The sequence below is a fragment of the Prorops nasuta genome, unplaced genomic scaffold, assembly GCF_024137725.1.
Source record: "Prorops nasuta isolate Cenicafe-Biocafe unplaced genomic scaffold, Cenicafe_Pnas_1.2 PNAS00002, whole genome shotgun sequence".
Taxonomy (NCBI): domain Eukaryota; kingdom Metazoa; phylum Arthropoda; class Insecta; order Hymenoptera; family Bethylidae; genus Prorops; species Prorops nasuta.
Window position 1 is genome coordinate 8417510 of NW_027116799.1, and position 115869 is coordinate 8533378.

Below are 115869 nucleotides of genomic sequence, written 5' to 3' on the forward strand. Positions count from 1 at the left end.
TCGAGAAACCGACTCTGTAGCGCCCTTAAATATATAGAATAAATTTGCTCCTTAGTAAAAATAGTCATATCTTCAATGGTTTACAAGATTTTCTTGATTGAAATTATTGCTCGGACATGGATTTCCTTAATAGAATTTGATGAAGCTAGTTATAACTAAAGCCATTCTTCATGTAGATTGTCCTAAAAAGCTCGCATTTTCTAAGAAGTTTATAATTTTCCAATTATGAATGAATACAGATGGACGTGCGCAACAGCTGATCTACGCTAGAGAAGAAATATGTATTTGCGCCGTGCAATTTCAATAATACATAGCTGGAAAACTATAAGCTTTATCGAAAAAGTGAGCATTTTAGGACAATCTATACGAAGAATGGTTTTTATTATGATTAGACTCATCAAAATTTGTTGAAAAATATCGTACTTACCGCGTCTCGCCATATGTATTATATGTCAAGCGTTTCGAAATTACCTTTCCTACAATTTTATTTCAAAATGATAAATTCATTTAGAGCAATTTCAATTATATTGTCAAAATGAAATGTTCTCAACATTATTTTAGTGATATTTTTGTGTAGTTACAGATAGGAGAATAGCGTAAGTGAGGAAAGAGAGAGAGAACTTTTGCAGTAAGCTTCGACGCTGTAGTGGGGGAACACGTTAGCGTGATCCGTAAGAGGGGCGGGAGGCTAACTTCTTTCCTGAAAATTTTTAGTTTTCGTTCATCTCAAAAACGCGGGACAATAGTACAGCTCTATATCTCAACAGATTTCAATGTTTTTGGACTTGTTGGAATCGTTATGTTTGGAACCTTGTCGTAAAAAAGCCCAATTTTTCGATTTGTTTAGCGTTTAAATATTATTAATGCAAAGTTTTAAACAATTTTTTTTTGTTTTAAAAGTACGGCTGTTTTATTACAAGGTGCAAGTCCTAACGATTCCAACAAGCCCATAAACATCGAAATCGGACGAAAAATAACGCTGGCCTATACTCCCTCGTTTTTCGTTCCGTAATGTTGGCAACAGAGGGATTGAGGGATCCCGTTAAAGCCACTAGGTGATACATCGTTTAAAATTTTATTAATTATATCTCCGAAAAATGTTAAACAAATAACGATAAATATCCAGGAGAAATAACGTTTAATTAACGTTGAAGGATCAACCTGTTTATTCATAATCAATTCGAAACGGTAGAGTTGATGGCATCTTCCTAACTCGCGCGTATTTTAAATATTGAGTTTTGCTGTAGAACCGATTACTTCGTAAGCTGAAATTATGTCAAGGATATAGTTCAAATATTGTTTGTAGTAATATTTATTCAAATGATTAAAAAACTGTAAGATAAAGAATATTTAACAACACAGATTTTAGGATTCAATTCGAAAAAAAAATAACGTAAGGTGTTTTTCAATGTCAGTTGTATATTCATCAAAATTATAACAGTCTATCATATGTTAATGTAGCGTAGTGGTTAAGATGCGCGTGAAGTTAGATATTCTTTCAGTGTTTAGGATTTATAGCCAATTCCAGGAGAAAAGAGACACTCCAAGGATCGTCCGCTGTGGTTCTACGATAAAAAGATTATTATAATATGTATATACATTTAATGATTAATATGAACCATTATAAACACAATTAATTCATACAGATTATGTACGGAAGAGAAAATCTGCAGGATGCATGTTCGCGTTCAGCCATCTACTAATATATTTTTACACTTTTTTTTTAGTAAAAATTGATTGTACAATTGTAACTTATAATATTTTGTAATTTTAATGCAAAATTGAAGTGTAAAATTATTCAAGCGTTTGAAATTATTTATCCTAACATTTTTTCAACCTGACAAAAACGTTAAATCAACCGTTGATAGAAGCATTGATTTTGGCGACATAGGACACGCTGTTTCAATTATAGATAACCCGTTAAAAAATTACGTTGATTCAACGTTTTTGTTTTAATGGGTAACAATTTAAAGCCATTTGAAGAGCGTACATCGAGTAACAAATTCTGCTTCGTTTTTGTTTACAATCTGCCTTCAGAGACTGTGCTACAGATTCTGTCGCAAATCTGTTATAAATCTGCGCCAAGGTTATGTTTACAGATTCCACTTTGTTTTTGGCGCCATTCTGCTGAAGGGCTAGCATGTGCAGGTTCAGGCACCAAATACGAAATCATATGTTTTAATACTTGATATCAATCCGACAACAGAATTTGAGTATTCCTGTTGTCAATTTGCTGGCAATTTGCGCACAAAATGTCATCTGGGATTGTAAAATATATTAAAATTGAATGTTTTGTGGTATTTTGTTGAATATTATTTCTGGCTAAATTATAATAATGCTTTTTGGAGGATATGGTACATTCAAAGAACCTTCATTTACCCAGAATACAAGTTGATGACCAGAACTTGGACTTTTATGTAAATTGTAAAGAAAACTGTTCGAGTTGTAGCTATTATTGGTTAAACGTAAGCTCCTCATCTTATTAGCTTCGCACGTTAAAAAGTACAGTCTAGTAGCTAACTTTTAACTGATCGTGTTACAAATAAAATGTCAGCAGTTTTCTTAACCATCTATGATAATTTTAATCATGATAAAAATTTTTCAAAGTTTATACATATTGCAAGAATTTTACGATGTCAGACTTACGATTACTAAAACATTAAATATGACAGTTTTCATGTATTCAGATACGAATTATTATTAATATTCTTAAACGTTACTCGAACTCAAGGGACTCTAGAAATTGTTATAAATACTACGCAGACTATAATAGATTTCTATGGTCCCTTAAGTTCTTAAGACAATATATAACCATGTTCAATGAAAATTAATTATAGTTCAAATATGTTTACCTTATTCCTGCTGTGCTGTACACCAACACAAATCTATGGATGAAAGAATGTATAGCAGTGAAAATTAATGTTATCAGTGCTATATACTATATTGGTTGAATTTGTTATATCGAGGGTAACTTTTGTTTGAATGTATAAAATTACACATTTCATTTCACTGTCATTAAACTGGTATGCAGCAGATATATTGATAGGGAAAAGTTATATGAGACATGGCTCGACTCATGAACTGCAAAATTGTAAAAAGACACTATCGTAGTGACAGAGAAGAAAAAAGTATACAGAGCGTTTCATCTTTCTGGAAGTGCTTTCTATTCGGATCTAGAAAGGATATGTGCAAAAAATGGATGCTTTTTTTACTGAGGATGATGAATGAATTTCTGTGTCTACACTCTGGAACAAATTAAGCGAAACATTTTGTATAAAAGAAGTGCCTGAGAGGGACATACAATATGATATATGACTTTACATTACATAATTTTGTAACATAATGCAATGTGTCTTGCCATACGTTGCTCTTAGGTGCCACGTGACGTAAATTTTCACTGAAAGGTAAAATAAGGCATTAGATTATTTGATACACTTTACGCCTAAATTGTGTTAGATGGCATAGTGAAAAACTCCGAACATCAGATGGTCCGCATGATATCCAGCTCAACCACTATATCGACATCAGAATTTTATTGACGCATAATTATATAGTGACATTGGCTTCTGTGCCGAAAGTATTAGTGACAGTGTTGCTAGAATAGAAACGTTCAGACCCCTCATTATGTGACTCCCAAGTCCATAAAAATGTACATTATGAGAAATTGATTTATTTCATATTATGTTAAATTCCTATAGAACACTATAGCACAAGAACGTTGATTCAGTTTCGCACAGTGTGCGTTCTAAAGAAAGAGTGGAGGGTTTGAATGTTTGTACAATTTGGCAACAGGGATTGCTAGAACTTTGTAGCACCAAAAATCAACTGCCTATATCGATACTACAGAAGTACTGTCATCTTTCTATTCGCAAATTGCTGTAACCTACCAAATGAATTTGCTTTTAGTCTCTCGATCATGCTAAATATTCCTCTAAAGTTTAAATTTTCTCCTCGCACGCACATATTATAAATGCCTGATTTTTATCGATTTTGCTTCCAACAGTAGAAACAGAGAGACTGTTGAATAAAATAACTCGATCGTCAATTTTTGGTGAACAACAAAATTGATTACAATTATAGTATACTAAAACATTTTTCAGCTCTTAGATATCAGCATTGAGTGCATCCAGTCGACATTTAACAATTCTAATAACTAAATAAAATATACGTATGATCGGTTGATGAGCTGAAATTAGCCAATTATTAGCATATTCTACTTAGTGATTGACTCTGCTCTGCAGGTCAATTCTACAATTCTTAGCGACAAATTTCGATGTCATCAGTATGAAATTAACAACAAATATCGGTACATGTAATGATAAATGTATATTTATATGTACTATTTTCGTTCCTTAACTGATATTGAAAATTTTCGTTAGAGTTACAGAATTCATGGACTGAGTACATCAGTTGAATACAGTAAGTGGCTAGCCTGTACTCTGATCAATCGACCGATGCCTTAGTAGTTGACTCTTTTAATTTTTTCTTTATTTTAACCGATCCACTGAAATCACTAATGCAAAATGGATATGTGAAGCTTAATATAATTGAATTGTTTTAACATAGTCTGAATAAGGAATCTTTTATCTTTTATGCTTTAATTACATATCACTTTTGATGTGTAATATAATTTTGCGGTACAAGTCTTTACAGTACAGCTATTATATAATCCTGGAACACTGAAAAGTATAAATTGGTTGGAAGAGGACTGAGGGTGGGGGGGGGGGGGTGAAATGTTTTCTTATTAAAGATAAAATGTTTTCGTGTGTAAAACATGAATAAGCCTCCTATATACCAACCAACGTGGAAAAAAGACACTGTTTCCCACAAACATTGGCCATACTGTAGCTTAAATATGGACCAAAGTATGGGTGTTGCTAAAATCCCATGGTATTTTCCTCCCATAATTAAGCCATGTTCTCTTTATTCCAGGAAAAATCAATTGTATATAATATTTCTTCTACTTACAGCATATAAAAATACAAAAAAAAATTTCTTCATTTTTTTCCTACAGTAGGACCGAACCGTCAACCGATTTCATTCATATTTATAGCTGTTCGACGTTTAGTCCACTCGGCTAACTTACAAGCATATATATAATATATAATATTTGTTTGTATAAAGAAAATAAGCAAATTCCGTAAATTTTAAGTCAAAGGACTAAAGCTATAGTCTTTAATACGAATGAAGCCATAGATTAGCCGAGTGGGCTAAACATCGGACAGTGTAACTTCCGAATGAAATCGGTTTCTGATTCGAGTCCTACAGCAGACAAAAAATGCATAAATTTTTTCTTGTATTTTTAATATGCTGTATATAGAAAAAATATTATTCATAATTGATTTTTCCTAGAAAAAACACAACGTACTTATATATGAATATATGATCATGGCGTAAATATGGGAGGAGGACACCACTGGAATTTGGCAATAGTCGTACCTTGGTCCATATGTAAGCCAGAGTATAACCAATGTGCATGGGGAGTAGTGCATGATTTTTTCCACGCGGGAAGTCAATAAAATTGAAATGAGAATATTTAGTTATTGGTCAATTTTTTGTCATCCTTAGGTAACATTTTCATAAATATATGCGGTTAATGCCCGTCTACATTTGCAACTGAGTTCCGTCGTAAACATCATCGTGAATATGAAGTGTTTCAGCCCGAATAGGGCGCATTGAGCCGATACTTAGCGCCCTCAGCCGTTTAGTCAAGCACTCGTATGATTGGTTGATCAATTCAAATAGGCCAATCATAAACATGTTTCATGTAGAATCTGAGACCGTTGAGCGTCGGTGGAACGCACCCATAGTTGAGTAAGCAGCGAGCACACACTGTTTCTATCATTTAACTGGCTGCACTTTGGATTTAAATAAAGGCTTAACCTGTTAACACTGTAAAGATTTTGAACTTGTCGCGTTGAGTTAAAGGGTCTATGGAAGGGATAGACCGTTCTAGGCGACTCGATGATTCGAGGAGTGGAGACGCAAGGAACCGGCACTCGACAGAGCTGCAGTGCTATGCAACAATTTAAGCAGATAAGAACCAGGAGTTTGATTTTCTATTCCAGAATTATAAAAGTGTAATTTCAGTAAAAAACTAAATAAATAAAATTATATTTTAACAAAAAAAATTAACAAGCCAATAACATGATAGAATCACTGATTAATCATTCAACTGCTGTTTAGAATTTAGGCTGATGTATCCATTCGGCGCAGCTTCAAATGTTGTGCCAGGATGCTCGCTAGACGAAGTTCACGAGGCGTGGTGAGGTTCAGTTAAAACTGTATGAATATACCTTTACTCATTTTGAATGTACTGTCCTTTTGTTGGTATAGAATAGGTTTAAATGTTAACATAAAAGATATGTACAAACAATTATAATCGTTACTTCGTTTCTTTATATTAAACTTTAATGTTTATGTTCTAGGATTCATGTTTTAGATTTATAAATTATTTATTTACTGCTGAGAAAAATTTTGCCTGATGCTATTTGCCATTTTATCGAGGTCATTTTTCTATATTTTAGGTTGTAGCTTGGCGAAAAATTAACATTATATTCACCAAATTTGATTTTGTATGGTAATTCATATAGTTAAAAGAAATTCCAAATAAACAACAACTAATTCTTGTAAAATTTTACTGTAGATGACAATCTTTTTCTGCAACGTTTTACATGAGTGCTCCGAAAAAAATGCAAGTTTTTATTGAATTTTATATAGTGGTAGTACTGGCAGTTTCACTAGCTACAATCCTTGGCAACGAGCCACGTCAAGCGAAATATCAAATTTATAAGGAAAAGGGGGGGGGGGGAGTTTCGCTTAGTGATACCAGACTTCATTTTTTTTAAACAAACAAAAGACACAATCTCGTCTCCCATGTAAATGTGTATTCGTAATCATGTATGTAGCCACCTTTCATCTTTTTGTTGCAAAAAAAGTTTAAATGTAACATGACTGATATCACTTTAAAAATCGATGAAAAATTGCCCGTATAGCTCCGATCTCTATTTTACATTAATTTAATTAATAGAATATGTAGCTAACTTCGCTTCTCCTTATAATATATGCCAATTCATTAATGCAATACTATAAAATTACGAGATTCGTATTTTTTACTAATATATAGCAAAGAAGATTACTCTTAAGTATATTCGACGTTTCTTTTGTTAGATATAAAATTTATTCATTTATTTGCTATTCTTATAAATACAAACGTTCTTCGACGACACCAAGAGTTTTATCCCTCATACTGAACTTCTATATGTTTAGATGCAAATACGAGGCTGAAGAAAACTTAAGAGAGAGGGATAAGGTTGATCAGAGGCATAGACGTTTTTCCCGTTGGCAACAGCATTTTTTAATTACGCGATTCTTTCAATGTAGACGAAACATTAGGACAATAAAATCTATATAACTTGTTAAATACAATATATATTAAATATGTCTCGTTTTATCACTTTTTAGGTTAATTAGAAAACACATATTATAGTAGTGTTGCGATAGCTGATCAATCAAAATTGAGATTTCTAATACTCTGTTACACCGGAAGTTAGAGGTATTCATGAATTATGTGGTACTTACCGGATGAAGAAGAGCAAGATAGCTTCTTAATGGAGGAGCAAAAAATTTAAACCTCGTTTCCTTTTCTTCTTATCTGTGCCTTGTGCCAACTTCCTTATTTACGCCGGCTTGTAAGAATTATTTTACGTTGATTTGTTTCCGATAATCACAGCAAAATCGATTTGCAAACATTGAAATAAAATAGTGCTCGAGAAATATTAAGCGACGCGATTATCGTGAACTGCGGAATAATTTCACTAATTAATTTAAAGAAAACCAACTTGTCTCAAATATTTTAATTTCCCGCACGATATTTCACTTAAAATCAATTAAATTATAAATAATACTGAAGAGAGATTACACGCGCGAGTTACATAATCACACCGTCACTTGATTCACCAAAAGAAGGCAGTTTGTCCTTCGCACTGGTCTTTTATAGTCTCTCTGTTACCAGGGGAAAATTGCATCTTTCCAGAAGCAGGGGGTGGTTCATTCTTGAAACTGTTACCAGCGGTGCTGTTCACACAGATGCCTCAATACTCGACTCAAGTTTAAGTATTATAGTACACGTCACGTAAATTGTAGTACTATACAGTCTCAAGTAGAGTGACGATACCTGTGCGTAAATTCAACCGTGTCATAATTTCGAGAATAAGTCAATAAGCCTCCAGTTGCTATATGGCCAATTTCACATTACTAAATTCCTTGACTACTATGGAACCGTGCTGCAATTTCCATGCGATCCGAGCGCAGAGCATTAACACCAGCTTGACTCGATTCTGCTCCCGAAAAATTGACGATCGAATCATTTTAATGAATAGCTAGGGGTTTTCTCTTTTTAATTTCACAAATAAACTAGATGCAAGTCAATTAACATTAAAAACTGCGCATCGTTAGCGTCTTATATATTGAATCTCGAAATTGAAAATGTTGATTTTAAAATATAACTCTGTAAGCAATATCATATATTTATTTGCATTATGTAAAAATAAACAGAATAATAAGGGTTGTGGGTAAAGTGGATTTCAGAAACTTTTAAGTTTTGTACGCCCTTGAAGAGTAACACAAATATTGAGCAGTTTAAATCTAACCTAATCAATGTGATGTCATACCTCCCAATGGTAGATTATCCATATCCTGCCCATTTCGCTACCTCTCTGCCATCTAATCCACTAGATGTAATGCATTTTACTCTAATTTCCGTTAGTATATTTATCAGAGCTGAAATATATTTTGAAATCGTTCATTACAGGCTTTTTGTAAAAATTTATCGGACGGATCATTAACAGGACAACCATTATTAATTGCTCTACAGAAAGCTGTAAATGGTGTTCTAAATTATACAGGCGAATCTACTTGTATGCAATACAATAGTGAAACGTCTGCTAGTTCTCCCAGTCTCATTGCTTGGACATATCAAACTTGCACTGAAATGGTAATGCCAATTTGCAGACGTGGCGATGATATCATGTTTGAGTCAAAAGAATGGAATCTAAAGGAAGTTGAAGATAACTGTTTTAAAAAATTTCAAGTACGACCAAAACCTTATTCAATATGCGAGCAGTACGGATGTACTGATTTGTCTGCAGTCACTAATGTCGTATTTAGGTGATTTATCGTTTTAACTATTAATAAATATAGAAGATATATTGTTGTTTTACACAATATTTAACTACCAAGTTTTGTTGATTTTAGCAACGGTATGAAAGATTCTTGGTATGTTGGAGGTGTGTTGAAAAATGTACATATCAGATTCGGCTGTAGCGATATTAATTCCTGAAGGAGCGCACGCTCACGATCTCCTTCAGGAAAACGAGAATGATCCTTACGGTGTAATTGAAGCAAGAAAGTACCACCGTAACACTTTGAAGAAATGGATCCGAGAATATGAGCTGAAATAAGTGATTTAAGCTTATAAGTACGCGGTAAATCCTATTCCAGGGTGTCTTATTCATCATTTTTACGTAATTATTTCTGGGAATCCGATCGATTTTACATCATTCGGATCAATTCTGCCCCATTGGCGAGATAGCATTATTTCATATTCCTCTGATATTTTATGCAAATGGGACTTGGTCCAATTCAATCCCTCTATGTATAAATAATATTTATATTAACACAATAATTGAAACTTTGTGTGGTTTATATTCTTAACATAATTTTCTTTTGATAAGTTTGTTGTATCCAAAAAGTTGAAGCAATAAATGATTAAAATCTCTTCAATCCACGTGTTTTCATTTGTAAAAGGGATGAATGTAGAAATAGACCTTGAAGACCCGAACTGATAAGAATATATATACGTATTATAATTTGCAATCCTTGTTTGACACCTATATAAAAGAACAGACACGTGCACCTACAATTGCAGAACATGAACTGTTACTTACTTTACCAGTGCACCGTACATTTTGTATACATGTTATACAGTTTTAAGCAATGGTCAGATTAGGTATAAAGACCTTGTCATTACTACATCTCCGGTCAGTCCTGCTCTGTATTCCACTAGTGCCATTCACAATGAAAAAGTTGGTGCTGCTGTTTCTCCTTGCCCAAGAACTGAATTTTATAATTACTTCCAATGCAGATAATCATCAGAGAAATGATAAAAAATATAAATATAAAATTGAAACATTTGAGGTGCCAGTAAGTATATACAATCATACCATACGATAGTTCGGTCCATACAACATAATTATCAAATTTCATAAAAGGGTATATATATATATATATACATATATATGTATAAGAGAATTTGTCGCGATAATTAAATATACTATTAAATGCAAGATTCTCCTGTGGGGACTGCAAAGAATGATCTCCAACAATGATAAAAATTCCTTTCTTTACAGCTAGACCATTTTAGTTTGACAACAAATTCAACATTCAAAATGCGTTATCTTATAAATAATACATGGCAAAAAGAAAATGACCCACCTATTTTCTTCTACACTGGAAATGAATACAATGTTGAAATATTTCCTGAGCGAATGGTAGGAATTATTGTCTTCATCGGGTTATGCTTTGAGATAAATGCAGGGGTCATTAAATTAATTATTGGTTTGCACAATTCGGTTATATAATATTTGTAAATTCCAATTAGGGTTTCATGTGGGAGATCGCAATCGATTTTAATGCACTTTTGGTATTTGCCGAACATCGGTATTACGGAGAATCTCTGCCTTTTGGGAACGACTCTCATTCAAGCCCGAAACATATAGGATATTTGACAACTCAGCAAGCTATTGCTGATTACGTGGACTTGATAGAATACTTCCGATCTCAGCAACAATACGGAAGAAGTCCAGTAATAGTTTTCGGAGGTTCTTATGGAGGTATGCTCAGTGCATGGATGCGAATGAAATACCCGCATATCGTTCAAGGGTAAGAAAAGTTTATAAGAAACAAAACATAATCAAACAATTTATCAATCATCATTGATGGATGTGAGCCTTGAGGCTTGAAAATCATAAAATTTTCGCATTATTCACATCCGCATGCAGTTCAGAAGGATAATAGGGGAAATTATATTGCTATGTTTACATTCAAAATTTTTTTTGCAGAGCTATTGCTTCATCCGCGCCAATGTTACAATTTCCCGATATCACAGATTGCAATTCATTTTATGGAATCGTATCTTCAGATTTTCAGTCAATAAATTCCAATTGTGGCGATAATATTCGCAAATCGTGGGGTGAAATAAAAAATCTATTCTCAACTGGTAATTTCATCTATCGATATTTCAACCGCAAACTCTACTTTTATCATAAAAAGAATATTATTTTATAACATTTGAAATGTTTTATATTTAACACATTAGAGAATGGTAGAAAATGGATTTCGGAGACTTTTAAGCTTTGCGACTCCTTAAAGGATAAGACGGATTATACAACATTCAAAGATAAGCTGGTTAGAGTTATAGTCGATCTTGCAATTATAGATTATCCATATCCTTCTCCTGCTAATTTACTCCCATTACCAGCTAATCCAATAAAGGTGAGCTCTTCGTTTCATTTATCTATTATTAAATTTAAAATATTATTGCGTTACATATAAGTTTGTCTCTTCCTTCGTCAGGCTTTTTGTGATAAATTATCCAATAGCTCATTAAATGGAAAGGCATTATTGATCGCTCTAAAGGATGCAGTAAATATTCATGATAATTTCACTAGAGATAGTCCATGTTTGAGTACTGATTTACATCCTGGTGATACATACAATAGCTGGAAATATCAATCATGCACTGAGATGGTATTGCCAATGTGCGTTCATGGCGATAACAGTATATTTGAGCCAGATCCCTGGGATCTTCAAGCAAGAAGCGATGAATGTTTCAAAGAGTTTCAAGTACGACCGAAAGCCAATTTAATATGTAAGCAGTATGGATGCAAAGATTTATCAGCAGCCACCAATATCGTCTTTAGGTATATGTCAGAATATTTCGTAATACGCTTTAAAAATTCAACATATTATTCAATAACTTGACTATGATTGTTCTGTTTGTTTGTAGCAACGGTTTGAGAGATCCTTGGTCCGGTGGTGGCGTATTACGAAATTTATCAGATTCAGCCGTCGCAATATTAATTCCCGAGGGAGCGCACGAATTAGACTTCAGGGCAAGTCATGAAAACGATCCTAATAGCGTAACAGAGGCAAGGAAATACCATCGTTACTCTATAAATAAATGGATACGAGAATATGAATTGAAATATTAAAGTTAAACCTTTATATAATGAATGTAGTACATCCTCTAAATCACTATTTTGTATTTTCCTCAAGTTTTTAGCAAAAAGAAATTTCTCTAATTTAATTCCTTTCTATAAATAATATATATACATGAAAATATGAGTGTTGAAGCGTTGTAATAATCTTTAATATATTTACATACTATAGCTGATATGTGGATAAATTTCGCTATCGAGAAAGTTGAGGCAAATGATCAGACTTTCTGGATCACTTATTTGTCATTGTTAAAAGGGTATAGTGGCAGAATTGACCTTTATGGTATGAATTAGCAACAGCTTTATCATTTCAATTGTACTGAATTATTCTCTCTTATTTTTGAATCATTTTTTAATGTTCCAAAAAGCTGAAGCTTTTGCAGGGATTCAATGAATGGTTCTTGACTTGACCTATGCACCATAGATATTGTATACTTGTGATATGGAAACATAAACACTGGACAGATTAGGTATAATCATTGTATTATTACCACATCTTCGCGCCGTCAGTCAGTTGTGCTCTGGACTTCACTCGTGCGGTTCACAATGAGAAACTCGTTGCTGCTGTTCCTTCTTCTAGCTATTTACTGTGAATTTACTGTTCAGTTGAGAATCGGTAGGCATGTACGAGAAATGAATAGTTTAAATGATAACCGTGTAAATAATCACCAGAGTAAGGATAAAAAGTATTATTATGAAACCAAAACATTTGAAGTGCCCGTAAGTATGATTTGTACAATTTGACAATTTGATCGAATTCACTTTAACACTGAACCACAATAGAGTACAGATTCATATTTTTATACGAGCCTTTCATGATTATTATAAATATTAATTCATTTAAAATTGCTCTGTGTGTATTGCAAGAAATAATATGCGACGATGATAAAGATTCAATTTTTTTTGCAGATAGATCATTTTAGTTTTACCATAAATTCCACATTTAAAATTCGTTATCTTATAAATAATACATGGCAAAGAGAAATCGACCCACCTATTTTCTTTTATACTGGAAACGAAGGGTCTATCGAAACATTTGCTGAAAACACGGTAGGTAGTTTTACTCAAACATAATATAGAGTTCTGTCATTTGAGATAAATGCAGTAGTCAATTAGATAATTGCCTGCTTGCATAATTATATTAATTAAAATCTCTAATTTCTAATAAGGGTTTCATGTGGGACATTGCAAGCGATTTTCACGCACTTTTGGTATTTGCCGAACATCGGTATTACGGTCAATCTATGCCTTTTGGGAACGACTCTTATTCAAGCCCGAAACATTTAGGATATTTGACATCTCAGCAAGCCATTGCTGATTACGTGGACTTGATAGAATACTTCCGATCTCAGCAGCAATATGGAAGGAGTCCAGTTATTGTTTTCGGAGGTTCTTATGGAGGTATGCTCAGTGCATGGATGCGAATGAAATACCCGCATATCGTTCAAGGGTAAGAAAAATTTATTTAAAAATAAACCATCAATGAAACATTTGATCAATTATCATTGATAGGTGCGAGCCTTGAAAATCGTACAAATACTCATATTAACGTTCGCAGCGCGAATATTATTGACTTATATTGCAATTTTAACACGTTTAGGGTTATTACTTTTCAGAGCCATTGCTTCATCCGCACCAATTTTACAATTTACCGGTATCACAGACTGCGAAGCATTTTCGCGAATTACAACGTCAGACTTTCGTACATCAAACCCCTATTGTGCCGTAAATATTCGCAAGTCTTGGGGTGAAATAACGAATATATCATCGACTGGTGATTTCGTCTATTGATTTTTATACCGAAAAATCTGTTTTTCTCACAAGGGAACATCTTTTAATATAGTTTTGCTTTTAAACTTACAGACGATGGTAAAAAATGGATTTCGGATACATTTAAGCTCTGCGTACCCTTGAAGAATGAATCGGACGTAAAAGAGTTTAAATCTCTACTGATAGATATGTTGGCGTATCTTGCAATGGTAGATTATCCATATCCTGCCGATTTCTTGACTCCTCTGCCAGCTAATCCGATAGACGTGAGTTCTTTCTTGCATTTTTTTTTTATTAAAGATCTAAAGTTTTGTAATATAACATTTAACTTTGTTCTCGCTTCATCAGGCCTTTTGCGAAAAATTATCCGACGGCTCCTTAAAAGGAAAGCCATTATTAATCGCATTACAGGACGCTGTAAATGTTTATACAAATTATACTGGAAAAACTACATGTGTAAAAAATAATGATGCAGCTCCTGGTCTTGATGCTATTGGCTGGCCTTATCAAGCATGCACGGAAATGGTAATGCCAATGTGTAACCGTGGCGATGATAGTATATTTGAACCAGAAGATTGGAATCTGAAGGAATACAGCGATGACTGTTTCAAAAAGTTCCAAGTACGACCAAAACCCAATTTAGCATGTAAACAATATGGTTGCATGGATTTGTCAACAGTCACCAATATTGTTTTCAGGTAGCATATTATTTATTACTCTTTATAGGTACGTTTGTTTATTGTTACTTTATTTTGTTTGTTCTGATTACTTTTAGTAACGGTTTGATAGACCCTTGGTCCGGCGGTGGTGTAATGCAAAATTTATCAGATTCAGCAATTGCAATTTTAATTCCCGAGGGAGCGCACCATCTTGACTTGAGAGGAAGTCATGAAAATGATCCTTATAGTGTCATTCAGGCAAGAAAATATCATCGCGACTCTATACTCAAATGGATCCGAGAATATCAATCCAAAACAGCTTCTTTTTTTTAAATGTATCTTATTCTTCAAGTTATTTTAAATAAATTATAAAAATTATCAAATCATGCATTTTATTTATCAGTTTTATTTAATAAAAAAAACAAGTTACAAGAACAAGACAATCCTGAGACGATAATGGCTAAAGTACCGGTGTTTTTTCTTACTTAAATAGAACTGGATGAAAAATATTAAAAATTAAGCAAGCGCACTATTATCACAGTACTTAATAAATGCATACGACCAGTAAAACTTTTTAGAAATGGAAATAGAAAAATGCAAACTGACTTCGATTATTAATAATAATTCACCGGTCTATAAATACACATTGCAAATTTAACACTAAGTTTTGGTTTCTCAACCTATGTTCAAGACATTTTTAGTCATTGATTTTCTAGAATATAACATCAATGCCTTTATTTATTTTTATTTAAACAAATGCGGAATTCTAAAAACATTTCAGGTAAATCAACCGCAAGGGTACCTCATGCAAGTTTACAAGATTGTTTTTTACCAGGGTAAAATATCTTAAATTTACAAAATTTATACTAATTAAATCCTAAACAACTAGGAATGCTTTGATCACCTATATTACTTTTAATATTTGTAAGACTTTGGACCGATTCTGTTATTTACCAAATGTAAGCAACTATAAATAAGAGCAATTAATTAAAAAAAATTGATCGCTTTTTATTCTTTTTTGCATACTGCAAATATAGTAATAAAATATTAGTGAAACTACGCAATTCGTTATTTATGGTACAAATACTCCTTTGCAATATAGTGGATACAACGACTTAAATATTTATTTACTAGTCATTTATGTAAAATGCATGGATTGATTCACCCTTAAACTATACGCAAAGATAAAACGGTTGGTATAAAAGAGGTGCTATCAATGGAGTTTGTAAAGTACTTAAGAGAAGGATGGGTGGAGAGGTGGCAGTTGATGATAGCGGGATGCAGATTGAGATGCAAATTAGTAACGAACAGATATTGAGAAGATGAGAAGTTCAGACAATTTGTTTTCTAAGTGACGGATGGAGACGTGAGAGCATATCTGGGAAGTATTTACTGATTAGGGAGAGGGATAAAAGCGTGTCAAGAAATAAAGAATGACGTGTTAGGAGAGAACGGAAGGAGAATAAGTTGGATGTGAAAAAGATAGAAAAGATGATGGTAAAAAAAAGCGGCCGAAACGAAGGTCGAAAGCATGCATAGGGCAAAGTGGGAGAATGAATGAGGTTTTGTTGTTTTTATAACAAAACCGGTAAATAGTTAGTTAAAGATAGTCTTTCAAAGAAAAGTGAGCGGAGCAGAGATCCGCTATGTACTCCACAAGGAGAATAAAATATTTCTATTTATCTAAAAAATTATGTTTCACTTTAAAATTTCACCCGATTAATATAGACCCAAAGTGCATGTAGTTTAAGGGTTAAGTATCTGACTAATGTTACAGATAACATCACAGAGAAGTATAAGAGCATAACACTCAAGCTGCAATTTAATATTTAACTATTTTCTATAAACAGCTAGAGTATACGTTTACGCATTCTAAGATTAAAGTTTATAGATCGCGATAAATAAATCTAGAATGCTAACAGTTTTACAAAAACCAATTACACGAATTGTTAAGAACATAATTTATCCATTCATTTTTAACGCACCATAGAACAAAAAATATTAGAAGGCCGGAAACTATTGTGGTTTCTGCGCCATAAATATTTGTTCATCTTTTATCAGCCGTGCACGACATTAGTTTCCAGCCACCTTAATATATTGAAACTACTAATCACTGGTTTAACGACCAATTGATTATTTTTGGTAAATCACTAGGACGCGTTCGATAATATATTACGTAGGTAGTTGGATAACTATGGCCAAACATAAATTTGAAGATCGATAGTACGAATGATTGTAAGAAAAAGCTTTGTATATTAATGTTAAATTTAGCCCTTACTAAAGGCTTTATTAATGATTAGAAATTGCTTAACTCAATGTTTCGCTCAAATTGAATTCTAGCGAATTCTGACAATAATAAAAAAATTAGTTGATTGCTGAACCAATAAAACATGTCCAATTTAAAAATTTTTGATCCTCAATAACTTTCTCATTTAGGATTAAATTTAGAAACGATACATAATCTTTCTTCTTAGAATTATTCATACTATTTAAGTTTAAAGAATTGATCATAATTAACCTACTGCCTGGTATACATATATATATGTACATATTATAACAATAATTGTAAAGTGACTCTAATGACGATTCTGTTATGCAATTTTAAAATATAAAATCATAACAGTCGCCTCTGTTGTTTCTTCATATAACATCAAATAAATAAACTCAATAACAGTGGATAAAAAAAATATTTTAAAAAATCATTGTAAAAAAATACTTAAATACATCTATTCAAACTAGTCTTTAATGCGGTGTAGAACGTCGATGGGCGGTGGTTGGTCTTGGAACACCAGAGCGAGTCCTTGATTTTCTTGACTGCACAAAACTGTTGTCTATACCCGTATTGTAGGAAAGATAAATGTTTGATAGGTCTGGTTGAGTCTATTGATAAAATACGAATAGAGGTAAATAATTAAATATGTATTAATTAATTTAGCTTACGGACAAATACCACTTACGTCCTTATTGTTACCACTCGCCGGTGTTATTTGTGCTTTACGCATATTATTTCCAGTATAAGCCACGCACTTTAATTGCCATTCTCCTATATCTTCATTCCAATGAACGTACCTCTCGATCATTGTCTAAATAAGTGAATTAAGTAATTAATTTATCATAGATATACGATATTATAGTTTAATATTTCTGCATACTTGATATTGTATCGGTATATAGCTATTAACAATCAGCTCTTGCAATTGTAGTTCCCGTCCAATTCCTCTAACGCCTTCCAAAAGTCCTTCCATTTCTCTTTGATGTTCTTGCTGTAAATCTGATAATTCCGCTCGTACAGACATCAACATTGTACACACTCTTGTTATCTTTTTTGTTTTTCCAATTGCTTCTTCTTGCAAGGATGAATACTTTTCTTCAATATCGATTCTTTCAGCTTCTTTCTCTTCAATAGCCTTTTTTAACTGCTCCTCGCGACTTTTCCTTTGATCTAACTCTATAGCAGCCGCCGCTAATAGCTGCTCTTGAGCCTCTGCTTTTTCCAATAAATTTTCTCCCCCAACAAGTATTTTATTTTGTAAATTCTGCATTTTCTGTCTCAGGGCTTCTTTTTCGCTTCTACATTTAAGAAATTTTACATTAAATTAAAAGTGGTGCATCAAAAATTTGAAAAAAAGTTGCTATTAATATTTATCAAATACTTACTGAGTTCTCTTTAGTTCTATGACATCTGTATCGTCTGGGCTTTTATCATCCCTTTCAGCCTTATCTACTTTTTCAGGAGTTTCTACATCTTGGTCTTCTAATTCTTCCATTGTTAACATTTGGCTTTTTCTGTGCCGAACTTTCCTCTCTCGCTTGGTTCCGCCATTTTCATCAGAACCCTCTGAATCATCTTCCGATTCGGATATCTCAGCTCCATTCTCCTCTAGCTGCTTTCGTAATTGTTCAATCTCAACTTGAAACTGTCTTAATAAGGCATCCTTAGGATCTTCATTAACCCTCGCTCTGTTTTTGATATTCTTGGCACGATTAGCATAACGCAATGAACTAATTGTTTCATCATAATTAATATCCGCTGGACTTATATTTGCACACTAAGATTAAATAAAAAATTAAGGTTAACATTACATTTAGGAGAATAAACGAATAAATGTTTTGAAAGAGATTAACACAGACCATTAGTGTCTTAGAATTACCACCTAAAGAGTCTTGCAATAACCGTGTAAGCTTTGAATTCCTGTAAGGCACATGAGAGCTTTGTCCATCGACTAGAGCTGATATAACATTTCCTAATGTTGATAGGGATAAATTAATTTTCGTTGCTTCTCTTAATCTAACACCTGAGGCTTTTGTTTTACTTTGTCTTTCAGAGCCCTGAAATAAATTATTTTGTCATATATTTTTATTAATAGATATTTAACTATAATAATTACATAATTAAATATTTACTGCTAAATCAACTAAATGAAGTTTTCCCATTTTAACATGCTGCTCTCCATCTTCACCTAGTTTACTAGATTCTACCGTAATTGTAAATATTGCATGAGATCTTGAACTAGAAACATTCATTGCTGTGGCACCAACAACACCTGCCAATCAAAAAATATAAAAAAATTTATAATTGGTTATTTTATGTGCTTTTTACATGGTCTACAAGAATCATCTTACGATTTTTATTTCCTAAAGACATAATACGATCCAAATCATCTGCATTATTTACTACATAACCACTAAGATCCTTTACAAATACTCCTATATCTGGTCTCTCTTTTACTTCTAACCGGGTATTCTGATCTTTTCCTAATAAATCTCTCACTTCTTCATTATATATTTCCAAATATGTAGCACGTACAAGAAATCTGTAATTAGATAATATCACAGTTAAACAAATAAATTTTTAATTCCATCTAATGTATATTATTTACACTTACTTTTGATTTTCATCTGCCTTAGCTATATGGCCAAAAATATGAGCAAATGTATTTGGTATTATACCTCTTAATTGTGGCGAGGTTTTAGAACCAGACATTGTATATGTTTTACCAGTGCCTGTTTGGCCATATGCAAATATAGTACCATTATAACCCTGCAAAACCTTATCAACAATAGGCCTTGCTGTTTCATTGTAAATATCCACTTGGGTGGAATTTGTATCAAAAACAGCATCAAAGCAAAATATCTTTGGTGGCTCACCCTGTGCAGCATTAGGATTCTCTATTGTGATTTCACTATTAATATTATCTACTTCTATTATATTTTTGCAATGGTTATCCAGCTCTTTTCCATTTAAGGGCCGAACACGGACCACCACTCTAACATTTTCAATTTCTCCAAGTTCTGAAGAATTATCCTAATTAAAATAGAGAAATATTAATACAATTTTATAATTAAAAAATAGAATTTTTTTTACAAGCAATTAACAATAAAAGGTATCTCAGAATGTACTTTAAAATTAACGTAAAGAGTTATGACAGTATAAACGTCAAATGAAAAGTTATAGTACTTATTACAAACAGCAAGTAATTCTATTATATTGATAACTATACTAACTCCATTTGCTGGCATCACTGCTTCGTTTTACTGCCACAGTTACATATGATTAAACTTTAGAGCATAGTATTTGCTGCAAAATACTGAAGTGACAGAGAAACTATAGTAACTAGCAGACAGCTCCGTAAACAAATGGATCGATTTGTAAATTGCACAGACTTGAATACTGTACAGCAGACCCAGACCTGCAGACGTTTCTCGTGTGGCGACACGAGCGCCACATCAAACATAGAACAAAACCAGAAGTCGCATAAAAGATGTCTGTCTACACTACCTACCTCTTCCGCTACAGCCATGGCGGACGAGCCATCAGCGCCTCTAGCCTCTAGCACCTAGTCTCGAGTTTGATCGGTTACAAAGGATTATTTGTATTTTAGAAGCAAGACTGAAGACTAGTTCTTAATAATTAATACAAAAGTATTTTGTTTAATAATATATTTTATTACGTGTAACGAAATAATGGTAGCATTCAGCAGAGACAAATGTTGAGGGAGCGGTGTATGTTATTGGCTATTACTCTTAGATCCTATAATTTTATCTAATAGAAGTAGAAGTTTAAAAAGAAATCTGGTAACGTTACTGAGCTGCTACCTCTGCTGAATGCTACCAATACATTCGATAAAAACTTTATGGTGTGGTATAGTGAAGAGTTAAATATAGTATATAATACTTACTAGCCTTTACCGCCATATGCGCACGATAAGTAGCGTCATCTGTAGCTTAATTTGCAACTATTTATCCAGTCATCTTGCAGCAGTCGATAAAGCAGATGTCTTAAAAAAAGTCAATAGCATCACGCTCTCTCTCTCTCTCTCTCTCTTTCTCTCTCTTTCTCTCTCAACCCTATCTTCAATGACATTATCGTGTACACCCTTCGATTTTTAATTCGCGTATAGTAAAATATTAATTACTGTATACAAATCAATTTTTCACATCGGAATAAATAATTTATTTCATTAAATGTAATGAAGAATTTCAATAAATATTTTAAAAAGTTTTATTTCTTAAAATAATTTTGTTTTCTTATACACACATTTCTTTCGAATACAATAGATTTAGTACAATGAAAAATTGTAAACTGATTAAAATACTTAGCACTCCAGATAGAATAGGGATTCATAGACGTTTATAAAAGATAAGTTATCTCATTAACGGGATCCCTCACGCGTGCTTTACCGACAGTACAAATCAATAAACAATTCGTTTAATAAAAGTAAAATGCGAAGCAAATTGCAAAAACGGGCTTCTTTATGACAATGTGCCAATTCTAACGAGTCAATCGAGCTTAAAAAAACTCAAATCGAATGAAGAATAACGCTGTACCACTGTCCCGCGTTCTTGATGTGGAAATAACCAAAACTAACCTCTCTTCAAGAACGCGGCACAATGGTACAGCGTTATATTTCAACTAATTTGAGTGTTTTTAAGTTCGTTTGACTCGTTAGGACTGGCACATTGTCCAACAAATGCCCGATTGTTCAATTTGCTTCGCATTTGACTTTTATTAAACGAATTGTTTATTGACTTGAACTGTCGATAAAGTAGGCGTGAGGGATCCCGTTAACTATCAGCCTATTGCAAGGACCTTTCTATAACTTCTGTAAGTCTATTTGCATTCAAAGCGATCCTACACAAAATTGATATTTCGATATTACAGAGTTACTTAAATAAACGAATGTTTATACGTTCCAGCTCTAGGAAGTTATATAGTATCTCTACAAATTTATATATTGTATTTTGCAATGAAGCAAACATATATATTGAGAAAAATAATAGGGATATTACGCACTGATTAGATTTCAGCGATGGACAGCATCTAACTTAGCCAGACAATCGAACGAATAAAATAGTGTGCGGTACACGCGCCAGTATAATAACAATACAGAGCAGACTATCCTTTTCTTCCAAATGTCTGGTCTCTCTCTCTCACTCTCCCTGACCCTTCTCTAACTATGAAACTCTCTTTCTCTTTCCCCACGTTTTTCCTTTTCTATCGAACGAGTCCATTCCACCCATTCCTCCCTAGGTGTGCCGTTTGTCCCCGCGTACCACGGGACCCCTACATTTCCCCCCTGTCCTGCTGTCCCCTCCTTCCTTATTTCTCCCCTTTCCATCGATGCAATATACGAGAACGACGAGCGAGCGCGCTGCACGCTGCACGCCGCGTTCCAGGCACAGCAGCTGACGGTCCCCTAACAATAAGGACTATATGCTTCGTTTTCGTTTACGTTTTCGTTTTCGCAGCACACACCAAATGTAGTGACGGTGAATCGGCCAACAACACACACACGTTCGCCCTTAGATTACCTCTGTTTGCTACCATGTAAATCTCTCCGAAGCAACTACCAGGTAAGAAAGCACCAACCAACCACGACCAAACCAACGACACTTTACCGGCTTCTCCTTATCTCTCCCTCCCCTTTCTAATCGCGTCCCACGAATTATTCTCCCCGTGTATATAGCGTACGATAAATCGATCGCGATGTATTTCAAACTGTCTGGCTCTCTTGGAAAAACAAACCGCGCCTCGTTTTAAACGTAAATATTACAAAGGAATGGTATATGTTAATGACGATTGTGTGCCTCCAGTTGGAATATTGATAATGCCTAGTGAATGTTACAATGATCCAGAGGTGGTAAGCGGTAGTAAGAGGCCCGAAACCATTATGGATTCGTACGGCAGTTTAGGAGAGTGCATTATTTTCTATTATTGGCTATTAGACAAACAAGCCAGTACATAGTAATTGCATCGTAAAGTAAGTACTCGGTGCAAAGTGGCGCGCGTTGTAATCAGTCCACGAGCCAATTATAGCGTGGATTATTTATGGCTAAAAGTCTCGTGAATTATACAGCTATACGATTCATTACGAAGTGGACGCTGCTGTACAGCGAGTAACACGATACAAGAAGTCCAGCAGTATTCTACTTGTCACGGCAGAGTGGATAATCGCGGTGAAAAAATTGTGGTTGAGGTCTGAGGGACGCCCAAGAAGTCTTCTTTGTTCCAATCGATATTGGTACTGGCAATAATACCAGCAAATTTCCCAGATCCAATCTCAACCTTGAAGAGAAACTTCCAAGAAGAATCTCCCAGTCTGGATCATTGAATCCTACCAGAAAATTAGAGATTTATTTACCGAACGCGTGACCATGCATCTGTATATAAAATTTATCTCTGGCACACGATGCAGTTACGAGTTTTCGATTTCAATATAGGAGAGACACAAAGTCCAAGAGTAGAATGACGTGGGCGGATTAAGGTTTTACGAGTGTCAATGCCCGAGGTATAAACATTCTTTCTCTGGCTTCTCCCGGTACAAGCTCATCAATTTCGTCATTTGTCGCGCGTGGTCAGCGGGAATCCATTGTTTAACCGTTTTACAATAATTCCACCAGATACACCTATTAAAACATATAATAATAAAATTGAAGAAAATCTTATCGGATATAAGACTATGCGCAGGTAGCAGCTTTATCGACTGAAAAAGGATTCCAAGGCGTTGATTATTACGTTTTGCTTTGGGATGCTGTATATAGTTGTAGAGTATAGCGTTAGGCATAATAATCGCGGGGTTTAGGCGTGTGGCAGTAGCCGCTGCAACTTGCGAGTGAGTTTGGACTTTCGGAGAACGTTTCTGGTGGCTCGTGTGCGTGTAAGTATATTATATAGGCACTGCGAGGCAGACCGCGCGCGCGGGAAGAAAGTCAAGAAAGCAGGCACAGGGCAGCGGTACAAGTTGAGACAGGGATTCGAGGGAGCAAAGGAAGGCTGTGAAGCGAAGGCAAGAAGAGAGGCTCGGAGGCAGGCAGAGTCGAGCTACTCGAGCTCTCTCGGTTGAACCGAGGTAGGCTGTTGCTGTTGTAGGCTGCTGGCTTGGCTCTGGCACAGCGGAGAACAGAGCAGTCAAGAGACTCAGAGTTCTGTTAGATCCTCTCTCCTCCCGTGATCCGTGATGGTTCATGGTGGTGGTGGTGGTGGTGATGGTGATGGTGGTGGAGGACGGTAGTGGCAGGTCAGTGCTGCCGTAGTCGTGCACGGGCGCGGATGCGTTCCGTTTAGTTCCGTTCGACGAACACGCGCAACGTTGAACACGCTAAACGCATTCGAACGCGTAACCCGAAATCATGGAAATGTGACACGCTAGCGGGATATATTCACGCTCCTCCATCGCGTACAGGTACGTCAACCTTTCGACCTTGACCCTCCAATTTCTCACCTTTTTTTCTCTGCCATCAGCCAGGGCAAAAAATTCCTCCCCCCTCCTTTCCACCTTCGACTCCAACCCGACTCCAAAATCCATCATCCACAATTCGAATGACAAATTTTCAGTCTTTGCAAAGACACGTGGTTTTTTGTCTTCATTGAAGCTATGTATATCGATCTTGTATGATTTCACGGAAAAGTGTATATAATATTTTATGCATATATGTATATTTTCAGTTTAATCGCAATTATAATCAACATCCACCCACCGGCACAGGTCAGATACAGTATCTCAGCTGCCGAAAGCGAGTTTTGAATTGAGACTTTACGCGCGGCCGGCTTACGGTTCACACGTCATGCGCACGTACACGATATCGAATGCAAACGATCTTGCGTCCTTTCAGCCGAGTAGGAAAAATCGTCCGGCGAACGCATTATCTTAAATTGATTTCATAACGCTACGTGTCAGACACGTATATTATATATATATATATATATATATCTTTAGAAATATTTCACCGGCTGGACGAGAGTGACAGGTTGGGTGATTTTTGAAAAAAGAAAGAAAGGCGCAGCCAGTTTTTCGTAGCGCTGTGTAAATATGTAAATAAGTATATGTATAGAATAGGAAGGCATTGACGACGGCGTAGAAGTTTTCGAGAAAATGGGAACAGGTTCCAGAAGTTTACGGACGACCAGCAGGGTACTTTGTTCCCAGTGGGTTTTTGTGTCGAAGGATGCAGAGTCTTGAAAGTGAAAAATCTCGTAAAAATAAGAGATCCGAGCGAGAGGTTTTCGAGGCGTAATTAAAGGAACGAGATTTCGTGGCTTTGTGCGTCGTGGAATTTTCAATGAAAGTTGTGGAATAATTAGGAAGGAGGAGAAGGTCGAAGGGGGTAGAGGTTCTCACGGTACGTACCTGAGGCACTTTTTCTCGTAGAAATTCTCTGAAATTCCCTGAGCGGTTCTCTCGCGATGCACCTTGCACCATAAACTCTGCAGACTCGTCGTGGATCGTCGATGCGATGGGATGCGATGCAATGAGCAAAATAGACGAGAAGCAGGGAATAGCTGCAATGCTCTCCGCCGCGTAAGACAGATGTTGCACGGCCAACGAATAAAGGCCGGAGCAGGGGACGAGAGAAAAAACAGTTTAAAAATATATATATACTACAACGCGCGCTGGTCGAACCTGCATTTCTATTCCTCCTTTTCACACTCTTTTTCCTGCCACCTCAAACTTTCCACTATCCTCACCACATCTATTTCTCTCTTTTTATATATTTCCTCTCTTATTCTCCCCGCGTGTGTCTCTTCCCAACGTGGAATAATGCTTTCCGTTGCACGGTGACTCGCGAGACTCCAACACTGATTTTTCTAGCTCCCTTTTCTATATTTTAAACTACGCGTCAACGTTATTACGAACTGAAGGAAATTCGAGACATTTCTTTATGTAATCAATATATATTTAATAATTATTAGAACGAGAACAGTTATAAAATCTAATACGTGGTAGCTAGACCATTTTATATTCCTGTATTATACACAGTCTCTTTACTCGAAGTTTGCACAATTTTCTTCTTCTTCTTCTTCTTCTTGGGTTTCTTCTTCCTCTTCTCCCCCTACCCCGAGCTCTACAAAGTTGCTTCCTCACGGCACACCGCTCTACTTGCTCAACTTTCGAGTCTTTTCCACATATCACTCGACTGCCTTGCAAGATGCATTACTCAGATCTGTAACATTACAAGGCCCGCACTGCGTTGCATTGCGAAACATTTGCGGATACATCCTTCTCGTTTATATCGTTATATACGTATACAGCAAGTATAGTATGGGCTTTTTCATGTTTTCTTCCTTATTTCGAATAATTGTTGGCAGGACATTTAAGAGGCACTGTGCATACTATCTATTACGTGGATGAGTAGTAAAGTTCATTCAAGGTCATTATGTCATTATTAAGGTAGTCGTTGTCCAGCTTTAAGTATCAAATATGCGCGTATCATCTAGGTAGTAGCGCATCCGGTGATCGGCTGCCTTCGTGCTTAAACTATATATTATAGGTAAAACCGTTCTACCACCATCATTGCCCTTTTAATCATTGTAATCACGTGGATCAAAGTGGGCCAGCAACTTCCCATTTATCGCTGTAATCTCCTGGGAGTTTGCTACGGTTCGCCAACCTCGACTATATAGCAAATATCGTTTACTCCAGAAAACTCTGCCACCGATAGACCATGCGTTGAAAAATTCACACGTTATACCTTTCAAATATACAGGGTGTCCTTCTTAAGACTGCCAAGCCAAAAGATTTGGATAACTGCGAAACTTTGAAAAATAAATCTTTAGGGAATTTTTAAATACAGTTTAACCAAAATATTGTTTCAAGGATTTTACATTCTTTCCTCTTCAACGATAAACAATTTCCTGCACGATCCATATACTTGAAATGTTATTTAGGATGAACATATGTTACATGGACCACACGTTCGATGTGTATAATGTACGCAATAATCCCAAGGAATAATTTAAAGGATGAATTTTTCATGTTTGACCTTGATCACACAAATCTGGCTATAGCGTAAATTCCCGAAGTATCAGAATTTGTAACGCGTCAATGATTAATGTTGCGAAAGGCGGAATCTAAAAATTCACCTTTGTCCCCCAGAAGCTTTTTCTGTACTCCCACGGTATAATAGCGCGTGATCGATACGTTTTTCTTTCTTCGAGTTTGAAATCAACGCCTGCGCATCTATGAAAAAACGAGCGAGGACTGGAGGAATGATTTGGTTCGCGAAAGGATTAATAAGTTACGTGGAGAGGGCCTTCGGATAGATTGGCTTTTCCGACGACCAACAATTGTCAGCGCAGGCGCTGATCCAGTGGATGAAAAACTCATGGTAAATCAACCGACGGCTCAGTACGTTACGACAAGCCCGCAGACGCGCGCGAAATTTCTATTATTATTATTCCTAGCACACTAGAAAACACGTGTCGGTCTCGCGAGAACAATCGCCAAACTCTTGAATTTCCTTCTTCTTCTTTCACCTCGACAGCCTTTATAAATAGCTCCACACGAACCTCTATATATATATATATATACATTCTTTTCACCACACATGCTTCCAATGTGAATTTTAACGTTCCAACCAGAGAGAGAGAGAGGAGAGAGAAAACAAACAGAAGAGAAAAGTTGATTAAACACATTGGAATAATTGGAGTAGAATGAAAAAGCGATGGAGCGGTGAGGGGATCGAGGAAAGAGTTTGGATATATAGCATATCGGACAGAGAGTGATTTATTCGAATCGAAGGAATACAGTGGTCCGACAGGTTGTTGAAACGTTAGCGGGCCTGTGAGCAAAAAGTGACCCAAATGTGTTAACCTTCGTGACAGTTTCACGCGTTCCAGGAGTTGGCCGGTCGTTCCGTGAACTGGTCGATATCTTTATCGCGATTAGAGAATATCGCGTTCGTCTTATTCGCTTCCGGCATCCATTATCAACTATGCAACTGTTATCTAGCTTCATGGGGAAGCGCGGGACCTCCCTCAAGAAAGGTACGCAAGGCCTTCTCGCATGGCTCTCCCCTTAACCTTGGTCGAAATGCGCTTTTCGAACAATGCAGCCGTAATTATTGCGGTACCCTACACCAATTTCTTGCCCCTCCCCTCTCCCTCTCTTACTCCAGACGGTTCTCCAGCGAGAATAACACGAGAATTCCACTCGAATTCGATTCTACCAAAAATTATTTGCTTCTTTACGTGTATGCACCCACTGCGTCTATGCACCGGGCCCAAATATATGCATTGTTATGTTGATAAATTAAACGACATTGAATTTTGCGAAAGAGGAGAGTGGAGAATGATTGAGGGGGAGAAACTGGTGGCGCCTATGCGCCGACGAAAAAACCTGCCACCTGCAGGGTACTTGCCTTGCGAATTTCGGCGTTTAATCTGCTCCACTTTACAGTGTGGACGTAAGTAGGTTAATTGGTAGAGAAAGAAATTTCTCTCCGCCTGATATGGCGCCCTTCTCTCGCTTCTCACAAGCGTCTTCCTCAAACTGGAGAGAAAAATCACGAGTCGATCGATCGACGAAACGATTCATCCGCCAATCCCAGCTCATCCTTCCTCTGCACTTGTATAATCGATAATCTTTTAAACGATATGTGCATGTATATATGTATGCACTTGAGATTATATATTCGTTAATCCCTCGCTCAATGTTGCACAATTTGTTACCCCTGCAGGATGATTCCGCGGTAAATCGATTGGACCTCTCCGTCATTATATTCTCGATTACAACTGAAGCGTCGCGTCGCATTAATCAAACCAAGGATGTTCACGCTGCACACTCGGATTTAACCGGATTGAATATAAAGCGACGATACTGCAGCATATGTTTTCCTTTTTCGTTTCAATCGTAACATGCGCTGCGCAGTTAATAAAGAAATTCTTTGCATCGCTCCTCGTGCTCTGCTTCCAGATGAAACGCGTGTAACTATTGATAATCTCAAGAATGGAATGCTGCGCGCTATGAGATAGGCTAATCTTACACGTGTGTGATTAATTATTATTCATTTATCCCGTCTACAGATATTTTCGACAAACGTGTCTCAAGCTTCTTCTATATTTTATTCATTGACATTTTATTTCAGAATATTTTTATTATTTTCAGTATTATTGTCACGATAGGTCGTTTAGAGCGACTTTCGATAGAAATATTGTGTATTCTGTGAAATATTAATTTAATTCTCGTTTAGGAAAAATTGCTAATAATTTAAGATAGACTCTTGGCATTATAGAAACGTGCCTAGCAATATAAGATTTTCTAAATATTTGGTCGATACACTTTCTGAAATACCAAACGGAACGTTAGTGGACCTGCTCACGCGACTTTGATTGTTTTCTTTCAAGCTGGTGCTGTGCTTCTGTTCCTTTGGCAATATACCATCCCCAGAGTCCACAGGAGATAGTTGCTTCGCTTTCCTCCTTTTGGATAAATTTTAATGAAAAAGTTATAAACCTTGACTTTTCACTTCTATTAATTCTATATTTGGTTATATAACCGCAAAAAGTATCTCTTCCCGACCTGTATCAACGTGTTAGAATAAACGAAGAAGTGAAACGTAAACTCGTGCAATTGGAATAAACTCATTATCACTTTTGGAAGTAGAATCTTGTGCTATATGATAGGAGAATGCACACGTGTCTAGCTGAAGAAACTTGGCCAAAATGCAAATACTGCGGTAGAAATCTATTTATGACTTATTATTATGCGTTGGTAATTGAGCGCGAGTGAAGTTGAGAATGGGAAGTGAGTTAGAGAGACACGTATGTATCTAGTTGCTGCGTATAAGGGTTATAAATTTTGTCTTAAGCCTCAATTGGTAATGTCACGGTCATGTCCTCGATTATCCTTGCTCGTTCCTTTAATTGCCGCAAGAAATCGTGTATATGTGTCCTCGCTGACATTTCGGCTCACTAATCAAAGCACCCTCGGGTAATATCTCTTGCAGCGTGAAACTCTTTCACTTGTTGTCAACTTATGCAGTCCCCGTTTTCCACGATGCTTCCTTGTCAACGACACTATTTTAATCGACTGAATTATTAACTACACACACGCGCACGCACACAAGAAAGATATTGATATTTCCTTTTATTTTATATAAAAGTCCAACAAAGCATTTTTAAAGTAATTTCGAAGGAATTAATTAAGTTGCTATGTCTCGATTACAAATTCTAATGTATCACAGATGCAAATCAGTATATAGCTGGATCGAGTTTCAGACAGTTTACTTAATAATGGGGACATGTCGTCGCAAAAGGAGCTTATTGCATTCATTAAACGAAATCGAACCTCTTGTTAATTAGCACCGAGTAGGATTTGTCCTTGTGCCCTTATCAAGGCTGATTGATAGAGAACTACCTTTGTTGAAGACGCAGTGCGAAGGTCGAAAATACTCTGCTAGTTTAAAAACTTTCTATCTACAAAAATGATCGATTCTTATCTATAGACTCGGAAACTCTATAAAGAAGCTGACACACTTGTTGACCGATAATTTTCATTAATCAAAGTTTTTAGTCTGCCTATTAAATTCTACTCTCTTTGCACTATTTAAAAGAAGGTTAGCTTCTCGGTAAATTAAAATCCTCGGTAAAGACTCGCTTTTAATTAAGCTTTTTACCAAGCTCTATAATTCCCGTATACCAAAACGAAAAAATTTACGAAGCGATGGATAAATAATATTCACTTCTCACGGGTAATTGATTGATTTTATTTTGCGTTTTTAGGGAAACGCGATAGTGGCGCGGGCTGTAGTCCCGTAAAAAACTGGCCTGCCCCTCCAGGGGGTCCAATCAGGCCCATCAACGGTACTGCATCGGGGGGTACCAATATGACCCCTGAGGAATCTCCACCAGATGAAGAATTTGCTTTAGCTTTTTCTCTCAAAACTCAGGTATGTTATTACGTAATAAGTAAAAATCATCGTAATAAATTAGAACAAATTTATATTTAGGATTTTCCAAGCATCTTTATTTAAGTGTATATACAGAAATATTTAACGTTTATATATATATATATATATATATTCTTTGTAAATAAAAGTGACCAGTGGAAAAGGTTACAAATTTTAGTTGAAAATTATTTCCACTCATGGCGTGGGTGGATCCAATGGTTGGTTCTCCATTTGTGACTTGCATTTTGGAATTTCTCGAACTTACCAATACGTGACTGGAATAGGTCGTTTCGTCAAAGGGTCCTGGTAAAATAATGGTTGACGCATAACTTTGGATGATTCCGAATACACGTATAGCTTCGAAGGCTCAGGTAAAAAAGAGAATATTTAGAATGCGAAAGGAATTCTAATAACGTGGAATAAATTTTTGGAGGAAATGCTTACCTGAAGAGCCTACTCCACGGTTTTGTTTCTGGAAGATTAAAAATTTTCTATAATAAATATATACTATTTAGCCTGACTAAAAATAAATATTTCCTTGCAAAGAAATGCACGATTTTTTCATAATTTAATAAAGTGATTATTTATAGTTTAATTATTAGACGCACGAGTGGTTCTTCATAACTGCATTTGAATGTTTTTAGAGCACACGTGCACAAACGAATGATGACTGGGGTCATAATTTCACGCAAGATGTGCCCCTGGTAGAAAATAAAACATGGCCCTGAACAGATCCTAACTAGTTCACCTTAGATTTGTGGGGGGCGCTGATGAGGAAAACTAGCCAGGGCATTGTCGGGTTTGTAACGCTGAGGTTGATCAGAAACTGTTTAGTTAAACTATTGAGGCGTTGATCAGTTTTCTCCGCTAATCCCCTAACTGGCGTTGATCAGTTTTCCCCACTAATTTCCTAACTATTTTATTGAGGTTATGTAGACTAGGTATTCAATCATTTTCTTAATAAATTCATTCTTTTTAAAGCTATAGAGTAGACTAGTGTAAAATAATGCAAATGATAAAAGCAATTACTGCACTTGGCAAAAAGTAAGCTTATTCAATTAAAACAATTTCATTATAACATTTTAAATTGTGGCTGTCACTCTCAATAACAGTTTAAAATATTAATGAAATTGTTTTAAGTGAATTATTAGCTATAGATCACTTTTTACTAAGCTCGGTACTTGCTCTTATCCTTTGTATTGTCTTACATCAGTCTACCCTATAGCTTGAAAAATAATAAATTTATTTAAAAATTTTTTGAATATTTAGTAAATAACTTTAAATCAAAAGATATATTCAAATATATTTAAAATTTATTATAATTTAACACACTGCACAAAAACGATAACCTTTGGAACTATTATAATACATCTGTTTAATTACTATTATCATTCGATGTTAATTTTACTCTCTTACTTCTAAAGCCATCCCAATCCTTGCAATTGCTTAGTGCCACTCCTATTGTTTTGTATACTTCTTTTTCACATAAACTTCGTCCATCTACCTTTTTATGATTTTGTACCATAAAATCTGAAAAATTTTGTTTTATATTAAATAACATATTTCAATTAACATTATAATTAATCTAAACTTATTTTTAAAGATTATTGTTACCTAAAATAAATTTAAAAAACAACGTATTTTTTAGCACTTCTTTCCCAGGAACCTTCTTTATTACCGTGTATTGAAGAGCAAGATCTCTTGACATATATTTTTTCAAAATATTTACAGCAGTCTTGGAAGGTATGTTATCAGGATTTAATAAAGGCGTCAGTGATAATTCCTGAAAAGGTATACATATAAATATTTATCCATTCTAATTAGTATTGATTTTAATATTATATTTAAATATTATGAAAACTCACAAAGTCCCTTGTAAAATCTTCATTTTGAGATAAATTGTCATTGAAATTGCTAAATTCACCAGTTGTTTTAAAAGGTAGATTGAGACTGTATTTCTCAGCAAAGGATTTTCCACCTGTAGTTGGTACCAAAGAAATATCCCCAACTTGTGAAAGGCAACTTAATATTTTTCTTTGATTTCGAATGACCTCTTTTATATCAGCATTTAAGGAGACAATTCTAGATTCTATTCTTTGTAAATCTGTAAAGATAATAAATTCCTTATAAATTGTAGGATTTTAATTTCTTGTTTAAATGTTTTTAAATCTAATCATAATCTAAAATCAATTACCAATATTTGCATTGGTTACAGGGGTTGTCTCCTTGTTTATTTTTAGCTGGTCATTTCTTTCGGGCTCCATTTGAAATACATTAGGATTTATTGTAATTGATTCTCTGCAACCCGTAGCATCAGAATTACTTAAATTATTTAAATCTAAATCCAGTGTCACAGCAGTATTATCATCTAAAAATTTATTTAAAAATATTAAATAAAAACATTTATAGATATTAAAAAATTAACTTTAAACTCTATTTATATTATAATATTGAAGTTCATACCTTTCACCAACTGAAGTGTTGTTGGAGGATGAAGCATCACCGTAGAATATTGAAGCTCTACTATAAATAAAAATATCATAATGATAATGTAAAAATAGAGGTGTGTATTTATCTCTTTCTTACGGTTGTCTTCAATTGATGCAAGTACATTGGGATTTGTATTTTCATCTCCAATTACTTTTTCCTCCGGAGTATGAAAATAATGTTTAATTTCCTCAAATTTGTCAGTTAAAGCCTTTTTTTTATATTCTTGCACTATTCTTTGTGCTATCTCAGGTGGTTCTACATCAGTCTCAGTAGTAAAGGCATATTCCACATTTTCTAAAGTTTTTAATTTCTTCACAGCATCTTTATAGGTTTCTAAATAAATTAAAAAATTTTTTACTAAGTACTTAAGGTAAAAGCATAAATAATACTAACTTGCTTGTCCTCTTATTGATACAGTGAAATATGGCCATGACTGTGATGGGTCCGCTACACTTTTCACCAAATTATGAAGCAATTTACAGCTTTCTTTCGTATATGGCCCAGGAGGAAACCTTGTCATACACTTTCCTTTACTTTTATTGTATTCTATCCATTTTGATGGTACTATATCTATAGTTTTTGTATTTTTTGGTCGCCCTTTGGATATGAATTCAATCAATTGAAATATATATGCAGAAGATGCAGATGAATCTAAAATTTAATATATATATATAGTTTTAAAAATCATGAATGTAGGTAAATTGAGTTTTACCACTACTAGATTCCTCGTACTCCATTTTTGTTATAAAAATTAGTATTAAGAACTTGTTAAAATTGAAATGCAAGGCACATAAAATAACTTCTGATCGTCTTTAGTGTGTAAAGGCAAGTCGAAAACTAAAAGGCTAGGCTGCGAATGTGTACAGTGGGAACCTGAAAACCTATGTTACAAACAAAAAATGTAAACAATAAGGCGCAGAGGCTCGTGATGTTGCACTCTCTCTAGCTAAAGGATTCTCTTTCACATTCAATCCTGTCGAAGATTGAGAATTTTTCTTACAAATTCATGCTGCGTTAACTTTACGAAAGAGTAATAATATTCATTTTGATATATTACACACATTCTTTGAATTTAGTAACATATAAGATGCAATTAAATAAAGATTGTTGGACCAAAGTATACAAGCGCACAATTTTTGTTTAAATTTGAAAATTGATCAGTGTATGCACATGGGCGTAGCGCATGCGCATTTAAAATTGTCTAGTTTGATTGCTGTTGTTTACATTCAGAGAATGTATAATCTATTAAAACGAATGTGTTTATTCTTTCGTAAAGTTAATACTATACTAATGTGTAATATGAAAAATTCCCAGTAATTGACAGGATGGAATGTGAGAGAGGGAAAATCCTTACGATAGTACAAAATATTTTACTGCTCATTACAAATTGTTTGGTTAGCTGTCATAAATAGTTCAAGCAATATGTGTAATATAATGCAGTGTAATACAGGGTAATGACAAGTGTGCTGTGTGTAATAGAGGTTTTTCGGAGATAAGAGGCTCACTCTGCGATATTTCCTTTTATTATTAAGTGAGCATCACACATGTGCCCATTAAGGATTTTCCTTTGTGTGTGTATGAGAAAAATAAAAAATAAATCCAAATGTATACAAATTGGCAAATGACATCATTTTAAAAACCATATTATTGAAAAATTAAAAACTTACATTTTATTTGTGTAAAATAGGTATGACAAAATAACGTTCCATCTCCTCAGATGCAAAATTGATGTGCAGCTTTATCATTTTCTTGCTTATGTTTTGAAAATCTGTTTGTATTTCATTTGTTGATGGCATGTTCTTAATTTCCCACAACTTGAAGTAATCTTCCTTGCTTGGTCCAAATGTGTAAACAGGTTCTTTAGTTATCAGTATATTACCATGAATTAAAATATTACCACCATCATTTAATATTTTTTTAATTTGTAAAATTGTATTACTTTTTAAAAGTACTACATTATTAGGATAACGTGTACTTATTAGTAAACCATTATATTTTATTATTGAAATTATATTTTCTTTTTCCTTAATTACTTCCAAAATTGGTGGTATCTTTGCTTTCTGAGAAATGATATTATTTTTTTCATGCAACCTGCGACAAAATTGTTGTAATGGCTTATTTGAAGACCGAAGAGTATTTTTCATCTTTCCCAATGTATTTTCAAAGGGAAAGGCAGATATATCTGATAAGCTGCACTGCATATTTTTTACATCACTAGGCAAATGAATCAAGTTGTGTACATTTATCACACAAAATTCTGATCCGTAAAGATCTTTTGCCTTCTCAACAAATGTTTTCAAGTAAACCTTTGCATCTTCAACATATTTAGTACACAATTCATCACTGCATAATATGCGACAGGACACATGCAATAGTAAAAAATGTTTGTAAATTTCTTCACTTGCAATATATTTTATAATAAGTGGCCCACAATATAATATAAAAAATCTGAATTCCACTGCTTTCCATTTAGCATAACAGTGTAATTTTCTTGGTTTTCTATTGAATTCAACAGGAACTTGATTTTTTATGTACTCCATTCGTCTTGATAGTTCAGTTTTTTGGTAGCCACTGAATTTTACTTTATAATTAGATGAGAACCATGCTTCGATTAGTTTCTTCATGACCCCTAAACAACATAAGTGCATGTAATCCAGAGTGAATGCGTTGATCATATCAATTGGAGGTTCAATGAGCATTAAGGGAGAAACTGCAGTATGGTGATCAGGATTTGTGAAATTTCTAAACAATTCGTTATTTCTAGGATGAACGTTTATTGGAAGAAAAACCATTTTCTTGTTTATTCGTGTCCCTTTAATTTCACACCGTTCACAAGCATAGTAACTATTATGTCCTTTAATGCATTTCATATATGCTCTTGCAGGTGTATCACATATAAAGCATTGCAGCCTGATCTGGAATTTAATTCCATTTATTATCATACCTTCAATATGTAACTCATTGATCTCTTTAATAAATTGATTAAGATATTGGGTAATATCTTTTGGTTTTGAATTTCCATAATAAATGGCTACTACAAAAGGCTCATAGATATTCAACTTTATATGTATTTTACATAATATTGGCCAAAAATGTTTATGGCTTGATTCACCTAATGAAGTCCCATCTACATTAATTTGAAGTTCGACTATCTTGTTTTGATGTGCTTCAGTATTAATGCATGCTCTTATCCCATTTTTTATACCAAAATAAACAAATTGGCCATCTGTGTCATCAGAATCTTTCATTGGTACAATTTTATATTGTGCCTTATTTGTACCTAGTAAAGTTTTGACAGAATGTGGAAGTGTTGGTAATAGCCTGGGTCTTAGAATATCCAATAATTTATCTGCATGTGCATGTGGAATTGCACAATTTAGAATCCATTTACGGATTTCATTTATTTCTGGATAAATGTTCTCACCTTCTTCATGATTATCTTCGCATTCATTTTCAGTTTCGCCTTCTAATTCACATTGAATCTCATTTACAACTTCACTTTCAACTTCGCCAACATTTTCATCATCTATCCTTTCAATTGAAAATTCTTGCAAATGATTTTCAATATTAAAACCGCCAGTTTCAGTCCCAGATGAAACTTCTATGTCATTCTCATGGTCACTTCCACCTTCCAAAATCACTTGAGCAGGGCACACCGAAATTGTTGAACTGATGGCTGAGTTTGTTGGTAAACCACTTACACTCTGAGTTAACAAAACATTAGTTTTTAGCTTCTTTAAAAGTCTGTGTTTACGTACACGAGCACGCACTAAATTTTTCCTATAAATAGTCTTCGTATCCATTTTACACTTTATATAAAAAATGAATAATATACCTTAATTTATGGTATGTTCAAGAGGTAAGTTTTAATACCAAAAATTGGACCAAATCCAGTTGAAATCAGTGGATATTAACCCTTTCAACGGAAAAAGCCACGTGCAGATAAATGTGAGGACAGAACACGAAATGAAAGAAGTAACAAATATATTTATCACCATACGCATTGATGATCACTAGAAAAATGGCATCAATTGTTAAAAACTAAGTGAAACTGATTAAATCCTAAACAGCTCCAAATCAGTTTTCCTTTATATGTACCTCCTGACTTACATATAACTATCCATTAAAATAATATACATGTTAGTGATCAGTGCCAAACCAGTACCAGGTCAGTTTTTCTTTAACCAGTTTATCTGACTAAATACTAGATAAGTTTCCAAAATAGCTTTATGAACTTCTACTAAGGTGGTCAGCGCCAAGTCAGGGCTTGATCAGTTTTCCTTTAATCAGTTTCTCTGGGTAGATACTAGATAGGCCATCGAAAAAACTGGATGAATTTCTACCAGGGGCGGTATACATATATATATATATATACTAGGAGCATCGATTCTCGCATAAAACGCTTTGGTATATAAAAAGGCTCAGTTCGAATTTGCATGTGCGCGTAAATACGAGGCAAAGAACAATCCTAAGGTACATCGTACCTCTCGAGGCTTGGATTTATGAATGCTGAACTGAAATTACGCGTACGTGGGAAGTAACGTGAAATAATGTTTTCCGCTGCATGGTGACTTGTGAGACTTGTCCTCTGATTTTTATCGTTCCTTTTTCTATTCTACTCTACATTATAGCAGCTATTAGGCTTAAACGACACTTTGGTCGTTTCTGATCAGTATTCATCACGTGGAAAGTTTAAAACTTTCTTATACAATTTTCTCTCTCTCTATATATATATACATATGTATGTGTACACATATATTCTTGTCGAAAGCGCATGCAAGAATGAAATAATTGTGTAACATTGAATAAGACAGGTATACATATAGATATGTCGAAATCGTACTGATTAGGTTTATCTTACGAGGGTAATTTGCTCGTGTGTTCCAGTCTGCGAAGGTAGAAGATTGTTCGAGGAAATATGTTTCGGCCAAGTGAATGGGCTGTTCGAAGGAAATGCAGACTGTACGTAGACGAGGTCATTCAGCTGTACAACGCGGCAGGAACGATATAAATAGAAATATTATTTCCAGAACAAACTATTATATGTATATTGTATATATATTATATGTATGTATATAGTATAAGAGTCGACGAATGACGGTTGGCTCGATCGATTTTAATGGAAAATTAGCGAATTTTTCATCGATAATTCTCAATCATAGGAAATCCCTCGATAAAAATATCAATCCAATTAAACAAATAGAAAATGGAATGGTTTCTCTAATTAATGATGCAATTACGGTGAGATTTGGTAAAAGTGGGGAAAAGGTAGCGTTAAGAAATTCTCCAAGACTCGCAGCTATGACACAATAAATTCGATCCTCCTGCACGAGGCAACTTTCGAATTAATGTGAAATGTTGCAGTCTCTAGGTAAGATTACAATTGCGCAAAGGAGAATTATAGGGCAAGGCGTGCATGGGCCGCTATATTTCTCGCTCTTGTAGGTGTCCCATCGAACCACGCGGCAATCACCCTTTGAAATGCAACGCTCTATTGTATATGTATATGTATATTACAAGCTGCGTGGCTGTAAAGGAAATTCGAATATACGCCACACGTTACTCGTGTCTTTATTATATATTATAAAATAAATAAGAGCTTTGGAAATGATTGTGTTTTTGCCTGCACTATATATATATATATATATATATAGTAATTTCAGCGTCGATTAATCTCTCACCTCGAGTCGGAATGACGTCGGGGAAGAGCGTCGAGAGTGGCAATTTGGTAATTGGCGGTGGAGCGAGAAGCATATAAATAAAAAAGTAGGTAAACTTTGTAGATCGCTGGGAATCGACGCGACGCCGCGACGTGGCAATGGCGGGATCCCAGTTTTGACATTGCACGCATGGTTTGCTCAATTTTCTCGGCCTGCAACTTGGAATAATTTGTGACATCGTTTGAGCGGCAGGCCGTGTATTCCGAGAGAAAACCGATCCACATCGAAGGACATCCGTTCCTTCATCGGACTTTCTCCCTTTCGAACTTATTTACGATACCTACTCTTACACGCGTCATTGCAACTTTGTTTCTTCCCTCCTTCCTTAAAAAATCTGCAATTATTCTTCTTTACAGCGAAATCCCGCTATACATACGTAAGAAAGCACCTGGTAAATCCCAGAAACGAGCCGCGAGGATAACCGTGAAACAGCTTACATCCACGTGGAAAAATTGTCGAATCCCGCAAGCGAGCGAGGAGAGTTTGAAAAATTAAATTTGTAAGGAGCGTAGTGAGAAATGGGGACGTGGAATTCCGAGAGGAAAGGTGAAAGTAATATTGGACGGTGAATCGATAGAAAATGTTTTCTCCCCGGTGAGTTTGATGATTTTCACACGTGGCCACGCAACATCGCGTGCTACCGGTGACGCTTGGCTCCAGTGACGTCATCGAGCAGACGTGCTACGTCACTAACCTTCGGCTCGGGAGCGTAATATAGGGATGGGGAAGGGGGAGGGGGGGGGGGTTGAGCTGGATGCACGAGTCGAGAATCAATTGTGTTTATTTTGTTTGGTCCTGTTCCTCACTTTGTTTTTGCATTTAATAGAGAGATGCAGAGGCGACGCGTGGAGCGATGCTGCTCGGGGCTGCACTGGCGGTCGCGTGGATCATCGGGGCTGTTGGATTGTCGGTGGCGTGGCTCGTGTTGCTCTTGGCGCTGGCTGGCACCATCGTGAGGACGCGTATGTGCCGGCTCCTTCAGACATCTCTGCAGCACGAATTATCCCGACTGCGTAGGAGACGAGCGCTCTACAAAGACGAGACCGCCGAGTGGCTCAGTCTTCTCCTTAACAGATGGTAAGCGCAACTCCCCCACCCCTCGCCCCGTCCACCTTCACAGTCTTCCCATATATAAGCAATTACACTGCTGCAAATTTTGCGGTCTCCGTTAAATAATTTATAATGTGTGTATTTTATTCTTATATATACTTATAAAACTCGCATTGTACAATAATAAAAAGAATATAACGATAACTCCTCGATATAATGTTATGTCGCGTGATAAGAAAATATATAATACTATATACCGTATAGATATATATATATATATATAACCGCGCATCGACTAGGTGAACGAACTTTATGCGGAATGGGCATTTGTAAACATTCCACATTCCTCACGTGCATATGCCGCCGCAGCCTTTCACGTTTCTCTTAGGCTCAATTCACATTTGCACACCTTCCCTTAAACGTTCCACTGACGTATCTTCTCGTATATTATGTTACAGCTGTGTATGTGGAATTTCGTCGATTCTGTTTCTATACAACACGCCTGCTTGAGTTTGCTACGGGGTGAAATGAAATTTTAGATTTTTTATCGAATTCTTTCTTTTTTTTTTAGATTTTCAAGCTCTTCTTCCTGAAAAGGAACAGAGTTGGAATGCGGGGGAGGAGTTTAGGGGTGGGGGGAAAACTGGATGGAGTGTAATACTTATTTGGATACCCGATAGACCTGTTCGAGAATTCCTGCTAACCCCTCGACTTCTCTCTCGCTCGAGAAACGCTATACACGCAAGGGAAAGCAGTCAAATCTTACGTTCGCCTCGTGTACTTGTGTATCGCGTGCGTGCACGCACTAGACTCGCGTGACATAATGTCGATCCTTGCTTCGAGATTGGCTGTTTGCCTCAACAGGGAATCGCCCTTTCGCTCGCCTATCAAAACCTCGCTAAATTCACCAGTCTAACGGCTCTTTAATCGCAAAATCAGTTTTTTTTCCATCAGCTTTTATTTCGTTATGCCTCACTTCGTTTCATTTATTTTTGCATAAAAAATTATTTTTTTAATAACCTTTTTTTTAATGGAGAAAATTCATTAGTGTACAAACAGGTACAGAGTTTTATTTAGAGATGCTTAATTTACAATCTTATAATTACCCCGTAAACTTACTTAATTGCTGGAACACCATCGCTGCTCGTATTTTCATTTCACTCCATTGTCCGTGGATCGCAGTTCCCTGGAATTAATCGTTCCAACGTTAAATTATTCCGACTGCTGAAGAAAATAACGGTAGTGTATAATAAAAGTTAAATTGTTGCCTTTTTTAACGCTTGGTGTAAATCCGTGCAGCAGCAGAAATGAGGCAGAAATTTTGATTTGCTAAACTGTATATATACCTTTTTAATATTTTTGAGCTTCGGTGCGTTACATGGAATTTTGTAAATTTATGCCATGTTATTTCGCAGGCGTGACAAATGGTTAAAACGTACACTGTGATATCGTGTTTGCACGGGACGGTGCACACGTGTATGTATAGTCATACGCGAATAGTGCGAATTCATAATAGTTTAGCGACAAGGGGGGTAAGTTCACAAGTATTCGCACTTGTTCGTCGTGTGTGTATGTGTGTGTAGACCGCTGATGCACATAGACTTTAATTCAAGCCGTCATCTTTCTCACATGTGGACCAACTCAGCTCACATCCGGTTGTCGTAGCTCAGTCGCTACTTTCAATTCAAATTGACCCTTTCCGCATCCGCTTATTAAAATAATCCAAAAGAGAGAATCAACTGTATTAAAAGGGACAATTTTCACAACGTACGAATACCCCTCTCCCGTCTCAACAATTAAGTCATAGTAACACGCACCAGACTCGAATTTATCACAACTACTTAAACTTAATTGTGCGTGCTCCGCACAAAAGCTCTAAGCTAATTCCTTTTCGATAGTATCAACCGTTTAGGTATAGCAAACCTTCAATTATTCGCGCAAGTACGCGTCTATTTTTAATACTCTAATGGAAACTGCTAATTTTTCTGACAGTTAACAATTTACTACACGTGTACAGAAAAAATGGAGCCGGAAAATAATTAAATCCGATGAAAGCTATTTCCGGCCAAGCACGAGTTTATTATTAACGAAGCTTTTTCTCCATCGATGAATAATAATTTATGCTTTCTGTTCCACGAGCGAGTTAATATACGTACATCACGGATGATGAGTGAAAGCCTTGAGTAATTTTCCATCTTTAAGATGAAAATTAATTTGATTGCAGGTGGAGGTTTAGTGCTGCGAGTATATTTTCATTAGCCAAGGAACGGTTGGAGCCCTTATTGAACGAGGCAAAGCCTGGAATACTCGGTAAGAGGGAAAGAGAATTTTCCTGTAGAGTATATAATTCTCTTGAATTTCCTCTCGACAAACTAACGCAAGTGTTAATGAAACAATCGAAGGTCCATTGGAGCTGAGGGAGTTGACCTTTGGGGAGCAAACACCTTGCGTCACTCGTATAAGGACCTTGGATTACAGCAATGATGATGATGTCCCTAATGGTTATTCTGGTCAAACAAAATTATCGATCGAGGCTGATATCCGTTTGGACTGCGAACAATTTCGAATGCTCATTACGACAAGGCTTTTCGGCAAGGGGTAAGGTCGATCGTCCATCAGTTATTATTTTCCTACTTAATTACTCAAAACAATCATCCCGTATCTGTCAATAAAGAACTATATGGTATTCTTAGAGAATTATGGTGGATTTGTTTTTAATACGTTTCGCAGAATGGGAATGGACATTGACCTAGCTGTGGAAAAGCTGTCACTATCAGGTACGATCCTGGCCACCCTCAGCCTAAATTCTTTGGCGCCGTTTCCACACGCGACTGGACTTAGCGTGAGCTTCCTGGAGAAACCGGACGTCTGGTTCAGCGTGAGAATATTGCGTGCAGTACAGATGATGGAGGTGCCTCTGATTAAGACATGGATCCATGCTGTGGTGACCGATGCCCTGGCTAGTTGGCTGGTTGATCCTGGTCATCTGGAATTGAATCTCAGGGCCCACGAGAGACCAGGCCCTGTCCTCGACTCTATCTCTAACTCTATTCCACAAGGAGTGCTCACCGTGGTCTTGAGCCAGAATGGATCCAATAATGGTAAACTGTATAGTAAATTCTTGTCAGCTTTATCAGAATTTATATTGTCCTTTATTTTTTTTAATGGGCTAAATCTGAGAATTTTATTCACTATTTTTGTTTACCAAGTATCAATATTCCATTAATATAGCAATTGTTAAAATATCTGACCATCAGTTTATTGTGCTTTCAGTTTTGACCGAGGAGGAAAGGTGGTTGGTTGTAACCATTGGGGACCAAAGAAGAGTGACTACTCCCTTAAATTCTACTTGGACCGAGGATGTATCCTTCTTGGTTGGGTCTTTGGAAAACGAAAGAATCACGATTAAATTGAAAGCTAAGAAACTCGTCAGTACTATTACTATAGCTCAGTTTGAATTGGCTCTTGGGGTCTATAATTGGGAAAACTCACAAATGTAAGTTTATTTTGTGTAGCAATTGCTTAAGAGTGAACTACAATTGTTTTAATATAAGATAAGTAAAATACTCGCTTGCTGAATGTTTCAGCGTTGAAACCGTATTGCAACAAAAGAAGCCATCCAGAAATAGCTCCAACATTCCGAATATCAACGCTAAATTCGAGTACACGACCCTTCCAAACCTTGAGCCGGATTTACCACCTCCAGAATATCCAGAGAATACATTGCATCCTTCAGGTTTGTATTTCATTTATTTAAATGCTTCTGGCTATATAGCTATGGTAATTGTGATGAACTTAAATTTCTACGATGCTTTAATTTATATTTGCTACGCGAAATTGATAATAAAATTAGAACAATTGTTATTGCATTTAATATTTTGCAGCTCGTAGTTATAACTTCCGAAAGCAAAGATCAGGTAAAATAAAAGTAAATAGCTCCGAAATGAAATGTTTATGGCGTCTGATTTCTTTATCCCATGAATGTTTATTTTTTTAATACTGAATGTTGCATTGTTATGGAAAAATAACTGTATTCTACCTGCTGCTTTAAAATAAAGCCTTCTTTTATTTTTTGATTTTATATATTGTGTAGTAAAATTGCTCTGACACTTGATATAATCCACTACGAACGTGGTTGTTTTTCTGCACTAATGATATGGACTTGAAGTACAAAGATTGCAAAAATTTTGCTCCAGAGTTTTAACAAAAAGTATCTGTTACAGGTGTATTGGTGGTATACATTCATTCCGCTGATAATTTAAACAGCGACAATTCTCAGTGCAATCCTTACTGTATGTTGTTCAATAATCGTAGAAAGGTGCGTTTTATTATTATTTAAGAAATAAAGTAATATCAAACAGGCTGGTTGTTTATTAATTCTCCATTTATAGGTGAAAACGACGCATTATATTCGGGGCAGTACATCACCTTGCTGGGAATCTAGAGCCCAGTTCCTTGTACAGGACTACACTCAAGTTTCTCTTAGCTTCGTTGTTTATTCGTGGAATATCTCCAAATCATCCGACACGGATATGCTGGGTCTTGCTATGTTATCTCTCTCTCAGGTATCTTTTGTCGGATTAAAATAAATTCTGCACTTTATGATGACTATTGATGATAACTGAAGGATATCACGTTTCAGGACACTACGTGGTTGATCAGAAAAGAATTGACCTTGAGCGGCTCGAATAATATGTCAACAATGACAGTTTCAGTTTTATTTTATCCGGTGAAAACTGTACAGCAAGTAGTGACTAGTCGTCGTAGTAGCATAGTTCCACAAGCAGCGGATGATGAACCCAAAAATAAGAGAAACAGCCTTCCATGGATGCAGCAAGCAGTTAGTATTGATAACGTATATCAAAGTTCCATTTTTGTTTGTCTTTTTTTTCTCCTCTGTCTATGTCTCTCTCTCTCTCTCTCTCTCTCTCTCTCGTGTTTTTTTTTTCTTTATTTTCGTCTTTTAAAATGTGTTGTTTTTTCATAGAAATTACTGTTGAGTCACAAAGATATGGATCCAGCATCATCAGACATTTCTAGCCTGCTCTCTACGGGAAGTGGCTTAATGGAGGTGACGCTATTGCGGGCGAAGGATCTCGTGGCAAAAGATTTAAATGGATTCAGCGACCCGTTCTGTGAACTGAAACTGAACAACGAAACAAAGTACAAAAGTAGCATAAAGAAGAAGACACTAAATCCTTGCTGGGACGAGAGTTCGATAATGGGTTTGCCAAAATCTGGTGAAACTCTGGATATCGTAAGTAGCCTTCATTCTAATTTCATACATTTATATTTAAGGTAAAAATTTGTCAATAATCTATTTCCTCGTTTTTTCCTAAAAGGTATTATGGGATCATGATACTTTTGGTATGAAAGATTACCTTGGAAAAGTATCACTGAATCTTGAAGATATCCGAAAGCTATCTTCCTGTGATCAGTCCACTTGGTTCACGTTAAGGGGAACCAAAACAGGATCTGTCGAAGTGAAGATCAAAATTCTCTCGGAAGAATGCGAGGTAAATATTATAGAAGAAAAACGTTAGGTTAATTAAAATTCTTTGCCTTATTAATTTATTGTTTTTTTTATGATTGACTAATTAGACGCAAAGTACGTATGCAGCGAGTAATATCAGTGAAACTTCTTGTTGCGCTATTGTTGAGAACGAACCAACAACGAACATTATCAGACGACCTTCCATGGAAAGATCGAAAATGAGATTGCATTTAGATCACGTCACACCCCCACCTCCTCCGCCGAGAACAGTAACTCTCATAAAACCGACAACTTCCAATATATCTGGTAATAAAAGTAGTTTTATGCGCAGAAAGAAATTTCCTGTAAAATTTACTGCTAATAATTCTAAAAATTACCGTGCTCTGCACGCACTGCGTTGATATGATAAAAATACATAAAAACTAACGACAGTATAATAATTTTTATTGTGATGTTTACTAAAGTTCTCGAGCCCTTAACGTAAATTTTACCAAGTTAATACATTAATCGATATATACAGACCTATAATAATTACTATATTTATCTCTATAAAATTTCTAGGATTTTATTTCTTCCTCGAACTACCCTATGTAGGAATAATATAATTTTTACAAGAAATTTCTTTTTTATTTACATTTATAATATATATATATATATATATATATATATAAGCGACTAAAATTATTAACTACATTTACAAATCGTACAGATAAAGCCAGTACGACGAATAAAGATCCGGCCGAAATGAATGGAAACCAAACACCTTGGATACCCAGAGTGATTACCGAGCAAGTCAATAATTCAGTTGATGACATAGATGCTTCAAAATTGCAGCAGAGACGGTCATCTTTCATGCCGCAGTACAATAGTTTTAGATTGGTGAAGGAAAAAGTGACTATCTGAGCTTTGGCCTTAAGATACCTTGGAGTTTAGTGTACATGAATACTTTTATTATAGGTGAGAGGGTTGAAGCTACGTAGATTTCGATCCGAAGTTAACATCGAGGAAAAGAACGATGCGAAAGACGTGTCTTTGAGCTTGGAACCTAGAGGGGGTGGTGAAGCCGATGCTACTGAACTTTTGCAAGGAGCTGGATTGGCACATGCAGTTTCTCAACCGGACATGCTTAATAGAATAAGACAAGTTAGTCCACATATAAGGCTAAGGCCAAACGGTTAGTATCAGAACTCGCAAAAAACTTGTAAAACACTCATAAGCATTACGCTTTAGCTGGTTTGTATAAATTGAGTTTTCTGTTAGAATTAAAACTTATCAACGGAACGAGGGAAAAATATTCTGGTATAGAAGGTAAAGTACTACAAGCACAAGGCTTACATGTAGCCCACATAGCTCAACTTTATTGCCAAGTAAAATTACAAACGTAAGTGTACAGTTACGCTTCATCACGATGATAAATTTAACGCAGCCAGTTTAAATGAGAGAAAAATCAATTATAGATGCGCGAGTCCTGAAAAAATTTCAACCTCGACTCACGCTGGTAAAAGGATAGCAAAATCACGACTTCTACCAGCCATGCCTAATCCACAGTTTAGCATAGATTTTCACATTGACGGAAACGGCGTTCCCAGGCAGGCATTGCTAATATTTGAAATTAGAAGTGCGAGTAAAGAATTGCTTGCTAGCAGAAGAATCACTCTACAAGAGTTATTGGGTAACAGATTAATTTACAATTTTATAATAAAAATATTTTTACTAATTTAACATTTTATTTACTTATTTATTACTTACAGGTGTATCGGCTGCTACGGATGAGGTTCACACATGGTTGGCATTAAACAATGGGGCCTCCTTAGAGGTACAAATCGCGCATGGCAGAGAATTGAAAAATAAATCGTCGAAAAAACTTTTTCGTTCTTGGTCGGTTCATAGAATCGGCAAAATATGAAAGTGGCTCAAAGTCAGATTAGTCTGACAGAATCGATGATATTTTCAAACCTCAAATCAGCCTTCCGCGTTTACAAATTAAGTAAACGAAAGCTATATCTTCACTGATCTACGATAAGCGGAAAAGATATCATGTACCAATATATATAACATTCTTCTATCTAATTAGTGTATATATAAAATATCTACACTATTGATATATATGACAATTTCTCAAAATCATGTAATTACATTAACTTTTGTATTATATTAGATACACCTTTTTTATACACATCCGTTATTGAAGAAGATAATATTGCATTTTAATCTACCCAAACATTCGTTACATATATATATATATATATACTTAACTTATATTAAGATCGATATTATTATTATCAGAATTTATTATAAATATTTTATAAATACATGATATATATATATATATATATATATATATATATATATATAGTATTCCTATAAATGATAAATATACAAATAACTTGGTTAATATATAAAAGTAAAAATTCACATATTTTAAATTTAATGCTGACTTTTTTAAATTGTTTATAAAAATATGAGAAAACCAGATTATAAAAGAAATATATCCAAAGATATTAGATACTCCCTTATATTAAAGAACATATTTACATTTATTTTTAATACGTTAGAAATTCCAATACAATAGATGTACATATTCCACTTTTTAAGTATTTAATATACAAAACAGGCTTAAATAAATATATAAATTGAACATTCTCTGAAGCTTCTTTACAACTGGAAGTATTGTTATCTATTTATAAAATATATTTTTACTTTTTTCACAATCAAACATTATACTTCAAGCATTTACTATTTATAAACTTAAAATTTTAACCTTTCATTGCCAATGTGTGTTTTATAAATTTTTGTAGTTACTAATGGAAATAATATTTTTAACAACTACCTTTTGATTACAAATAACATCAAATAAATACCTATATACATACATACATTAAGGAGCTTAAATTAAATTCTAATATTAATAACCAAAGAGTACAGAAACTTTTAAATCTAAATAATTAATAACAGAGTTTTAACAAAGTTATCAAATCTAACTGAATCCCTTAGAAAATTAAGAATTTGTTAAATCCAGCTTGAATTGCATCTAAAATTTACGGAGGAGTCAAACAAAATTTAATTTTTCATTAAATAGAAACATAATATAATTTGTAATAGTAATCAAAAGGGCTCAATATAACTACTTATTCACATAAAGTATAAAATTTAAAATATAATCTTCTTTTCATCACTCAACCTTACTCTACTTGCCACTGAAAAAATATAATAGTTACTTGCTTTGAGAGACATGAAAATTTTCAAATATTATTAGAATGGCTACTTACTCGTAGAGGATTTTGTGTACCAGCATTACCAGTTTGCTGTTCTAATTTATCACGCTCTAGAGCTCTTTGTTGCTGTCTTCTAACAGCATCAACATTTTTTATACCCCTGTGTTCTTGATCTGCTAAACGTTTTTCAGCAGCTTCCACTTGTTGCCTTCTGCGAGTTTCCTAAAATTTAATGTTTACATTACATTAATTTATTTGCTATATAAAAGGATGACTTACAGTTAAAAAAAAAGGTTACATGTTTAAAAAATACAAGTAACAAGTTTAAATAAGAAGTAATTATAAAAATAATAAATATTATACATACTACATCAGGGGTTAGATCCTCATAAGACTCTTCTTTACAACAAAATCCACACAGGTTTCCCATTTTAATGCTAATCAAGTTTTAAAATATTTACTAGAAACGTTTGTCATGACAATTTTATTAAATTTAAAGACTGTATACTGTTCGGCCTATATCAGTTGACAAAAAGCATATGTTTTATTTACATATAAAGCCTATTTATCATGTCTTGACAAGGGACTGTTCACGGACTCACGGTGACACAAGGACAGGAAGAAAATAGGTATTAGGCATTCCTCCCACTCAACTTGAGGCTTCAATACCATAATTTACGTGACATATACTGTAGTAGATACTGGTAGATACATACAAACGCCAAGCCCTCTGTAGCCAACATTACGGAACGAAAAACGAGAGAGAATTGTCCAGCGCTATTTTTCGACCGATTTCAATGTTTTTTGGCTTGTTGGAATCGTTAGGACTCGCACCGTGTCATAAATAAAGCCGTATTTTCCAAAAAACGTAAAAAAAATAAAATTGTTTAAAAATTTGCATTAATAATATTTAAACGCAAAACAAATTGAAAAATCGGGCTTCTTTATGACGAGATGCCAGACCTAACGATTCCAACAAGCCCCAAAACATTGAAATCGGTTGAAAAATAGAGCCGTACCATTGTCCCGCGTTTCTGCGGTGGACGAAAAGCAAAAATTTTTAGGAAGGAAGCTAGGCTTCCTCCCCTCTTGCGGCTCACGCTAACGTGTTCCCCCACTCCAGCATCGAACCTTACTGCGAAGCTTTCCTCTCATATTTACGCTATTCCCCTATCTATAGCTATACATATATAAATACTGCTAAAATAATGTTGAGAACATTTCATTTCACCGATATAATGAAATTGCTGAAAATGCAATTGTCATTTTGAAATAAAACTGTAGAAAAGGAGATTTCGTAATGCTTGAAATATAGGGCATACGGCGAAACGCGGGACAATGGTACAGTCGTATTTTTCAACAGAATTTGATGAGACTAGTAATAGTTAAAGCCATTCTTCATGTAGATTGTCCTAAAGAGCTCGCATTTTCGATAAAGCTTATAGTTTTTCAGCTATGAACGATTGAAGTTGCACGGCATACAAATACATATTTCCTCTCTCGCTTAGATCAGCTGTTGCGCATGTTCATCTTCAATCGTTCATAACTGGAAAACTATAAGCTTTATCGAAAATGCGAGCTCTTTAGGACAATCTACATGAAGAATGGCTTTAGTTATGACTAGTCTCATCAAATTCTGTTGAAAAATACGACTGTACCATTGTCCCGCGTTTCGCCGTATGTCTTATATTTCAAGCATTACGAAATATCCTTTTCTACAGTTTTATTTCAAAATGATAATTGCATTTTCAGCAATTTCATTATATCGGTGAAATGAAATGTTCTCAACATTATTTTAGCAGTATTTATATATGTATAGCTACAGATAGGAGAATAGCGTAAATATGAGAGGAAAGCTTCGTAGTAAGTTTCGATGCTGGAGTGGGGGAACACGTTAGCGTGAGCCGCGAGAGGGGAGGAAGCCTAGCTTCCTTCCTAAAAATTTTTGCTTTTCGTCCATCTCAGAAACGCGGGACAATGGTACGGCTCTATTTTTCAACCGATTTCAATGTTTTTGGGTTTGTTGGAATCGTTAGGTCTGACACCTCGTCATAAAGAAGCCCGATGTTTCAATTTGTTTTGCGTTTAAATATTATTAAAGCAAATTTTTAAACAATTTTATTTTTTTACGTTTTTTGGAAAATACGGCTTTATTTATGACACGGCGCGAGTCCTAACGATTCCAACAAGCTAAAAGACATTGAAATCGGTCGAAAAATAGCGCTGGACAATTCTCTCTCGTTTTTCGTTCCGTAATGTTGGCTATAGAGGGCCGTCTGGGTGTTTGACACCCGGTAGCCATTTTATACATTCTCCATTTATACTAAATTCTATATATCGGACTTAACGGGATCCCTCACGCCTTCTTTATCGACAGTTAAAGTCAATAAACAATTAGTTTAATAAAATTCAAATGCGAAGCAAATTGAACAATCGGGCGTTTGTAGGACAATGTGCCAGTCCTAACGAGTCAAACGAACTTAAAAACACTCAAATTAGTTGAAAAATAACGCTGTACCATTGTGCCGCGTTCTTGAAGAGAGGTTACTTTTGGTTATTTCCACTTCAAGAACGCGGGACAGTGGTACAGCGTTATTCTTCATTCGATTTGAATTTTTTTAATCTCGATTGACTCGTTAGAATTGGCACCTTGTCATAAAGAAGCCCGTTTTTGCAATTTGCTTCGCATTTGACTTTTATTAAACGAATTTTTTATTGACTTGTACTGTCGGTGAAGCTCGCGTGAGGGATCCCGTTAAAGTAGATAAATACAGGTTTATTCAGTAATACTTTGGTAGCAAAATACGATATACCGTCAATATCACATCTTTTTAAATATCCTTGTGTGCCGAACATCCACTATGCTATTTATTTAATATGAAGAAGGTGTGCCCTTTAAGGGTTAATATTGACATCCACGAGAAAGTTTTTAAAACTAGCGGACGATGAGGTTGGGTGGTAGCAGCCATAGAACGAGTTAAGAAGCTTATTGCCAGCATCGCATGGATTTCCAACAAGTTGACGTACGAGAAACTTCTGCCACGCTGTCTTTTTTTTCCTTTTGCCACTTGTTAAAACCTGTCCCAAAGCTGATTTCCGCGAGATCCGGTCGACAACATCGCTTAATAACGCTAACGGTTCTACTATCAATATATATATATATATATATATATATATATATCACTTCTTTTCTCATTATTCTCGCAAACTTCAATAATTATACTCTCTCTTATGTAGCTTGTTTAAATCTCTTATCTTTCGGGGCTCTCAGCAACTATAAACATTTTGCAGTCTAAATGTCGTGCCGCAGTAAAGATGAGATGATAGCTGTTCTTATCGAGGGACTCCGCCAAACAACAAATCTTGCGATATTTCTCAAAGACTGACAGAAACCGACGAAACCTGTAAAGCAATGGATTTTGATAATTGTGACTTATATGTTTAATTATGCAAAGTAAACTCGGATATTCACGGGCAGAATAATTTTAACGGTGACAAGATAATTGAAAAAAATGAGTCAAATGATGTAATACCAGAGCTCCAACCGAATTTAAAATTGATAAAGAAATCTGTAATTACGTTTTAGTATCTTCGAAAATTGCTGACACTTCAAGAGTAACTGGCTATCAGATACTTATCGATGGTTTTTTATCCAATTTTAACACAATTTACATTTTCTTCATACTTTTTCTCCCCCTTATTTATGATTAATTTAATGCATTTTACTCTTATATCTTTGATAGAAAAATCAGCACACATGTAAGTCCAGGAACGCAAACAGAAGTAGTACCAGGCGAGTTATTAAAACTTGCGAACCACTGATAATTACAATACATGCTGTTGGTGAAGAAGGTCAACTATCGGAGGCAGTAAATACAATTTATTCGGAAACATGTGCCTGCAGTAAAATCTCAATGGAAGATTAGCTTCTCTTTTAAACTATCATTTTTATATTCTGAAATTGATTTCTTTTACCAAAGTAAAAGTCTACATTATTCACAAAATTCATTTCATGTCCCGCACAGCAAGATTTTATTCTACTTATTGAATTTAAAATTTACACACAAAATAGTAGGGGATATACAATATGTTGTAATCCAAAATTTATATTGTTATATTAAATTGCTTTTTTTCCTTCAAACTTATAAAAATTCGATATTAGTCTTAGCTCAAAACACCCTCGTCGTATTGCTAACGACCTTTTTATTATTCTAACACATTATTTGGCTGTTATATGCATACTATATTGGTTGATTTTTCATTACTCGCGACATCCGACAGATTTTCTTGTTCTATATACTATTTTATTTTTTTAATAAAAAGTCACGTTGTCCATCCTTCCAGCGAATTATTGTAAATCACAGTGTATAAAATTAACATTAACATAATTTTTGATAATTTGGCTAATATTTATCGTCTCGTTGAAATTGTGAAATTTCCCTTTCTCTTTTCGCCAATTTAAGATTAATCTATACTAACCTAAAAGTGTCCAAACTTTCTAGTGGATACATTATTTTGAGAATCTTATTATGGAATTGAACGAGTACTTGGGGAATTTACAAATTGTACATTTTGAAAGCTGAAGAATTATTTTGTTGCGAAAGCCTGCGTTGAGCCAGAATCACAATGTTAATGATATTCAACGAGAAATGGCTTTACTGGAAAATAAAAATTTGGCAATTTGTACTGCGATGTAAATACTCGAGTACAGGAGAAAGAATCTGCAATGGCTAGCGCGATACACCCCATACAGCACACTTGACTAAAAGTTGTCTTATAGACATCTTTTAGTCATCCAATTGACTAAAAGACACCTAAAGGATGTCTTTAAGTCACTAGGTGCTCTATGGGACGCTACAGAAATATTACCAAACCCTGCTTAGAAGAGCATTCTCGAGCAACATAGGATTATATATAGGTATATACAAAATGTACGGTGCACTGGTAAAGTGAGTAACAGTTCATGTTCTGCAATTGTAGGTGCACGTGTCTGCTCTTTTATATAGGTATCAAACAAGGATTGCAAATTATAATACGTATACTCTTATCAGTTCGGGTCCTCAAGGTCTATTTCTACATTGATCCCTTTTAAAAATAAAAGCACGTGGATCGAAGAGATTTTAATCATTTATTGCTTCAACTTTTTGGATACAACAAACTTATCAAAAGAAAATGATGTCAAGAATATAAACCACACAAAGTTTCAATTATTGTGTTAATATAAATATTATATTTATACATAGAGGGATTGAATTGGACCAAGTCCCATTTGCATAAAATATCAGAGGAATATGAAATAATGCTATCTCGCCAATGGGGCAGAATTGATCCGAATTATGTAAAATCGATCGGATTCCCAGAAATAATTACGTAAAAATGATGAATAAGACACCCTGGAATAGGATTTACCGCGTACTTATAAGCTTAAATCACTTATTTCAGCTTATATTCTCGGATCCATTTCTTCAAAGTGTTACGGTGGTACTTTCTTGCTTCAATTACACCGTAAGGATCATTCTCGTTTTCCTGAAGGAGATCGTGAGCGTGCGCTCCTTCAGGAATTAATATCGCTACAGCCGAATCTGATACATTTTTCAACACACCTCCGCCATACCAAGGATCTTTCATACCGTTGCTAAAATCAACAAAACTAGTAGTTAAATATTACGTAAAACGACAATACATCTTCTATATTTATTAGTAGTTAAAACGATAAATCACCTAAATACGACATTAGTGACTGCAGACAAATCAGTACAGCCGTACTGCTCGCATATTAAATAAGGTTTTGGTCGTACTTGAAATTTTTTAAAACAGTTATCTTCAACTTCCTTTAGATTCCATTCTTTTGACTCAAACATGATATCATCGCCACGTCTGCAAATTGGCATTACCATTTCAGTGCAAGTTTGATATGTCCAAGCAATGAGACTGGGAGGACTAGCAGATGTTTCACTATTGTATTGCATACAAGTAGATTCGCCTGTATAATTTAGAACACCATTTACAGCTTTCTGTAGAGCAATTAATAATGGTTGTCCTGTTAATGATCCGTCCGATAAATTTTTACAAAAAGCCTGTAATGAACGATTTCAAAATATATTTCAGCTCTGATAAATATACTAACGGATATTAGAGTAAAATGCATTACATGTAGTGGATTAGCTGGCAGAGAGGTAGCAAAATGGGCAGGATATGGATAATCTACCATTGGGAGGTATGACATCACATTGATTAGGTTAGATTTAAACTGCTCAATATCTGTGTTACTCTTCAAGGGCGTACAAAGCTTAAAAGTTTCTGAAATCCACTTTTTTCCATCGTCTACCATTTTGAAAAGAAAAAATATTTAAAGTAAATAAGTTTGTTTTATTGTGAAAAAAAGCAGGTTTTGCTGTAAAAATATAATACACAAAATTACCAGTTGCTGATATTTTAGTTATTTCATCCCATGATTTGCGAATGTTAATCGGACAATTGGAGTTTGATTTACGATAATCCGAAGTAATAATTCGGTGAGTAGTGGAGCAGTCCATGATTCCAGTAAAGTGTAATAATGGCGCCGATGAGGCAATAGCTCTGTGAAATAGATTATAACTGTAATTTCAATAACTATATATATATATATATATATGTTAATTGAAAAGTATTTTCGCATAATTGTGCTCACCCTTGAACAACTGTCGGGTATTTCATACGCATCCATGCACTCAACATGCCACCATAAGAGGCTCCAAAAGCAATTACTGGACTCCTCTCGTATTTTGGTTTGGACCTTAAGTGTTTTACTAAATCTACATAATCTGCGATGGTTTGTTGGACTGTCAAATATCTTAAATTTGAACTTGAATAAGAATCGTTACCAAAAGGCTCGGATTGGCCGTAATACCGATGCTCGGCAAATACTAAGACCGCTTGAAAATCCTTTGCAATCTCCCACATGAAGCCCTTATTGAAAAAATCATTTTAAAGGTATAATAACAATTTTTAAGGAGAAATTATAATGACTCTGTCTCAAAAGAAAACGACTTAACTTATATAATAAAGGTTAAATACATGTATTTATTTCTAGGTATAGCGACTTGTAGTGGTCTGACCGAACCGATTACTGCAATATACATCTATTGTTTATGCTCGGAAACACCAGCCGGGTACATTCGGGGGACCTCGATATAATTTTATGCTGTGGAAGGTGTATGCTTGTGAGTCACATACAACCAAGCCCTTCGAGTGCATCCGGGTGGTATTTTCAAACGTACTCATATAGTCATGTAACTTTTAACTGTTTTGTGTTTTAGTTTTTTTTTTATACTTTTTGAAAATCATAAAAAATAAATAAGATGATGAAGTAAACAAATATTGCAGAAAACGGAAATAGAAAGTTCATCAGGAAAAAAAATTAGAAATATTAAATTAATACAAAAATATCCAGATATGTAGGAAGAATTATAACATTATTTATAATGAAATATAACTTTGAAAAATCTTATGGCAACTACGTACGTTTAGTGTATCAAATATTCTCTGTGTAACTGTTAATTTTTCATCAAGTCGTTTTCTTGTAGTTGATATTTGAATGAATCCAAAATTTTTACCGATTTGTGAGCATATAATTCAATAGCTTCTTGATTTCCAGTGTAAAAAAAAATTGGTGGATTGTTTTCTTTTTGCCACGTAGTATTTATAAAATAGCGTATTTTAAATATAGATTTTTCGTTTAAATTAAAATGATCTATCTGTGAAGAATGAATATTGTCATTATTGCATTCTTCGCAATCATTAAATAGTTTCATCATGCCAAAATTACCGATATAATTATTAACATATGGTAGACTTACTGGGACTTCGAATGTTTTAATCTCATAATGGTAATTCTGCAACTTTTCAGCCGGTTGACCATTCTTATGGTTATCATTTATTTTTTTTACTCCATCGACATCTCTAAGAACTCTTAATTGTACTGTTAATTGATAATAAACAGTTAGTAGAAAGAGTGGCAGTAATAAGTTCCTCATTATGACACGTAAGTAAATCTAGATTGGAGCTGTTTAGAAGGATAAATAATATATAATTAATGATATATATATATATATACTTTTTTATATATTTCTGTGCACTACAATGAATATTTTGATAATGTATTGACTACATAACTATTGTTAAAGACTTATCATCGGTAACACATTTATACTTTCCGAGGAATAGCGATAGACGCTGCTATCATACGTTATTTTAAACTTTTCGGAATAAATTTTATGTTGTTCCATAAAAATTTATTATATTTTAGTTTGATTAAAAACTTTATTATAGATACCGTTATAAAGATTATAATTTTTTAAAGTTTAATCTTTTTCAAGATAATTTTAATAGATCTATAATTATAATATCTTGAAAAGTTTATATGAAATAAATAAAAACATGTTTTGCATAATCGATTTTTTTTTAGTTTTATTAGCATTTTAACAGGTTGTTACACAATAGCATATATTTTTTTAAATATTTATTTAAATAACAGTTCTTCTGTATTGGGGGATATTCAAGTATAAATGAAGTATAGAGAATGGCAGAGAAAGTAGTCGCTTGAGTCGCTGTGAGTGGAGTGAAGTTAGTTGAGTGAATATAAATCAAATTTATTCAATTTGGTACACTTTTCAGGGCTAACGGTGCCTGCACACACACACACACACACACATGGCGGTGAATAAAATTATTTTATTACATTTATCAGTGTGGAAGCAACATATGTCTCGTTATAAAAATATTTGTATTTTTTCTTTTTTTTTCTATCAACATTTATTCTTTAAAATATTAACAAAGTGTTTTTTCTGTTAGATGGATAAAAATTTGGGTTTACCCTTCTCCTCAGCATCGTCGGGCTCAGCACCGGCAGCATCGAAAAATCCACCTCCAGCCACCTCCAACACCTCCGCCAACGCCAGGATAGGGGGACCGATGTTGCCGGTGTCGCCGATCCGTTAAGGTCGCTTCTCGGCACCGGTATTCTATATACAAGGATGCGTATAGCTGTCCTCCTGGGACTTTTATTGCGACAGCAGGTTAATCAATACTTGCGAGGCACAATCTAACAAGTTGAAACAAAAGCGCCCGAACACCAAGCGTTCGCGCAACGACATATTAGATGAGGCTTTCGTGGATATGATCCCGCAGAGGCGTACACGGGAAACCGGCGTCCGGCGCTGTAAGTATTTCTTCTTGGGTGCTGAAAAAATTAATACATTTCAGTTCTATCTCTTAACCCATTCGCTGCCAAGTCTAAATTATATGAAGTCATTCCCACTGCCATTTATATTTTGAGTGTTATTGTTTACCAAAACCCTGTTATTAAATAAAGTATTATTTTTATAAAAAATTTTATTTGTAGTATTTTTCAAATTTTTTACATATTTATATTATGTTCGTGGCAAAAAAAAATTACTAATTCAAAAGCCTGCATGTTATAATATGTATATACATATATAATTTAATATTACATTAATAGCAAACAATTAATATTTATATTTCTTGTTTTTTTTAAGGTTCATTTCTCTGATACTCAATATGAAAAAAACAGACAAGATGGAAAGAAAAAATTAAAAATGAATGCTTATCCTGACTTATTATTATCTAATAAAAGAAATAGAGATGAGGAAGAGAATAATAGTCAACAAAATTATATACTATCTGACAGTGAAAACAATAGTGGAGATGGAAGTAATAATGAAAATAGAAATTATGGTGATATAATTCAAAATAGTTCAGAATATTTAAATAAGAATAATGAAGACTTAAGTAAAATTGTGGAGAAACAATTAAACACAATAAGAAATTTGAAAAATGAACTAAAGATGACGAAAGGAAAGTTAAGGAAGTATGAAAGAAATCGAGCACAAAAAGAACGTGGTAGAATAGAAGTATTTTTCAATACAGATCAACTGGATTATTTAAAGAGAAGAAAATTAGAGGATCATCATGGTCAGAAGATACAATTACTAAAGCACTCAAGCTGTATATGGCATGTGGAACAACAGGATATGATGAAATCCGTAAACAAAATCTACTATATCCTGGTATAAGAACGTTACAATATCATATACAATCAGTCAAATTAAAAGCAGGTATATTTGAAGAGGTCTTTCATTTGCTAGAGCTAAAAGTTAGTACATATAGGTGAAGGTTCTTTAATTTTTTTATTTACTTACTTTACATACTGATTTGCAATAAATGTAATTTATTAATATTATGTGAAAGCTTTGCTTGTCATATTCTACTTACTGTTTCTTGGCTTATCAGTCTTATTTTATTTATAGATTAAAACATTTGCACCAAATGAAAAACACGCAGTCTTAATATTTGATGAAATGGCGATTAAACCAGGATTACAATTTGACAGTAGTTTATCAACCATAGTTGGCTATACCACTTTAAAGTCAAATAATCAAGAAAATGGGACTGAACTGGCAAACCATGCTTTAGTCTATATGATCGCTGGTATTACAATAAACAGATAGGTTATGATTTTACAGCAAACTCATTCAGTTCAACAGAAATTTATGGACGCATAATGGAAATAATTAAAAGATGTCATGTCATAGGAATATACATATATTTCTATAGTAATTACTGACATGGGCCCGAATAATCAGAGTTTATGGAAGAAATTGAATATATATAGTAGCTGGCAAATATTCGAAAATTAATAATTATATACATCACCCATGTGTACCGGAGAAAAAGCTGTTTTTTATGTCAGATTCAATTCATGTTTTTAAAAATTTAGCAATAGCTTTAACGAAACATTATAAATTTATATTAGACAATTCGATAGTTAAAAAATACAATTTACCGTCTAATGAAATTTCTATTGAACCTATTAAGCAAATTTATGAAATGGATAAAAAGGATGTCATTAAATTATGTCCTCGTCTAAAAGAGAATGCCATTAATCCATCACATATAAGATGAATGCAAAATTAAGCATATCGTTGATTAACTATGACGTATCATCGGCTATTTCCTATTGTATAGCAGAAGGGAAATTGGACAAGAAACATAGGACAACATCATCGTGGTTTATCAATACAATGTATAAGTGGTTTCAAATTATGACAAGTCGTTATTTTGATTTAGCTTTGTCATTAACAAATGAAGACAAATATAATGAAACAACTGACTTTTTAAAATCCATTGATAACCTCATGTGTAAAGTTACCATTAATAATAAATGGATGCCTTTCCAATCTGATATTAGATTATGTACAAGAACAGCACTAGATATTCAAGAATTTTATTTACGTGAAGAAAAATTTAAATTTATACTTCTTTCTAGATTTACACAAGATGCATTGGAAAATGTGTTCTCAACGATTAGGTCAAAACAACCAGTTCCTGATGCACATTTATTTAGGATAACATTACGCTTAATATACCTATCTCAATTTGAGACTAATATAAGCAAGAGTAATTATAAAAATGATTATGGAAACTATATTATAAAATATTGTAAAGATCTTACTAATATAACTAGCAAAAATGATAATAATAATTTATCTCCAGAAGCATATGAGGAACATATAATAAATGGATATATACAGCGATTTTTGTAAAGTTGATTTATAAGTAATCAATTAAAAGGAAGCCTTTATTATTTATTAGGTTCAGTTCTAAAGAAAATTAGGTATAATTATGCTACTTGTGATGCATGCTATGTATATAACAGTTATATCCAGTACTGTTACTCCAAATGAATTAAATAAATTGACACTATTTAAGGAATTCAAGGAAAATGAAAATCATTTACAATATCCTGCAACAGACGTGTTTGAGTATATTTTGGAGGTAGAAAAATTATTTAGGATTTACGAAAATAAAATAATGCAAAACTTGCTAACAATTGAAAGTTTTCAACAGTTAATTTTAGAAACAATTGTATATCCTAAAATATTGCTAATTGTCATAACATTAAGTAAAATATGTAAACTTTACATTAAGTGTAGATTATATTTTGTACTAAATAACAAAAATAAAAATTGCAATGCAAATAATGTAAATAGTGCAATATTAAGCAGCAGATCAACTGCTATGCGAGCTGTAGTAAAACAAATAAACACAAGTAAAACTTAATTTAATTTAATTTCTATTTAAATAAATCACTTTTTATACGTATTTTCTTTCTTAATTGTTGCATGCAATATCATACAAAACAAAAAAGTGTAAAAATTATTTAAAAAAAAGTAATGTAAATTTTCATAGTAATCCTATTTATTCATAAAATTTTGAAACAGGCGCGCGATTTTGACCAAAAATGGAGGGCGATTGCGGTACTTTCCCCGGGATAGCCACTTCAAGCTCACCTTGAAACCTATAAGATGTGTTACGTAGACTATAGATTTTACCCGTCTTAAGCTCGAGTTCAAGCTTAAGACGGGTAAAATCTATAGTCTACGTAACACATCTTATAGGTTTCAAGGTGAGCTTGAAGTGGCTTGAACTCAAGTACTCAAGTTCTGTTTATGAATCCCGGCCTTTATGTAGTATCTAGTGACTTTACACAATGGTAGCATTCAGCAGAGGTAGCAGCTCAGTAACGTTACCAGATTTCTTTTTAAACTTCTATTTCTATTGGATAAAATTATAGGATCTAAGAGTAATAGCCAATAACATACACCGCTCCCTCAACATTTATCTCTGCTGAATGCTACCAATCGCTACGCGAGCCAGCCACCTGACGGCGATGTGCCGAACTATGAGGTGGAAGAGAGAGACTGTGCTCAGTTCGGGTTACGTGATAGGCTACTTATAATTTTGATCGACCTTCGCGTCACTTCGCGAAGCTGGCTAGAGTGCTAGACCAGTCTTGACGTCACTTGACGTTATCTCATCTTGAGCAGAAATACATTATTATAATTGTTATTTATTACCTTTGCAATGATTAAATGTCATTGAGCCAACCAAAGAATAAATGCACCTAAATGTGCAAAGCACGGTTGTTATAATTCGTAAGGAGCTCTTTGGAGAAGTGGCATTCAGACATTTATTGATTTTTAAAAATCGTTGATCCGGCAGGTCCAATTAATTGTGATTTTATTTCACCCTTTTTTTTCTTTATTTATATAGTAGTTTTGTTGTTAACTTACTATTGTAAGATCTGCAACATACACTAGCCATAAGACACCTATATTATTTGTATGCAATAGTAAATTAGTTATATTTGCAACTACTTCTGAGCCATGCTTGGAGAATTATCTGTCACTGTTGGAAATAAATCTGGTGGAAAAGCAAAACGAATTTCCATACCTCGGGTACAAAGTAGTACAGATACAGAATTACAATCTCAGCAAACTCAAGGTGGTTCAACGCCGCAGCCAGCAGCAGGAATTCACTATGTGAGTTTCCGTATGGATGCAGAAGATAGTTCTATCCCTGCAGGTTTGCGCTATAGACTTTTGGATCTATTTCAGCAAATTGAGAAAGAATTTGAGATGCTTTACATGGAGAATGTAGGATGTAAGTATTGTCTCTTTTATTCTATTCAATATAGAATTTTATCAATAAAGAACGTTTTACTTATAGTACAGGAGAAGATTGAATCTCTGAATGAAAGATTGGAGAGTTACGGAACTACTGAACGTAACGTGCCACCAGGAGATACAGCAGACTATTTGGAAACTAAAAATTTATCAAAGCAGAAACGTAGGATAAACTTCCTTATAGGGCTTAACTTCCATAAGATGTGTGCAGGAAATGTATGATTGATCTTTTTTTTTGTTATTTCTTTTTCCAGCAATGAGCAGTAGTTCTGTGCAAAAAATTAAAGCCTCTCACAAGCTTAAGGCTCAAACCAGCAAAATTGTTTCTAGCTTCAAAAATGCTACTATGTCGTGCAGCGTACAGAGAGAATACAGCGGCCATAGAGATGGAGTGTGGGAAGTGTCGGTAGGCAGATCGGGACAGCCTATAATAGCTACTGCATCTGCTGATCATAGTGCCCGCGTATGGGGTATAGACAGCAGTCGTTGTTTACTACAATATAATGGCCACAGCGGTTCGGTGAATTCAATAAGATTTCATCCGACAAAAGATTTGGCATTGACCGCAAGTGGAGATGGTTCAGCTCATGTGTGGCAAGCAGCGGTAGATTGGGATTTACAGAAGAGATTGCCATCCATGGAAGATTTGTCAAGTGGAAATCTAGAAAGAACAGCTATAAACAATAGCATAAGCAATAACGAAGAACAAGATGATCCGCCGACTTTACGTACTCCAATTCGAGAGTTAATCGGCCATACCGGCGTTGTCATGGCTGCGGATTGGCTCCCAGGGGCTGAACAATTGGTAACAGCGTCATGGGACAGAACGGCTAATCTCTATGACGCCGAAACAGGCGAAATCATTAGCACGCTTTGCGGTCATGATCAAGAATTATCCTATGTATCTACACATCATTCTCAACGGCTGTGCGTAACTTCTAGTCGGGATACCACATTTCGCTTATGGGATTTCAGAGAACCCATACACTGCGTTTCCGTATTCCAAGGACACACCGAGTAAGTAATCCGATTGTTCTTCAAATACATCAAAACGCAATTAGTAAAAGAATTTAAGAAATTTATAAACCCATGTCGCTCGGTATAATACCTGTACAAGAAACCGAATTATATTTAACTATAATAAGAACAATGACAATAGTTGATTCTTCACCTAAGTCAGGGCTCGGAATTATTTGTACATTTCAGCTATTTACTATAGTCACTAATAGGAATTTCCTATTAGTGATTATAGTAAACAATTGAAATGCGCAAAAATTTCCGAGCCCTGACCTAAGTCATAGTAAGCGACGAACACCAGTCTGTGATTATTTAACGGGATCCCTCAAGCCCTCTGTAGCCAACATTACGGAATGAAAAACGAGGGAGAATTGTCCAGCGCTATTTTTCAACCGATTTCAATGTTTTTGGGCTTATTGGAATCGTTAGGACTCGCCTTTCGTCATAAATAAAGCCGTATTTTCTAAAAAATGTAAAAAAATAAAATTGTTTAAAAATTCGCATTAATAATATTTAAACACAAAATAAATCGAAAAATCGGGCTTCTTTATGACGAGGTGCCAGACCTAACGATTCCAACAAGCCCAAAAAGATTGAAATCGGTTGAGAAATAGAGCCGTACCATTGTCCCGCGTTTCTGAGGTGGGCGAAAACCAAAAATTTGTAGGAAGGCAGCTAGGCTTCCGCCCCTCTCGTGGCTCACGCTAACGTGTTCCCCCACTCCAGCATCCAAACTTACTGCGAAGCTTTCCTCATATTTACGCTATTCCCCTATCTGTAGCTATACACATATAAATACTGTTAAAATAATGTTGAGAACATTTCATTTCGCCGATATAATGAAATTGCTAAAAATGCAATTATCATTTTGAAATAAAATTGTAGAAAAGGAGATTTCGTAATGCTTGAAATATAGGGCATACGGCGAAACGCGGGACAATGGTACAGTCGTATTTTTCAAAAGAATTTGATGAGACTAATAATAATTAAAGCCATTCTTCATGTAGATTGTCCTAAAGAGCTCGCATTTTCGATAAAGCTTATAGTTTTTCAGCTATGAACGATTGAAGTTGCACGGCGCACAAATACATATTTCTTCTCTCGCGTAGATCAGCTGTTGTGCACGTCCATCTTCAATCGTTCATAATTAGAAAACTATAAGCTTTATCGAAAATGCGAGCTCTTTAGGACAATCTACATGAAGAATGGCTTTAGTTATGACTAGTCTCATCAAATTCTATTGAGAAATACGCCTGTACCATTGTCCCGCGTTTTGCCGTAATTTCACCTCTTCAATCGTCCTGACTCGTTCATGCTGCAATTTATTTCGAGCAAAGTAAAAATGCATCAACAAGTTGGGTGGCATCATTGAATAGAGCGTGAAAAGGGGAGACGCTTTTATATTTTCATAATTTTGCAACGCTTCTTTTGGTCATTACAACGTGAACTGTAAAAAGATGCATACTCGAAGTAAATAAAATTAGCTTCCCCTCTCCCCTCTGCAGCTTGTTGCCTCGTCCAGCGTATGTACACCAGCATAGTAGGCCTACTTACATACGGGTGCGACTGTGTTAGTGACTCGTGATGTACTGTAAACAAACACACATTGCGTTTACCATGTATGTATGTGCGTCTTATTTTCAATCGCGAAATTGCCCTTCTAAATTTATTGCATTGCACCTTCTACGACAAGCTTTATAAGATTAAGAAATACTCATAGCAGCATGTACATTATCGAGAACTTCTAATGTAATTTTTCAATGTGCAATCGTACTTTTATTTGTTCCGAAATAAATTGCAGAATGAACGAGTCAGGACGATTGAAGAGGTGAAATTACGGCAAAACGCGGGACAATGGTACAGGCGTATTTCTCAATATAATTTGATGAGACTAGTCATAACTAAAGCCATTCTTCATGTAGATTGTCCTAAAGAGCTCGCATTTTCGATAAAGCTTATAGTTTTCTAATTATGAACGATTGAAGATGGACGTGCACAACAGCTGATCTACGCGAGAGAAGAAATATGTATTTGTGCGCCGTGCAACTTCAATCGTTCATAGCTGAAAAACTATAAGCTTTATCGAAAATGCGAGCTCTTTAGGACAATCTACATGAAGAATGGCTTTAATTATTATTAGTCTCATCAAATTCTTTTGAAAAATACGACTGTACCATTGTCCCGCGTTTCGCCGTATGCCCTATATTTCAAGCATTACGAAATCTCCTTTTCTACAATTTTATTTCAAAATGATAATTGCATTTTTAGCAATTTCATTATATCGGCGAAATGAAATGTTCTCAACATTATTTTAACGGTATTTATATGTGTATAGCTACAGATAGGGGAATAGCGTAAATATGAGGAAAGCTTCGCAGTAAGTTTGGATGCTGGAGTGGGGGAACACGTTAGCGTGAGCCACGAGAGGGGCGGAAGCCTAGCTGCCTTCCTACAAATTTTTGGTTTTCGCCCACCTCAGAAACGCGGGACAATGGTACGGCTCTATTTCTCAACCGATTTCAATCTTTTTGGGCTTGTTGGAATCGTTAGGTCTGGCACCTCGTCATAAAGAAGCCCGATTTTTCGATTTATTTTGCGTTTAAATATTATTAATGCGAATTTTTAAACAATTTTATTTTTTTACATTTTTTAGAAAATACGGCTTTATTTATGACGAAAGGCGAGTCCTAACGATTCCAATAAGCCCAAAAACATTGAAATCGGTTGAAAAATAGCGCTGGACAATTCTCCCTCGTTTTTCATTCCGTAATGTTGGCTACAGAGGGCTTGAGGGATCCCGTTAAAGCTTTACTAATAACGTTCTAAGTTTAAACTAACTGAATATTGTGCAATTCGAAATAAATTAATGCAAATATTAATTGTGTATTAATATTTCAGTACCGTTACATCGGCAGTCTTCACCAGAGAAGATAAAATTGTATCTGGCTCAGATGATAGAAGTGTTAAAGTTTGGGAATTACGAAACATACGCAGTCCGCTTGCAACGTTTCGCGGTGGCAGTGCTATTAACAGATTAGCTGTTTCTAGCAATGGAATAGTGGCTATTCCACATGATAATAGACAGATACGATTGTTTGACTTAAGCGGTCAACGATTGCCCAGACTTACCAGAACAAACAAGGTAAAATATATATTATTTTTCTACTCTCTTTCTTTTCCTTTAACGAATTACAAGCACGCGCCTTTTCAATTCCAGGGACACCGCAGAATGGTGTGCTCGGTAGCTTGGGCCGAAGATAACAATGTCTGTAATCTATTTTCATGTGGATTTGACAGATTGGTATTGGGTTGGAGCGTTCTCCCTGTTAAAGATACCTAAAGGCTGATTTATTTTTAAAAATAATGTATTTATTTTAACGTTAGTATGATATTTGTTAAAGACGCATATATATGAGAGAAATGCAATTAATGATGTAATTATATGTGAAAAAACCGCTGGCTAATCCAATCAAGGCTCCTCCTTTACTGCTACCGCAAATCACTGTAAATATAGGAATTAATTTTTTTTATTTGTGAAACCGTTATCTTGCGTTATTTAATATGAGTAATACGATATCAAAATACCAGAATAGGCAGTCATAAGGGAAAAGATAGTGCATCCTTGTATCAGAATATTATGTGAGATCGGTGATACATGACCCCATACAATTCCTAGGAGTCCTAATAATTTAAAACATCCACCAATCACGAGTGCCTGACTCATACGTCTTACACTATAAGTGCTTGGCCTTCTATTTAATACCATCCACTTTACTTCTGTCGTGATAATAATTGAACAAAGAAATCCCGCAAAGCGCACTGCTGTCTCAAGTAGTACTTTGTAAAAATTACACTTTCCTTCAAAGAAATCCTCGTTACTCGTAGCATTGAATTGCAGCATCAATGATGCACTATTATTAAATTTTGAGTCACAAGCTGACCATATTGTAAACGACTCAACCAACCACAATATCACTGTTAATTTAAAATAAGATTTAAATCCACTGTTGTACAGTATGTGGCGATACGCACATTTCTTAACCAATATTAAATCAACCAAGACTATAACAGGATCATACTCAATATATTTATCCACTAGCTGACCGCATTTTCCCTAAAAATAGAGAGAATAATAAGTGGATAAACAAAACAGTAACATGTGCTAAATATGAATTTTTGAAGTGTGAAACCACAAAAAACTTGTTATTCGATGCAACTTACGCATTTCAAAATCTTTAAGACATTCGGACAATATCGCCTGTAAAGTTCTTCAGATTCGGCTTCGCAGTTTATACATATATACATGGTATAGTAACCCTCTATAATAAATATTTCTTATTAGTTTTTATATTACATATATAGATCTCTAGTATTTTAATTTAATATAAGTAAAACTGTATATTTATTAGTACGGACATTCTTGCAACCGTATCATTGCGTGTCAAATATTAGTCCGTCCACCAGTTATTTTTCATGAAACGGGATTTTAGAGAAGCTTTCACTGCTTTCACTAAATTTTAGATTATGGACAAACACTGATGTATCGGAAGAGGTATAAAAATTGGGTATAATACTGAATATTTTAAGTAGCGTCAAAAAGAGAAAAAAGTATGGACAAGGGATTTGAGACCTTGGCTAGCTGGCTAGAAAAAATGATGGAGTACAGGAAACAATAATGTTAGAAAAAAGGGGAGAGGGAAAATAACTATTGCACAACTGCATTTGAAACGGTCCATTAAAATTAAACAGAGGTTGTAAATTCAGTTTCCTGTATACAGTTATAGAAGAGAATAGTCAGGGACCGCAGTAGAAAGTAAATTTGTTGATGGCGGTGAAGGGGTTTGGTAATAATAGTTGCATGTGTGTGCGCGCGCTGACAAATACCACCAACATTTCGTACGGTGTATATACCATAATACAGTTAAGAGGCTATCTATAGCGAAGTAGCAAGAGTTCCAATAACAGTTTCGAAACCGCTCCCGTCGAGTCAAGACCTTTAAAATGTCTTCGAAATTATACATCTCTTTGCCTTCCGGGGGAAAAATGCCAGCTATAGGATTTGGTACATGGCAAGTATGTATATTAACACAGTATATAAGAAATATCGGTATTTTTATTATACTATCTCTTCTCCTAAATCTTCTTCATAAATGATTGAAATTAAAATAGGACAATATGTTTAAAAGAACCAATTAAATAAATTCTTACAAAAAATGTTCAGGCAAATGATGACGAATTGGAAGCGGCTGTTGAGACAGCATTGGAGGCTGGATACAGGCACATAGATACAGCGCCTGTGTATGAAAATGAACATGTTATTGGCAAAGTGTTAAAAAAATGGCTAGATGCAGGTAAACTTAAGCGCTCTGAGCTGTTTATCGTTACAAAGGTATCAAAAACGTCTATCCTTCATTTTATGTACAGTCCGATAATCAAATAAATGCTTAATATTATTTTAGCTTCCACCGGTGGGCAATCGACCGGGCGATGTTGAAAAGTGGATCAAACGATCTCTGCAAAAATTACAATTGGACTACATCGATCTGTACTTAATTCACGCTCCTTTCGCATTTGTAGACGAGGGTGAAGAATTGCATCCCGTTAATGATAAAGGCGAAATAAAATTAGATACGCACACAAATTATTTGAAAGTTTGGTCGGAAATGGAGGAGCAAGTATTAAAAAATCATACTAAAGCTATTGGACTTTCAAACTTTAATATAAATCAAATAAAAAAAGTTTTAGCAAATTCCAAGCTGCCAGTTTCAAATTTACAAATCGAATTACACGTGTATTTTCAACAAAAAGAACTGGTATGTACTCGTATTTGCTCTTTAAAGTGAATGTGAGCGTAAGAGAACGGAAGAGGGTGTGTATGTGTTTATGTATGGGAGAGTCAACTCTTCGAAGTCTTTATATCCGCAACTCGGAGTTCTATTATTAAAATTAATTTTTTTTTCTATTAGTATGCAATAAACGTAATTATATGTTCATTCAATTTTCTATTTTTCAGGTAACATTTTGTAAAAGTAATAGCATCACTGTTACCGCTTATTCTCCTTTGGGAACTCGTGGATTGGTAAAACTTTTAGGGAAAACTGACGAGCTTCCAGATTTGTTACAAAATCCGATCGTTAAAAGTATTGCTGCAAAATATAATAAATCACCCGCGCAAATTTTATTAAAACACATTCTACAGAAAGGAGTTGCAGCAATTCCAAAAAGTACTAACGCTAAAAGAATTATAGAAAACATTCAGCTCTTTGATTGGGAGCTTCAATCTGAAGATTCGAACTCTTTGAATAATCTGAACCAAGGGGAGAAAGCTCGAATTTGTGATTTTTCATTTTTTAAAGGTATCCAAAATCATCCTGACTTCCCTTTTTAAATTATTTCATTATCATCACCATTACACCCTTCTTCCTATTTTCATTTAAAAACGTGCATTCTTTGTTTTCTGCTTCCTCCATTTTTTATAGTTTAGTAATAATTCTCAGAAGAAATAAACATATGCACTGTCAAATGAAGCGAATATTGAAATGTATTACCTTACCTGAAACTTCAGATGTATACGCTAATAAAGTACTAATACAATCGTAATGTAGAGAGATTGTATTGCAATATATGTATAGGAAAATGTACTCCCAAAAATGCTAAATGTTACCGATAGATAACGCTTTTAGTATGCATATATATGCATTACTACACATTCTCACTTCACTGTTTTTGTATTAGTACTTTACTAGCGTATACGTTTTAAGGTTAGGTTATTCATACTCTTGCCCTTTGTTTGTTGAAAATTTATACTTCTTTGTATCTCAATGCAAATATAATTAAAATGTAGTGTATACAAAATATTCTTAAAAAAATATTAAACCGGCTTAAAATTGAAACGACAGGCATCACTTCTCTATTGAAAATAGTTTCCTTTACTCATCAAGCAAGCATTGCGGTATAAACTTAAAGGCCACTGCACTTAATGTCTTCTCCCCAGTCCCCATGATTCCCTAGACTTTAAGTCTGTTGTCCGACAGCAGATCACGTTCGCCGCTAGTCCTGCCAATCGTCAGCGCCAAATCCATCTGGCAAAGCTATGGCGCTTAACCGCCATGATCCAATACATACGTAATATGATGATTATTTAAAAACGTTAAGTATAGATATTTTATATTAACGAAAGGCAGCGATTTTCACATAAACTGTAAAGACTAATCACTGCAGTTGGATTCTCAAAGTGCATTTGTCTCATAGCGTCACATATTTCTTTGATATATTTTTTATGCCTTGGACATCTGAATGTAAGAAAAAAAAGGATGAGAACAAGTAAATAAAATAGATCCTTCTACCTTCGAAAATTTGTCTCACCTTTCTGTGATGGCTTGCACGCTCTTTTGAAAGATCTTATCTTCTTTTTCGTCCGAATCTATTTCGAAAAAGCTAATGATCGTTCGAACTAGTACCATATCAGCATTAACTAGAAATAATTCAATGTGAATTTTATTTGTTATTTTATCGAAGTGAGCCGCGATTTGAGGGGCCAACATCGCTTTGGGAATTCGTTTCAGCTTTTCTCTGTCAACTGGCAGAACATTAATGTTAAAATCATAGAAATTGGTCGATCCCGATATGCTATCATTTGTCGATGATTTGCAGCTTTCCGAACGATTCAAAATTGGCGATGGACTTTCAGATTGACGTTGTGAGCGAAAATAATCACTAATATCATCATTAAAGATTCTTCTTTCCTGAAACCTATCCTTATCCAACGTTAATACTTTAAGAATATTTCCCTCGTCGCTCTTATATAAGAAAATATGATTTATATGATTCTTAAGACAATATTCAAAAATCTCTTCGATGGTACAAAAGTCCAATATCGTCACTTTTTTACCCAATGACCATAACATTTTTAGAGTTGCACAAATACTACTTGCCCTTTCATCATATTGACCGCACCAAGACATTGCTACTTCAAAATCGGATTTATGATCTTTACCAGTTATTTCACGAAGCTGTACATTTTCACAAATTAATTTATCCAACGATATGCTTATTCCAACTCCGTACTGTTTTGTTACTTTTGAGCCGGTAAGTTCTCTTAGATTTCTAAAGGATGTTAACATCTTATCGTAACGGCCACCGGCTGCTATAACATCACCGTACCTCCTTTTCTTTTTATTAATTGTATCATTATACGTAATATGATATATGATGCCACTATGTTGTTGTGCGTTATGGACCAGTAATGGCGCAAAAATTATGGTGGCCTAAACAAAAAAGTAAGAAAAATAAAATAACGACAACTATGTAATAATAAAAAGGAACATAAAAGTTATACCGTATCCCTAGATTCTGCAGAAATTCCTAGATTTCCTAGATAAATAATAAGTTTTTCGATATCATCGAAACCTTGTTTCGCTAAAGCGGAGTTATTTAGCTTCTTCCTTGCAAGAAATTGCTTCAATCCATGAGCAACTTTGTCATACGTACTATCAGTCTCAAATAAATTAATAATTGTATTTACAGAATGTTCGGTAAGACCAAAACTAATCAGGTGCGTTCTTAATTGAAGTTTAGACAATTTACCGTATCGCACGTCTGATAAAATTGAATATATTGTTTGAAAATTCTCTTCTTGGATGCCAGCATTCATTAAAATGGCTTCTAAGATAGATGTATGGTTTATACGTATTTTTAAATTATCTATTGAAAGATGAGGCAATTCATTGACAATTTCCCAAACAATGTAAATCAGTTCAGCCTCGGCCATTAAATTATCGGGCATTGGACTTATTATGTCAAAAGCACATTCGTACAATTCTCTCGGATGAAAAAATCCTGGTGCCTAGTAAATTAACAATTAAAAAATAACGATCAGTATATTTGCAAAAAAAAATGTACGAATAATATGCTATTTGCAAAAACCTTTCTCTCTCTGTAAACACGATCAATGGCATATCTTCTCATATTATCGATGTTGCTCCATACAACGTGCCTAGCAAATGGAGCTCTAAGATCGTACGGTAGGGTTACGACATTTCCTGCGTCCGTCATAACTTTAACACTTGAGTCGGTAAAAGTATTGAAGGAAGACTTCGGCATTAATAGAGGAGCAGCCATATATACACCACCATGACGCTGATATACATCTATGACTTTCGATTTAATAAATTCTTGACATTTCAGCGTCTCGGCATTGAACTCTTGGCTTTGCGCATTTGAGGAAAGTAGCCGAGTAAATGATCCTTTAGTAAGTGCAGTCATGTGATACATTATATCATCGGCTTCTGCAAATTTTTGCTCGAAACAGCATGTCATCAGGTACTTATATGCTTTACTTTGGTTATTAGATAAGGTATGCCGCACCATTTCTTGCAATTCTGTCTCTTCCAATGGAGGCGGTGGTAAATATTCCGAAAAGAGTAATTCTTGAGCAGTTGGTCGTTTGCTGGGATCATGATTAAGCAGCCACCTATATGATCCATAAAAAAATTACACATAAAATTATGCAATACTCTCAATCAATACTCACTGTAAAATATGTATCTGTTGTGTCATCTCTGCATCAAATAACTCAGATGGTAAAATGATATCTTTTGAGCGCAAATTTAGTAAGACAGTAGCTCTTTCCATTCCAGTGTATAAAGGTTGATAGCACATTTCGAAAAAGATGATTCCCAAACTATAAATGTCCACTTTTTGATTATATATAGAATTGGCAGTTTTTTCGGAAATCTCAGGTGCCACGTACAGAGTCGTTCCTACTTGCGTCGTAAGAGATCCTAATACTTCCAGATCCGAATAGGTTTCTGTTACATATTATATTAATTCAATGATCATGACAGCACTGAAATTCATGATTACATTAAGCATAACATAGAAGTAATATTTAATTATCTGTACGTGTTTGTGTAGATTTCTGTTTATCCTTGTCAGTCAATGGAACATCTTTCTCGATAGAGTCAGTTGTTGGTTGGGCCAATGACGATAAAATATTGGTAGCAAGTCCAAAGTCCCCAATCTTAACGTGATCATTACTATCCAAAAAGATATTGACAGGCTTCAAATCCCTATGAATCATACCTTGCTGGTGTATATGGGCCAATCCCTCTATGATTTCTCGAAACAATCTCCAAACTCGTTCTTCGTCTTTATACAAGCCACAATCGATAGCGGTTCTAAGAGTACTTTTTTCGCAAAATTCCATTTGTATGTACATAAACTGTATTTCCTTTTCAGTATCAGCATTTCTTTCAATTAATTGCTTCGATTCTTGCTCATCTGCAACCCATGACAAGGACGTATTTTCAGCCGCTCCATCTTTTTCAAATTCCACGTAACCGGATGATAGCTCCTCTTTAGATAATTCTACAACCATATTTTTTCTGAAAGTAAGGGTAAATTCTAAACGAACAAATGAAAAAAAAAAATTCTATTCTATTCTTAACTACTTTCTTACTAACCCGTAAGGATTCTGCTCTCCGCTTACGGAATTATTGGAACTTTCGGAATCTTCAGAAGATGCGTCTATATTCTCATCTTCGCTATCTTGCTGTGGCCCGGATATGCTCCACTCAATATCACGTAGATGTGGAACTAATCTCTCTATATCGCTCTTATCGTGTTCCTGAAAAATTGAAAATGTTTGATTAGTATTAATGCATTATTTTGTTAATCTGTCTATTTATGCAGGTTATCATCATTTGAAAAATGCATTAACCGGAGACCATAGATGAATAAATAACGTTGAGTAAAAAAAATTCTTTGCCATTTTGCAGAGTAGAAACTTAAAAAAAATTTCTTAAGAAAAAACGGCATCATTTACTCAGAGCATTTTTTCCCGACTTAACATCCTACATACACATTTAAAATGTTTTAACTAACATTCATAGGTTTATCATTATTTGCGGTGTTTAAATCGGTGGTTGATGAAGTTTCCTCTGACGATGTTGGTTTACTCTTCTGAAAGGAGTCATCAACGGTAGCACTTTCAATCCACGAATTGTAATAGCGTACTACATTTTCATGATTCATACGGGAAAGAAGCTTTACTTCACGTGTAATTTTTTTATTCAACTGCTTCTTTTTTGGATTCAATTTAATGCGCTTGATGGCATAAATCCCACCGTCTAATTTATTTTTTACTTTTAAGACATCGCCAAATGCGCCCTTTCCCAACCATTGCAACATTTCAAATTCTGTTTGAATGCGCGACTGATTGCCAAGTGCAGGAGAACGCAGCTGTGCATCGGCATCAGCTTGTTCAGGCTGCGAAACTTTCTGTTCATTATTTTGGTTAAGTCTTGGTGGTGATCTAACAATTGGGTTCTTAATAAAGCCATGTTGTTGTAATTGTTCTGCTGACCAACGGGTTCTTTCATCGTTAATAAGACATTTTGATAAAAAGTCCCGTAATTGGGGCTGAAAAAAGTGTTGCTGATTTACATCCTTTCCTGAATACTGGGCAAAATAGACATTACCTGTACAACTGTTGCCAAATCCATCTCCTTTTCAGATACAATTGCACCCTTTAATAGTGATAATAGCAAAACACCATATCTGTAAATATCAGCCTTTTTACCACCCCTTCCTTGAACTGTAGGAAAATCATGTTCAGCTTTAGTTAAACCACCAGAATGATAGATGTCTGACAATCTTTTATCTAAAGAATAATCAGTTAACCTAACCACACCCTGATTGTCGATATAAACACTTGTGTCACGTAGATCTTTATGAACTACATCGTTTGCATGAAGAAACTTCAGTGCTGATAAAATGCCCATTGCCAAATGCCTTAAAATACTAAGATCTGCTGGAATGTTCTTTAAGAGGTAAAAAGAACAAGTTGTTCCAACCTGAAATATATTATGATATTACTTACTATAAATATCCAATATTCTGATATTTGGACATGATTACATACCACAAACTCTTGGAGTATATATATTACCATATTATTCCCATCCTGAATATATTTCATACTTAAATAATTTACTAAATGTAAGTGGCGCAATTTAGTTAAATGATTAAGCTCTTGTTCAAGACTAACTATTTGTTTTATGAGTCGAGAATAAGCAGTAGCCTCTGGATTTGCTTCGTCTTTATTAGTAGTGTCTGACTTCAAAGTCCACTCATTAACTGCTAGTAAATCACCCGTGGTTGTATCTACACCAGCGTAAACTACTGAACCTCTTGGGCTATGGCCTAAGCATTTTCCTATGTGCACTTGCCTTTCAACTTTTCCATGATCAAATTTAAGAAGTTTAGTGCCTTTATGGCATGAATCTTTCTCTGGACATTTAGATGCACTGTTACATCTGCGCCTGGAACAAGCTTTTACTTTCCCACAAGGAGAAGAAGGTATTGATTGAGATTCTAATTCACTGGTTAACCTTTGAATAGATTTTCTCCTATGTTGCATCTCAATTTCAAGAGCCTCTTGACGCTTTTGTAATTCACCTTGTAATTCCTATAAAATATAAATTTATATAACTATTTTAAAATTATTTACATTAATGCTAAAGAAATGTAGTCTTCTTATAAACCTGTCTTTTCTTATCCTCCTGTAGTTGTTTTTCATATATTTCTGATTGAGCTTTCTCATGGTTTCTCGATACCATTTCTTCATAGAAACTGCTATAGCTAGGTTTATTATATTTACATAAAAATTGTTTTACATATTGAGCTAGCTCTAATATCATAACATTACCTATCAATTTATTAGCCAATTGTACAAGTTCATCTGATAATTGGCATATTTGAACGTTAGAGAGGCCCTGACTATTTTTAAATTTTATAGAAGGGGCACTACAGTGAGATTAGTAAAAATGAATTATGCACCATTGTTTTCTGGTTAAAAGTAAAATGATATATTTATATTAGCATTACTTACGCTTCAGGATATTCCTCACAGCATATAACATGTAAATCAATTTTTGCGTAAACTTCGGTTGGTCCAGACATACCTTCCTGAGGTGTTAAAGTTATTGCTAGCTGCAATGGTTGCCATTTATCATCGCGATTATTTTTTCGCAAATCTTCCAAATCATCGTCAAATATAGACTATAAATAATAAACTCCATGAATTAGATAAAAAGGGTAAATAAGTATTAGTTGAACGCATAAATTTTACTATTATTTTCTTACTTTTAAAACTATTAATTCGTTTTCTTGACGCTCTTTGGACGATTCAAATTCCAGTATTGACATCTTGCACAAAAAAATTATGCGTATGTCGTTTTGTATTTAATATATTATTACCGCACCTTCTTTCGTTACCAGTTCTTGAATATATATTACCATTTATATTCCTTTCTCTTTCTCCTTAAATCACTTTCAAAAGAACTTCAAAATCGTTCAGAATCCATACAGAAATTATCAACTAGGGTTCAGGATAGATACCGCGAAATGCGTGTTGTATTTTCGCAATACCATGTGCATATCAGTATTAATAACTTGTTACAACATTTAAAAAAGTACAACAGTAATAATGGCAATTTGGTTAATTGTTACAATATTATAAATATGCCGACTTTCCAGCGAAAATCCGACCAAAAAAATCTATTAAGGAGTTTAATGTTATCTATCAACAGCGGGAATAATTGAAAAAATTCAATTTACTTTACTCCCAGGGGGTCAATCATTTAATATTACATGGAAAAATTTCATTTTTCACTTTTCACTGTTCTCTAATCCATATGAACTTTTTCATTTTTCATTTTTCATTTTTCATTTTTCATTTTATGTACTTTCACGATCATATACATATGTATAAATATAAATGAAAAATAGGTTGAATTGGTCTCGTTCAGGTCTTGTTCTACAGAATCTACAGGGTCTTTTCCTAACAGCGGAGCATAGGAGATTCGTGTTAGTTGACTACAGCACTCGGAATGATCGAATCTGAGATCGCTGATTGGTCAATATTGTGTAGAGCCAACTTAAAATAATCCGTTACCAATTGTTACAACAAATGATATAACCATCCGCCATTTTGGTGTATTAGAAGTTTTTACATAATAATGGGCCAACGGTACATACATACTACAGTCGGAAATTCAATGCTAGCAACTTAAAAAATTGGAGTTAAAATAGCAGTTTTCGCACCAGATAAAGAGCAGTTATACTTGAAAATGAGTCATCTTGAAATAATTACTCCAACCTTTATTCAGATTATTTAACTTTTCAACTGCCTGGCGAAAACTGATTTTTAACTTCAATTTTTTAAGTTGTTAGCATTGAATTTCCGAATGTACCATTGGCCCTAATCGTAACAGAAATGGTGTAAAATGGAGAAATGTCAAAAACGTAAGGTTACTAAAGTAAACATTGAAAATAATGACTGAAAAATACAATCTCCTATACCGCCCCGTTAGAACAAAACACCCTTCTTGTCCAGTGTCACAAACGTTATTTAAGCTGGATTAAATTAATTATGCTATATTCTACGTGACATAAAATATAGCATATTTTATCGAGTTTAAACAAGGCTTGTGGAACCGAGCTGAACCGAGCCTATCGGGCCCTAGTTTACTCAACTATATTTTAAAGTTTTTAGAGTTTGATTTTTAATAAAATGAATGTAACATATACAGAAGGAGAAATTATTTTTCAGTTCATAAAAAACAATCCTTGTCTCTTTCGTGGGAGAGCCTTAAAGAAAGGTGCAGAAAATCGAAAAAAATTGTAAGGTCTAGAGTTAAATATTTTTGACATTTTTCGATATTCATTAATAGATTTAATAAAATTTGTATAATTGCAAAATAGCCATTTCCATGTGAACTTTTTGATTTTCCATTTTTAACATTTAATGAAAAAGTTATATGATCGATCCCCAGTCAGGACAGCGACACGGGCATTCAAGCAGTGGAAAGAGCACAAAATTATACACACATAAACTAAAATGTTATAGTATAGAAATCTAATTCACATTGCTAACTATTTTATAACCTTTATTAATTTAATACATATATATACTACATTAAAGAAAAAAAACATCTTTTATTCTTAACAAATTTATTGTATATTCTCACAATCTCTTTCATATATGTCAAATATTTTAAACTGTATGATTAATATCTATACATTATTGTTGTTTCATCAAAATATGTATTAAATTTTTTCCACCTATTTCTTTTACTCGGATCTTTTTTACTGTTAGGAGGATTTAAAGTTGACATTAATCCTAAAACATGTAAGCTAAATAAGAAAGGTATTATAAATGTTTTAGCAGATTCCAAATACAATACGTACCAGCTTTTTGAGCCATTGCAACCATAATACCAACCCTTTTCTGCTGTATTCTACATAAGCCAGTTATTCTACGTGGAAGCATACAACCATCAGATCTTAAAAATTGGCTTAATATAAGTACATCCTAAATCAAAATAGTGAAAATCAACAAACAAATAGTACAGCAAAGAAACTATTTCAGAAAATATTTGTTTTATATTGACGTACTGTATGTTTTAATTGAAGTCCAGTGGAGCACAATAAACATGCTCCATTTTCATTGCTTTTAATCAAACGATTTTCTCTTTCATCTATATATATTTGTCCTTCAATAATAAGATTATCGCCATCCTTTGTTTCCACGACTATAAAGTATTAAGATATATAAAAGTTTAAGAGTAGCTTTTGTAAAGAAATAAAATTATAAATTTAAGGTTATAAACACTGAACGTCAAAATGTGTTATCCTTTTAATTTATTAAGTAATTGAAAATTTTCCAAACAATTAACACCTTACAATCGTGAAGTTGATGACTTACTTTTCTTTAATTGATTTGCTGTTGATAAAGATATATTTCTAATATAAGGCTGTAAATATAATTTAATAGCGCACTTTCTGAAAAGATCACTGATGAGCGCCATGTTAAATACGTTCAAATACGTTGTTGAATTTAGCCAAATTTAGCTATCAGCAGTCAGCACAGCAATAGTGACGTTATTCGTGGCGCTTTAATAATTAGCAGTAGAATTGTTATAATTACAAACGCTAATAATTGATAGCTAGTTTGTGCAATATGATCGCTACTTTGGTATAATTTTTTTGTGATTTTTATTATACCTATAATATTATTATATTTATACTCTCTACATATATAAATATAGATTTTATTACAATGAACACATTATTACGCATGAGTTCGACTCGGGCCGGGCTATTTGAGCTATTTTGTATTGCATCAAACGATTTAGAAAAATTTAGAGTATTTCAGAGAAATCAGCTACACAATTCAGATTTAAATAGTGTTCCGATCGTTCCAATGATCCAAGTTTCAGGTTCAGCCGTTTCAGGACTTGGGTTTCAAGTCAGGCCACTGGCCACTGGCCAGCATGCATGTAGCGAAGAATCTGAAAGAAATGTGACATCTTCCCTCTTCTTTCAGCTCCTAGTTTCACGATCTGTCTTAATTTTTTCCGGCGACGTGGCCCTGTGAATTGTGAAAGTTTTGAGCAGCTGTGAGTGGCTGTGAGTCCTGCGAGTGACTGTGAGTCTGTAACGATTATTGTGAGTCGCTGACTTGTGTTAATTAACCTGAATTATATTGTTATTATTGTCAAGCATTCTGCCAAAAACGTAAGCCGGCAGAGCAAGGTGTGGCGGGTGCAGCGTGAGACATTCTTCAAAACCATTCAAAACTCGATATATGTCTAATTTCTTTTGATATGTAGTATGGTATCAGCAGATTAGTATGCATTGTCTGATAGTAAGTAATATAATTGTGTGTATCAGTGCAATATATGAGCTTTATGTATTTTATTAAACTCTACTACAATAATATTTTCTACATATCCTGATATTATAATTACACTTACATATGTTTCATTGCAGCTAAACTTCATTGGCCACTAGACATAGCATGAGAATTTTTTAGCCCGAGTATAATCTTTACTGTTAAGAAAAACCTTGTTGGAAACAAAAATTTGTGAAAATTAAGTAAAGTAAAGATGGGCCTTTGTAAATGTCCGAAGAGGAAAGTAACCAATCAATTCTGTTTCGAACATCGTGTTAACGTTTGTGAACATTGTATGGTGACGAATCATCCAAAGGTAATAAAAAATATTGCATTTTAGTTTATTTATCATCTCAGTTAAATTGGGTTATGATAATTAAAATTATTACTGCTGTTATTTTGTATGCCCTTTTTAGTGTGTAGTACAATCATATCTATTATGGCTACATGACCATGATTACAGTCCAGTCTGTTTATTGTGCTCCACAAATCTAAGCAATGAAGATTGTGTGAGACTAACTTGTTATCATATGTATCATTGGTCATGCTTGGATAAATATGCAAAAAATTTACCAGTTAACACAGCTCCAGCTGGATATGCGTGCCCTTCCTGTGGCACTTGTATTATACCTCAGAAAGAATTAGTATCCCCAGTTGCTGATGTTTTAAGAGAAAAATTGGCCAGTGTGAATTGGGGAAGATCAGGCCTTTGTTTACCATTGGTGAGTATGTAATTCAATGACGTGAAACTACATATATATTGGTAAGGAAAACGGACAAAATCAAACTATTTTTTCTTAGTTAAGCAGTGATAAGGAAGCCAAATTGGAACCAGAACGTATGCCATTATTAGCTGAAACTTCATTTGATAATCATATGATTACTACTTCAATGCCTACCACAGCAACAACACATACTAACAACAATATCAACATTCAAAATTCTAGTACTAATAGCTCTCATTTGAATAATCAAAAAGTCGGACCGCCATATGCTATTGTGAACATTGAATCTTCCCTTGCCTTATCAAATCAAGCTTCAAGAAAAATTTATGAAGCATACGATGATCCTAAGGATGTTTCTTTTTTTGATCATGATGAGAATAAGTACCAAAGAAAATCACCAGTTGAATGGTTTCTTAGACGATGGAAGTTAATTAAATGGCCAACAACTAGAAGAAGAAATACCACTGGTACAATATATAAAAGATATGCATTTATCATTGCTCTTGGGCTATTGGTTTTTATTAGCATTATTATACTATTTTCATGGTTAGGAAGGATGGCCACTGATGGCGATCCGAGTTATGATTTACATGCAAATCCAAATATTAGAACAAAACTTGATATTCCCAATATGATTTAAGAAGCTGTGAATAATATTAGCTCCATAAAAGGAACTTCTTGATAGCAATATAACCTAAATAAGGATATAATAATTTTGTATATATAAGTTAAACTAATTAGAGTGGCTTTTATACTATAAAGTATGCTAATGATTGCTATCATTCAATTATATTAAATATAAGCTTTTAACTATCACAAAAAGACCCAATTAAAGAGAATAAAGAATTTTTAATTGACCTTTAAGGAGCTAATTAAGTGTAAAATTGCATTATGCAATGTGATAAATTTATATTACAAGTAATACATATTTTATAATATATTCTATTAAATTATTTGTTTAAGATAACAATTTCAAATGTCTAGTAAGATCAGTGTATTTACAAGGACAAAACTAAAAATTACAATATAAAGTGTACATTAACAGTTAATTAAATATATATATATATATAGATATATATATATAAACTGTAGAAGTTTTTGCATCGCGTGTAAATAAAATTCAGTTCCGTGAGAATTAAAAATTATTTAAAGCAAACTTTATTTAATCCTTGTCAGAGGCAAAGAGTTTCGTAAGGTCAGCGCTTATAGTAACGCTATTATTTTAATGTTAAAACTGCTATTAATTATTCATTTACAGAGAGAGAGAGACGTAGTATAACATAAACAAATTCAAGATTAGAGTACACTGGTATTTGAATTTCAGATGGTAGACGTGAGATTCATCTAAGATCTGGAACATCATGAAATATTAATCAGAGTATCTTTGATAGTCGATTTACAAGGATTCAACGTAAAGCTCAAAGAATTATGAAATGTAGATGTTAATTTTAAACACGTCAGCGTTTTACGATTGATCATTAAAAATTGGATACCTGAGGCTGATTATCATGGACAAGCTATTGTTTACCTTTCGTTCAGCTGTTCTTGTTTAATTAATATTACTAAAATATTTCATAGGAGAAGGAAGTATCTACCGTTTTGTAAATTTTGAGAAAGGGCTGTCACCTTCGCATCGACAGAGTGGGGAGCTGAATTCTTAATATTCTTTTTAACTTCCATTCAACTCGATCCAGTATCGCTGCCGTAGCCATTTGTAAAGCAACCGTTGGTGGTGGTTGAAGCGAGCCGTGGGTCAGAATAATTGTCACCATACCGTAAAGCAAAGTATAACTGTATTACTCGTCAACTTCGGCAGACAAGCACCATTGATGTATGTATACTATATATATATATATATATATATATATATATATATATTTGTAATTATTTGCGCAGAAAACGAGATTACCTTCTTGTTCTTTCAGACAAACTGTGCATGGCGTGGCCACTATGCTAATTTGAGAAAAGCTAGGAGAACTAGATGGGAGAAACTACAAAGATTTCGTTATCACTGGAAAATATGTTACACGAGAGGAACTGGAATTCTTGGATCAGGAGACATTTAAAAGCTTTGCTCCTAGGACTTGCAAATATTATTAGTATTTTGTATTTATGGAGCTATGGATATGCATACACCGTAATAATTTCTGCCGTAGTTTTGTTGGGTAAGTGCTATTTTAGACGATCGCTCATCAGTGAATTCCAAATGATCCTACAATCGCACGGAATATGCGGCGTCAGCAGCTTCATAGTTCCACAGAACGAATAAATGAAAAACCTGCATGGACTACATAGACGTTACTTATATGTACATAATTATATTGGAATAATTTGATTTTTATTAATACTAGGAGGAACGCTGTTCTATTGGTCCAGCTGCTCCAGTGATGCTGTTGCTCCAAATCAGGTGGTTGTTATAACAGGATGCGATTCTGGCCTTGGATACAGTTTGGCTCTGTATTGCCGACACATCGGTATAACTGTAATTGCCGGTGTTCTGCAAATCGACGGACCTGGTGCTAAAGTTTTGTCACTTCATGAGAATATTCATGTTCATCATTTAGATATCACTAATACAAACAGTATACATGATTTTGTAAAAAAGGTACATTCATCAATGGACGAAGGAAATTTAGGTAAATGACAAAAAACTGAAATGTAAAACAATTACTTTTTCGTGGAATAACGAAGTTAATAAATTTATTTTATTAATCTAGTACTGAGGACGCTGGTTAATAATGCTGCTGTGATGGTCTTTGGCGAATATGAATGGCAGACCGAGGATCAAATAGAGCATCAAGTTAGGGTGAATTTACTTGGAACGATGAAAATTACCCGAGCATTCTTGCCCATCTTAAGAGCGCAATTTGGTAGAATCATACTAATTTCGAGTCATTGTGGCTTCGAGCCGTTGCCGGGCGTGGCCGTTTACAGTGCTACTAAAGCAGCTCTTAAGGCATGGGCAAGCGCTCTCAGACTCGAATTGAAGAAATATGGCGTTAGCGTTGTTTCTTTTGTACCTGGTTAGCACCTCACTTTCTATTTTAGTTAGAACGCACAGTTACAAATACGTGCGCACGAATTCATAATCTGTAGCTGTAAAATATTTTATTATTTTTCCCTAGGATCTTTTGCACAAGAGAGTAATATACTAGCCCAGCAGGGAAAATATTTCAATGCAATGAAGGCTACTATGCTGGAAGAAGCGACGGCTTTTTATGGTGATTATTTCCAACGATACGCGCAATACTTTTCTCAATTTTCCAAAGCAACAGAGCCTAAGCAATTGGAAAATTCTCTTATATACGAAAAATTTTATAGAGCTCTTGTCGACAAATATCCGTCGTTGACGTATAAGTATGTACACACAAATGTAATAACTCTTTATTATAATATTTTAGATGAACGTAAAATCATGCGTTAGGTACATCTTATCTAATGAGTAATTATTTTAGGTGCGAGCCATGGCGATATTTTTTCTATCATTTGCTTTTCAAAATGACACCGACATATTTGCACGACAAATTAATTGAGTCATTCATGATGCTACCGCGTTGGGAAGATAAGAAGAAAGCAAAGATCTCATAAAATATCATTGACCAATGCAGGACCATATTGATAATAAACGGATATTCCAATAGAATAACACATGAACGTTAAAAGAATTTACAATAAGCTTTCTGAATAATATTGTATGAGTCGATAAGGAAAAGCTTTTTGCTATACATATATGAAATATTAGTGTCACGTATACAGTTAAAGTGTTCTGATTTTGATTAAATCTCAAGAAAAAACCAACAACTGACTTTGTTGTTGAACACCTGCAGTAATGTTTCAAGTGTTTCATAAGAACGTGGAGCTTATCAAGCAGGCAGGTGCTTCATTGATTAGATACTGCAGGACAATAAATACTGGTTTTCGGACCATTTTTTCATAGTACTCTCGTTAGTTACGGCGGATCCATCATCAGTTTCTGCAATAATGGCAAAATTACTATATGGTAAAATTTAGAATTGTAACTTTAAATATTATATGTATATGTATATTACAATATACGAGACATCTTTCTTCGCTGCTTAATACGTTATATGTCCAAAATATTGTTTAAAATTGATTTCAATTTTTTAAGTTCAAATATTTTGATTAAGAGAAGATGTACGGTTTACAGTATGTTTTTTATGTATTATACGATAGAAAAAAAATGGAAATAAATTTGTCTGTGTATTGATAAATTTTAGTCTATATATTCGCGGTGTTTTGTATCGCGGGATCTTTGCAATCGTTTCCTTTCACGAATTGCGACAATGAACCGGCACCTACGGATTTAAGAATTGACGGATGCAGTGTTCCTCCCTGTTCATTTAAAAGAGGCACAAATTTAACCGCACAATGGGACTTTGTAATGAGTAAGTTCTATATTTATTCATTTATTCATTGATTTATCTATTCTTATTTGGCGATAAATTTATTTTAGCCTCCAATACAAAGACGCTAACACCGAGAGTGAAAGCAACGGTATTAGGGGTCACTATCAATTATCCTTTCGAGCAGACAGATGCCTGCAAGAGCTTGATTAACGCCGAATGTCCTTTGGAGGAGGGTGATATAGTCACATTCGATTTGAACATGCCAATATCCAAACGGTATCCATCCATTAAATTGATCGTTGAATTTGCTTTAATCGATGAACATAAAAACGCACAGGTGTGCTTTAAGATTCAAGCTCAAGTTGCATAAGTCATATGTATATATACATATGTGTAGTTATAACTGCATATACATCATTCCATTAAAAACATTTTCTTTAAAGACTGCTGAATGTTTGTACTACACAGTGTAATAAAAAGTATTGTTTACATTTATCTTGACCTGTTTTACCAAAACAAAAAAATACAATTTGCGTAAAAGAGTAGGGGGAAATAGAGAGAGGGAGTATTTTTCCATCTCTGTGTTGATGTTGAAACTACCAATCGACCAATCACAAGTCTACAAAAACATGGGAATACAGAAAAGGGGGCATACTTTAGTGCTTAGCAGGTAGTGAAGTTACACACTACTTACTAGTCACAACGTATTCACATCTATGTCAGTACTGTACTGCGCTACAGGTTGCGTTGCCTCGTCTTGACCAGTCTTGACGCGGTGAAGTACAAAAGTATCAGTTCAGTAAACTTCCACCCATGCCGCTGGGAAGGTGATATTCGATATGTATGTGATATATTACAGCGTCAGCATGTGGTAGTAGTGAATAATATGATAGCAATCACCAGTTAACCTCTGCATAAAATTAACTGTCTTCTGCGTTGGTTTTTAATTAAAAAAATCGTACTAACTAAAACGACTTTTTTTAAGCCAAGTGTTTGCGTAAGTGTTGCGCGATTGACGACAGTTAACCTAAGGGAGCAGTTAGCTTAGCGGCCATCATTGTTGTCAAGATGGCGTCGAAGGGAAAACTGGCAACGGAGGTATGAGGTCCTTGTTATTTTCATTTGCTCCAAACTTAACGCGTGATAATCCCAAATATATTTTAATATGAATACGTTACGTTGATTTGTCTTGCTCAAAAATATATTACTCTAGCCACGCCAAAATTGCATAAGAATGTTACTTTTTGGCGCGTATACTTGTGTCGTCGAGTATTTACGTGTACCTAAAGAATTGGTATATACGCTTGTAATCAAGTATTTTAATTTGTAGATGCAGCTGGCACATTCATGTAAATATGTGTACAAGCCCACAAATATATACGCATTATGAATGTATGTATATTTAAGCGTGTATGTGGAAAGCCGCGTGTGTTCGAAGCATTCAAACCTCCCATTGAACTTTGGAAAACCACGCCCTTTTCAGGAGACACGAGACTTTGCGGCTATCCACTTGAATATTTTTAACCATTCCATTCTGTGGTATATCTATCTACCTGCCTAAAGCCGGGGATACTTGAAAACTTTCGCTGAATCGTAAAAAGTTATTGTGTAACTCCTTAAATACAAATCAAAGAAGTTGTAATTTTCTCGTGCTACTTTTGACTTTTATAGGTGAAATTATTAAAGCAGAGAGAAGAAAGAAGAGTTTTGGGTGGAGTCAAAGATCTTTCATTCATTTACATGCACAGTATACTAATATATCAGAAACTAGCCTTATTAGCATCCCCACACATGTGTGTAATAAAAACAGAAAAGCAAAAAATAAAAAATCCAAATAAAGCAGTTGAGTTTACCAACATTAGGTACCAGTGTTATTTTTACACGAATAGAAACTTGCAGTTGTATCCGGAAGATGCCAGTTGTTGTAGCGTCAGTGGTCCACGTGGTGGCGTGACGGACACGAACATCTCTTTCCCTCTCCTCTTTTTACAGAAAAGCATCAACAAAACGAATGTTTTAAGCGTATAGCTACTATTATCACTACGACAATTCGATGTAAAAATAACAACACATATACATACGTGTGAACGAGCGTGTTCTCGCGCTCCTCTCGTCTATCACCTTCGACGCTAATTTGAACGATATGGTCCGCGCTTATTATCGCTAAATTAACCATTATGTCGTTATTTTAACGAGTCAATGTGTGTCAGGGGGCCGCTTGCACACACACACACACAGACACGGGTGCACGAGGGAGATGTATATTTATGTACTCTCACGTATTAGAAACGAATCAAACCGGGACCTTATACTTACTGTACATGTATAAATTTAATCTATATATGTAGGAAGATTTTTCCTTTATTCCATTGGTAAAAATATGATGAACTTTTGTAAGTTGAAACAAATTATGCAATTACCGAGTGGTTCTCAACACAATATATTATTCCGTCCGTGAAAGGATAGAGCCTCGGTTGGATCCTGCTAGAACCGGATTCAATGTCGACAAGACGATTCGTATTTCATCTTAAGCATTCGAAATTGATATGGTTTAATGGCATACTTCCTCGTGATGCGTAGATCATGAATGAGCTCGACCCACGCGCGTTTCGTCTTACAGGATCTTTGCGGGTGATGATTTTCGGAAGAGTTTGGAGGTTATGTATGCCTCGAAGGAATAAGGAACGCGACCGCGCCAATGCGATGTTTCACTGTGCCATTCATGAATCGATTGTTTTTATGAGATAGCCGATAAAGCCACGCAGCTAATCCACTGATAAGCTTACGTAACGCGATGACACAAACGGGCGTGTGGACGAACGGACGACCTAGAGCCGGTCAAACTCGCCACTCCTATTAACAGACTTAGCTTTAATTACGATTCACTCGCAAAATTTACGAGATCGAACTAATTTTCCGCTGTTTGCTCTTCTTATTTTTATTTTTACCATTGATTCTCCCTACAAAACTATATACTTATTTTATATTTTCTTTGTTATATTCTAGAATCCCGGAAAAGAACCTTGTCATTAAATTGAGTTATTGTGTGAAGAGAGAGAGAGAGAGAGAGAGAGAGAGAGAAATACCATGATAGTGAATATTACATACGAGTTAGTAGCAGAGGGGGCCTGGTGGATCGATTGCAATAGTAACTCTATCTCATAGCAGGCAGCGGCCCCCGTTCAACTTGGCTAAATTTTACCGGTAGAGTGAAAACTTAAAAGAGAGAGAACTCTCACACAGAATCAATATTGAAAAGAAATAATTGCAAGATTTCCCTCTTATAAGCTGATCGAGATGGTTCGACGAAGGACAGGAGTTAAGAGTACAGTGATAATAAATATCTGTACCATTTTTTTATCACTAGGAGCTTTTCTAAAATTGTTTATGATCAAGAATGTTTCGCTACGATTAAACGAATTCAGAGAGGAAGAAGAGCTTGAAGCACGTGACTATGGGAATGTTTGACAGTGACATAGCGTGGCGCTGCGTGGCGTGATGTGAATCCGGCTTTATTCTCTCCTCTTTATCCTGCATCACTTATTTCGTATCCTCTATCTTTATAGCTTGTATGTGGCATTTTATCATGGATAATAAAAAGGAACGAAAAGGGAAGAAAAGAAATGGAAAGGAAAGGAAAGTAAAGGAGGGAAACGCCACGCGAGATGAGAGAAAGGGGAGGGGATAAAGCCCCGCAGTGCGGCGGCGATCGATACAATCCCCAACCGAGCGAGCCGACGAGCCGCCGAGCCGCCGAGCCACCGAGCCACCCCTGTCCTCTTCCAATCAAAAACCTATCCTACTCTTCTGCTCTATAAGAGCCTTACCTCTTTTGCGCTTTCACTGCTTCCTCCATACTTTGCTCGGAAGGAACTCGCATACCTTTCATTCTGGACATTCAATTAACAATTATAAATACATGTAGTAATTATTTTTTAATTCTGCTCGATGATAAATACCAATATATACGTATAAGTAGACTTAAATAAAACAACTGTTTATCTCTATGGATGAATCGGGTCAACAATCTCACCCGACAGACTGTTTGTCGCCGATTTTCTGCTTATAACTGGATAGCATTGTTGATCGAACAAGAACAAGAACGAGAGAGAGAGAGAGAGAGAGAGAGAGAATGTTGCTTTAATATCAGATTAAAAAAGTAAACGTGAACTATACCACTAACGTTACTTTTAACGAATGGTGACTTCCTATTAGATGATAGTCCGTTAACCTCTGGATTTTTCTTATAGGCTTAAAAGCTTATTATTTAATAATACGATTCTGGTTAAAACTAGTTAGAATCTAGTAAAAACCACTCGCACCGTATCGAAAGTATGATTCATCAGGTTGCGTGTTTCGTGTTGCTACCCCTGCCTTTTCACGGCGTGTAACACGCTTTAATATATCATTGTTAACAAATATAATAAGCGTCTTATCAGTGAAAAAACGAGTCAATTGTAACGTTTATTATGATTTGTGGAAATGCCAGAGAGATATGCGTTACGAACGTTCTCCTCCGTCGATTATCATTATACTCTGCATACGTCATACGTCGTTCATGTCGCTATGCATAAACGCATAGGTATATACACTATATATATATATTTTTCAGCTATCCATCCTCTTTGCTGCAGGACAAGATACAAGAGATTGGCACAAGGCCAATACACGCGATTGCATAATTCGTTTGATGCTATAAATTCCTCTCGGTGCATCATGGAAATTTGGCTCTAAATTGAAAAATGCCTGGTTTATTCTGTACGTTGTAATAATTGGATTTTTGATCGGTAGACGAATAAACCAGTGGAAAATGTTCTTGTCGATAATAATTTCAATCGATTGGATTAAAAATATTTATAATGACTGCTCGATAAAAGAAATAATTGAGGAATAGGTAAAAGGTTTTCCGCCGAGCTTGCGCTATTCGGTTTTAAGGGAGGGTAAGGATGAAAGAGAGAGAGAGAGAGAGAGAGAGATGGAGAGATGGAGAGTGGGAGCGATGCGGACGAAGACGAAAAAGAGTTTGCAGAGAGAATACTTATGTCGTTCGTTCGAAGGAAGGAGAAATGGGATTAGGAATAAAAAGGGAAAGGAGAAAAAGTAGAAATGGAAAAATGGGTAGGTTAAGCGTAATATGAAAAAGACGCGAGCGGCGAGAACCGAGTCGAGAGCGTCAAAGTTTTGATGGGAAGGGGGGAATAAGGAAGGTTTTAATGGTAGCGAGAGTGGAGGTGGGGGGGGGGGGGGGCAGTTGCGCGAAGAGCTGGTGGGGGAATGGCTGGTCGATGATGTCGGCGCGGCGGTGGCGGTAACGGCGGCGCAGCGCGGCACTGCGATCCTCGACAGCGCGAAACCAACGAACGCCAGCAGTCAGTCTCTGGTCCACCCGAAGCCGCGCTGTTGACCTTCTCTTTCAACGAGTATCGCTCGCCGCAGCCATGGGTGACAAGGTTTGTTCTTGACAATATCGAGCTTACGACTTTCGTATTTCAAGAATTAACCCGACCGATTTTTCCCTCGACTCGACTCGCCCCGCCCCTCTCAACCTACGCCTATGCCTCTACCTCTGCCTCACCTGGCATTCTTCGAACTCCTCGCGCCACTTGACGCCTTACCGCTGACTATTCGTGCTGATTTATTATTGTGCTGTGACTACCCACACTGCTCCCCCCCTCTCCCCTTCTCACTCTCTCTCTCTCCTCGCCACTGCTCAATCACACACACCCACACCCACACGGAGTGAACGTGCGAAGGGTTAACCTGTGCGTGAACGTGACACGATTTGTGTGTACATCGTACGTATTATGCCCGTGAAACCTGGATATATGCGGCATAAACATCTCTTCCTCCGTTTCATTGTTCGTCGAATCAAAGTTTACGTGGGATTCGGACGGCAACGGCTGGGAAGGGGCCGGTCTGGATGGAACGCGCCAGCGCGTCATCGAGGATTCCCTATGCTATTCCCCTTGGACAATCTGCGCGCAGAATGCGATTCTTCGCGCAGCTCGTGGAAATGACCAACTTTTCTATCTGGCTTGGCGCATGCGCACACTTCACTCTTATCGGTCAAATATCGCTATTATTCAAAGCTGTGATTGAACATATCGCCCTTTCCCTTTTAAAAATGCACCAAGAGAAAACAGGAATGAAACTAGAGCCACGTGAGGCGGATCCGTTTCTTCCAAACAAACCTTTCGCACAGCAGAGGATTTGCTTGCTCGGTCAGTACCTCCAGGTGGGATTTTTTGAAATTTCTCGAGAAAACGATCGATCGATCGCTGGAACAGTCGGTCGATAGTTGCGAGAAGAAAAGCAGCGCTTTAATGATCGACCCTTTTTAGAGATGCGCATGCGTGCACTTCCCAACTACGAGACATTTCGCCAAAGATATTGCTTCGATTCTGGGAGAGAAAAGAACACACGAGAAACGACACTCATGAATCTCATTGGTCGTAGCCGGTGTAAGCGGTTTTTCTGTGGAAATGATATGTTTGCACGTGCGAAGCATCGTCGAACGAGGCCTAGAATCCAAGGACAACCGCGTTAATTGAAAAGGTCGATTCTTTTAAAAGGCCCTTACTGTCTAACGTTTTTCATTCATTCAAATTTCTTTGCTCGTTCGACTCACTTCCGCTTCCGATTATCGTCATTCGTATGCCTCTGTTGCTTCGTTTCTACTATGACACACAATGATGTATCATACCCATTGGCCATCTCCATGGAAAAGGGAGGAGAGGGGGAAAGAAAAACATTAGTGTCAAAATCTGTTAGAAGAAAGGCTTACTCGAGTGAACTAGTAGATGGCGCTTTAGTCAAGAAACTCGAAATACTTTGCCTTTCCCTCGCTTTTGCCTTCCATTCCACCCTCCACTGTCTATCGATCCTAACCTATTTATAATTCATCTGACATTTCGATTTCTCTGATAACGTCGTCGGCGTTCAAGTTTGCCCTCCGCTCTAATATTTTTCCTCGTCAAACTCTCTTGCTTGCTTCGAGCTAAAGCTACTAGACTTGTTTGTTCCCCCTTTTCCCCCTCGCCCCTACTCTTTCGCATTTCGTCTCTGTGACGACTGACGTTCGTTCGACAGCCCCTGGCCCCACCCAATTCACGCAATCGATCTTACCTCCTTTGCAACTCGTGCTTACTTCGAAATAACTCTAGCCGTGGATCCTTCCCCAAAGTAATAATCGGTCTGCTTTAATTATCGCTTCAAAGACTTCTGCTTAGGCAGTCGTAGGTCTTCGGCTAAAGCAACGATTCTTCGCTAAGTAAATAAGGGAGAAACAAGAGGGGGGCGCGGGTGCACCGTCTCTCCTACCAGTCGTTGACCCATGCTTAGTTGATGCAGTCTCGTGCTAATCGTTAAGCGAAGAGTAGTCTATTAAATTTTTCCTTGAATATATATGACGCAGAGAGGTTATGTATATAGTTGGGAAAGGACGTCATTAGGCGTGACACATATACGTAAATACATTGAATGCTTCCAAGTCTTTCAGGAACGAACGGACCAAAATAGACGAAAATCCAATTTTAATCACGGAACCTTATTAATCCATCTTTGTAAAGATGTGTATATATTTAGTAGGGAAAATCGGATGATTAAAGTTGATCTTACGTGGTACAGGTAAACTCTCGTTAGTAGATAAAATTTGTGGAAAGTGGAATAAAAATGACTGAAATAGTAGCAGATTAGAGGGGGGTGGCCGTCTTCACCGTCGTCGTCATCGTCGTCGTCGTCGTCGTCGTCGTGATCGTACAAGAGGAGTGGATGAGACTAGGTGGCCTGGTTAGGTATTGATCCATGATGAGGGGTAAAAGGCGGCTGGCTGGCTGCTGGCTGGCTGACTGACTGACTGACTTACTGACTAACTGACTACTTGACCAGTTTGTTACTATCCAACTATATCTGTCAGATGACAGTATCGTAATTAATGACAAACCGACGAATCAATGTCTCAATTTCATTAAATAACAATCTTCAATTTCATCCTCTTTTATAAAAAGAGGTTAGTTCCGAAACTTTTGTGCCAACGGTGTGTCTGCACTAGTTAAAAATAATATGGAACGAAGAGAGGGGGGGGGGGGGGGGTATGCGTTGATTGTTGAGGAACGCTCGTAAAATCGTATGATGGTGACAGGTACGATTATCTCGTGTATATAGTGGTCAGAGTAACAGAGCAACGGCAATAGGAAACAGAGCCGAGCAGCCTCGTCCTCGTCATTGAGCAATAATACGATAATCACGATTGTGCAATCTATGGTCATCCTATGCGTAATCGAAGCTTTTTACATTTTTTTATCGTGATTCTGACTTTCATTCAGGTCACTTGGTTCCGCTTCCACTTGATAGGTTAAACGATAACAACTGCTAGCCGAGTACGTCACATTTTATTGATAATCGCGCGCTCTTTGCAAGGTCAGGAATCGCCTTTAAGGATGATTCGCTAATCAGCAGAACAAGCGCAGCCTGCAAAGGATACTCGGATCTCGATGCAGCACCACTCTATATATACATATACCATCAGTCTATCGTTATACTTATTTTTTGTTTTTTATTTTTCAGAATTTTTTCTCACCAACACTTTATGATTTTTTTTACATGAATTTTTTTACAGCATGGCCGTTCAGATTCGTACAGGGTCGCAACATTACCAAACATTCGCGATGACAACAAAACAGCCGATGGGATGTACAAGGTACTCGAGAAGCGGATATTCGGTTCGACCGATCGCTATAATTCGCACAATTTTCCTACTGGAATCTTCTTCTGCCTCTACTTTCTCATCTTTCGATATACATAATATATATATATATATATATATATATATACTCGTGCAAATACAGATGCTGCTTCCTCTTTTTCCTCTCTATCCAAATTTTTCATTTCCATGGTTAAGGGTTTGAGCAACGATCTGCTAAAATGGTCCAAAAGTTTTGGTATACTCGTTCAAGGGACTGATATACTTCATCTTTCTCTCTTTTTTCAAATTTAACATTTCCATGGTTAAAGTTTCAGCAACGATTTACTAACACAGTTCCAATCTTTTGATTATTTACTCATGCAAACACTGTGGTGCTTCCTCTTTTTCCTCTCTATAGTTAAGGTGCGAACAACGATTTAAAAATATAATTGAAATCTTTCTTCTTCTTCTTCTTCCTCTTCTACTACTACTACTACTGCTACTACTTATGTTAATTAATCAAAGATAAACAGCTGAGCCGGTATTATATGTGACACGCGTTCTAACACTACTCGCTTTATCTTTAAAGCTTAATACACGATAAGCCTTTGTTAGCTTAATATTAATGTCCAAAGTCTTATGTGAATTTAGTCGCGGCGAAAGAGTCCCAAGCGGAAGGGGGACAATTTGGACGACTTGAAGCAGGAACTGGACATCGATTTTCACAAAATCTCACCGGAAGAGCTTTATCAGAGATTTCAAACTCATCCGGAAAACGTAAGTTTTTAATAATATACACGTATATATATATATTTATAGATTGAGAGATAAAATGTCATTTCGTTCAGTGAAATCGCCATTGTTTTGGAAATAGCGGCACTCGCATATTTACTCCATAACAATGAATACGCATGCAATTGAACGAATGAAGATTTTGATCAAATTGAAATCCTTGAAATTCAATGAGCTATTTATAAAGATTTAATAAATATTGCACGTGTAATTGGCAACTGCGAAAACAAAGATTATTGAAAAGGAACGATTCGTTTGGTTATTATATATGATATAAGAATGAAAATGTACGAGTTAATAATGAAAATGATGGATCCGTAGGGCCTGAGTCACGCAAAAGCGAAAGAGAATCTGGAGAGGGACGGACCAAACGCGTTGACACCACCGAAACAGACTCCGGAATGGGTAAAGTTTTGCAAGAACCTGTTCGGTGGATTTGCCCTGTTACTGTGGATCGGTGCGATTCTTTGCTTCATCGCCTATTCGATCCAGGCGACCACCAGCGAGGATCCGAACGACGACAATCTCTATCTGGGCATTGTCCTGGCAGCCGTAGTGATAGTGACTGGTATCTTCTCGTATTACCAAGAGAGCAAGTCGAGCAAGATCATGGAATCGTTCAAGAACATGGTGCCGCAATTCGCGACGGTCATCAGGGAAGGGGAGAAGCTGACGCTGAGGGCGGAGGACCTCGTGCTCGGTGACGTAGTCGAAGTGAAATTCGGCGACCGTATACCCGCCGACATACGTATCATAGAATCCCGTGGATTCAAGGTCGACAACAGCTCGCTCACCGGAGAATCGGAGCCGCAGAGCAGGTCACCGGAGTTTACCAATGAGAATCCTCTGGAGACGAAGAACCTCGCGTTCTTCTCGACGAACGCGGTGGAGGGGACGGCGAAGGGCGTGGTGATATGCTGCGGCGACCAGACCGTCATGGGACGCATCGCTGGATTGGCTTCCGGTTTGGACACTGGCGAGACGCCGATCGCCAAGGAGATCCACCACTTCATTCACCTGATTACAGGAGTCGCCGTGTTCCTCGGCGTCACCTTCTTCGTCATAGCCTTCATATTGGGCTACCACTGGCTCGACGCTGTAATCTTCCTCATAGGTATAATCGTGGCGAACGTACCGGAGGGTCTTCTGGCCACCGTAACCGTCTGCCTGACCCTCACGGCCAAGCGTATGGCCTCCAAGAATTGCCTCGTGAAGAATCTCGAGGCTGTCGAGACCCTCGGCTCGACTTCGACCATCTGCTCCGACAAGACCGGTACCCTCACGCAGAACAGAATGACCGTTGCTCACATGTGGTTCGACAATCAGATCATCGAGGCGGATACCACGGAGGACCAGTCGGGTGCTCAGTACGACCGCACCAGTCCTGGCTTCAAGGCCCTCGCCAAGATCGCTACTCTCTGCAACAGGGCAGAGTTCAAGGGCGGACAGGATCACGAACCGATTCTCAAGCGAGAGGTCAACGGCGATGCCTCCGAGGCTGCTCTCCTCAAGTGCATGGAGCTGGCCCTCGGGGACGTAATGGGTATTAGGAAGAGGAACAAGAAGGTCTGCGAGGTACCGTTCAACTCCACCAACAAGTATCAGGTGTCTATTCACGAGTCCGACGATCCCGACGATCCGAGGTACCAGCTGGTCATGAAGGGTGCTCCCGAGAGGATCCTCGATCGGTGCTCCACCATCTTCATCGGTGGCAAGGAGAAGGTACTCGACGAGGAGATGAAGGAAGCATTCAACAACGCCTATCTCGAGCTCGGTGGTCTCGGCGAGCGAGTCCTCGGCTTCTGCGACTTTACTCTTCCCTCCGACAAATTCCCCCTTGGATTCAAGTTCAACTCGGACGACCCCAACTTCCCCACGGAGAATCTTCGTTTCGTCGGCCTCATGTCCATGATCGATCCGCCGAGAGCCGCTGTACCGGATGCGGTTGCCAAGTGTCGTTCGGCCGGTATCAAGGTCATCATGGTTACCGGTGACCATCCAATCACTGCCAAAGCCATTGCCAAATCGGTCGGCATCATCTCTGAAGGTACGTACTCTGCTCATCGAGTTCTTCTTCATCCTCTTCGATCTCTAATCTGCGCACCGATTCTTTCTTCCTCCCACCTCGTACTCTTATTCTCTGGTTTTGTACAGGTAACGAAACTATCGAGGACATTGCGCAGCGGCTCAACATTCCCGTCTCCGAGGTTAATCCTCGAGAGGCCAAGGCCGCGGTCGTCCACGGTACCGAACTCAGGGAATTGAACTCGGACCAACTGGACGAGATTCTCAGGTATCACACCGAAATTGTGTTCGCTCGTACATCACCTCAGCAGAAGCTCATTATCGTCGAGGGTTGCCAGCGTATGGGAGCCATCGTAGCCGTAACAGGTAACACCCTAAATTTTCTTCTTCTTACTCTGCCTGTAATCCCCCCTCTACATATATATATATATATGATATCCCTTCTTCCAACTTCCCTGCTTAATAACAATAATAATAACACTACGCAGGCGATGGTGTGAACGATTCACCAGCTTTGAAGAAAGCAGACATTGGAGTTGCCATGGGTATAGCTGGTTCAGACGTTTCCAAGCAAGCCGCCGATATGATCCTCTTGGACGACAATTTTGCATCTATCGTAACCGGTGTCGAAGAGGGAAGATTGATCTTTGACAATTTGAAGAAGTCTATTGCTTACACTCTGACATCTAATATACCCGAGATCTCGCCTTTCCTGGCATTCATTCTTTGCGACATTCCATTACCGCTCGGTACTGTAACCATTTTATGCATCGATCTGGGAACCGACATGGTAAGTCCATCATTCGCCGACTAATTAATCTTTTACTCTTTCATTCTTCTTCATCTTTTGAATTTTTTCCTAAGGTTTCGCTCAATTTCTTTTTTCTCGAGCTCTTACTCAATCACCTAATGTTTATACCTTTTATATAGTTATAGTGTGTTCTTATTATATTTAAACTTTTCAGAGGAATCGAGTAATTGTGATATTTATGAATAGAAGCACATATATTAACGATAAGAGCCTTTTTCCATTGATACAAATGTGTTGTCAGGTGCCAGCAATTTCTCTCGCATACGAGCATGCCGAATCGGATATAATGAAGAGAAGGCCTCGAGATCCGTATCACGATAATCTTGTCAATGAAAGGTTAATCTTGACAGACCCTGCTCCCTGTATTCTCCTCCCTGCGCTCGCTGCGCGCACTCGAATCTACACACGTTTACTTAATGCTAGGCTAAATAAATATAGTATTAGTTTATCTGGCCCCATTAATTCCAGTACAGCTAGATCCGATATATTGTTATCCTCGCCTACCCTGTGGATATTTGGTGCTCACCACTTTCAGTAGCAGCCACTGCGATATAGACCAAAGTTGTGCAGTTTCATTAATCTTTTACATTTTCTACTTTCACAGAAACCTTCAATAATTCTCCTCTTCTGTCTCACGCACAAACCCATACATCTTGACGTTCTCCAAATGTCTCTCTACATTTGGAAAGCATACACTATTTTCTAATTTCACTTTCTTATAGTTCAAAAAATAACTCTGTCAATCTATGAATATCTCTGTAATACGAGTACGAAAACAAAAGTGCCTTGGAAAATAGAGGCAAACTTACATATTTCATAAGATTATTTATTAAACATAGCGGAAGCCTGATACAATGCTCCTTCCGAAGATTATCTATAATTATTCAAATTTATCAATTTCTCACGAGATTAGATGCAACGAGGAGGATTGTAACTTGGCACGTTGGGTTTAAACTTGAAAGCAATCAAACTAATGATTATACGGTCGAATGACTGATTCTATGTACTCTATAGGATGATCTATTGGAAACTGATGGCAGATTGCGAAAACTGAAACTTTTCTCTTTTTTCTTTTCTATTCATTCTCTTCTTCTTTTTTAAAGTGATCCGTCCAAAGTATACTGGTCGAAGGGGCCAATGTAGAAAAGTAGGAAGTTGATAGACATTAGCCAAATTCTCTGTGTAAAAGTTAAATTTTCGTTTAGTTAACTCTTAACCAGTATTCTTCAGTGATGGAAATAATAGACGTACAATATGTGATGAATATTGATATTGTTGTTACTAAGCTTTTTGATAATGTGACGTTAGGTTCCCGCCATCTCACTAGCCTACGAGGAGGCAGAAAGCGATATTATGAAGCGACGACCACGAAATCCCTTCACAGACAAGCTAGTAAACGAAAGGTAACACACAAATCAGAAACGTAACTGAAACTCGATGGACCTTTTTTACATCGAGCCTGGGGTTGGTGAAAAGAGTCATTGATAGCCTGATTCATCGGATTCTCAAAGCACGGCTCAACTTTTGCATATATATATATATATATATATACATACATGCCTACGATTGTTAAGCTGTTCGACGAGCAGAATCCATTTGTTTATATGTATGTGGGTATACGTATACTTATGGATTGCTGTGTTATATCTATATATACTACTAGCATCAGATACATAGTGACACATGCATTTGATGATTCGCGTATTTGGCTCGTTTTCTTTGAGAGTCCGAGCAGGCCTCAACGATCGCTGCTTTCTCTTACTTTTTTTCACTCCCCCCCCCTCACACTTCTCTCTCTTTCCTTGGTTCTTTAATCAGGAAATAAGTATCCAAAAATTTTCTTCGAACGAAAAGCACATCTCACTTTCTCCTGTGGCCCGTTAATCGATACCCACGTATGACAGGGGCTGTGAACTGGGTGACGACTTATCGGCAAATTCTTTCCTAAATAGCATGGTTTTAACTATACTTTTGTTTTGATTCATATTTGTATTTATATGAACATCCCCCGTCTCTGTCGTCCCTCTATCTATCTTTCTCTCTTTTACTCACACTAAATTTTCTAAGAAACGATTTTCTCTTTAATTTGCCCATTTAGTAATTCTTGCAAAACAAGCCTTGCTTATCGTTAAAATAATAGGATATTCTTGCACGAACGTCTGTATACTGTCTCTAGTACTTTATATATTATATATAGAATACTATAAATATGTGATAGGATTTAGCCAATGGTTATTAACAAATGTGCATTTATCTTGTTTTAATTAAAATATTTATTATCAATTAAAGTAGAGTTACTGCATAAATAAACTCGGTGAAATTCGAAGATTAAATGATACTGTTGATCTTTGTTAAATAGAAATTCTTTCAACGTTTAAATAATTATGTTGCGATAAATTATATCGTGTGAGTGTTACATTCATTATCTACCGACGAGCGTTCGTCATTCTTCTGGTATTCCTTCCATGTGTTTCTATCAATTTCGTATATCAGATTCCATTCCAAGTTTCTTTCTCTTCTTTCAAACTTTTGATAAAAATTGCTAAGAAACTTGAATCCCTCGAGCTTAGATAAAAACTATAGTATTACTTTTACTAATATGCATGACTTTTTGCATTATTCTTATTATTGCCATTTCTTCCTTCACGAGTTATGATTTATTCTCTCGTTTAATCTTCTATCTAAGTAACTTTTCAAGTTTTATTATTCGCTGATATCAAAGATACCTTTATCAATGCATAATAAATATTATCAACCTATGCTATTTATGAGTGATAAGATTTTTTTCTTCTTTTTAATTATTCCACCTTTTTTCGCGCCGCTGACGACTCTCTTCCTTCTCTTCCTCTCTTCTTCTTCTTCTTCTTCTTCCACGGCTTGGTATCATAATAAGGGTAATGGAACAACAATCTGTCGTAGTAGATAATGATTGATTAGTTTCACGGTAGTAAAGAAAGTTTTATAGATATTTTTCTAGCAATGATATTTAGAATTAAATAAAACTATTTTTATCCGTAGAATGATTCATGAGCTTAGAGTTAGAAAGAGATTTTCATAAGTCTGTGGTCGATTTTTAAATGTACCGAGTGTTATTTAAAATATTGTATACGTATATACGTGCCATGTTCTTGTATAATACAGATCAACATATATATATATATATATATATATATATATATATACTCATTGATATATAATTATTATTTATACTGGAACATTTACCATTTCTGGTATTATCACATTACTAGATTTAACTTGCTATTATCATTACTACTATACACAACTATTGCTACTGCTACTACTACTACTATCACTCTATCTCGCTATTACTATTGGTAGTAGCATTAGTAGTAATAGTACCGTTTACTGTCATTCTGGTTATCGACGATACGAACATTGTCTTTTATTTCTCAATAGATTAGAAATTATTATTATTATTTTGACCATTATTACTATTATTACCACCCTGAAAATCGAAAGATTTATCTACTGTCACAGCTGCCGCTGCTACTATCTCTATAATATGACTATTATTACTATTGTACTACTGTATCTATATCGCCACCATTGCTGCAAGGCACCTTTAAATTTTGGATTTATAAGTCTTCTTGCAGTTTTTTATTCTTTACAGTCCTCTCACATTTTATTCTGTAATGCGCTGCCTACGCCGCTGCCTACTACTACTCTGCAACTGGCAACTTTCTAACGGGTGCTGAGATCTACAAAAGCAAAAAAGAAAACGAAAAACATTTTTTTGTTCAAATGCATTGCTCACTTGGATTGAAATCTGTGGTTTCGCTGGGCAACGGGTCAAAGGACAAACCATAACTATTGCTTCTCTTCTTTTTTATCGCTTTCTCATTCCTCCCCTGCACATCGCCATTGATATATATATATCTGTACATATTTATACATATATGTATATACGCGGTTCATTTGTAACTACGCTATAAAAGTACTTTCCTTCTCGGTTATGAGAGATTCCTCGACAGTGCGCGGATCTTTCGTTGTTGATTCTCCCGGGATTATCCCTCTGATGATGTGCACGAGGGGAAAATTTGCAAATTATATAATATTTACCAATTTTAACGAAGCACCAAAGAGCTTTTTATTTGGGTATAAGGGATCGAATTAAATGCACGAAAGAGAACAAGAGGGTGAGATAAGGTTACATTCTTTGCGCCTAGGATATATGGAGCACATCCAATCATTGAGATATATATATATATATATATATATATATATATATATATTCAATGTTTCAATTAAATGATATTCGCAGAGTTTCTCAGCTTCACCGCCGCCAAAACTCTCTTATCTTCTCCTTTCATTTCTCTACATCATCTTTCTCATATCACCTCCTCTCTTCTCTCTTCCGATCCCTTCCCTTCTGCCCCACTATCTATCTCTTCTGCTTTCATCGTCTTCTTCTCTTTCGATGAAATCGTAGATAGCGAAAATTATGGAAATACTGCTTGCGCGCGACTGAAAAATGATTTTTAATGTGTATTATAAAAGATATATAAGACTTGTGCTAACTGTATGTGTACGTACAGGCGCTTGCGCGCGCGTGCTCGTATTCGAGTCTGCTGCATATCGTCTCTCGTTAATATTCTATACATATAGCATAATTCATTAAATAATAGTAATTAATTTTTATATATAGTTAAGCAACATACAAACACATATATTATACGCGTGTGTGTCTGTGTGTGTGTGTGTGTGTGTGTGTTTAACTAAACATATGTAAGATATAATATTCGTATGTGCTTGAATTGAGATGACAATGACATAGATGTATAATAGAGTATCTTATTAATGGTGAATGGCAGGTGCCGGCCATTTCGCTAGCCTACGAGGCACCGGAGTCCGACATTATGAAACGGCAGCCTCGCGATCCTTACAGAGACAATCTTGTCAACCGAAGGTGGGTTACAAAATTACCCACCAACAATCTATAACATGCCGAATCGCATATATCTCTTATCTCATTCCTCATTCAGCACTCATGGCAACGCACCTTTTTTCTCAATCTGATTCCGCCAGTCATTAAAAAAAAAAAAAAAAATCTCGCGTTATCATCTCTTCTTTTCTCTTTTCATCGAAATCCATACTCTTTCTCTCTCTCTCTCCATCGAGCTCATCTCAATCATCAATTTTAACCCATGCACACATACCTATAGATACATACATACACGCATTTATACACCCACTTGAATATCACGCGGAGTGTCTGCTGCTAAACGTCTAATCGTCAATCATCAAATTTATATGTACACACAGAAGCGCAAGATTTTGTCAACGCGTGTCTTCTTGGGTAATAGAAAAACAACGGACGCTCTGCGAATTTAACACATCAACTCTGACATAATTGTAGAGATTCAGTCATTAGAGTAGTACAAGGATTAATTTTTTAATTAATATCTTCACTTTAGACTTTGGATGGAATTTAATGTTGTGAATGGCAAATGCCTCTTTAGCTTAATTCACTTCTCACATCTCTCATACTTTGCAATTTTCTTGCCTCTGCTTAGATTTGTACTTTCTTCCTTCACTTTTCTTTCTCTTCGTTAAACGCCATTGCTTTCTTTTTTATATTTTTATTTTCATCTTGCGTGGGAATTGTTCCTTTCGAGCTTTCCATTGAGTTCATTGCTCTTTTGCAATATATTACCGAGTGAAAATTATTCAGCACAATTTTAGTTCCATTCACATGTTAGCTTTATTTAACATTGGCACGATGAAATGTGATTAATCGCAATTTAAATGGTACGTTTCGTATGTACAGTCAATATTGTATACTTCTACCGCATGTGTTATTTTTCCTTTTCGTCCTCTTATTTGTAAAAATGCTTTCGTTTCTGTATCCCCCCCCCCCCCTCCTCCTCTCTCCTATCCCTTTATCTCTCTTTCTTTTTTTTACCTTCTACTAATTTTCATTCTTTATACGCGTGAAAAATATTGTTTTACCGCCGATCTCTATCGGTAAGTAATTGCTTTTGGTTCTGATCGCAATTATAGTTTAGAGCTTCAATCCCAGCTGCCACAAAAAGCAATCACCCTATAAATAATTTATAAAAATAGTAGTAACCAAACTTTTAAAATAGCCCTTCCCAGCTTGTAATTCTTATAAAGAATTCTGTGGAATACATCTGTTTTAAAAACGATTAAATTTTTTCTTGTTATACGCAAGTTTATTGCCGATCACGGTTGTTGTAATAATGTTTTTTTTTTTTTAAGAAAGATACGTAAATCTTACGAGTCTTTGACCACAGAATTTTTTCAAGCCAAACTGCTCTCTCCATCCTTAAGGAATTCTACTACTATGACTAATACGAATTACTGTCCATCTCTCTGAACAATAGGCTTATTTCAATGGCGTATGGTCAGATCGGTATGATCCAGGCAGCAGCAGGCTTCTTCGTCTACTTCGTTATCATGGCTGAAAATGGTTTTCTACCAATGCATCTTTTTGGCATTCGAAAGCAATGGGATTCAAAGGCGATCAACGATCTTACGGACAGCTATGGTCAAGAATGGGTAAGCTATTAGTCAAGAGATAAGAGAATAAGAGACGAATTTGCAATATAACGATTATTTTCATTACAGACATATAGGGATCGTAAAACACTGGAGTTCACTTGCCACACGGCATTCTTCGTATCAATCGTCATAGTACAATGGGCTGATCTGATAGTTTGTAAAACGCGACGTAATTCCATCATTCATCAAGGAATGAGAAATTGGGCTCTAAACTTTGGTTTAGTATTCGAGACTGCTCTCGCTGCATTCCTCAGCTACACACCGGGCATGGATAAGGGTCTCCGAATGTTTCCACTTAAGTACGCAGTCCTTAAAACTTCATGCAACGTTATAAAATTCGTCCTTTTGCTAAAGAAGACATTTAAATCCTTTCACAGATTCGTATGGTGGCTTCCCGCTCTTCCGTTCATGTTTGCTATCTTCATATACGATGAAACAAGACGATTTTATCTTCGCCGAAACCCAGGTGGATGGTTGGAACAAGAAACTTATTACTAAACCTATGTAGAATACATACGAAGATTGCGCGCACGCAACGGTTATCCAGCAACCATGCGGCAAAATCGATATAGGAAAAAGCAGAATCAAAGAGGGGGGAGAGGATGAGACGTGCGCGTCAGATTGTATGAGTGTTTGTCTATATGCGTATACATCTGTACGGTGGTGTGCCTGATTTCGCGTATACATATTACGTAAGTGTGCCTGACATCTAAAATAGAACGAAACGAAATAATCCATAAATATCAGATTGAATAATGCCTACTTTCGAGTCATCAAAAATATTATATACTTTATATAGATCTAATAAAAAGTTTTTAGGCTTTTCAAATAGCATACTTGGTTATTTTTTAAGATGCAAGTCGCAAATTGTCAGAGCCAATCGCGTGATGACAGATATTACAATATTAAAGAATACGCCAGGTGCGACTGATTAAAATGATCGTAGCGAAGCGAGAAACTTAAATGAAAATAATCAAGTTTAAAAAATTACCGCTATGAAATAATAACTAAGTATGCTCGATTATATTTCACGCCGTCATTATAATAATAAGTGAAGCATTGGTAATTAGGAAAAAAGTCAAAGAAGCAGCTCTACTTGTGTTAAATAATATAAAACTTATAGAAGAGAGAAAAGTGATAAAGGCATGCATCCAGCACTAGATTGTTGCCCGATCCAAGTTATTATGGAAGCTTCTTACTACGAGTTACGTCACATTTAACAGTTTTGATATTTTATTGTTTTATTTTCAAATCGCGTAATTAAAATATCTGGTTGTATCGCCATAAAGATCTATTAGTTTATGAAATTGAGGAAAGATACACTTTCGTGCGTGGGTATGGGTGTATGTATGCGTGTGCATGTAGCGGAGGGTGTATGCGCGCACGCGTACGTGCAGGTGTCGCATGGTTATGTAAAAGACTCGAGGGACAGAGAGGAGAGAAAGGATTGGACGCGCATCCACAAATAAGAGAGATCGTATGAAAAGAAAAAGTAGCACATTTAAAAGCAAAGAACACGCATTTATTGTCAAGGAAGAAGCAGTGCAATGGGTAAACCAAGATTACCTATAAATAATTACCAATTGACGCAAATATGTAAAGTAATAATGTGTTGTTTAATAATCATGTGCAAGGAAATGAAAAATAATGGATGAGGGCACAACGTAATCATCGCCCGTTAATAAAAACAGTAAAAAATTGTAGTATAAAGAGTATCGATTGGAATCGTATGAGTTTTACAAATGTTATAAGTCAACAGTAATAAAGGAGATGACATTAAGAGAAACTAATAGTAGAGAAATACTGATATGATGTAGATCAGAGGAAGGTTTAAAAGTTAAACGGAAGGGAGTATAAAATAAAAAAAAAGCATTCTTACGTAGGGGAAATTAAAAGTAAAGAAAGGTATAAATTCATTATCTTAGTTTTTCATAGATTTAATGCCAGCGGGAAAGCTCGCTATAAATTATTGAGCACCATGCACAGAATGCCCTGTTTTCAATAAGCGCTTGGTTGTGTATAAACGTACAATGAGTGTGTGTATGAGAATGTGAATGTGTGCGTATATGGACCGAAGGCGTGCGTGTAATCATGAAAGTTTGACCGCGGAAATCTCTTTTATCCGCGTATTGTATATTGTCGCTATAGTCTCTGCTTGTCTGTCTGTATGCTTGACTGAGTCAGTGTGTCGGTTTTTATTGTCGAAATAACATCCTTCTATCGAGGGGGTTTAAAGTGGCTGCCACGCGACTTTTCAGGCCGGGCCTGGTCATGAGCCAGGGACTTTAATTTTTTGAATCTTCGAATCTCGTTGATTGTAAGATCGTCTGGAAGGAGAGATAATAAGGAAGGGGAGGGAAGGGGAGGGGTAGGGACTTCGGTATTGTAATTCAAGATACGACATTACGACATAGTAATTGGGCTCTGATCGAATAGATCTGAAAGCAAACCAAAGTGCAAATATCGTTTGTTCGAGAATAAGCATCTGCCTATCGTTTAACACTGGGTTCACGGACATTGTTCTTCTTAGCGATTTTCCCGCAAAATTATACTAACTAATTTAACATATTCTACAAACATTTGTTTATTAATTTATATAATTGAACGCGAGTCTCAACTGATACAATTAAAAGCATAATTTTTCTTCGATATTGATGGTCCTGTAAGCCTGGTGTTAAACGTACTTAAAGCTGACTCGACGGCCGACCCTAGCCCCAAAACTACCCTAAGTGTTCAATGATCGAGGTGTTCTACAGGCGTCGTAGTAGTCCTTTCGCTTTTCCCCTTGCCAAAATACCGTCAAAACGATAATCTATACAATAATCTATGTATGATAATTGATTTTTAACTATGTTTAACCTGCTCCGTTGCCGGCAGCATTCTAGCATCGCGCAAAACTCTACATAACTCTAACCTTTTAACAAGATTTTTGTTGCAATTACAATGCCCAGAAGTAGATAAACCGCATAGAAAAACGGAATAAAACGTTCATTATTATTATTATACAAATATTTCTTTCGACAATGGTCCTTTTTAATTGACAAGCACTTTAAAGAAGGAATAGTGTACGGTATATGAGGGAGAGGGGAGAAAGAGAACAAAGTAAGCAAACCAGGAAGCAAAAGAGAGGGGAATCGCGCAGTTGTAAACAGGGTGTTCAGTGCCCAGAAGCCTAGGAGCCCAAAAAATGCTTTGCCGTCGTGCGCCGCCTCTTTAATTTAGGCTAATAATTTAAATATTAATAATATAATAATAATGATAATATAATACATGTTACGATAAGATATTATTAGATGTAATTATTATATATGGTTTAGTCTAGATCGTGTTATTGAAGAAAAAAAAACAAAGTACGTATAAGCGAACAAAAAAATACTGAAGTATGACAACAATAAGACGAAAATTAAAAATCTTTTGAGGGTGAAATGAAACCAAGGCAAGTGATAAGTACGAGTAAATTTTCGATTCAAGACTATAAAATAAAGCGGGCTGAGGTAGAAGATTAAGAGCATTCCATACGTTTTACACTAAATTTGTTCATTCTGCTACGCTCTCTTTCTCTTTCTCTCTATCTGTTTCTCCCTTCTCATCCTCCTTGAAAAAAATAACGAAAGATTAAACTCACCAAATCAATGAAGGAATCAACCACTTGGTCAAAAGCACGAGAGAAAGAGAAGTTACTCAAATTGCTTTGCTTTTTTTCTTATTATAGTATAACTTACTGTTACTCTTTCTGCCCAGCCTGCTCTTTAACAATTTAAAGATCATTGAATTATAAAAAAATGCTAAAAAAAATGATGTTTTATTAATACTGTAAATATTTTAAATAATTGAAGACGGACAAAATAGATCTTGCGTGAATGGTGACTCATGTAAAAAGAGTGGACAGTTCTCGCTTCGAAGACATCCCTCTTTTGTCAATGAGTTTCCTTTATATTTCTGTTTTTTATTTAGCCTCACACTCCATTCATATACACAAATATACACGCGCAACTATAACCAGCCACATGTATGTACACGCCCGAAAATTACACGTAGCTACACCATTATATCAGTTACAATATCCTTTAATTGAAGATTCCTTTCATACCAATTAATCTATAAGTTCCGTTTTCACACGCGAATACATTAAGGAGGAAACAAGAGACATTGTCCAACCCAAGTGTCATTACTTTTGATGTTAAATAAAAAATACATAATTCATTTCAAGATTTTTAAATTAACACCTACTACTATATACTAATATATACTTTCCTTCCCTTAGCGATTTAACTGAAAACCATCATTGCTTTGTGTAAAAAACATCTTAAATATATTTCAGTCTTTTTAACAATTTTCATACATAGCTTATAGTCTTAAAAACAATATTATTCAGTCTCAGGTAAATGAAGCGCTTTCATTTTCAATCTTGCTTTATGCAAATTTTTTTTCTGTAACATTTCTATATGTTTCTTTACTTTACCTTGATCTTTAAGCTGTTCATATTGTGATATATATAAGATGGAGCAACTTCTTTTTGTCTAAAGGAAAAAAAATAAATTTTTAATTGCAGTCTCCACTAGCTCTAAAATATGTTGGGTACTTACCCTTCTTTTTATAAATTGGTCTTTTTCCCTCTTTTATTGATTTAATTATATGCTTGTTCTCATTAGATTTTTGTTCCTTCATTTGCTCCTGCTTCTTCCCTTCCCTTAATTTATTTTCCAATCTTTCTATGAGGTATTTAATTTTTTTAATTGCCTTGGGATCATCCGTATTTTTCAGCTCCTCTTTTAAGGTCTTAAGATCATTCTCCTTTACCTTATCTATAAAATTGTATTAATATGCAATTTTTAAAGGCTTTCGCATTGTAAGTAACCACAGAGCCAGAGGCCCCCCTGACACAAACTGTCAAATCTAGGATCTCGTTCGTGGTATGCTCTTTTATACTGGAAGAATGTTTTGAAATCTAGACAGTGGCATTTTTTATGAAGATATTTTACGAGGTTTATTTTTATTTGCCCCCTTAAAGCCAACATTTTTAGATTTTGCGGTACCCGGTGTACCACTAGTTAGTGTTGCTGCTAACGCTGCTAACTCTTCCATTTTTAATTATGTTACGCTTCTTCTTATTTGGGCCAATTGGGGCATCATTTTTCAGATGGATTTCAATGCTACCAACGTGAATTTCCACGCTCAGATTTTTGCTTGCTATGTTGACTTTTAAACTTACCTGTTTTGAGTGAATTCATTGGTTGCGTTCCAAATCCTAACTAAGGCCGGTATTCATAAGTCGTTACTTATATGTATATTTCAGTCTGACTTAAAGTATCGATTGTCCTTTTTCACCTAACAGTAATAGAAAAAGATAACCTATGCTTAAGTCGGTCTTAAATATAAGTAACGACTATGAAACCGGCCTAAGTGCTGATGTAGCGCTATAATTTGACCAATTATGACACGTATTTTGGTAACGCTACCGGAGGCCAACGGTCTGCCAACGGAGGCGCGCGCTCGCCAGTGTCCAGTCAACTCCAGACTCCAGAGTCCAGTTGCCTGAGTCGCCATCAGTCACCTCGCCAAGTCGCCACTTGTCAGTCCCGCGTTCCCGTACCCCCCGTATCGTTCACCGCTCGACACATCTCCGATCTCTAACAATATTTATTGATCAGTCTTTTACGGGTTATAGCAAATTAGGAAAAAGTAACTTTTTCGGACAATTTGAAAATCCCAGCTAAATTTAAACATCCTCCCGGACGTCCCCGTAAGGTTGATAAAAAAGGACAGTGTCCGGGGAAAAGAGGACGGATGGCAGCCCTACCCGTAAGTATTAATTTCGTTGTATGAGGCTGACAATGTTGAGTGCATAAGCCTTTTATTCACAATATGATCTCTCAGCAACTTTATTTGCATAATAAACATATGCAGCGTATACGTGTGTATTACAGCTGAATATGAGATATCTCAAATGAGAATTGGAGCAAAAAATAGTAAGATGTAAAAAGTACATTTTGTGTTGTGAACTAAATATAAAATGCAATTAGTATATTGAGTTAAAAATACTGCCAACCTCATCTAGCAATACTATTGTTCATGGGTTAGAAAGTATCATAGCATCCATAAGTTTAATTTTTATAATGCCTTGTTTTTATTCAGGAGAAGATACGTACTGAACTTTCTCACATGAGTTTCCAAGATCTTCTAAAGCTTAAAGAAAAGATAGGAACAAAAGTTTACAATGATGCATTATTTGGTACTAGGGCCATTAGCGATACCCCAAAATCTAAAAATGATTTTAAGAGAGCAAATAAAAATAGGCCACAGGAAATGTCGTCAAAAAAGCCAATGTTTAAAATTCAACAACATCTTCCATTAAAAAGAACAGTACCACGAGATCCTAGATTTGATAGTCTCTGTGGTACTTACAATGCAAAAGCCTTTAAAAATGCATACAGCTTTATAGATAAGATGAAGGAGAATGACCTGAAGGCTTTAAAAGATGAACTGAAAAATTCAGATGATCCTAAGATGATTAAAAAAGTTAAATATCTCATTCAAAGATTGGAAAATCAATTGAAGGAAGGGAAGAAGCAGGAACAAATGAAGGAACAAAAATCTAATGAGAACAAGCATATAATTAAATCAATAAAAGAGGGAAAAAGACCAGCTTATAAAAAGAAATGTAAGTATTCAGCATATTTTAAAAGTAGTGGAGAAAGTTATTAAAAATTTACTTTTGTTCTTTTAGCCGAAAAAAAGTTGCTCAACCTTGTATCACAATATGAACAGCTTAGTGATCAAGGTAAAGTAAAAAAACATATAGAGAGGTTAAGGAAGAAGAATTTGCATAAAGCAAGATTGAAAATGAAAGCACTTCATTCACCTGAGACTGAATAATATTGTTTTTAAGACTATAAGCTATGTATTAAAATTGTTAAAAAGAGTGAAATATATTTAAGATGTTTTCTACATAAAGTAAATGCTAATTTATCAGTTAAATCTCTAAGAGAAGGAACAGTATATGCCAGTATGGTAGCAGGTGAAAATTTAAAAATTTGGAAATGAGTTATATATTTTTTAGTTAATGTCAAAAGTAATAACAATTGGGTTGGACAATATCTGTTATTTCCTCCTTAACGGGAATCCGTATACCGACATTACAAGGCGAAAACTGCTTCGCATGCAGCGTCGTCATTTGTTGGTGAATTGTAAAGTTATAGGTTTTTGGAAATGCCAGAAGATTATCTACTGAAGTACGTTGGGCAAATTAACAAAAAATGAAAAAATATTTTGGTTTAAATAAATATATTAACATTATTAAAAAGCAACAATTAAATCGCAAAATCCCCCAACGTACTTTACTAGATAATGTTCATACGTTTCCAAAAAGTCCACATAAATGCAAATTCGTCAAGAAATGACGATGCTGCATGCGAAATAAATAATGGAAGAATTTCGTGTTCGGGAAGTCGCCAACACGAAATTCTTCCATTATTTATTTCGCATGCAGCATCGTCATTTCTTGACGAATTTGCATTTATGTGGACTTTTTGGAAACGTATGAACATTATCTAGTAAAGTACGTTGGGGAATTTTGCGATTTAATTGTTGTTTCTCAATAATGTTAATATATTTATTTAAACAAAAATTTTTTTTCATTTTTTGTTAATTCATCCAATGTACTTTAGTAGATAATCTTCTGGCATTTCCAAAAATCTATAATAACTTTACAACCCGCCAACAAATGACGACGCTGCATGCGAAATAGTTTTTGCCCTGTAATGTCGGTATACGGATTCCCGTTAAATGCATTCCGTGTGAAAACGGAACTTACAGATTAATTAGGATGAAAGAAAACTTGTAAAAACCATCATTACCAACTTTCTTAGATACTTAACGACGTTTATCGCTAATCGCTATCGTACAATATGTACACTGTTCAAAACTGAATCATGTACAGGTATAGTTTCTGCTTCCCTATACTATCTTATAGCAAAAATGCTTCTCGCAAAATTGATTCATGTCCATCTCAACTTGAGAATCTCAAGTTGAGATGGACATGAATCAATTTTGCGAGAAGCATTTTTGCTATAAGATAGTATAGGGAAGCAGAAACTATACCTGTACATGATTCAATTTTGAACAGTATGCCGGTCAATCAATGGTTGCATTCAGTAGAGACCAATGTTGAGGGAGTGGTGTATGTTATTGGCTATTACTCTTAGATCCTATAATTTTATCCAATAGAAGTAGAAGTTTAAAAAGAATTACTCAACAGTTCCGCAACTGTTGTTTCTACTGAATACATGCATATGGCTGCTCCGGGCTCCCCCGGCTGCGGTCCGATCGGCCCGATACATGCATAAGCACAGAAAGCGCTCTAAAAATCTATAACAAACGTGACGTAACCTATATAGACCGTGCACACCAACACAATGATAACGAAATGTCAATGTATAACTGTATACGTATAAATAAATTACACTGAAAAACTGCGAAAATTGACCGATAGTTTGCGCTGATAGTATGCATATACTACACCAATATACATTCTTATCTCACTGTCATTGTGTTGGTGTGCACGGTCTCTATTGGGTTGGGAATTGGGATCTGATCTGAGTGCAGCGTTGCCAAGTCCGCCATGTTTGAAGATACTACGCTGTATAGTTTGTTGGCGAGAATTGAATATACCACGCAAAATGTATAGTAAGTGTGAAACGAAGTATAGTGTTTTAGGTATAATAAGCTCTCAGTGCTTTCGGACGTGTTTTGGCCATTAATCTTGCGTCGTGGCAAGGGGAAGCTAGAAACAGAGGGGCGAGGGGATTTCTAGGGAGTTTGTCCGTAGCTGTCAAATGGCGCGATTAACCCTTAATTTTGTATCATCAACAAAAATAATATTTTCGGAAAACGATTGTGGAAAAGAAGGAAGGATTTTAATAAATAACAGAGAAGACAAAATATATCAGATGAGTATAAATTAATAAAAAAAATGAAAATTATTGTGAATTTTTAAGAAAATATACTTTGTGGTTATTTTTTTTTTGTTACAGTTGAAATCCGGTTATGATGACTTTCAATTAAGGAAAAAAGTAATTACAGACCAATAAATGAAAAAGTATTAATACATTAAGCATTTCTGTACGGCCCAGTCATTTCAATAATTGTGACTTAATGTTATAATAGTGAATGTGTAAGCGATTAGTGGATATACAACAAACTCTTATTGTAAATTTAATAATCTTGTATGACAATGTTTTAATTGCTATTATTTTAAATTAAAGCTAGTTTAATTAACATATTTTTATTTCATCCCTTTCTCAAAATTCTAAACACACATGGTAATTACCTATTCTTGTTGTAGTCATATATTCGTTAAATTACATACAAAATTACAACTGTTTTATATTTGTAAAGCATAGCTGTTTGTTGCAATGATTTTTATTATTCAATGTGAGACAAATCGCATTTTCTTTAGGTAAATGTCTTATTTATCCGCCACATCCTTCCATATCTTATGTAACATTTATTTGCCTTGTTAGTTCTTTCTTTTAGTTTTCAAAATATACTATTAATTTTTTGCTATTTTTATATACATTCAGATATAGCTATTCTATTGATTAATTAATCTTATAAATGTCAAGATGATTGGTAAACCATTGTTCTATTAAAGTTGAAGAATGGACACTTGAATTATTTTACTTATAATGTTTGGCATCTCTTCCATAGGATATCTTCTCTTTAAATTTGAGAGGATGTTGTTCTCCAATACATTTAAGGATACTGCTGAATTTATCTTGCTTTTAGCTTCAAATAATTCACATTTGGATATCCTTCCTCAATATATAATACATATTTTGTTAGTCCTATTTGTTTGTGAAATTTATCTGTTCTAAAACCTTAATTAATCCAGTTACTAGATATATAATATATCATTTTCAAAGAATTGATATCTTTCTATCAATCTTAACAATATCATAATAGATGTAATGAAATATGTATTCTATATTCAAAATAGATATCCATGCGTGTAGTTGGAAAACTATTTAAAGCTGAAAACAAGATGAGCTCAGCAGTATACATATACCTTTTAAAGAACTTTATCTTCACAAATATTATCAGAACATATCTCGCAGAAAAGTTGCCAAATTTTAATAGCATCATTCAAATGTCCATTTTACAAATTAAACAAGATAATGGTTTAACAATCATTTCAACAATTACAAAAATAATTGCAGATTAGCAGTATTATTAGATCTGTGTGTATGTATAAATGATTAGAAAATTAATGTTATATGATATAGACTGGAAGAAAATAGTGCAACGGAGCCAAATAAATGTCGCATAAGATATGGAAGGATGTGGCGGATAAATAAGACATTTACCTAAACAAAATGCGATTTGTCTCACATTGAATAATAAAAATCATTGCAACAAACAGCTATGCTTTACAAATATAAAACAGTTGTAATTTTGTATGTAATTTAACGAATATATGACTACTACAAGAATAGGTAATTATCATGTGTTTAGAATTTTGAGAAAGGGATGAAATAAAAATATGTTAATTAAACTAGCTTTAATTTAAAATAATAGCAATTAAAACATTGTCATACAAGATTATTAAATTTACAATAAGAGTTTGTTGTATATGCACTAATCGCTTACACATTCACTATTATAACATTAAGTCACAATTATTGAAATGACTGGGCCATACAGAGAAGTGCTTCATGTTTTAATACTTTTTCATTTATTAGTCTATAATTACTTTTTTCCTTAATTGAAAGTCATCATAACCGGATTTCAACTGTAACAAAAATAAAATAAACACAAAGTATATTTTCTTATAAATTCACAATAATTTTCATTTTTTTTATTAATTTATACTCATCTGATATATTTTGTCTTCTCTGTTAATTATTAAAATCCTTCCTTCTTTTCCACAATCGTTTTCCGAAAATATTATTTTTGTTGATGATATAAAATTGAGGGTTAATCGCGCCATTTGACAGCTACGGACAAACTCCCTAGAAATCCCCTCGCCCCTCTGATTCTAACTTCCCCTCGCCAAGACTCAAGATTAATGGCCAAAACGTAGTACAGTAATCGCCAGGTATGGCTTTCCCATAATTTTTCGATGCTTTTAGGAATCGCATTAAAAAGACCAGCGCTTTTACTTCGCGCACCTAACTCACTCACTTGCTTCGTTCGTATGTATATACTACAACTATAAATTGAATCGTGTGTGCTTTCAGCTATAGTGTATAGTAATCATTTTCCATGTTAAATTACAGAGTGAAGCTAGCTGAACCACACACGATTCAATTTTCCACTGAATTCCCACTGTGCAGTGTGCACTTCATACACCATAGGAAATTGATTCGGCGACCTTTCAGTTAACTTCACTTCGTACTTTCTCTACGAATTTCAAAGACGGCGATCAATTTTCCACAGTGTCTATACACTATTAAAAAAACTTATAAAAAACTTCGCCTGAGCTAGGTAAATTTCGTTATACACGTCAGATGTAAGCGGGAACTATAAATAGTATAAATGCAGACATTTGTTTAACAGAACATCATTTATTATAACATGCAGATGTCTTAAAATATTTATTAACTACATTTTTTATTGTAAATTAATTGCAAAACAGTGTATATAATGACGATATTCACTTACAAAAGAATTATTTTTAAACGGCACTACGCGACACGAATTTTTTAAATGTCACTACACGGCGTGGAATTTTTAAACACGCATTCATTTTAGAATAAGATCGTCTAATGTATAACAAATATTATTTTATTAAACTGTAGT

The 115869-nt window shown here is 35.4% G+C and overlaps 18 protein-coding genes and 1 pseudogene across 28 annotated transcripts; 11 read left to right on the forward strand and 8 right to left on the reverse strand.

The window, feature by feature from the left end:
• The first annotated feature begins 5998 nt into the window (after nucleotides 1-5998).
• Nucleotides 5999-9587, forward strand: LOC136779705 (lysosomal Pro-X carboxypeptidase-like; annotated as a pseudogene).
• A 471-nt stretch (nucleotides 9588-10058) lies between these two features.
• Nucleotides 10059-12405, forward strand: LOC136778410 (lysosomal Pro-X carboxypeptidase-like). Its single transcript, XM_066735229.1, has 7 exons — nucleotides 10059-10203; nucleotides 10410-10550; nucleotides 10661-10941; nucleotides 11121-11278; nucleotides 11378-11553; nucleotides 11635-11981; nucleotides 12068-12405. Exons 1-7 carry the CDS (start codon nucleotides 10078-10080, stop codon nucleotides 12270-12272), a joined length of 1434 nt encoding a protein of 477 aa, XP_066591326.1. The 5' UTR covers nucleotides 10059-10077; the 3' UTR covers nucleotides 12273-12405.
• A 308-nt stretch (nucleotides 12406-12713) lies between these two features.
• Nucleotides 12714-15083, forward strand: LOC136778401 (lysosomal Pro-X carboxypeptidase-like). The gene is made up of 7 exons (XM_066735218.1): nucleotides 12714-12998; nucleotides 13188-13328; nucleotides 13448-13728; nucleotides 13895-14052; nucleotides 14142-14314; nucleotides 14397-14746; nucleotides 14824-15083. The coding sequence occupies exons 1-7, from the start codon at nucleotides 12825-12827 to the stop codon at nucleotides 15038-15040; spliced, it is 1494 nt and encodes a 497-aa protein (XP_066591315.1). The 5' UTR covers nucleotides 12714-12824; the 3' UTR covers nucleotides 15041-15083.
• A 24-nt stretch (nucleotides 15084-15107) lies between these two features.
• On the reverse strand, nucleotides 15108-20391 carry Klp64D (kinesin-like protein 64D). Its single transcript, XM_066735239.1, has 9 exons — nucleotides 20213-20391; nucleotides 19594-20012; nucleotides 19331-19521; nucleotides 19112-19251; nucleotides 18839-19036; nucleotides 18365-18756; nucleotides 17860-18277; nucleotides 17665-17790; nucleotides 15108-17587 (listed from the first exon to the last, which is right to left on the reverse strand). Exons 1-9 carry the CDS (start codon nucleotides 20225-20227, stop codon nucleotides 17450-17452), a joined length of 2037 nt encoding a protein of 678 aa, XP_066591336.1. The 5' UTR covers nucleotides 20228-20391; the 3' UTR covers nucleotides 15108-17449.
• A 3859-nt stretch (nucleotides 20392-24250) lies between these two features.
• LOC136779666 (uncharacterized) lies at nucleotides 24251-47915 on the forward strand. 7 transcript variants are annotated; one of them, XM_066737407.1, is made up of 20 exons: nucleotides 24251-24390; nucleotides 30708-30874; nucleotides 39911-40161; nucleotides 42359-42444; nucleotides 42537-42732; nucleotides 42865-43235; nucleotides 43408-43630; nucleotides 43722-43870; nucleotides 44019-44051; nucleotides 44358-44452; nucleotides 44526-44699; nucleotides 44777-44989; nucleotides 45122-45391; nucleotides 45477-45650; nucleotides 45736-45934; nucleotides 46338-46519; nucleotides 46586-46802; nucleotides 46889-47009; nucleotides 47086-47300; nucleotides 47380-47915. In XM_066737407.1, exons 2-20 carry the CDS (start codon nucleotides 30812-30814, stop codon nucleotides 47532-47534), a joined length of 3387 nt encoding a protein of 1128 aa, XP_066593504.1. In that variant the 5' UTR covers nucleotides 24251-24390; nucleotides 30708-30811; the 3' UTR covers nucleotides 47535-47915. The 7 variants fall into 7 exon arrangements, with proteins under 7 accessions (XP_066593504.1, XP_066593518.1, XP_066593513.1 ...); XM_066737416.1 differs by lacking the exon at nucleotides 24251-24390 and adding an exon at nucleotides 27286-27313; XM_066737377.1 differs by lacking the exon at nucleotides 24251-24390 and adding an exon at nucleotides 27377-27971.
• Nucleotides 32250-35240, reverse strand: LOC136775841 (uncharacterized). The gene is made up of 7 exons (XM_066730956.1): nucleotides 33758-35240; nucleotides 33461-33697; nucleotides 33338-33394; nucleotides 33069-33242; nucleotides 32740-32978; nucleotides 32489-32657; nucleotides 32250-32404 (listed from the first exon to the last, which is right to left on the reverse strand). Exons 1-7 carry the CDS (start codon nucleotides 33882-33884, stop codon nucleotides 32250-32252), a joined length of 1158 nt encoding a protein of 385 aa, XP_066587053.1. The 5' UTR covers nucleotides 33885-35240.
• A 599-nt stretch (nucleotides 47916-48514) lies between the features above and the next one.
• Svip (small VCP interacting protein) lies at nucleotides 48515-49440 on the reverse strand. The gene is made up of 3 exons (XM_066737434.1): nucleotides 49211-49440; nucleotides 48898-49065; nucleotides 48515-48825 (listed from the first exon to the last, which is right to left on the reverse strand). The coding sequence occupies exons 1-3, from the start codon at nucleotides 49271-49273 to the stop codon at nucleotides 48811-48813; spliced, it is 246 nt and encodes an 81-aa protein (XP_066593531.1). The 5' UTR covers nucleotides 49274-49440; the 3' UTR covers nucleotides 48515-48810.
• A 4512-nt stretch (nucleotides 49441-53952) lies between these two features.
• Nucleotides 53953-57005, reverse strand: LOC136777803 (lysosomal Pro-X carboxypeptidase-like). Its single transcript, XM_066734394.1, has 7 exons — nucleotides 56682-57005; nucleotides 56439-56579; nucleotides 55514-55791; nucleotides 55265-55422; nucleotides 54995-55167; nucleotides 54565-54920; nucleotides 53953-54478 (listed from the first exon to the last, which is right to left on the reverse strand). The coding sequence occupies exons 1-7, from the start codon at nucleotides 56856-56858 to the stop codon at nucleotides 54277-54279; spliced, it is 1485 nt and encodes a 494-aa protein (XP_066590491.1). The 5' UTR covers nucleotides 56859-57005; the 3' UTR covers nucleotides 53953-54276.
• Nucleotides 57006-61618: 4613 nt separating this feature from the next.
• Nucleotides 61619-66855, forward strand: LOC136783078 (WD repeat-containing protein 37-like). The gene is made up of 5 exons (XM_066742921.1): nucleotides 61619-62346; nucleotides 62413-62532; nucleotides 62624-63386; nucleotides 66285-66528; nucleotides 66604-66855. Exons 1-5 carry the CDS (start codon nucleotides 62070-62072, stop codon nucleotides 66724-66726), a joined length of 1527 nt encoding a protein of 508 aa, XP_066599018.1. The 5' UTR covers nucleotides 61619-62069; the 3' UTR covers nucleotides 66727-66855.
• An 87-nt stretch (nucleotides 66856-66942) lies between these two features.
• On the reverse strand, nucleotides 66943-67691 carry Arv1 (ACAT-related protein required for viability 1). The gene is made up of 2 exons (XM_066739247.1): nucleotides 67608-67691; nucleotides 66943-67500 (listed from the first exon to the last, which is right to left on the reverse strand). Exons 1-2 carry the CDS (start codon nucleotides 67689-67691, stop codon nucleotides 66943-66945), a joined length of 642 nt encoding a protein of 213 aa, XP_066595344.1.
• On the reverse strand, nucleotides 67604-77178 carry Gcn2 (eukaryotic translation initiation factor 2 alpha kinase Gcn2). The gene is made up of 14 exons (XM_066742874.1): nucleotides 76533-77178; nucleotides 76279-76448; nucleotides 75932-76193; nucleotides 75310-75855; nucleotides 74867-75241; nucleotides 74271-74807; nucleotides 73850-74013; nucleotides 73290-73771; nucleotides 72919-73195; nucleotides 72312-72858; nucleotides 71725-72231; nucleotides 70752-71653; nucleotides 70293-70678; nucleotides 67604-67705 (listed from the first exon to the last, which is right to left on the reverse strand). The coding sequence occupies exons 1-13, from the start codon at nucleotides 76593-76595 to the stop codon at nucleotides 70552-70554; spliced, it is 4959 nt and encodes a 1652-aa protein (XP_066598971.1). The 5' UTR covers nucleotides 76596-77178; the 3' UTR covers nucleotides 67604-67705; nucleotides 70293-70551.
• Nucleotides 67718-69783, forward strand: LOC136783104 (1,5-anhydro-D-fructose reductase). The gene is made up of 4 exons (XM_066742965.1): nucleotides 67718-68459; nucleotides 68608-68775; nucleotides 68846-69199; nucleotides 69400-69783. The coding sequence occupies exons 1-4, from the start codon at nucleotides 68388-68390 to the stop codon at nucleotides 69772-69774; spliced, it is 969 nt and encodes a 322-aa protein (XP_066599062.1). The 5' UTR covers nucleotides 67718-68387; the 3' UTR covers nucleotides 69775-69783.
• Nucleotides 77179-77877: 699 nt separating the features above from the next.
• On the reverse strand, nucleotides 77878-79657 carry mRpS18A (mitochondrial ribosomal protein S18A). Of its 2 annotated transcripts, XM_066742987.1 has the most exons (5): nucleotides 79526-79657; nucleotides 79156-79454; nucleotides 78846-78982; nucleotides 78639-78762; nucleotides 77878-78570 (listed from the first exon to the last, which is right to left on the reverse strand). In XM_066742987.1, the coding sequence occupies exons 2-5, from the start codon at nucleotides 79256-79258 to the stop codon at nucleotides 78458-78460; spliced, it is 477 nt and encodes a 158-aa protein (XP_066599084.1). In that variant the 5' UTR covers nucleotides 79259-79454; nucleotides 79526-79657; the 3' UTR covers nucleotides 77878-78457. The 2 variants fall into 2 exon arrangements, with proteins under 2 accessions (XP_066599084.1, XP_066599090.1); XM_066742993.1 differs by lacking the exon at nucleotides 79526-79657 and having other exon boundaries at nucleotides 78445-78584; nucleotides 79156-79429.
• Nucleotides 79658-79723: 66 nt separating this feature from the next.
• On the forward strand, nucleotides 79724-81733 carry LOC136783090 (zinc finger protein-like 1 homolog). 2 transcript variants are annotated; one of them, XM_066742954.1, is made up of 5 exons: nucleotides 79724-79878; nucleotides 79953-80097; nucleotides 80223-80440; nucleotides 80541-80846; nucleotides 80926-81733. In XM_066742954.1, exons 3-5 carry the CDS (start codon nucleotides 80339-80341, stop codon nucleotides 81487-81489), a joined length of 972 nt encoding a protein of 323 aa, XP_066599051.1. In that variant the 5' UTR covers nucleotides 79724-79878; nucleotides 79953-80097; nucleotides 80223-80338; the 3' UTR covers nucleotides 81490-81733. The 2 variants fall into 2 exon arrangements, with proteins under 2 accessions (XP_066599051.1, XP_066599043.1); XM_066742946.1 differs by having other exon boundaries at nucleotides 79732-80097.
• Nucleotides 81734-82133: 400 nt separating this feature from the next.
• On the forward strand, nucleotides 82134-84450 carry sro (SDR family oxidoreductase shroud). Its single transcript, XM_066742934.1, has 6 exons — nucleotides 82134-82680; nucleotides 82775-83014; nucleotides 83201-83485; nucleotides 83567-83872; nucleotides 83975-84206; nucleotides 84305-84450. The coding sequence occupies exons 2-6, from the start codon at nucleotides 82831-82833 to the stop codon at nucleotides 84435-84437; spliced, it is 1140 nt and encodes a 379-aa protein (XP_066599031.1). The 5' UTR covers nucleotides 82134-82680; nucleotides 82775-82830; the 3' UTR covers nucleotides 84438-84450.
• Nucleotides 84451-84760: 310 nt separating this feature from the next.
• LOC136783134 (NPC intracellular cholesterol transporter 2-like) lies at nucleotides 84761-85711 on the forward strand. The gene is made up of 3 exons (XM_066743008.1): nucleotides 84761-84849; nucleotides 85088-85255; nucleotides 85324-85711. Exons 1-3 carry the CDS (start codon nucleotides 84831-84833, stop codon nucleotides 85584-85586), a joined length of 450 nt encoding a protein of 149 aa, XP_066599105.1. The 5' UTR covers nucleotides 84761-84830; the 3' UTR covers nucleotides 85587-85711.
• A 199-nt stretch (nucleotides 85712-85910) lies between these two features.
• Atpalpha (sodium/potassium-transporting ATPase subunit alpha) lies at nucleotides 85911-108273 on the forward strand. Of its 3 annotated transcripts, none has more exons than XM_066742905.1 (10): nucleotides 85911-86314; nucleotides 93834-93914; nucleotides 94551-94676; nucleotides 95013-96738; nucleotides 96846-97082; nucleotides 97205-97506; nucleotides 97769-97863; nucleotides 103893-104067; nucleotides 104137-104369; nucleotides 104448-108273. In XM_066742905.1, exons 1-10 carry the CDS (start codon nucleotides 86285-86287, stop codon nucleotides 104566-104568), a joined length of 3126 nt encoding a protein of 1041 aa, XP_066599002.1. In that variant the 5' UTR covers nucleotides 85911-86284; the 3' UTR covers nucleotides 104569-108273. The 3 variants fall into 3 exon arrangements, with proteins under 3 accessions (XP_066599002.1, XP_066598994.1, XP_066598984.1); XM_066742897.1 differs by lacking the exon at nucleotides 97769-97863 and adding an exon at nucleotides 102360-102454 and having other exon boundaries at nucleotides 85914-86314; XM_066742887.1 differs by lacking the exon at nucleotides 97769-97863 and adding an exon at nucleotides 98836-98930 and having other exon boundaries at nucleotides 85916-86314.
• LOC136783137 (uncharacterized) lies at nucleotides 104644-109420 on the reverse strand. Its single transcript, XM_066743022.1, has 3 exons — nucleotides 109283-109420; nucleotides 108657-108875; nucleotides 104644-108590 (listed from the first exon to the last, which is right to left on the reverse strand). The coding sequence occupies exons 1-3, from the start codon at nucleotides 109299-109301 to the stop codon at nucleotides 108550-108552; spliced, it is 279 nt and encodes a 92-aa protein (XP_066599119.1). The 5' UTR covers nucleotides 109302-109420; the 3' UTR covers nucleotides 104644-108549.
• Nucleotides 109421-109563: 143 nt separating this feature from the next.
• On the forward strand, nucleotides 109564-111054 carry LOC136783114 (ribosomal RNA processing protein 36 homolog). The gene is made up of 3 exons (XM_066742977.1): nucleotides 109564-109872; nucleotides 110206-110731; nucleotides 110798-111054. The coding sequence occupies exons 1-3, from the start codon at nucleotides 109858-109860 to the stop codon at nucleotides 110944-110946; spliced, it is 690 nt and encodes a 229-aa protein (XP_066599074.1). The 5' UTR covers nucleotides 109564-109857; the 3' UTR covers nucleotides 110947-111054.
• Nucleotides 111055-115869: the final 4815 nt, after the last annotated feature.

Coding starts and splice junctions, on each gene's coding strand:
- LOC136778410 (XM_066735229.1), top strand. CDS start 10,078: ATGAAAAAGTTGGTGCTGCTGTTTCTCCTTGCCCAAGAACTGAATTTT. Junction 11,279..11,377: donor AAAAAATCTATTCTCAACTG/GTAATTTCATCT, acceptor TTAACACATTAG/AGAATGGTAGAAAATGGATT. Junction 11,554..11,634: donor TACCAGCTAATCCAATAAAG/GTGAGCTCTTCG, acceptor TTCCTTCGTCAG/GCTTTTTGTGATAAATTATC.
- LOC136778401 (XM_066735218.1), top strand. CDS start 12,825: ATGAGAAACTCGTTGCTGCTGTTCCTTCTTCTAGCTATTTACTGTGAA. Junction 12,999..13,187: donor CCAAAACATTTGAAGTGCCC/GTAAGTATGATT, acceptor TTTTTTTTGCAG/ATAGATCATTTTAGTTTTAC. Junction 14,747..14,823: donor GTCACCAATATTGTTTTCAG/GTAGCATATTAT, acceptor GATTACTTTTAG/TAACGGTTTGATAGACCCTT.
- Klp64D (XM_066735239.1), bottom strand. Junction 18,278..18,364: donor ATAGAACTAAAGAGAACTCA/GTAAGTATTTGA, acceptor TCTTAAATGTAG/AAGCGAAAAAGAAGCCCTGA. Junction 17,791..17,859: donor ATATACCGATACAATATCAA/GTATGCAGAAAT, acceptor TCACTTATTTAG/ACAATGATCGAGAGGTACGT.
- LOC136779666 (XM_066737377.1), top strand. CDS start 27,920: ATGCAACTGTTATCTAGCTTCATGGGGAAGCGCGGGACCTCCCTCAAG. Junction 27,972..30,707: donor CGGGACCTCCCTCAAGAAAG/GTACGCAAGGCC, acceptor TTGCGTTTTTAG/GGAAACGCGATAGTGGCGCG. Junction 47,010..47,085: donor TGCCAAGTAAAATTACAAAC/GTAAGTGTACAG, acceptor AATCAATTATAG/ATGCGCGAGTCCTGAAAAAA.
- LOC136775841 (XM_066730956.1), bottom strand. CDS start 33,884: ATGACAAGGTTTCCTCCTGGGCCATATACGAAAGAAAGCTGTAAATTG. Junction 33,395..33,460: donor TGCATCAATTGAAGACAACC/GTAAGAAAGAGA, acceptor TATTTATAGTAG/AGCTTCAATATTCTACGGTG. Junction 32,405..32,488: donor GTTTTTTAAATTTATTTTAG/GTAACAATAATC, acceptor AAAATTTTTCAG/ATTTTATGGTACAAAATCAT.
- Svip (XM_066737434.1), bottom strand. CDS start 49,273: ATGGGAAACCTGTGTGGATTTTGTTGTAAAGAAGAGTCTTATGAGGAT. Junction 49,066..49,210: donor AGGATCTAACCCCTGATGTA/GTATGTATAATA, acceptor ATTAAATTTTAG/GAAACTCGCAGAAGGCAACA.
- LOC136777803 (XM_066734394.1), bottom strand. CDS start 56,858: ATGAGGAACTTATTACTGCCACTCTTTCTACTAACTGTTTATTATCAA. Junction 55,168..55,264: donor AACTAAAATATCAGCAACTG/GTAATTTTGTGT, acceptor TCAAAATGGTAG/ACGATGGAAAAAAGTGGATT. Junction 54,479..54,564: donor GTCACTAATGTCGTATTTAG/GTGATTTATCGT, acceptor TGTTGATTTTAG/CAACGGTATGAAAGATCCTT.
- LOC136783078 (XM_066742921.1), top strand. CDS start 62,070: ATGCTTGGAGAATTATCTGTCACTGTTGGAAATAAATCTGGTGGAAAA. Junction 62,347..62,412: donor TTACATGGAGAATGTAGGAT/GTAAGTATTGTC, acceptor TTTTACTTATAG/TACAGGAGAAGATTGAATCT. Junction 66,529..66,603: donor GACTTACCAGAACAAACAAG/GTAAAATATATA, acceptor TTTCAATTCCAG/GGACACCGCAGAATGGTGTG.
- Arv1 (XM_066739247.1), bottom strand. CDS start 67,691: ATGTATATATGTATAAACTGCGAAGCCGAATCTGAAGAACTTTACAGG. Junction 67,501..67,607: donor TCTTAAAGATTTTGAAATGC/GTAAGTTGCATC, acceptor CTCTATTTTTAG/GGAAAATGCGGTCAGCTAGT.
- LOC136783104 (XM_066742965.1), top strand. CDS start 68,388: ATGTCTTCGAAATTATACATCTCTTTGCCTTCCGGGGGAAAAATGCCA. Junction 68,460..68,607: donor TAGGATTTGGTACATGGCAA/GTATGTATATTA, acceptor AAAAATGTTCAG/GCAAATGATGACGAATTGGA. Junction 69,200..69,399: donor ATTTTCAACAAAAAGAACTG/GTATGTACTCGT, acceptor TCTATTTTTCAG/GTAACATTTTGTAAAAGTAA.
- Gcn2 (XM_066742874.1), bottom strand. CDS start 76,595: ATGTCAATACTGGAATTTGAATCGTCCAAAGAGCGTCAAGAAAACGAA. Junction 76,449..76,532: donor ACGAATTAATAGTTTTAAAA/GTAAGAAAATAA, acceptor TATTATTTATAG/TCTATATTTGACGATGATTT. Junction 76,194..76,278: donor TGTGAGGAATATCCTGAAGC/GTAAGTAATGCT, acceptor ATCTCACTGTAG/TGCCCCTTCTATAAAATTTA.
- mRpS18A (XM_066742987.1), bottom strand. CDS start 79,258: ATGGCGCTCATCAGTGATCTTTTCAGAAAGTGCGCTATTAAATTATAT. Junction 78,763..78,845: donor GACTTCAATTAAAACATACA/GTACGTCAATAT, acceptor ATTTTGATTTAG/GATGTACTTATATTAAGCCA. Junction 78,571..78,638: donor TGCAATGGCTCAAAAAGCTG/GTACGTATTGTA, acceptor TACATGTTTTAG/GATTAATGTCAACTTTAAAT.
- LOC136783090 (XM_066742954.1), top strand. CDS start 80,339: ATGGGCCTTTGTAAATGTCCGAAGAGGAAAGTAACCAATCAATTCTGT. Junction 80,441..80,540: donor TGGTGACGAATCATCCAAAG/GTAATAAAAAAT, acceptor TGCCCTTTTTAG/TGTGTAGTACAATCATATCT. Junction 80,847..80,925: donor CAGGCCTTTGTTTACCATTG/GTGAGTATGTAA, acceptor ATTTTTTCTTAG/TTAAGCAGTGATAAGGAAGC.
- sro (XM_066742934.1), top strand. CDS start 82,831: ATGGGAGAAACTACAAAGATTTCGTTATCACTGGAAAATATGTTACAC. Junction 83,486..83,566: donor AATGGACGAAGGAAATTTAG/GTAAATGACAAA, acceptor TTATTAATCTAG/TACTGAGGACGCTGGTTAAT. Junction 83,873..83,974: donor CGTTGTTTCTTTTGTACCTG/GTTAGCACCTCA, acceptor ATTTTTCCCTAG/GATCTTTTGCACAAGAGAGT.
- LOC136783134 (XM_066743008.1), top strand. Junction 85,256..85,323: donor ACAATGGGACTTTGTAATGA/GTAAGTTCTATA, acceptor AATTTATTTTAG/CCTCCAATACAAAGACGCTA.
- Atpalpha (XM_066742905.1), top strand. CDS start 86,285: ATGGCGTCGAAGGGAAAACTGGCAACGGAG. Junction 97,864..103,892: donor GATAATCTTGTCAATGAAAG/GTTAATCTTGAC, acceptor TCTGAACAATAG/GCTTATTTCAATGGCGTATG. Junction 104,370..104,447: donor CTCCGAATGTTTCCACTTAA/GTACGCAGTCCT, acceptor ATCCTTTCACAG/ATTCGTATGGTGGCTTCCCG.
- LOC136783137 (XM_066743022.1), bottom strand. Junction 108,591..108,656: donor ACCAATTTATAAAAAGAAGG/GTAAGTACCCAA, acceptor TTTTTCCTTTAG/ACAAAAAGAAGTTGCTCCAT.
- LOC136783114 (XM_066742977.1), top strand. Junction 110,732..110,797: donor ACCAGCTTATAAAAAGAAAT/GTAAGTATTCAG, acceptor TTGTTCTTTTAG/CCGAAAAAAAGTTGCTCAAC.